This window comes from Xyrauchen texanus, chromosome 24 (assembly GCF_025860055.1).
Source record: "Xyrauchen texanus isolate HMW12.3.18 chromosome 24, RBS_HiC_50CHRs, whole genome shotgun sequence".
Lineage (NCBI taxonomy): Eukaryota > Metazoa > Chordata > Actinopteri > Cypriniformes > Catostomidae > Xyrauchen > Xyrauchen texanus.
The window spans coordinates 19637293-19781471 of record NC_068299.1 but is presented as its reverse complement, the minus strand read 5'-3'; the positions used below and the strand labels follow the sequence as shown (position 1 = coordinate 19781471).

The following is a 144179-nucleotide window of genomic DNA, read 5'->3' as shown; positions in this document are numbered from 1 at the left end:
ATACCACATTTTGGCCATCTGTCCTGGAAAAATGTAATTCCATTTCAGAATGCAAAATGTCCAGAAATTAGATATTTTTTTCCCAATGCATTCACCCATATCCACACTTGTTTATATGTAGCCTATGCTATTCAAGGAGAAGACACTAATTAAACGCCTTCATTTTAGTGATTCTTTTTTTTTTGGGGGGGGTTCATGCAATTCTAAAGCTCTCCTAAACCGTCCTCTCATATGAAGCATTTATTTTTGTGAGTCAGTAGTTTTGCATGATTCATGTAGATTAACTGTATTTATGGACAATTCATTTGAGTTTCACTCCACAAAATTTCTTAATTCTTTTTATATGTTGCTGAAAATGAAGGTACATTTAGCTGTTCTGGTTTATTTGTTCAAATGCTGTTTAATTCTGAAAGTTATATACTGTATTTAAAACATATAATGCTTCAGTGTAGTTAAAGGCGGGCCCAGATGGAAAAAAAAAGTCTTTATATTCCGTCTGGGCCTGGATATATCCCCTGTTGTTAACGGCTTGTAGTGTAGCTAATTACTGTTCTAAATTCAAAATTGCTCAGGGACAGAGTACAGTCATATGTTCAACTTAAATGCAATAAAATTAGTTATGGTGATGTTTTGCAATAATTTCCATATCAAACAAAGAGTCAACGGTCATAAAAATATTTTATTGCTTGTATGTTGGCCAGCAGTAGACTACTTCTTTGTAATTGATAGGGTCTTCATGAATTTTACAGGGCAGAGCTGAAGGAAAGCTGATTAAAGAATTTACATGACCTTTCACATTGTTAGCTTATTAATCATAACTGGTGTAAATTCATGCATTTAAGCACTCAATGATTGTATGCATAAACCTGAAAAAAGGTTTGTTCCCATAATATTTAGGTGAAAATATAATGTAAAGTTCTTGCCTCTAACAATAACAGCCTGGGGTGGCATTTTTCTCTGCTTGGCCCAGAATGAAATGATATTTTTAGGCTATTGATCTATGAGTCCTGACCTTAGTACCATGCAGCACAAGGGCTAATGAGGGAGTGGCACATTTGCGACCCCCAGCTGTAGACACACAGCATCAGCCAATTGGTTCAAATGCATTTAGCTGCTTCCCTGCGATGAGAAGGATTTGTTAGGGTGAATGAAGAGCTTGTTTGCATTTTAATTTGAATGTCAGTACAGCATGTCATCTTGGAGTTTCTCTGTTCCTGATGTTCATTCCCTGTATGGCATAACGCTGTGGTTTCCACCACACACATCCTACTTGTCACTGAGTGTGACCGGATATGGAGTATATTTGGATAAAATTTTTCCATGTTGCTTTTGAGCAGTTTTAAAGGGAAGGTTCAACCTAAAAATCTATATCCTGTCATCTATTACACACCTTTATGTTATTTCACATCCACATGACTTCCGTTCTTCCATGGAACACAAAAGGAGATATTTAGCAGAGGTCCAAGCTGCTCTTTTCCATACAATGACAGTGGATTGGAAAAGAACATCTTTTGTTACTATTCACTTTCATTGTATGAATTCATTGTCCTGGATATTCTGCAAATATCTGCTTTTGTGTTCCACAGGATAAAATAATGTCATACAGGTCTGGAACTCCATAAGTCTTTCTTACTTCTATTCCATGCAGGAGAGGAGCATGTATGGTTTTAGAATGGCATAAAGGTAAGTAAATGATGACAGAGTTTTGGGTGCACTATCCCTCCTAAGGTCCATTGTTGATTGTACATAGAATGTATGCGTCACGTTATTTATCAAATTTCAATGTCCAGAGTGCAAAAAATTCATATTCTGATCATGGATCGTGCTTGTGTTGTCATGTTTGTGGATTGTGACAGATACAAGGGAGAAAGATGGCAGATTCAGTTGAAGGCCAGTGAATGTGACTTTCGTCCCAGAGGAGCTGGTATAGCCTGGGCCCAATTCCACCAGCCAATTATTCCCTCCTTACACCGCCTGCTGCGAGCCCTCCTACAGGCAGCTGTCCTGCCTGGCGCCCAGTGACTAAATTTGACAAAAATAGGAAATCTCTGTAGAGCACTGTTTGTAATTTAATCCAAAAGGTGTTTCTTTTTTGAACCGAGTTTAACACAGTCTGTGTAATGTGAGCTTGGCCGCTGCAAATGGAATGGTAATTGCTTTTCGCTTCCCAGATATGTGAAAAGGACACATGAATCATCTCCGGAGAGGGATTGTTTTCAAAACCATCATCGCTGGATGTGTTTTTTCCCTGCTCCCATCCTCAGTCACCACCATCACTCACCTTGACAAGGAAGTCATTAAATTGGTGATGTTGAATTCCTTCTACTGTTTTGTCAGGTTCACTTATTCCTTCAACCTTGAAATCTTCTTTCTTCCCCTCAAAAGCAGCTCTATTACTGAGAGACGAGGTCTTAATTTTCATGAATTTCAAATCATTTCAGCACACGTATTCTGAAAAATGAGTGTCAGCGGTTATATTTTCAATAGACATAATGGTTTATGCAGGTCGCTTAAGCATGTTAAAAAATACATTTGAGCCTGTGTCTTTAATGCAGAAGAAATATGTATGCAGAATGGTGGGAGGGATGTTCCTTCTTCATGCCTGAGATAGCAATACAATCGCCTTCTTATTTATAGCTTTTCTCTGTTGAAACAGTATTGGATCCATATCATAGCAGTTAATTTTCCATGAAAAGCTGATTCATAATATGAAATAAAGCTGCATACTGAAATTAATGACCCTTGCATAAAAACATCACTCATTATTTATTTGACCGTTTGTGTTCCACTCTTTGCTTAAAGGGTTAGTTCACCCAAAAGGAAAACTGTGTATTTATTTACTCACCCTGAAGTCATTCAGAACTTATTTCTTGTTATTTTTCAATGCATTGCAAAAGGACAAATTTATAAGAATCTTTGCACAACTGTATATAAAAAGTTTAAATTAACCACATCTGTTAAACTCAAAAATGTAAAAAAAAAAAAAAACACCAAGATACTAAAAGTTGCCCATATGACTATTTAAAGTCTGCTGGAGCCATACAACAATGCTGTGTGAGGAGCAGAAAAAAATGCAAGTCATTATTCACTGATAATCTTCCCCTCTAGTGAGCTGTTAATGCAAGTAATGCTGCGACCAAATCATTGAATCAGTGGGTTTAACTCGACAACTGAGTGAGCGTTGGTTTGGCTGCAGACAGCCCCTCGACGTTAAGTTGTAGAACTCTAAGTGCCGGTCCAATGGCTTGAAAGTCACTGCACACTGGCTCGTCGGGATCTGCTGATGGTTGTAGCACATGACTGGGATTCATTGCTGGAATTCGGTCTGCTGGTTGGATCATTGCAACCTCAGATCCTGGCTGGAGACTAGGTCGGAGTTGACAGGGAGCGCGACGTGAACGCTGATCCAATGCTCCCCTACTCGAGAACTGGATCAGTATGATTCAAGAACAAATAATTTAGTCTGATTTGTCAACTGTACCACCGGGTCATTCTAAAGAATAATTTGTTTACAACTCGGACTAATTCGGGTCTGGAGTTCAACTCACTGACTGTGATCCAGGCGCAGCAGGAAAAATAACTGTATTTGGGTTTGGAACAACATGAGGGTGAGTAAATAATGGCAGAATTTTCATCTTAGTATGAATTATTGTTTTAAATGTTTGTCCAGAGTTCTCTGCTGCTCTAGAAAGCCAGAGTTGGAGCTGATGTCCCTGTTTAACTGGACAGCGATGATGGTGTCTGTAAGGTTGAGGTTCTCTCACATCATGGGGAAGGCCAAAACCAAAGCTTCAGAGTGATTTTCTCCCATTGCACTGTGAACCAGCACTTTAACTGCAGCAAACAAAGAGCCTTTCATCTTATTCTACATTACTGACATGGGTTAAAATGGACATATTTACTTATTAAAATCACTAGTGCCGGCTGACTTTGCTTTACATTTATTCTTTTGCTTGGTCTCTGCTTAATTTAGTACTTATACAATCATTGACAAAATTATCCAGTAGGATGTCAAGTTAGTCAGACTTACCATTTTGAGAGAGCGCAGCTTTAATGAAAGATGCAGTGGAGCTGAAATACTGGCTCAAATCAAACAGTGGGTGATCTGAAGCCTCCACTCCACAGTAAGACATACTCATGTCTGCTTAGAAGTCAGCGCCTGTGTTGATGCGATGTGGCCCATCGGCACAATTTACAATATGAGAGCTGCCCAGATCAGTAAGGAGTCCTTTATCACAACCTGATGACCTGAAATGAATAGCTGTTTTAACGTACAGTTAAAAAAAAAATATTTGGACACTTCAGTCACACTTAAAATGAATCTCATTGCATTAGATACAAAACATCAAACCAAGTGGCATCTGCAAACACTACTGTAGTATAGGCCTTTTCTCAGAACTTCCTTTTCTAAGCCATTTTTGCAATTTCCTTTAATCTACTGGTCCCAAGATGATTTTAAGCTGTTGTATGAAGTCAGTTCCCCTCAAGTTCACACAGGTGTCCTCACATTACTTATTGACATGTTTCATAAAGTTTGACAAATATAAAGATTCAAAGTACTTTTTGTCTTTGCTTTAGATAAATGAATTTTGTTTTTTAATTGGAAACCTACATTTGTTCTTTTCTTTTTTTGTTTAATGTTTTGAAAAGTTTAAAAAGTGCATTTGTGCTTTAGCAAAGTCTTTCTAGCAAGTCAGTCCACTGGCAGTTATCTTTGTAACATTCACGGGCAGCTATTTTTCTATGTAAACACTAGGCATGCAAGAGCAGCTCAGATGTATTTGAATGGGGAAAGACTGAAATCTCCAAAATGTTTTTTCAGGATTACGATCAAATAACATATTTCAAATCAGCAGTAAAATCTGACAACACTAGTATCATTAAAAAAAAAAAAAAATGTAAATCCCGGCTTGTATAGCTAATGCACATGTGCAGTCTCGAGTTGACTGACAGGCGATGTCTCCATCTAAAAGGTGATTAGCTCTTTTACCTGTAAGGTGGGACTTCCTTTCTGCATCCGTTGACCTTTGGGCATTTCAGTTTCTCCCATTCATTTTAATAGAAATGGCCTGTCTCTTCTAAATAGTCTCTTGCTATAGTTCTTTAGAATAAATTCTTTGTTTCATATTTTGTTATAAAATGCAAAGACATTCATACATTTTAAGTGTGGCTTAAGTGTACAAATAATATGTCTATGTGTTTTTGATTACATCATTTACATGCATAGATGTATCAGTAAAGGCATAGTGCTTGTACAAATAGGAAAAATCATACAAATTGTGAATACTTAAAACATGGTGGTTCAATACTTGCCCTTTTCCTATGTACAGACCGTGCCAGATGTGACTGACAGGTCCAAAAGGCTGTCTGTTAGCATCAGACACGGCAGGTCACATCTAGATGGCATCTCATACACTACCAGCAGATGAGAAGCTTGTGATTTGTTTTCAGGAGCCTTTCTGTTTAAAACAAAGCCTTGAGATAAAAAAAAAAAAAATTGCAATCCTTTGAATTACCGATATGGCATTATATTCTGAGATAATTCATACTGTGAGTAGAAAGAGTAATGCCTGTTTTTGTGGAAGTGTTTATTCTTAGTAATATTTTACAAATATCAGTCTGACCTTTTGTGCTCTGTAGTCCATTTTGCCTTAATAGCCACAAATAGGAAATTAGGTGTATGTTAACAAGATTCCCACTTTGATAACACGTATAAAATATAACACACTAGCTTATACACCATCATTGGTACAACATTTTTATGAGAAAATATTACTTACTTGTAACAAAGACCTACAGGTTTAACAAAGCGAGTACTAAAAAGTACACATACCCCTGGTTGGGAATCACTGATTTAGGCCTTTGATTTGATTGCAACAAGAAAACTTTTATAAAATGTTTGGTCTGTTCCACTGGATTGACTATTTGAAGATATTGTTGATTGACCACCAATTTTAAAACAAATATCCATGGGTCATGGCATGGGTAGAAACTGTAAATATGTTGGAGCATATGAGACCCATTAGAGAGTCACTACAGGGGAGCGACCCTTAAGACATTTAGTCATGCATGGCTCTTCCACCTTGCCTGGATAAAGAGCAAGCCACAGCCATTTCATTTAAACCCAGTAAAAAAAATCAAAACATGCTTGCTGGTTCATTTCGGGCGAGTTCAAAGTATGTTTCATCTGGAAGACATTTTAAAACACTGCCATTTATTTTGCGACCCTGCTACCCTTTGGAAGTTTATGGGGAAACCCTTCATATTTGCCTCCTGATACCCACTTTGCCACTGCAAAACAAGGGGTATTAGCAAATCAAATCAGGCCCAACAGAACTGAGACAAATCCATGGGGGAGAAGGCCCTTCAGGGACATGTCTTTGAAATGGGATTTATCACATTGCTACCAAGTTTTCAGTTACAATTTGTAAGTTTCCAGTTTTTTCTTCCTCTCTCGTACGAGGATAATGTCAAGATGTCGAGGATGGTTAAGAAAGCCAGGATTAGGACAGATGTCCCTGTGCTGGCATACAGCTTTAATGACCTCCATTAAAGTCAGATCCTCACAGATCACGAGAAAGGCCAACACCAGGTGGCTGAGTGACACTACAATCAGACACTGGACAAACACTCTTCCTGAAGAACAGCGTGCAAGACATTCAGCTTAAAGCCTTGGACTAGTGGGTAATGTTTACAAAATATCTAGAGTTCTGGCAAACTTGCCGCAAATTCACCACTCATTATTTTCACATGCAAATGAGCTTGCAATTTACGGAAAATGTTTGCCAGACGTTTGCAGCTCTTCACTGGTAGTGAACCTGCAGCAAACCTTTGGCGACAATGAAGAGTTTGTATTGAGTGGTGAATTTGCAGCATTGTCAATATAGATGTGGATCAATTTAGCAATGTAGTTTGCAGCAAGTTTGCGGCAACTCTAAAAAAAAAAAAAAATGTAAGGGTGGTGATGTGCTTTTAATTTAAGGGTTTTATTTAAAACCTGAAAAAGAAGAAGAATATGGTTAATTTCAAAACAAGTCATATATACATGCAAGTAGTATGAAATATTGGAGATTATTTAAAGGTGAAGTGTATAATTTCTATGCTTCTAGTGACACCAAATGGAATAGAAACATGATCACTGTTTTCAGATTTCCTGAAAACTCCCCAATTGTCTATTGTTTGGACAAACTGATTGCCCTGCCTCTAACACCATTGCTCAAGCAAAAGTCGCCATGTCAGGCTGGTCGGGATACTCAAAGAAAGAGAGTGATTTTGCTGCTGTATAGAAATATAGAATAGAATAGAATCCTTTATTTTGGTCACACATTATACACACAGTTTTTTGCATATATACAGTGAAATGTATTAGTTTTCACATATCCCAGCTAAGCTGGGGTCAGAGTGCAGGGTCAGCCATGATACGGCGCCCCTGGAGCAGATAGGGTTAAGGGCCTTGCTCAAGGGCCCAACAGTGGCATCTTGGTGGTGCTGGAGCTTGAACCCCCGACCTTCTGGTCAGTAACCCTGAGCCTGAACCACTGAGCCACCACTGCCCCCAATCTGTAGATGTGTCTCTGTAAAAGAGAGGTTCAGTGTTGACATGAGGGGGTCCACTAGCAGCATTCACAGTGTGTGTGATCTACATACTGTACAGCATTGGCTTGTCTCTTGCCGCAACCCTGAGAACAAAAACACAAAGATATCACAAGTACTATACTCTATTAAGAGCCATGATGGAGCGTTATATTTGTATATTTATATTTGTAACCTTAAATGCCCTACAATACATCACATTGATAGGCACCTTTTATTTACTAAATGCATGTACAATACTGCACAATATGAGAGTGAATATGATCTCTCATTGACTGTTAGATGACATTTAAGATGTCTTACTGTGTTGTGGTTGGCTTCTTACATGTGATACTACACCTTTACAATGTTTTTTCCTATGTGGGTGCAGCCTGTTGCACTGTGTATGTTTACCTTGAACAGCAGACTTGCTGCCTAATACATACTCATTGCTAATGTACACATTAGGCCACACTTGGTTGACATGTCCAGTGGGCCGTCTGTCAGCCAACAGGAAATTCTGCATTTCAACAATGGATGGTGTTTCAGAGCCACACATCTCCATGACAATAAAAAAAGAAAGAAAAAACAGCCAGACTATCCTGCAGCATATTTGGTGGCTGTGACTTTACCAAGTATGTCATGCATTTTGGAACACCGTTCCTATCAAACAAGCTGTGGCAGCAAGGGGCATGGTCAAGTGCCCGTCCGGAGAGAGAGAAGCGGTAAGGGAACTTACACCTGAGCTAAATTATGTCTAACACCTGTCTATAATTCCAGTGAGCACGGGGAGAGCGGATAAAACAACCCACGCCACCAGCAGTCAAGAGAGAGAGTCTGGGGTCTGAACTATTGCAAAGCTGTATATGTGTAAATAACAGTGTTAATGTGAAGCTGTAAGCTCAGAAGAGTTGACAATTAAAAATCCTTACCTGAGAGGAGTTACTCGCCTTCCGTGTCCTCCTTTGAAACCCGTTACACTGGTGCCGAAACCCTGTATCTAAATCGGAGTCCTCCCTGTTGCCTGAGATCCTCCAGTCCCTCGCTGGTATGCATCAGGCGAACCAACAATCCATGATTGAGCTGCGCCAAGACCAGGACCGACAGTTCTTAGAGATCCTGCGGGCTCAAGCAGAGGACCGGCAAGCAATCCGGAGCCTCCTTAGCCAGGAGAGAGCCCCGGCCATGACCCCGGACATCCGCAGCCAGCTGCCACCCCCCTCGCTTCTGAAAATGGGGGCGGAAGATGATGCCGAGGCCTTCATCAACCTGTTTGAGAAAACAGCGGAGATCTGGGGCTGGCCGCGTGATCACGCATCCAGGCTCCTTCCATTACTCTCCAGGGAAGCCCGGCTTGCCGCCCAACAGTTGCCGGCAGCTAATCTCCTGGCCTACGCGGACCTGAAGAAGGCTATCCTGCAGTGGGTGAGTCGCAGTGCGGAACAGTATCAGCAGCTGTTCCGGTCCTTGAAGCTGGGGAAAAACGACTGCCCGTTTGCTTTCTCCCAGCGGCTCTGAGATGTGTGCCAGAAATGGCTGCTGGCGGTGGGTCGTGACGTCGGGGGAGTGGTCGACCAGGTGGTACTGGAACAGCTGGTTCATGGACTGCCAAAGGGGACAGTGGAATGGTCCAGTGCCACCGCCCGGCATTGCTGGAGGAAGTTGTCCAGCTTGCGGAGGACCATTTGGTGGTGTACCCGAGGGCGGAAGAGCCCTTTTCTCCCTCTCTCTCTCTTCCCCCTCCCCCTGTGTTTTTCCCTCCTCCTTCTCAATCTGCTCTCTCCCCAGAGCCCGTTCCTGCCCCGAGGAGGCAAGGAACTCCGCCAACGCGACCAGTTCCCCGCACAAGGTGGTGGACATACCCCCCCTCCTCTAAAGCGCCCCGCCACCCTCCCCCTCAGATGGAAGTGTCCCCCGACACGGGTGCGGGCATAACGTCTGGGCCTGCTGGGGTTGCGGGGCACTTCCGGGATCAATGCCCCGTGATGGAGCTGGGGACTGTGGTCCAGGTCCCTGACACCCCGTAGGCTGCCCCCGACCGAGCCGGAGCGTACCGGATACCAGTAAGTGCCAAGGGGGTACTCACCAAGCATTGGTGGACACGGGTTGCAATCAAACCACGATCCCCCAACACTTGGTTCAACCCGAGGCATTGGGCACAGCTAAGATGGTGAGGGTGAAATGTGTGCATGGGGATATTCACAAATACCCTGGTGATAAAATTTCGGGGAACAAAGCATAGAGTGGAGGCCATGGTTAGTTCCAGCCTCACCCATCCGCTGATTTTGGGGACTAATTGGCCTGAATTTAGGAATGTATTGAAGGGAATATGTGCGGATGGGTCCTGCATAAATGCGATGAGGTGTGATAGGTGCGATGCTCTGTCTTCGGCGGCTCCACGTCATGATGACGTGGGGGGGGCTGTGGCCCCTCCCATCCTTAGGGGATTTCCCCGAAGGGGATTTCCCTTTGGAGCAGTCGCGAGACGAAACCCTCAAGCACACCTTCAAGCACCGAAACCCTTAAGCACCAAGTGAGAGTGATTGATGGTCAACAACTCTGCCCGAATATCGCACTTTCATATCCCTATTTTACAATCATAAATGAGTGGCTGTATAGAGTGATGCACGACACCCAAACAAAGGAAGATACAACCCAGCTCTTAATACCGTGGAGCCGCCGGGAAATGGTTTTCCAGGTGGCTCACTATAATCCGATGACAGGTCACCTAGGGGAAAGAAAGACACCGAACTGCTTAATAGCCGTTTTTATTGGCCGGGCATTGGCGGCGATGTCCGCAGGTGGTGTGCGGCATGCCGCGAATATCAGCTGGTAAATCCACCGGCCACCCCAAAAGCGCCATTGTGCCCCCTCTCACTGATCGAGGTCCCCTTCGAGAGAATTGGCATGGACCTTGTCGGGCCATAAGAGTGGTCAGCACACGGACATCGCTTTGTATTAGTCCTAGTGGATTATGCAACGCGATAGCTGGAAGCAGTGCCTCTGAGCAACATTTCAGCACGTAGTGTTGCGGAGGCACTCTTCAAAATAATCTCCCGGGTGGGGATTCCAAAAGAAATCCTCACCGACCAGGGCACAACCTTTATGTCACGTACGCTACGTGAGCTCTATGAATTATTGGGTATTAAATCGATTTGTACCAGTTTACCATCCGCAGACAGATGGCCTGGTGGAGCGATTTAATAAAACCCTTAAGAACATGATTTGTAAGTTCGTGCACGATGATGCTAGCAATTGGGATAAATGGCTCGACCCCGTTATTTGCAGTACCAGAGGTCCCGCAAGCCTCTACCAGCTTCTCCCCATTCGAACTGCTGTATGGGTGGCGCCTGCGCGGGGTGCTTGACGTCATCCTTGAAGCTTGGGAGGAGGGACCTTCACATAGCAAAAATTATATTCAGTACGTTCTTGATCTTAGAGCAAAACTTCACACACTGGGGCAACTAACTAATTTGTTCCAGGCTCAAGAACGACAGCACCGACTGTATGACAGGGGTACTCAGCTAAGGGAATTTGCACCGAGAGATAAGGCACTCCCAACATCGAGCTCCAAATTACTCGCCAAGTGGCAAGGGCCCTTTGAGGTTATACGACGAGTCGGGGAACTCAATTATGAGGTAAACCAAACCGATAGAGGGGGCGCACGTTAAATATATCACCTCATCCTCCTGAAATTATGGAGGGAGGCGGTCCCTGTGACATTGGCAACGATAGTTCTGGAGAGGGCAGAGCTCGGGCCGGAGGTAAACACAAAACCTATTCATAACACTCCGGTCACTTGTAGGGACCACTTCTCACCGTATCAGCTTGCAGGGGTTGCCAAGTTGCAACTAGAATTTGCGGACGTGTTCTCCCCTCTACTGGGTCGTACGAACTTCATCCAGAACCACATCGAGACCGAACTGGGAGCGGTCGTACGAAAAGAAAATAGTTTTGGGGGAATTAGATGCTATGCTCGATATGGGGGTAATAGAGGAATCCCACAGCGATTGGTCCAGCCCGATTGTCCTGGTGCCTAAGAGCGATGGGTCTGTGCGGTTCTGTGTGGATTACAGAAAAGTATGAGTTGCTCGATCGGTTAGGTACAGCTTGATTTTATTCGACATTGAATTTGTCAAAGGGTTATTGGCATCAATTTCCCACGAGAAAACAGCCTTCTCCACGCCGTTCGGATTGCACCAATTTGTGATGCATCAGTTCAGTTTATATGGGGCCCCGGCTACGTTTCAGCGTCTCATGGACCGAATCCTCAGACCGCATACAGTTTACGCCGCTGCGTATTTAGATGTTATAATAATTTATAGCAATGATTGGCAGTGGCACATGCAACATCTGAGGACGGTCCTGAGATTTCTGCGGCGGGTGGGGATCACAGCAAACCCCAAGAAGTGCGCAATTGGGCGTGTGGAGGTACGGTATCTGGGGTTCTACTTGGGCCACGGCCAGATGCGTCCCCAAATTGACAAGACTGCGGCAGTTGCGACCTGCCCGAGACCCAAGACCAAAAAGGGGGTGAGGCAGTTCCTGGGGCTTGCTGGCTATTACAGAAGGTTTGTGCCTAATTATTCAGACGGCACCAGCCCGCTGACTGACCTCACTAAAAAGGGAGCTCCAGACCCGTCCAGTGGTTGGAGCAGTGCACACAAGTTAAAGCTGCACTTTGTGGGGGGCCACTTTTACATGAACCAAATTTCCCTCTCCCTTTCCTTTTACAGACGGACGCTTCAGACAGAGGGCTGGGGACCTTACTCTCGTAGATGGTGGAGGAGGAGGAGCGCCTGGTGCTGTACCCTGGTGCAGCCAGGGAAATTCAGTGTCAACTGTCCAACATGTTTCTGATGCTGACGAAGGTTGTTGCTGACTTGGAGGATCTCACTGTAATACATCGATCGATCACGATGAAAATTAAATTCTCTGAGTTGGATACAAGAGTGGCAGATGTTGAGAAATGGATTGATTATCTGGACTCATCAGAAAGGGATTTATCCGCTAATCTGCTCGCAACCAAAATAGACCTGGGATATGTTTTGGAAAAACTGGAAAATCTCGAAAATAGGAGCCGAAGGAACAACATGGGGATTGTTGGAATTCCTGAGCACGAAGGCAGAGATATGGTGAAATTCTTGGACGACCTCTTCCCGAATCTGCTCAACATAACAGGCCATAAGCTGGAAATCGAGCAAGTTCACAGACTTCCGACTCGCAGATCTGCTGAGGGAGACAGGCCCCGATCAATTCTGGCCAAATTTCTGAGATAAAGATCTTGTGTTGCACGAGGAGTAAAGGAAAGCTTTCTTGGAAGAATCACAATATTTTCTTGTTCTCGGACTTTGCGAATTCGACAAGAGAGAAACACAATCGACTCAAGGAGTGTAAGAAACTCTTGCATCAACGGAAGATTGCTTTTGCACTGATGTTTCCGGCCAAACTGAGAATAGTAATGAAGGATGGCCGCAAAGTATTTGCATGTCCCAAAAAAGCACTGTCCTTCATAAATACTCTGGAGTAAGCCATTTGGTGTTTCTTATGAGTTGATTGACTCTCTGAACATACACTTGATTGTCTGAGGAAACTTGGCACCATTCTTGTTTCTGTTTGTGTTGGTTCCGCCTAGTGGCTGGAGTTTCTCCTTCATGAAACTTTTGCATTGCACTGGGTATCCCGGCCTGATTGAGAGTGGATGCTGGGGATGGCTGCAAAACATCTACATGTCCACACAAAGGATGTCTTTTATAAAGTTGATGGACTAAGTAAATCATGGTATATTTTTTTTACGTGGCCTCCTAGTGAATTTGACTTTTGACCATCCGAGGAACCGGGACACCTCTTTTGTTTCTTTTTGTGCTGGTTCCACCTAGCAGCTGGAGTTGGATTTGTGGAATGGCACTACTTCGGGACAGTTGTGGATGAATCTGTTTGTTCCTTGTGCTTTTTCCTCCTGTTGGCTGGAGTTTGTTTTGTGGAGTATTTTTGTGCGACATTGGAATGATTGCATCATCTACTGCACTCAGAAACAGCCGGCACACTGAACACCTGTGTGTCTGTCCGAGGAAACTGAATGGCTTTACATCAGTTGGAGTTTGATTTGTGGAGGATCACACCTTCGAGACAGTTCTGTGAATTAATCTGCATGTTCTTTGTGTTTACTCTGCCTATTGGCTGGGGTTTGTTTTACAAAGTATATTCTATTATGTAATTTTGTCTTACAATATTTGTGCAGAAGCACCGGACTTGAGCAATCCGATGGCAAAGTTGTCACGGGGCTCTCGTAGGCATGCATGGCCTTTTGAGTTTAGGGAAGATTAGGGAATTTGGGAAGATAAGGGGTGGACATGTTTTCTTTAGTGCTGGCACAAGTAATCATTATATTGATAAATAAACATCTACAATTCAAATATTTCAAACAGATTAAAGATAAATTAGGGACAATAATTATTATTGTTTTGTCAGAAATTCAGGGCCAATGGTTGGTTTTGGCTAATATTTACGCACCTAACATTGATGATCAGGGCTTTTTTATTGATCTTGAAGGGATGTTGCAAGCCTCTGGCACCCCTTATGATATAATATTGGGAGGAGACTTTAATCTATTGATGGACTCAGTCCTTAATAATAGCGAAGCAAAAGTGTGTAAGCCCCCTAGTGCAACATTGACGCTTCACAGGATGTGTACAAATCTTGGTCTTGCAGATATTTGGTGACTTTTGAACCCATCTGGTATGGACTATACATTTTTTTCATCAGTCCATAAGATTTATTCTACAATAGATTGTATTTATGGAAGTCCCTCATTTCATCTGTTGTTGATTGTTCAGTTGGAAACATCTTCGTGTCAGATCACGCCCTGGTGAGTTTAGAGGTGCTGCCACATATGGAGAAAAATGAATCATATAGTTAGTGCTTTAATGTATCCCTTTTGCAAAATCTTGATTTTCAACAAATGTTAAAGACTGAAATCAATGGAGACTAACTGTTTTCAGTATCTTCTATAGGCATGGCTTGGGAGGCACTTAAGGTGGTTCTTGGGATTCAGATCATACAGTATGCCTCATTTATCAAGAGACCCAAGGCACGAGAACTCGTGGAGTTGGAAGGGAATATTAAAAGTGCAGAGGCACAGCTGAAGCGCTGAATGTCATCTGATGGCCTCAGAGAATTGGTTGAAATAAATAGATGTAAAAATGTTGTCAAAAATGTTGGCTAGCCGATTAAGTTATGACATCTCTTATACATATAGATCAGGTGGGGTTTATTCGGGGCCGCAGCTCTTCTGATAATATTAGGCATTTCGTCAATATCATGTGGTCAGTGGCAAATGATCAGTCTCCGGTCACTGTCATCTCACTTGACTCCAGAAATGGCGTTTGATATGGCAGAATGGGAAATGTATGGGTTTGGGAGTACATTTATTGGTTGGATTAAGTTTAATTTTCCAGGGGTGGCGGGAGGTGTGGTACGTAAGCTTCTGCTTAACGCAAATTATATTTTATTATTTGTCTCTGACCATACTAGATCTATGTCTTGCCTCTACAGAATTATTAATTCCTTTTCCAAGTTCTCAGAATACAAAGTAAATTGGTCTAAATCCGAAGCTTTGGCTCTGACAGTGTACTGTCCAGTAACTGCTTTCCACCCGGGTGCCTTCCAGTGGGGTTTAAATGTTGATTGTATGTGTATATATATATTTGTGTATGTGTGTGTATATATATATATATATATATATATATATATATATATATATATATATATATATATATGTTTAGATTTTCTTTGTTATTGTAGATTTAATAAAACAATTTAATTACAAAACATAAATAAAAAAATCAACCTGAGGTCATTGCTTGTGAAGTCTTATGGTTGCTATAGGAGCCTGAGAGTGCACTGATACACTACACCAGTAAATCATGTGAATACTGAGGGCTTTTTAAGGAATATCATTGCACTTATCATTGACTGTTGTGACAAATGTGTTTACAGCTTAGGCATGGAAAGGTAAAACAGCAATGCCAGAGCTTTGAGCAATTCCCACAGGTTAGCTTCCACAAAAGCTGTCTGAAACACCAAAATGTTACTTTCTAAAAGCCTCTGAAATTTCTCCTCCTCTTGTGAACTTACATTTTTGTAGCCACTGTCTCTTTCTTTCCTTAATTGTTCTCAAATTGCTTGCTCTTCTTTCCTTGGTCAGGGATGTTGTCAACAGCCAGTCCACAGATATGCCTCTGAAGGTTGTTTCTTTTTATAAATGGTGTATAATTATAAACCTCCCTGGATACAAAGAGCTCTTCCAGGTCTTAGTGGGCAGTCATGTTTGCTTTTAAAAACCTTCTAAGCACTGGCTTACCTTAGACAATAATCTTAAGATTTTGAACATTTTATGATCTTGAATGTGCCTATCTTGGTTAGATCACAAGTGTTGTAAATCACTCCTGCAGTGGAGTTCAAGGTAAAGGTTGGTCATCAGTAGTTTTCATTGCATTCATCCATCTTTATCATGAGTCATTGTGTGGGCTAATGCACATAATCTCAAGAGGTCTCATTCACATGAAGCCAGCTGTTAGGTTAAACACTCTTCAAATCCAGATGTTCCTTTCACTTGCCTCGAGGGCGAGTCTTTGATAAATGGTGAGATTTGTACACATGCCATTTCATCGACATGTTCTGTAATTGGAGCATGTCAGAGATCCCTATCAAAAAATATTCAATGTTTTCTCTTCATTTCACCTGAAACGACTTAGTTTGTGCTCAAATTCTTCAGTAATTTAGACTACGTGTAAAACAGGATAAGCCTTAAGAGTGGTTCTCTTGCCGGTAAAGCAAGCTTTAAGCCCTATAGTAATTACAGCTTTATGAAGCTAATAAAAAGGAATTTATAGCCTGGGTGTGAAAGCCATGTACACATGTTCCATCTTAAGATCTACTTACTACTTACAATAATTGTAACCTCAAAATAAGAATCAAAATAACTCACTTTGTGTGTTTTAGTGAATCAAGTGATACACAGCAGTGCAGTGGAATAAATTAGTTTGGCTTTCTTTAACCATTATTTGGAAATGCAATAGGGTGAATACAGGTTATGTGGGACAGCTGGTAAAGTGGGACACGCAAGCTTATTCATTTATGTGTATATTCTTCCACAACTAAGAATCAACATTAAGTTCAAAGTGGTATACTGCAAATTGTTCAAATTAGTTTTGTTGGTGTAACCCAATACAGAGAATATAAAAAGGTCTACACATTCCTGTTAAAACAGCAGGTTTTTGTTATTTAATAAAATTTAAGTAATCGTATCAGACTTTTTGCACCTTTAATGTAAAAATTACAACCTATGCAATGCCAGTGAAAACCAAAATTACATTTCAGAAAGAGAGAAAAAAAAGACTTCAATCTGTATGGAAAAGAGTCCATTAGCTTGGCACATCTTTACTTGGGAATATTTTCCCACTCTTCTTTGGAAAAACGTTCCAGATCTGTCAAATTGCGAGGGCATCTTCCGTGTACGGCCCTTTTCAGAACCCCCACACAGAGTTTCTATAGGATTCAGGTCTGGGCTGGCTGGGCCATTCTAAAACATTCATCTTTTTAGCTGAAGCCATTCTTTTGTTGATTTGGATGTGTGCTTTGGATCATTGTCATGCTAAAAGCACAGGCGTTTCCAGCATTGAAGGACATCCGGGCCTTAGCCCAGACGATTTTATTTTCACACTAGCAACCACTTCTCTGTAGTCCAAAGATGGTGAGAGGGTATTCTTTGAGTTTTGCTCTGGCTGGGCCTGTTTCTACAGTTCCTAAATCTTCCACTCTAGTATATCCTCAACATCCTCTCTCCTCCCTGAATCATCTGTGATGCAAAAGAACAGATACAGCACATAACTTATTGCAAATCAGCTTCAAACAACTAATTCATCAAGTGCTACATATGTCAAATTGTGGACCAATACCATTGAAGAAAATGTATTGGGAAGAGCAGATCAGTGGGATTGCCCTAAGATCTATCATGATTCTTGAATTGTCATGTACATTACCATAAAGTCATCACAAAAGAGTTATATTATAGTGAGTAAAGTGAAGTAAAAACATTTTTTTTATATAAATTATTTAAATTTTTTACATAAATAGTCAAAATGATGTATAAGATCCTAAGTTAAAGCAATACATGAATGACTTTAGTCTAAGTTCATTGACACACCATGGCATCGAATTGTATATAATTCTCCATGTTCATCTGTCAAAATCCTTTCATTAGGATCATTGGGATAAGAAATGTTTCACTTTTAACTTTCTCTAAAGTAAAGTGACTGATTAATTGTTACCAGTTTCCATGCCTGATTCTGGCACATCTTTGCTACCCTCAAAGTGTATATTTACAACAAACTAATATCACAAAACAAGTCACACATACATTTTATGCTAATGCTTATTGGTTATCCTTAGAGAAAATAACACCTGATAAACAAGAAAATTATGCTCCAAAATGGACTCCAACCGGGGTCTCCAGCGGGAGAGGCAGATGCGCTAACCACGAGGCTAGAGGTTACAACATGTGATAGAAGTCAGTAGCAGATGTCTTGAGGTTTAGCCTACTGTGGGTGAAAGCCAGCCAGATGATGATCTTTAGACTTTAAGGACAAAAACAAATGTTTCAAAAGAATTCTTACCCACTAACTTCTTTCGGAAATTTTAGAAGCCTCATTTGCTTCATTTTTGCTGTCTTTCCTGCTAACTGCTGTTAACTCGCCACTAAGTAAAGTAAGTTGATGTCAGCTCCTCCCCTACCTGCTGCATATTCAACAGAGAGGAAGAAACGGAGTCGCCCATAGGCTACCGACAGCAAAGGAACTTATTCTATAGGCTAGATTATGCCTATGTCTATTTTTACAGGCTGTATGCAGTATGTGCAAAGCCAAAGCACAAAGAAATAAGGCAACTTATGATTTCGGAGGTTTACATAGGCTATTGTCCGGTTTCATATTTGTCAGTCAACTTTTCAAAATACATTCGGGGCTACACTCAAAACATTCGGGGCTGAAGCCCCGGCAAAATCGGCTGCCGCTGCCTCTGGCTAAAAGGTGAAAGATCTCTTCGTTTTCAGCTTTCTAGCAGACGGCAGAAGGTTCTGTGCCAAAACTGACTGTTACTTTGAGCCATTCATAATTCCCCATAAGTGCACACTTATGCAGTTAAGTTATTCTAAGTTTTGTATTTTTATTTTATTTTCTCTGAATTGTGCCACTTTGGTTTTCCGTGGCATTTCATAGGTTGTAATTTTTACATTAAAGGTGCAAAAATCTGATATGATTTACCTTTGTTTCATACATCATAATACCTTTTAACAGGGGTGTGTAGACTTTTTATATATATACACTGTATATTAATTTATATTCAGAGATTTTAAATTATATTTTTTGACTTAAATAATACCAATTATTAATGTAGATGTTGTTACCATGTGAACCACATTTTAGGTTAACATTAATTTCAGTGTGGTATATTTGATGAAACTGATGTAGATCATTTGGATCATATTTTAGAACCACCAATGCAATTTTATCAGAAAGTGCCCCAGTTAACCTGTACTCACCCTACAGTATATGATTTGTATTAAGTTATCCAAATTTACCCATTTCAAACTTACAGAATATTTCTTGCGAAAGATCCCGTTTGGGTTTAAGTCATAAATAATTTCTGAATTCAAAGTAGATAGTTGCTTCATATAGCATATGCTTTTAACTATGCTTTAAAAATATATATATATTTCTTCAAAGCAATTTGTACATGTCAAAGCATACTGTATGTTGCTTCAGGGCTGATATGTTTGTTTGTGCTTTTAATCCACGTTCAGATATCTAAGCCTTGACAGTCTTCCTTGAGAAAATACTGACACAATGTAATCATTTACAGATGCCTCTGCTCTCCAGTGCACTTGTGTGACAGAAATGCGGTGATCAACATCACCCCCTCAGTGCCTCATGTTCCTCCACAGTCAGATCATGAGAGAAGACTTGGCTTGAGCCCACGCAGAGCTGGTTCCTGAGTTTACTGATATATAGCCTACACACACACACACACACACACACACACACACACACACACACACACACACACACACACACACACACACACACACACACACTTGGCTTAACTGCTCATGTCTTTTCCCACTTTCTCTTCTCAACTGTTTCCATGATTTATCAACATACAGTGTATGCCAAGCAGCTAATCAGGAAGCAAAGTAGTGTCTTAATTTAATGTTCCCTGTGTCTAGGGATGCATTTGGGTCTGGCTTTCTCTGGCTGCAGAGCTGCTCCAAGAAAACCCAGTGGATGAGGTTCTTCAAATATAGCTGCATGATGATGAAATGTTATTGACAAGGTGAAAGAGGACAGAATGGAACATATGATATGATTTATTTATCAATATAGCAAATGTTTTCACAGTGTGGCAGAATGTTGTAAAAGAGGCCCTGTTGTATGCTTATTAAGGATAAAAACAAGAAAGACAATTACTGATGGAGGTCACTCAGTACAAATAAGAGCAGAATCTCCTTATTAGAATGTAGCTGTTTAATGCCTGCATTTCATGGCAAGCACTGCACTCTGCTGTTGAGACTTGGAAGCACAAGGAAAATAAATTACTGAGTGCACCTTTAATATTGTACCTCAAGGCCCATCATTATATAACTTAACTGCCATTGACAGGATCATCTATAGATTTTAACTGACATAAGTACATCAATCCTGCCAAGTGAGGTAGACTACAATATTTACAAGGCAAGTTATATGACAGATCAACAAATGTAAAAAATGTTTTTTTTTTTTGTTTTTGCAAAGTTTCCGTCTTAAAAGTTTGTGAGTGTGAAAAGCTCATTGTGATAAATTTCCATGGGCGATGGGACTGAGCGCGAAATAGCTTCAGTGACTTCTTATAGTACAGATTCGCTGTCAATCAAAAGGAGATGCAGTCTTTCGACAGATCCTCCAATCATCACGCGGAAGCCCGGAGTCCGGGCCAGCCCACTCCTCATTCACCCCCAGAGACACTGAGCGTCCGTGGGCGGGACATAATCGCAGCATTTATCCAATGACCGTTGGATAAATAAATACATTTTTATTCCATAACACTTGTATTGTGTGATACTGGGTTGTTCTTAATAGCACAGCTTTGTATGCTAAAACTGCATAATTGAGCATTCAGAAATTGGCAGCAAATCTAATTCCACGTCTCATCACACAGGGGATTAGAGACTTCAGGGGAAACGCTGATGAAACCCCATTAGAGAGTACATTTCCAATAAAGATTACTGTACACAGTAACACAGTTGGAGACTGTATATCATTATTGGCCCTGTTTGACACCATTTTTGAAACCTTTATATTTCAATAATAGCATGACTCTAAGAACAGGAAATAATGCTTATGTCCTTATTCACACAGTTTACCTTTTGTGCTCACGTCTGCAGTTTGGATGCAGGTTCTACAGCAGCCAAACCAAGATTAACAGATTACGATAATATTTGCATACATATATATTGTACACAAGTAACAAAATATTTTCCTACTGCAAGATCACATATTTTTATAATGCTTTCCTTTATACAACCCTAATTTATTATACTTCTTAATAACACAAACAGGTAAACCTTTGTTACTTTTGTTCTGATGTATTGTTTTGTTGCAAAAATGAAAACATGCAACAACCAAAGCACTTAAAATATAATTAAATCCACAAATACATAGAAATCAGAATTTTATTTGACATCTCGCTTTGTATGACTCATTTGAATATAAATCCAGTAGTGCAGATGTTACTGACATTTTCAAAAATACTGAATAGTATAGCAAAAAAAAAAAAAAAAATCTTAACAAATACAAATCTTTCATTCTGCTCATAGTCAAACAAGTCTAATGTACAGGTACATTTTGTAAGTATACAGTAAACTTGACAAAACTGTTTATATTCTTCAAATAAAAAAAAATGCTTGAATGAGCTGAAATAAACCCATTATTGTGATATAAAAAAAATGTACACTAAAATCAAATCAGAAAGTGCTGATTAGCCATTTAAACAAGGCTTTTAAGATTGTGTCAACAGAAGAGTGTTGTGGTTGGCCCAGAAGTTCTCCAAACGTAAAAGGAAATCTGCTGACAGTGTTTTCTTAGTCCAACAATTTAGCTGAACCATAAACCACAATTTAATACTGCTTAACTTGGTATTCTGTGTTAAATACTGATGCCACTGTTAAATATTTTTTGTGAAGTGTAGAGCATTTGGCACCTTCACTGAACACAAGTGCTACAGTGATAAGAGCTGTAACTTGAATAGAGTATATCATACAGACTTTCATGAAAAACAAATTCATGCTTCATTTATACTACATTGTGCACATCAAAATCACCCTTGTTACAGTTAATACAGCCATGTCAGATGTTGAGTTACATTCTCTATTTAAGGCTTTTCAAAACAACAATTAAAATGTTAAATTGTCAGATTTTAGGCCATACAATAACCTTGTCAATCAATGTATGGATAAGTACAATGAAACAAAAACTGCTCAAAGGAAGGTCTTTTTTAATATGACACAATATATCTCTTTATAAATAATGTAAACATACCAAGGATGTTACCCCTTTAGCGCAGTAATATAAAATGAATGGATGATTTGTGTGTTCATGTCAGAGAATGGGACACAACATTCGTTTTCTCTGTAACTGACAGTCCAAATCCAGGAGAAGGTTCAAAAAGTTCCTGTTAGGATAGATTGCTCGTCGTAGTACAACCATTTGGATGCCAGTGCAGAGACTGAGGCGCTGACGCAGCATGAGATATGCTAGAACCAGAGTGGCAGAACGGCTCATACCCATGATGCAATGAACAAGTACCTTTCCTAAGGATGAACCACAGACTGTAGTTGGCATGAGTTGCTAACATAATGAATGTTTTATTTTCCTTAAATATGGAGAGCTGTATTATATGGCATCCTCAAAATTATGAATAACATGTAACAATCAATCAATCTAAGGATCTAGAACAACACTCTATCCAAAGGACAATGTCAGTCAACAATGTTGAAGCAATGGATGGTTTTAGAAGGATGAGTTTTTATGTCCTATGGGTTCTTTGGGATGGGGATTGGGGAATGCTCAATTGACAGCATTTACGGCATAATGTTGATTATCACAGAATACAATTCCGACTCTTCCCTCCTTTTCTTTAAAAAAAGCAAAAAACTGGTTACAGTGAGGCATTTACAATGGAAGTGAATGGTGACAATTTTTTGAGTGTTTAAATGCTGAAATGTGGCACTTATAGTCTTATAAAACTTACATTAATTACTCTGTTAAAACTTGAGTATTATAAGAGCTTTTTTTACGGTCCTTTAAAGGTTAAAAGTGTTGTAAAATTGGATAAAACTTTACGCAGAAATGATTAGTTAGCGATTTTATCACACTAAAATCATGTTAATATACATTGTTTACATCTACATTTATGGATTTGGCAGACGCTTTTATCCAAAGCGACTTACAGTGCACTTACAGGGACAATCCCCCTGGAGCAACCTGGAGTTATGTGCCTTGCTCAAGGACACAATGGTGGTGGCTGTGGGGATCGAACCAGCGACCTTCTGATTAACAGTTATGTGCTTTAGCCCACTACGCCACCACCACTCCACGTCTTGTGGCTTTACATTTGAAACAGTGAGTATTTTAATGTTTCCAAAATTGGCCCCATCCACTTCTAATGTGAGTGCCTCACTGTAGCCCAGATTTCTTCTTCTTTTTTATAGAAAAGGAGGGACAAGTCAAACTTATTTTTGAGGTAATCAACATTATGCAACAAATGCTGTCAATTGAGTTAAACTTGTATTGAACTCAAAATATTCACTTATTTTAATGATTGCAAAAATACAGAGGCTTCTGCTTTATATCTCTTTATTTATATTATTCAGTGTTGTCATTGAAAAAATGGACAGCAAAATCCTCCTTGTTTGGCCAAATCAGCACTAACACTGACAGTGGTCACTTACCATTATTCATCCTCAGCGCTTTGTGGATGAAATCAGAAGCTGTTTTAAAGTGCACACTAATGTCAAATGATGAAGAGTCGTCTGCTGGAATACCATAATATACAATTGCACTGCCGTAATAGCTCTGGTCCCCAATACTGCATTGCTTTGAGTGGGCAGCATTTAAGACATGAGTGATGCCTATTTTCTTCAAAGCACTTCTATTTTGAGCGATGGCCCTGTAGAAAAATTTAATGTTTAGTGTTACATAACTATTATGACAGTTATTAAAAGTGATTTTTCTTCAGAACGGATTTAATCGGAGATACACAGTACAAAACTATGCTCCTCAAACAAATAAACAAAGTTGACACTTCGAGATCAACAAAAATCTAGACAAATAATTAAAATAGAATATGATACATTTTAAAGAATAGCTTATCCTAAAAGAATAATGTAAGAATTAACTGAAACCATTTTGACATAGCCTGCACACAACAAACACTATGTAACTCTATAGCAAAACAATATACAGGCTGTATCACCATAACATGATCAGTTATGCAGGACTTACACGCTGCCGATGTACAGGTTCGGCCAGACCTCGTCCACTGGAGTCAAGTTTACATGTGTCCAGAATATTTTCTAACTCTTTAATGGCCAGGAGTCCGTGTTCATTTTTCTCAGCCATTCTTCTTTAAATGATCAAAAGAGATTATGCCTGAATGGATGTTTTCCTGCTGTGTTTCTAGAGAGCTCCGCATACGTAACCAGTTTGGCACGTCGTGATCCACATAAACAGGTGCTCTTTATGACGCTGCTCGGTCACCCGATACCACCGACCATCTTGGCGCTCCGATGTTGATGATGGAAGTTTATACGTTTTGCAAACTGAATGGCACTCCTGCGAGTAACTATTTTCTATTCGACACTATATGTCTTCCACCAGTGGGCGCATGGTGGCTCAGAAACCCGAATCTCCCATTGTGGCGTATCTAGATATCAAGGCGTTTGTTTTTATTATTGGATAAATTCGCGCACTAATACATGTAATTATTTATATATGTTCATTCCAAATATTGTTAGCTGACATACAAACCTAAATAAAATATTTAAATAAAATATCAATCAAGAATTCGGAAATCAAGAAGGACTGTTATTGGTCCATCCCGACTAGACGGGAAAAGGTAACATGTGGTAACGCCTTCAACGGACAAAAGCAGACGGTTATTTAACCATGAATAACGAAACTGAAATCTTTAATTACCTCTTAATTAATTAAAATGTGATAATTATTATTTACAAAATCACTAATGTCCGCCTTTTGGGGGAATTTGTTTCAAGCCATTTTGCTATTTGTCTATTAGCATTATGCGCCAGTGAAACTAACGTGCAATGTGGTCTCAGAATGTCCGTTCTAGTGGTTCTATATAGATTTATATGGTGTTGTTGTCAAAGTGTAATTTGCTAGCAAAGTGGATTTACAGGTTACAGAGTTGTCAAAAGCTTTCATGAGTATTTAAAATAAGTGGTGGGTGTAACATCCTGACTGTATGTCCTAAAAGGGACACCGTAGCCCTGTGGCAAGTCTTGCGATGCTCGCGAGACTACGGGGGTTGAATGCTAGAAGGAGAATAAATAAGCACACAGTTCTAACGGTCCGCGTCCGTTCCAGTTATTACATGTAAAGTATGAAATACCCGATGAACAAACATTACATGGTGTCAGAGTAGAGGCTAGCACTCACGTCCGACAGAAACATGGATAGTTTCGGCGTCCCAGCGCCCAAGATGGATTGGGAGTCAGCTAACTTACCAGAAGCGTGGCGACGTTTCAGGCAGCACGCGGAGCTAATATTCTCTGGACCCCTACGAGAAAAACGCGAACAGGACAAATGCAGCTATCTCCTCTTATGGATCGGGGAAAAAGTGCGCGACATTTTCAACACATGGACGCTAACAGACGAAGACGCGACGAAACTACAAATATACTACGATAAGTACACCGCGTATCTCACACCAAAGTCTAACCCGATATATGCAAGATATCGTTTCCATGAGAAAATGCAAAGTGATGGGGAAACTTTCGAACAATTTGTCACGGAATTGAAGCTGTTAGTAAAGGACTGTGGATACCCCAATAGTGACGAGATGGTGCGAGACCGCATTGTTTTCGCTACAAATTCACCGCGAGTGCGGGAGAAACTGCTCAGCCACAGCGCAGAGCTAACGCTAGATCAAGCCATCGACATCGCGCGATCACATGAGCTAGCACAAGTCCAACTCAAAGAGATGGTGGGAAATAAATACCCCAACAACGACGCGGTACACGCCATAGCCCGAAGACCGGAACACAGACAAACGCGCACGAGTTACAAAGCCAGGCCGAGAGTGCCCGCCACAGCTCAAAGAGAATGTGATAGATGCGGTGGCCTGCATACCACCAAAGAAGGCGCCTGTCCAGCAAAAGGAAAGCAATGCATGAAGTGCAGAAAATTCAATCACTTTGCAAAAGTCTGTAAGTCAAAACGGCACACAAGCACACACACACAAGGAAAGTGAGTCACACCATGGATGAAGACACCGAAGATGAGCAGGTAGAACTTTTTATTGACGGACTTACAAGTGAAAACACAGGAAAACGTAACGAACAAGCATATGCTGACATTGAAATCGGGACCCAGAAAGTTAAATTCAAAATTGACACTGGCGCACAGACCAATGCGATTCCTGTACACACATTTGAAAGACTGTTTAGGGATACCGCCATAAAACCAACCACCCAAAAGATCTCCGGTTATGGTGGTGATTTCCTGAAAGTGAAGGGCACCTGTCGTCTAAAGTGCAAGTACAAAAACACCTCCATCGTGCTCGAATTCTACATAGTAGACACCAAAGCACCTCCCATCCTAGGGATGAGAGCTAGCCTAGATCTCAAGTTAATCAAACTGATACTGGCTGTGGCTGAGGAAGAAGCGAAACCATGTACAGACACAGACAGCCTCCTTAAAGAATACGCAGACGTCTTCCAGGGCATAGGAGAATTTCCAGGGGAGTGCAACCTCCATATCGACCCACTCGCCACACCAGTAGTATACCCACCACGAAGAGTACCGATCGCTCTGCGAAACAGACTGAAAAAAGAGCTCGACAAGATGGAAGAGAACAATGTAATTTGCAAAGTGACAGAGCCCAAAGAATGGGTTAACGCCCTCGTAGTCGTCGAAAAACCCCAGACTGGCAAGCTGAGAGTCTGCCTGGACCCCAGAGACCTCAACAAGGCAATAAAAAGGCCCCACTACCCCTTGACGAATCTAGAAGACGTCACCATAAAGCTCGCCGGAGCGCAGTACTTCAGCGTCCTCGACGCCAGATCAGGCTATTGGGCCATAAAGCTGTGTACAACGTCCTCCCTGTTAACAACATTTAATACCCCTTTTGGCAGATACAGGTTCCTGAGGCTGCCATTCGGAATTAACTCAGCCCAAGACGAATTCCAAAGGCGCGTTGACGAGACATATGAAGGCCTCACAGGTGTAGCTGCCATCGTCGACGACATACTCGTTTTCGGTAAGACAAAGCTTGAACACGATAACAACCTCAGGGCCATGCTGAAGCGCACAAGAGAAAGAGGGGTAAAGCTAAATCCTGACAAATGCCAAATATGCGTATCAGAGGTCAGCTACTTCGGTCACACGCTCGCGAAGGCGTCAAGCCAGACCGGCGAAGGTGAAAGCGATCACGAAATGCAGCCACCCACAAGCAGAGGGGAGCTGGAAACCATCCTTGGGATGATTAACTACTTGGCCAGATTCGCACCACGCCTCTCCGAGATAAACGCACCACTACGGCAAATGCTAAAGCAGGACAGTTAATTTTTATGGGACAAAAACCACGACAAAGCATTCACGCAGACTAAAAAACTGATAACAGATCACCCTGTGCTCGCATACTTTGACCCACGATAAGAACTCAGACTCCAGGTAGATGCCTCAAAATGTGGCCTCGGCGCTGTCATGCTCCAGGACGGAAAACCCATCGCCTATGCTTCCAAGTCACTCAACAGCACCGAAGCGAACTACGCCCAAATAGAAAAGGAACTGTATGCAGTTTTATTCGGCTGTAAGCGTTTCCACGAATACATGTATGGCCGGAGCGTGATTGTAGAATCTGACCACAAACCCCTGGAAGCAATCCTCCGCAAACCGCTGGCCGCAGCACCACCGCGGCTACAGAGGATGATACTACAGCTTCAGAAATATAACATTCACATCATCCACCGGCCCGGAAAGGACATCCCAGTGGCCGACACCCTGTCCCGGAAATCCATCGAGCACCAAGACAGCAGCCTTATGGAAAGCATGGAAGCACAGGTACATACACTCATAAGTACTGTTCCAGTGAGTGACAGCAAGCTACTGGAGATTAAGGATGCAACGGCACAAGATGCACAGCTCGCTACACTCAGAAAAATCACACAGAACGGATGGCCTGACGAAAGGAGGAAATGCCCGCTCGACATCCAGGAATATTGGAACCACCGAGATGAAATTTCTGAAATGGATGGAATACTCTTCAAAGGTGAGAAAATCATAGTTCCCCAGAGCCTCAGGGAGACATGCTCCAGCGCATACACGCAGGACACATGGGTGTGGAGAAAAGCAAGCATAGAGCACGAGACCTCCTTTTCTGGCCTGGAATGGGAAAACAAATAGAAGCCATAGTAGAACAGTGCTATATATGCCAGGAACGACGTGATGCTAACCAAAAGAACCCCTATGGTCACATGACATACCCGAGAGACCATGGCAAGTGGTAGGCACAGACCTCTTCACATGGAACACCAAAAACTTCATCGTCATTGTAGACTACTACAGTAGATTCTTTGAAATGGAGCAACTCACGAGCTGCACCTCACTTGCAGTAATCGCCAAACTTAAGTCTGCGTTCGCCCGTCACGGCATCGCAGAGACAGTCATCAGTGACAACGGACCATGCTACAGCTCTGAGGAGTTCCGCTGTTTCGCAAACGCGTGGAATTTCACCCACACCACCACAAGTCCACGCTATCCACAGAGCAACGGCCTAGCTGAAAAGACTGTCCAGACAGCAAAGCGCATCCTGGACAAGGCAAAAGCCGGAAACACAGACCCCTACCTCGCTCTGCTGGAGTACAGGAACACCCCAGTGGACAACCTCCAGTCACCGGCCCAGCTTCTGATGAGCCGACGACTACGTTCCATACTCCCAGCGACCAGTAGGCATCTGCAGCCAAAGGTAACACCTCAGAAAGCTATCCAAGACAGACGGAAGGCGTGCCAACACCGCCAACAAGCATACTTCAACAGAGGCACCAAGCCATTGCCTCTCCTTCCTGCTGGCACACCCATTCGTTTCCGTCAAGAGGATGGTTCCTGGAGACCTGCAACGGTAACACAACATGCACACACACATAGGAGCTACCACATCCAGACAGAAGATGGACAAACTCTACGACGCAACCGTTGGCACCTCCGCGAAAGCAGAGATGCTCCAGGCACTAAAGACACACTGCATGCAGAAACACACACCAATAACACACAGCTACCACAACCTGAACCTGCGGACCACCCGCAACCAACAAACCAACAAAAGCCCAATTACACAACACGGTTTGGCCGCATCTCCAGGCCAAGACAAGTCCTTGACTTGTAATGTAAAGGGTGTAGGCGGATCGCTGCCCTAAAAATAAAAAATTTAAAAAAAAATTTAAAAAAAGAAGAAAAAAAGTAAAATGTGAAAGGAAATGTTTACTAAATGTGGAAAAGAAAATGTGTTTACAAACCTGTTACTTACCTGATACTTCTGAAACACTGTGAAATCAGTTTGACTGCCTGTTCTGTCTTCCTTTTTTTTTCACAACTAGTTCACCTTCAAGTTGCTTGAATCATACAAAAATCAAAACATTGTTTCTGATTATAAAACTAATGACTTATCTACATCCACATCTTATGTCATTTAAATGCTGCCCGTACTTGTTTACATTATGACAATAACACTAATGATCACCACAGACTGTACTTTTCAGAATGCTTATATATGCATTAAGCACAATTGTTATGTTCACGGAATTAATGTTGTGTGTATTAGGTAATGCCATTTATTCTTAAAGGTGGGGTATGTGATTTTCTTTTTTGACCATTTTTTCAAAATAACTTGAAATCCTATTCCTAACCCACTTACTGGCTGTAAATTAGAAGCACTGAAATGAAAATTAAGCAATTTAATCATCTGTGGAACGGGCAGGACTCGAAAAACTCCAGCCAATCATTTTCAAGACCATCTAGAATCATTGGACAGAAAATGTGTCAATCAAACGGTCGTACCATGCCCCCTCCCCCACCACCCTGGCGCTGCGTGTCCCGTTCGTGCGCATACTCAAAGCTCGTGACCCAGTAACAGGAAGCGATTGTATTTATGTATGGAGAATAGAGCTTTTATAGTGCTAGTGGGGTTGTTCCACATTTCTATGAATCCTGTTTTGAATAGAAGACCGCTGTACAGACGCCAGGGCTGGCGATGTTCTTTTTTTTTTTACAGTTATGAGAAAATCAGCTCTACACCTTTCAAGAGTGGTATGCGACCCCCTCCTCCTGCTGTGTCAACAATTTGCTCTGAAAAATTGTCTGACAGGTGAATGCACTGTTTGACTAGTGAGTCTAGAACACTGCTAGAACACTGCGCATCTGAGTTTTCGCTCGTGCATGATTGCGCGTCCATGTTTTTCGAATGGGTGGAGTCAGGGCCAGCGTTGGAGGAGAGAAGGTAGGAACTTAGAGTTGTGTATTTTCAAAATCTGCCGGCCGTTTTGCAAATCACATACCCCACCTTTAAGAAGGGAGATGTAACATCCTGACTGTATGTCCTAAAAGGGACACCGTAGCCCTGTGGCAAGTCTTGCTATGCTCGCGAGACTACGGGGGGTTGAACGCTAGAAGGAGAATAAATTAGCACACGGTTCTAACGGTCCGCGTCCGTTCCAGTTATTACATGTAAAGTATGAAATAGCCGATGAACAAACATTACAGTGGGATTTTTAATCTCAGAACGGTGTGCTATAGTTTCCGGGTTGAACGACATGCTTCCTCGAAACGGTGTAAAATGGGCTTTTATGTTTTCTCTCGTTTAATGGGTGTGTCAGAGGTGTTACCCAATCAGCAGCGAGGTGTATATAAACCCCGCCCTATTAAAAAAAGGAAGCGTGCATGTTTATAATAGGAAAACATTTTACAGGATTATGTGATTGGTGTGGAGTTAGAGAAGCAGTGGAACATGTATTAATACAGTGTAACATACTGAGGAAAGAAATAAACTAACGGATGAATTAAAGTAGAAAGGAGAACAACAATTAACCTTAAAGAATCCCTTAAATCCAGTAAGAGGAGATAGTCTATTAATAAAATGTCTAAATAGAACTCGGTTGATTGAAAGAGTGGACATAAAAGGTGTTTATTTTTCCTCCTCCTCTCTCTGGGCAGTGAGGGACTTGGGGCTGATATGGAGAATTTGAAAACACTGCGCCATTGGAAGCCCGGGACCTGAAAGGTCTGGGGAGAGAAGGGAAAGAGTCTCTGATCCATAACCCACAATTGATGGCGGTAATGCTCTATTTTAGAATGCGAGCCGCCAATAAAAATAAGAAGTATAAGAAGGGTGGCAGTGCGCACAATGGATCCAACTAAAGTCCTTTACAAATTGTCCAATGCAGCTTGGTGTATGCAACAATTGAATACATTAGAAGAAATGTTTGCCTTGTCATCCTGAAATGCGAGGCAAATTTTGTATCAACATCATTAGGAACCACATATACCTTCACTCGATTGACATGTTCTCTGCTATTCTGGACGGCAAGAGATAGAAGTGACTGTAAGACTGAGAGTATTTTGTAGTAGGCCTATTAACAAGAAATTACACCAATTTCATCAGGATCCGAAAATTCTTCGAAAAGAACTCAAAGAATGGCTTGCGTAACACAACAGGATGTTCAACGCACCACCGTTTTCGTTTAAATACACGTTTTACTATTTTTTGTCGGGGCTGAAAGTGCCCCAGTTCTCCTAAGCAACCAATTTGGCCTGGTAGAGTCACATGGAGTAACCGGTCGCTATAATGTGTGGTTCTCGCTCTCTGTGGGGCGCATGGTGCGTTGTGTTAGGATGCGAAAGCGAGTCACTTCGCCACCACGAGGACTTGGAGCGCATTTTCAATTGGGCATTCCAAATTTAGGAGAAATAATAATTAAAAAAAAAAGTGTTAAGGGGATTATAAAACAAGAGTACTTCATTCATAAATACACAAGATCCTAACTTCAACCTTGGACGCACTGATGTGCCTTCTGTGCTCACGAAACTCCAAGAGATAACAGTCATTTAAAATATATCGTACGACTCTGACCATCTTCTCATGTCATTCACCCATCGCGTTTTAGCCTAATTAAGGCAAGTGCGCGCGCTTACACACACACACACACACACACACACACACACACACACACACACACACAGTGTTCGTTTTATTGTATATTCCGTTTATAACCATTTTAATCTTGCATGTTGAATAATTCATCCGATGACGAGGAAACAATATTGACAATTGTGTCCAGTGAACATAAAGCCTCTTTGTGGGAGAGGAAACAGAGTAACAATGTTTTCTATTTATCATCTTAGTGTTATTATATTTGCATAGCCTTATAGCACCTAACACCTTATTAGATCAGTTCAAGTTTCAGGGTGTCTTTATTGACAATGTAATACAGCGAGTGCATTGGAATTCTTAACATGACAAAAGTCTCTTATTGTATGGAGAATTGTTTTAAAATTATTTTTATGATGATTTTGATTGTTATAGTTGATCCTTGGGAGGAGTAGTTTAAGATTATTAAAATAATAGTTCTCATAATTTACTCACCCTCATGCCATCCCAGAGATGTATGACTTCCTTCCTTCTGCTGAAAACAAATTAAGATTTTTGAAGAATATCTCAGCTCTGTTGGTCCATATAATGTAAATTAATGGTGGCCAGAACTTTGAAGCTCCAAAAATTACATTAAGGCAGCATACAATTAATCCATACGACTCCGGACCTACAGAGCTGAGATCTTCTTAAAAAAATCTTCAGTTATGTTCTGCAGAAGAAATAAAGTCATACACATGGGATGGCCTGAGGTTGAGTAAATTATGAGAATTAGCATGAACTAATTATGAGAATTAGCATGAACTAATATGCATATATATATATATATATATATATATATATATATATATATATATATATATATATATATATATATATATATATGTATACCTATGAAAGTTACTTTGACTTGTAGTTTAATTCACTGTTGAGTGTAATCAACTGCTTCAAAAATCCTCGGTTTGGAAAAATCCATCTTCTCTCTTTCACTTGCAGGACGGCATCCACCAGAGAGTGATTGCAATATATCATTAAATAAGCTAAGACCAGAGCAGCTGAACGGCTCACTCCCACAGCACAATGGACAAACACTTTAGCTGGAGAAAAGAGATACTTAAAGCAGTGACAATAAGAATGAATCATTCATCTGTATTTATAACTATATCTAATACTATATATTAGCTATGATAGAATCTTACATAATCAATGTAATTAATTGATAATCACATTCAATTTCTAAACAGTATTGCCAGTTCCTAATAAACTGGTATTCTGTTGTTGTAAATGTGGAAATGATATGTTTTGCATACCTCCAGCTGTACAGAGAGCTTCGTGAATGTAGTGTGCTGAAGGGTAAAAAAAAGGTGAAATGTCAAACGTAGGCAAGTCATTGGCCGGCACGCCATAGTACTTCACGGTTGTCCCATAAAAATCATCCCTTCCTTTGCAACACATTTTACCATGTGCAGCATTTAAAACATGAGTGATACCCAGCTTCCAAAGGCCATACCGGTCATGGGACATGTACCTGTTTATAAAAGAATAGCACATAGCAAGAGGTCATTTTTATTTTAATCAAGGCACAATAAACAAACCACAAATAAATGCACTTACATGTCCCCCAGAAACAAATTAGGCCACACTTCATCAACATGGCTACAGGACATTTGACCCCCATGTAATATATCCTCCAACTGTTCGATTGAGGGAGTTTCACACAAAACGTTGCTGACCACTTCTTGATTGAAATCTATACTCTCCATTTCAGGCAGTAACAAAAGAGCTGGTGAAGTGAGGCGGCCTTGTACTCACAATTTACACGTACTTGAGTGACATGGCCAGGTGTGAAAATTGTGCATTAACATCCTTACCACAGTAGATGTCAGTGTGGGGTCACTTATTAACATGTGTGTTTTTGATGGGGAATTATTTTGATGAATAAAGACGAACGTCTCGAATTTGAAAAGCATGAATGTGATAGCTGAAAAAAATATGCGCTCTTCTGTAAACGTTCTGTACAATTATCTACACCAGAAAAACACCGCGTTGGTCATTGATGAGCGGTCTAAGGGGCCGTTCACACCGAAAGGGGTTTTGTGTATGCTCTTGCTGTTTTTCCAATTGTTTTCCTTTTTTAAACATGCGCTTTCGTATTTGACTGTTGTGCAGTTTTTTCAGAGTCTTGTGCCTGGGCGCCACGTTTCTAGACGCCGTGTTAAAAACACCTGCGTTCTCTCTACTGATAGCGCTGGGTCTAGCTTTATATGGCTCAAGAACGTATGTGAATGGCCCCTAAAACAGCACCCATTATTTTCTGTACACGACTTTATTATAATTCAAACACCAACAGCGCCTGCGCTTGCAGTGCCTTTACTATCCAAACGCACGCGCCTTGTGTCCTCCCGCAACATACTGGAGAAGTTGGAGTCACGAGAGACCTGAGCGACCGTTGATCAACGCGCGAGAAACATTCACCTCAACACCACGTTAACGTAAACTGGCCTGCTGATGTCTTTCGGTGTTATCGGGTTTATCAAAATGGATGTGGCTGGTTGAGCTGTAACACCCCTCTTGTGAGGAGTAGACTGAGGAGCTCGAGCAGGAGTTTGGTCATCAGCATCCGCTCCGCGTTTTTTATTAGATTTTTTTAAAGACACATTTTAATAAGCAAGGCTTGTTTGACTGCGGGATTTTCTTTAATCAGAAGGGCGAGCTAAGTATAGAGGAATAAGCACATGTAGCCGTTGAAAAGCTAGCCGAGGAAGCTGACAGTTACTTTTCCATCGGTCCCCGTATGGTGGAAGGAGTCGCCTAGATTGGTTAATTTCGTAGACGTACAGTTATGGAGATGCTGAATGTCACATAAGGGCTGGGGTTTGACGTCATCAATTCTGTAACTAGTTCAATGAGTTAGCTGGGGATTTACCATCCACTGCTAGCCCATTAGCCAACTCCCCCGAGTGATTAGTTTGTAACAGTTTAGTAATTTTAACCACACACTGGATTTAGACGATGTCCTTTTTCAATTTTCGGAAGATTTTTAAGCTGGGCACAGAGAAGAAGAAGAAACATTATGAGCACGTTCACAGAGACGTCAATCCTGAAGAGGAGTGGGAGATCGTGGGAGAACTTGGGGATGGAGCCTTTGGGAAAGTATACAAGGTAAATACAATGGAGGAGGTGATTATGTCGCCTGATTTAATATATTATTGAGTCATCTTAACTGCTCATATCTTCAGCTGTAGTCTTATGTTTCACTGTCACATGTGCTGCACTAAAATGAACTTCTGATGCATGTGGCCAGATGATTTTCTTTTATTTATTTCAAGCATAATATCATACAAGCAGAAGTATAAAATAAAGAAAATCATCTGGCCACATGCATCAACTTCTATGCATGGTGAGAATTTAATTCAGTATTTCTTTATTTTTATTTGCCAAAACTGCCAACTGAACTGCGGTTCATTTCACATTTTAGGCGTATGTCGTTCTGTGTAGACTGACAAAATGAGACACGAAAGGTAATTTGAGTTCAAAGGTACAGCTATGAGTAATAGCCCTTTGAAAAATTTGCCATGGTAACCCCTGTTTCCGCCATAACAACGTAGTCACTCCAGTTACTGTGGTAACATGGCATTACTCATTGTCAGCACCAACAAAAAGTAAATAAAATAATTGACAACATTTTAAAGGGGTCGTGACATGGTGAATAAAATTTTCTTTGATCTTCTAACATATGAGAGTTCATTTTACTATGAAAACATAATGTAAGTTTCAGGACTCAAAACATCCTCGCTGTAAAATGAGCATTTGTTGAAACCAAGCTACCAAAATGACTCGTTTTGTACTTCCTCAACATTGTGATATCACTGTGGTAGACATTTGCATCTGACCGCCTCCACAACAACACATCAGTGAATACCTCATAACTTCCATAGTCTGCCCAATAGTGGTGAGCAGTGAGATAGCAAGTAGAGAGCAGGACAATCAAGAGCAGAGAGCCACTCATAAAGCCCAAAGTAGGGATGCACTGAAATTTCGGCCGCCGAAAATTTTCGGCCGAAAATGGCACTTTCGGTTTTCGTCAGAAAGAGAAAAAAGGCCGACAATATGAGCCGAAAATATATACCTCCTCGCCCCGCCCCTCAGTGTTCAGATTTCAATCTGGATCGATGTAGCCCTTATCACAGCTGTTAGATAATTCCACAACGGCGCTACCAAACAAAGGCGATCATGTCAGCGGTGTGGAAATTCTTCAAAGTTTCTGATAAGGACATCAAATTTGCGATCTGCAGTGTTTATTCAGCAGAACTTTCAAGATATATATATATATATATATATATATATATATATATATATATATATACAGAATACAGCAAGAGATTCTACAGGAAAATGACACAACTAGCGCAGCTACACCACAACTTGAGACGTATTTATCTGAACTACGCCAGAAGGGACAATCCCTTGACTACGGTCGCATAAACAAAGACCGCTTTCCTTTGCTTGCGCGGATTAGCACAGGTATTTATCTGCCCAAGCACCAGCACAGAGAGTGAGAGACTGTTCAGTGCAGCATCTCATGTTCTTGATGAGCTTTCTGACAGGAGAGACTGTCAGAAAGTTTAGCAACTTTTGTTCTTGAAGAGAAACCTGTCACTTGTAGTTAAATAGAAAGCGGTCCAATATGATGTGTATAGCAATTACATTACACTTGTTCTTCACTTGAGGATACATCTGTCGCTTACAGTTGAGGTTGGATTTAGTTCAGTTACTGCTGTTTTGCACAATCATTTTCACTTAAAGTGTACATACGTTTACATAAACAGAATAGAGCACTGATCTATATATATAATTATATATTATAGTTATATATAGATCAGTGGAATAGAGGCCCTCTGCCATTCTGTGTTCTGCCTGTTGTTTTAATTAAAATTACTGTTGCATATTTAAACTTTTTGAAAGATGCTAGCTAAGTTCATTACTTGACTGTTGTTGTGCATATAATAGTTTTCTAAAACTTTACATTATTTGGATAATTGTTAATAAAATCTGTAAAATTAGATTTTTACAGAACTGAAAGAAGAATAATATTTAATATAGTTTTAATATATTTTTTGTCCAATTTTGTTGTGCTACTTTCAATAAAAGTGTGATTTATTTTATTGGTTTGTAGTTTTTCAATTCAGATTAGTAAAATTCATGAAATTAATGAAAAAGTATCAAATTAATACAATTATACACAACATTTTTTTTTTAAGTAGGTAAAAATTTCGGTTTCGGTTTTCGGCCAAGTGCATCCTGGATTTTCGGTTTCGGCCCAGAATTTTCATTTCGGTGCATCCTTAGCCCAAAGTATACTTTGTGTAGTATACATATCTAGGCACAGGACGATAGACGCAAATCTCCTCATCAGCAGTGCTTGAGCACTGAACGTGTGCTGCCCTGATTTTTCTTACCACGCGTCTTTGAATGCGCATATGGCTGGATTTATTAGCACTAATTAATGGGTCCAGAAGGTGGCAACACTGATTTGATCCACATGAAGAAGTGCTACAAGATGATGTAATCACCGGTAAACAACAGAAGACAAAGGTAAAAGTATCAACAGTGATTTATATGCATTAGGGTGACCATATTTTGATTACCAAAAACCAGGACACTCGGCCCAGCAATGAGATACTCAAATGATACTCGAATTTTACTCAAAGATGCCTTGTTAATTTCAATACATTTAAAGTAGGCTATGCCTCTGTATGGATAGAAAATTGTTATTACAAAATTCTATCTATCAAAGACACAAAAAAGACGGCCAGGACAGGACGTGAAAACAGGACATGTCCTGGTAAAACAGGACGTTTGGTCACACCCTAATATGCATGTCAAGAACACGTGTGGGGAACGCCGAAGGTCCCTGCATGTGTATAACTCCAGTTTGAAGGAATATAAAGACATCTTTATGGGTGTAAACTCCTGAAGAAAAATAGACTGGCATCTCAAAGCAGTCATACACATATGCGCCAAACACCTGTATATGTGCGCACGTCATATGGAGTATGCTTTTAACAGGCTTTCGTTACACTGTACGCAGACGCTTAGTGTTTGCGTCAAAATCGAAGCATACTTTGGGCTTAATGGAGGCCGTTTACTGTCAAGTCTTAAAGGAAAGGGTCAGAATGAGAGTGGAAAGTTTTTATTGCAGAAAAACAGCCATATATTTTGACTATCATTGTAAGTAAACTTTAAAGAATACAGGTGAAACTCGAAAAATTAGAATATCGTGCAAAAGTTCATTAATTTCAGTAATTCAACTTAAAAGGTGAAACTAATATATTATATAGACTCATTACAAGCAAAGTAAGATATTTCAACCCTTTATTTGATATAATTTTGATGATTATGGCTTACAGCTTATGAAAACCCCAAATTCAGAATCTCAGAAAATTTGAATATTACATGAAATCAATAAAAAAAAAAGGATTTTAAATACAGAAATGTCGGCCCTCTGAAAAGTATAATCATGCATATGTACTCAGTACTTGGTTTGGGCCCCTTTTGCATTAATTACTGCCTCAATGCGGCGTGGCATGGATGCTATCAGCCTGTGGCACTGCTGAGGTGTTATGGAAGACTAAGATGCTTCAATAGCGGCCTTCAGCTCTTCTGCATTGTTTGGTCTCATGTCTCTCATCTTTCTCTTGGCAATGTCCCATAGATTCTCTATGGGGTTCAGGTCAGGCGAGTTTGCTGGCCAGTCAAGCACAGTAATACCATGGTCATTGAACCAGGTTTTGGTACTTTTGGCAGTGTGGGCAGGTGCCAAGTCCTGCTGGAAAATGAAGTCAGCATCTCCATAAAGCTTGTCTGCTGAAGGAAGCATGAAGTGCTCTAAAATGTCCCGGTAGACGGCTGCGTTGACTCTGGACTTAATAAAGCACAGTGGACCAACACCAGCCGATGACATGGCTCCCCAAACCAACACAGACTGTGGAAACTTCACACTGGACTTCAAGCATCTTGGATTGTGTGCCTCTCCATTCTTCCTCCAGACTCTGGGACCTTGGTTTCCAAATGAGATGCAAAATTTGCTCTCATCGGAAAAGAGGACTTTGGACCACTGAGCAACAGACCAGTTCTTTTTTCTTTAGCCCAGGTAAGACGTTTGACATTTGAAGCCCATGTCCAGGACCCGTCTGTGTGTGGTGGCTCTTGATGCAGTAACTCCAGCCTCAGTCCACTCCTTGTGAAGCTCCCCACACATTTGAATGGCCTTTTCCTGACAATCCTCTCCAGGCTACGGTCATCCCTGCTGCTTGTGCACCTTTTTCTTCCACACTTTTCCCTTCCACTTAACTTTCTATTAATGTGCTTTGATACAGCACTTTGAGAACATCCAACTTCTTTTGCAATTACCTTTTGAGGCTTTCCCTCCTTGTGGAGGGTGTCAATGATGGTTTTCTGCACAACTGTCAGGTCAGCAGTCTTCCCCATGATTGTGAATTCAACTGAACCAGACTGAGAGACCATTTAAAGGCTCAGGAACCCTTTGCAGGTGTTTAGCTGATTAGAGTGTGACACTTTGAGCCTACAATACTGAACCTTTTCACAATATTCTAATTTTCTGAGATTCTGAATTTGGGGTTTTCATAAGCTGTAAGCCATAATCATCAAAATTATATCAAATAAAGGCTTGAAATATCTTACTTTGCTTGTAATGAGTCTATATAATATATTAGTTTCACCTTTTAAGTTGAATTACTGAAATTAATGAACTTTTGCACGATATTCTAATTTTTCAAGTTTCACCTGTATATGCCTTTTTGACATGCCTTTATTAAAATAATAAAAAAGGCATGTCGTGACCCATTTAAAGCTTGTGACATTGTTCTATGGAGATCCTTTATTTATTTATTATAAATATGTTCTCAGTAAGAATAACTGTAGAAACTATGGTTACCATTGTAAACCTTTGTAAGGGATGTAGAGAGGTGAACATTGTGATTTTAATATTTGCCACAGACATCAGAAAACGTAGACAGTAGAGTCAAATGACCTCCCAAAAATGTATTATTAAATTTCCCCTACTTAAGCATAAATTAGATTGTCAGCAAAAGACTTAAACTCAGCTATTATTGAATATTATTTATGTCCTCTCATCGTCTGAAATCTCCATCCTCTTCATGCTGAAGAAACAGTTGGAGTTGGTAGCTAAACATCACACATGTCACACCATTCCTGTAATTCCCTGCCTGTTTCAGGCCCACTTTAATCTGATGGAGAATGTTTCCATACTGCTCCAATTTATGGAATGCATTGTTTTTTTGACATTAAGTTGGGTGTGTTCAAAATGAAATGCTAAATTTACTTTTACAAACACACCTTGAGGTATCTTTTAGTGACATTATTGTGATGCAGGCAGTTTAGTTTTATATTGTGCAATTTGCCATTAGGAAGAGACTGCACTAGGGAAACACTTGTGTATTGGCCACTGATATTTATAGGCAAATTATTGACAATATTAAAACCATTTGCATATCTGTTATAAGCATGAAAACCGAAAGATATGAAAAAATATGGTGTAAAGGGATCAATGGAAAGGAGGAGGCGAGAACCAGCTTGACGATATAATATTTTAATGAGAAACTTAAAACAAGGACACAAACACACATGACGGACATGTCCGTAAACTATCTCTCTCTCCCGCACGATCCTCTGCAGTCGACCTTTATCCCTCTCGGGAGGCTTGATTAGCCTAATACGGGGCCGGGTGTGTAGGATCATGACCCGGCCCCGCCCTCCACCCTGCCACATATGGTTTATTTAAAATTAATTGTCAAAACACATTCAAACTCTGTGAATTCAAATGCACAATCAAGAAATAATGAAAGCCAAAAAAAATTGTAGGGTTGGCACTCCTAACAACATGTAATATTTCATTTGAATTATTTCTCATTCTCACATAAATGAGGACAAACCGACATTACAGACATGACAGTATTGAAAGTGGCACTTACTTATGATGATGAAAACCATCCAAATCTCTTTGACTTCTGAGACATTGGTATGGTATCCATTAAGGCTGCACGATTGATTGAGTTAAAATCAATGTTGCTAATACTTCATAGGCTGTGTTTTAAAGTGTAAGATGCATTTCCGTGCTTGTGACAACATTGTTGCTATGTGTCGCTAGTTTCTGTTGTATGAAGTCGCTAATAGCCATTCCTACTGATGATTCTGTTATTGGTGAACTGCACGTTTGGCCGTAGTAGCTTTCTGATAACTATGAAATATGGATCCTGCCACATAAAAAAAATAAAAAAGAGGTAATTCACAATTGTGACATCTCGCAATTGCGAGATATAAAGTCACAATTGCGTGATATAAAGTCATAATTGTGAAATATAAATTCACAACTTCATGATAAAAACTCAGAATTGCGACTATCTCTCGCAATTTCGACTTTATAACTGCCGGTAAAACTTAAGATATCTTTCTAATTTGACAAGCAATCATTTCTCTTGCAAAAATTTACGTTCTGCAGGGAAGAGCTTTTTATATAGCATTATTTTATGAAAAAGTAAAACAGTCTAACAATTTATGAATCAAAGTCACTCGGAATGCCAACACAGTTTTCCACACATCTTTTTTTATTAGCACATACCCATGTATGTACATATAGAACATTGAAATCGCTTAAAATAACTTTTAACTTCTCATCCTTGCCTGGATTTGACTCTGGTATCTCACACTCACAGAATTAAAGGGTTAGTTCACACAAAAAAGAAAAAAATTCTCTCATGATTTACTTACCTTTAAGATATCTCGTATGTTTATAACTTTCCTTCTTCAGCAGGCGGAAGTGAAGATTTTTATAAGTAGATTTCAGCTCTGTTTGTCCATACAATGCATGTGAATGGGTGCCATCAGGATGCCTGCTGCTTTGACAGTTCTAAAGGCATATTTAGGCAGCATAAAAGTAATCCACACGATCCCAGTAGATCAGTTAATGTCTTCTGTAGCAAACTGATAGGTTGGTGTAAGAAACACATCGATAATTATTATTTTTTTAACTTAAAATCTTTGTTTCCGCCCAGCACTGTATTTCTGTTTGATATGAACTAAGTTCATTCATCTATTGTGTACAAAGTGTGTGCTTCCGACTTCTGGCTTGAACGCGCCATTACGCTTACATCCCTGATGCATCAACAGCTGGCATGTAGCTTTTGAGGTTAATAAAGTTTTAATTATCTATTTACTTTTTACACAAACCTATCGATTTGCTTCAAAGGCATTCATTGATCGACTGAAGTTGTGTGGATTAATTTTATTCTGCCTAAATATATCTTTTGGACTGTCAAATAGCCAGCAGCCTGATGGCACCCATTTATATCCAATGTATGGGCAAACTGAGCTGAAATTTGCAAAAATCTTCACTTCAGTTCTGCTGAAGAGGGAAAGTCATACACATCTGGGATTACTTAAAGCAAAGTCAAGAGAGGATTTTCATTTTTTTGGTGAACAAACTAACCTTTAATGTTAAACTATCTCGCACTCATCATTTGCATTTGGTTAAACTTTTCTCATCTTTGTGTTGCTCAATGCGCCCACATATTTTCGCCAACGGTCTTTCATGCTTGTGTTGCCGGAAGTCACTCTGCTCTCATTGAAAATTAATGGGAACATGTCTCTTTGTCGCTCTGTGTCACTGGCAGTGTGAATGGGCCTTTAAAACATGATAGAATTTAGAAGGGAGTTATGTCCTTTTTATAACTTTTGAAATGTTGTGGTTGACACTTCTGTGAATTGCTCAACAAGTCACAGAAAATAAAAATATTTTTTCATTGTGGCTGGCAATTTCAGAACCTCTTTGTACATTTTTAAAGCATAATTCCTGAGCAATTCAGTGATCTAGTGGCAAAATATCTGTAACAACATGGGGTTTTATTAATTTTGTGTCTGTATCAGCCAAAAAATGTATCCTGCACCCCTAGTCTGCACCGTTAATGAGGCGTTTCAAACAAATCCAGCCACAAAATGTAATGAATAACATAATATCTTCAGTTTATGGACCGCCTGCTGATTTTTAGCACATAAGCTCAAATAGACATGTGAAACAAGTATCTACATCATAAGATGTTGTCCAATGAGGAAGTAACAGCCTGTGTGAATGAAAGTTAGATCACCAGAAGTGTGGTGAACGTGGAGTAGAGATAATGAATCTTCAGTGCCTACCTGCATTAGTGTTGAGCAGCCATGATTGCTCTTTCACCATTTGAGGAGCTTGTGATGAGTATGTGATAAATATTTGTTCCTCCTGTGGTTTACCAGATGTTCACTAATGCTTCTTTTTATGTCATTTTTTTTTATTTGATTCCATTCTCTTGTCTATGGTTTGCCAATGTGTGTAATATTTCTTGCCTCTGAAAATGAATCCGCTAAACCAGATGCTACGAGTCCAGCCTGTGATCCAATTCTGGCCCACCGCAAGCTCATCAGTTGCCCACCATCCCAATTTTCTTGAATGTAAAGTAGACATTTTACATGACATTTTAAAACCAAGAAAAAATTAAGTATCATTTGGTAATTTTATTAACTGGCCCCTAGTCAATTTGCATTTTCTAGAAGTGACCATCGAGCTATGAAATTTGAGTAGTCCTGCCATTCAAAGCAAGCCAAAGAGAGCATATATCTAGAATTTACTGGTTGATAACATTGTTATTTATTTCTCAGATTAAAAGTATATTTGTATCTAACTTTGCTGAACTTTGGTTTTCTGTGTCATTGACCAGGCTGTTGTCATTTGAATGAGACAGGTTTGCCATGAAACTGTCATGCGTATTCTTAATAATATTAGTACAATACAGTCTTATGCCAACTATTTGCTAAATGTGAGAAGCATGACCCACCCAGTCTGTCAAACGGTAGACAGGCGTGGGGTAGTTCAAAGTGAAATAGAGAGAGAAGACTTTCTGTTAAAATAAATTCTGACCCACTCACACACTTTCTCTTTCTGCTCCTTTGTGTTTTCTGGTTGCTATAAACTGCCAAAAGTTGATCCTGGCCCATGGAGATATTTGTTTCCTCAAACATGCCTCTTGATGAGGTAACCATGTTCTGTTTCCGTTTCTTTCTTCTGCTTTTGAAGCATAAATTGTGTTGCTAGAATATGTCCATTGCAGGTTACAGGGAGGGGCTTTTCTTATGAAAGATGGAAGATAATTCTTTTGTGACTTTATCTTCATCATATAGAAGGAAAAACATTGATAATTTAATTATTCCAGAGTTATGTAGTAGGCTACTGTTAAAAACTTTGTGTGTAGGCCTATTACTTAATGTTGAAATATTTAATTCCTGCAAAACTAACACCACCAAATGGAATTGCAAAAATACATTTTGTTTTCAATACAGAAATAAAACTGTTTTCAAAACCATCTGCTGTTTGTTAAACAAAGAGATAGTCCTGCCCCTAACTCATGCCATTGGTTGAGTAAAGTTGTTGGGGTGTGTCCAAGCAGGTCTCTCAAAAAAGAGCCATTTTCAAAGTGCCATAGAAAGTCAGTGCTTACAATTTTTAATATCTGTCCATCTATGAATGGCTTACTAAAAGTTGTTTCTGCATAGCTTGGATTGGAGAAAGTATTTTAAAACAGAAAAAGTTACATACATCAGATTTAACATGAGTGAGTTAGCAAGGCCAGACATTGATAGGGGTTTCATTATGAATGTTTCTCCTGTTGGAGTAAAGCTTTTGTAAAGAAGTAGGTCAAAGGCAGGAGACTAATCGCACCACATTAAGGAATTTGTTTCTCACAGCCATTTTTGTTCTAAATTAGTGGCTGTGCCACTCAAAAATGTTATTATAAAGACCACATTCCAACATTGGTGCAACAATCAACCCCAGAACATCCCCCAGAGTAAACAAAAAAACAGGCGAAAAAATGTGTGCATTAACCCCGTTCACGACGCCGCCATCTGGTGTCCATCCCTCTAAATTCAAACAGTCCATATACGCCAAGAGAGTCCCCCACGACAACTTTGCCATCAGATTGCTCAAGTCCGATGTTTCTATAAAAGTTATGTGAGGCAGAATTACACAACAGAAAATAATCTATAAAACAAACTCAAGCCAATATGCGGAATAAGCACAAAGACCGTTTTAGAGTCATCCACATAACTTCCCGAAGGTGTTTTCCTCCACAAAACAAGCTCCAGACGCTAGCGGAACCAGCACAAAAAAAAAAAATACAGTTTCCTCATGCAGTTGAACGAATGTTCAGTGAGCTGGCCTATTCGGCTGTTACATGAGTGTAACAAATGCCCTAATCACTCATTGATTTGCAAGAAATGTTCCACAAAACTAACTCCATTCAATAGGAGGCATAAGCACAAAGAATGTGCAGATTCATCCACAAACTTTTCAGGAGGAGTGTTATTCCACCAAAACAAACTCCAGCCGCTAGAACAAATACAAAAAGAAACACACAAGGCATTCAGGTTCCTCGGACAGTCAAGTGAATTTTTAGTGAGTCAGGCCCACTCGGCTGCATCGAGAGCATCACACAATGACTTACTCATTCCACTGACTTTATAAAGGACATCAGTTGCAGTGGGCATGCAAATATTTTGCGGCCATCCTAAGTATCTATTCTCAAGGAACATTAGTGCAAAAGTGACCTTCCATAGATGTAAGAGATTTTTGCATTCCTTGAATTGATCACGTTTCTCTCTTGTTGAATTCACAAAATCTGGGAATGATGTGGTTCTTCCAAAAAAGCTTTCCTTTTACTCCTCGTCACACAAGATCTTAATTGGATGATCTCAGAAATATGGCCAGAATTGATCGAGGCCTGTCTTCCTCAGCAGATCTCTGAGCCGGAACTTTGTGAGCTTGCTTGATTTCCATCTTATTTCCTGTTATGTCGAGCAGGCTCGGGAAGAGTTAATCTAGGAATTTCACCATACCTCACTCGGCCTTCTTCGTCCTCAGGAATTCCAACAATTCAGATGTTGTTTTGCCGGTTACGATTCTCAAGGTCTTTCAACTTTTTGCAAATGCGCTCCAAGTCCGTTTTGGTCACTAGCGGGTTAGCAGCTATTTCCCTCTCTGATTACTCCAGATAATCGATCTGTTTCTTAATATCTTCAACTCTTGTAACCAACTCAATGAATTTTGTCTCCATGGCAGTGATCAATCAACGTATTACAGCAAGATCCTACAAGTCAACAACAACTTTCGTCAGCATTACTGACATTTTCGACAGTTGACGCTGAATCTCTTTCACCTCACTAGCCAGATTGAGTCCCTTGTCTGTGGCCTTGTTAGGGCTATCAGCTTGAGCATGTAAGTGTCTTTTAATGTCTCAGAGCCTGAGGTTTTTGAATTCTTTGACATGTTGTCTTCATAGAACAGTTATGGATCAGGGTGTATCGAATCTCACTGGTTTATGACACAAAAAGTATTAACACTAGCAAAGTGCGCAGAGCTCGCTGTTCATGCATCCTAACCTCGCATGGCACCACATGACTCATCAAAATTGATACTTTGTGGTACACAAAGAAATATTTTATATCATGTTGTTTTAGTTTCAGCATCTCAGGTAAATGGTAGAAATGTTGATCAGTTATGGCAAAGTGTCAACTGGATTGATACACATAATGATTATAGTGTGTTTTAGAAGATAGCCAGAGCAGAATGTGGTGACTTTCACAAATGGATAAGCAGTTAATAAAACAGGTTGTTAGATTGTTGTGTGTTGCACTTGTCCAGTCAATGTTATTGATCTCCTAAATATGCAATTAAGAAAGTTAACTCGAGGTTTATAAATGTACAGTATGAAATCTTTTCTAATCCAGGGGAAAGTATGAACAGTGTTAAACATTGAACAGGATAACCCAAGATCAAGTTAATCCAATTTAAAAAATAATTTCAGGTGCTTGTTTTCACTTTCAATGGTATCTAAATTTGATCTTTAAAAATGATCAGGCCTCAAAGCAGACATGTATAGTTTTCCATACTTTTTTAACAAATGTTTGCTACTCATTCTCTTCCATTTCCTCTGTTGGGTGTTAATGCAGGGCTTGACATTACGCTTGATATGATATTGTATATATTTTTTTAATTATGACAAATGCCCAAGCTACTAGTATACCCTAATGCAGAGGTTTTCAATTGGTTAGCGCACCTCCCCTGGGGGGGGCGCTAGAGAGCCCCTGGTGAGGCGCACCTCCCCTGCGGGGCGCTAGAGAGCCCCAGAGGAGGCGCAGCACTTGGGGAAAGAAAACATTGGTTCACGTCTGTACACCTCTGTCCAGCTAGCGTGTTAAAGTGCGTGTAATGCATATGCATTTAGCAAATTGGATCTCTTTGTAGGGACTGAGTTTCTCCACCTCTCTCGAAAGGCTATGAAAGTCCTCATCCCCTTCCCCTCCACTTATGTGAGTGTGGGTTTTCCGCTTTGACCCTGCTTAAAAGCAAAAACAGATCAAGGTTGTAGGTGGAGGACGATCTACATTTATTCTTTTCTACCTTGCAGCCCCGCATCGATCACCTGTGCGCATCAAAAAGTCGGACTCGTTGTTCCCACTGATGTAGGGGCGATGAAAATCAGCAATCAGATTTATAAAATTTTTTTGCTTAACGCAATCCTATATGGAAGTGATTTTTATGCATTTTATACTGACAAAACAGCGCTGTACATCTTGCTGATGTTGTTTGATGTCTGATGTTGATGTTTTCAAAGTTGAATTGGCTTAAGTCAGTGTTGCCCAACTACTGTGCTGCGTGCCGTGAAAGATTGTCAGGTGTGCCGTGGAAAATTTATAAAATTCCACAAAATAAATAAATTCATGAAAATAATAATTTCAGGGATCTAAACTCCTCACCTTTTGGAGATATTCCCTGTTTTGAAACCACAGTCGGTCACTTTTGTGATTGTGAAGAGCAATGATTAATGTGCAAAAGTGAGGCGCACAGGCGAGCACCCAGTTTAAGACGATGTGGACCAGGAGGAAGATTTGATTTGTCGATTGATTTTTGTTCAGTTCATGTTTTACGTGTATTGTTCATACTGTAATCGTTTTTGTTTTTTGTAATATTGTGTTGTTCATATATCGTGTTTTAGTGGCATGTAAGTGCATGATTAAGAATGAAAATGTGAATGAAAATAAAAGCTATTAAGTGACATCCATCCATCCATCCATCGTCAACCGCTTATCCTGTGTACAGGGTCACGGGGGTATTAAAATTATGGGTAATAGATTATGATGGAATTTTTACGACCCTGAGAAAGTCTAATGCAAGCACTGTATGCATCTTTTTTTTTTTCTTCTTTTTTTTTTTTTTTGCATAGCCGAATTTCAAACAGTACAAGTAAAATTGCTACTAAGACAGACAGAAAACATGGACAAGTTCTTGAAAAGAGAACAGTGTGGGATAGTGGTGTGCCGTATAATATTTTAGTCGTAAAAAGTGTGCCATGGAAGAAAAAAGGTTGGGAAACACTTGCTTAAGTAGCCTAAAATCGCTAAAATAGCTCTTAGTCAATTTGTTCAGCAGGCTAATTTTAACAGTTTCCCAATTGCTTGAATGTGGTAAAAATGCATTTGCAAATTATGTGTTCACAATATGTTTTAAAAAGAAAGACAAACGTGTTTAAAATGTTTTTGAAAAAATGTAACCTTCAAGTTCTCTTGGGGGAGGGCTCACTTTCACCCAATTTGAAAACCCCTGCCGGAATGCAACTTAGCCTGATGTATTTTCTGATTGGTTGGTCCTTGACCAGAGTAGAGGCACATCATTGTGATGTGACTTCCAATAATACTGAAAGTTGAAATTTCAACTGACAAGCCTCATTCAAAAACATTTTAAAGAAAATATTTGGAGAAAAAGTGATACCTTAAGGCCTGGCACTGTCAGTAAATGGAAAAGTTCATGCAAAAATGAAAATTCAACATTTACTCCCCCCTCATGTTTAAACCTCTATGACTTTCTTCTGTGGAACACAAAAGATGTTAGGATGTTTGTCTTACATTCACTTTCTAGCATCTTTTTTCCACACAATGAAGGGTTGTCATTTTACATTACATCCCGTTTTGTGTTCCACGGAAGAAAGTCATACAGGTTTAAAACAACATTAGTGTGAGTAAATGATGACATTTAGTTTTTTTTGGGGGGGGGGGGGTGAATGAATTATCCCTTTAAACAGGTTTGTGAGCTGCTGTTGGATTGTCAGGGATATACGGTATCATTTAAGCCATTGTGTGTCTTTGCTACCTGTTGAATCCCAATGGTTACTTTTATCTTAGGCTCAGAACAAGCAGACCGGGATCCTGGCTGCAGCTAAAGTGATCGATACCAAAACAGAAGAGGAGCTAGAGGACTACATGGTGGAGATTGACATCCTCGCCTCATGTGACCATCAGTACATTGTCAAACTGCTGGATGCCTTCTATTATGAGAACAAACTATGGGTGAGTGACTCTTCTCAGGAGGGCTTTGGTTACATTGGTTGTAGTGTAGCTAGATGCACACATATACACAGACTGATCTCTGATGGATGAGTAGGATTTAGAGCACCGTACACTCTGCCTTGAGTAGCATTTTGAAGATTTGCTAATACAAACCTAACTGTGTCTTCCAGTGTTCTTTTAGATTATGTATACGTAGATTCTTGAAATACATAAAAAATACAGAGGAAATAAGGGGGAAAAACACACACACATAAACACTTAATTGCCAACAGGCCAACAAAGTTCCACTAACCTTTCAACCCGAACTCCAACCATCCCACCCAGACTTAACCTGCTTGATACGCTTCCACCCTTCTTTTTCAGCAGAACATAAATTAAGATTTTTGGAAGAATATTTCAGCTCTGTAGGTTCATACATTGTAAGTGAATGAGTTACACGTTTTTGAAGCTCCAAAAAGGCACATAAAGCCATCATAAACGTAATTCATATGACTCAAGTGGATTAATTAATGTCTTTTGAAGTGAAACGCTAGGTTTGCGCATTGACAAGTTCACGTGACAACTGATGTGTGAAATATGGAAAAATATGGAAGCTCAGTGTTGTTTATAACATTCATGCATAGATGCCTTATTCGGCTGGTTTGGATACGTCAAATTCCGTCTTGGAATGGTGATCAATTAGAGCTGTTGCAATGCAAGTGAATGGAGGAGATGCCTAAGACCAAGCTCCTTGCTTTGACCGCTGCATAAGCTGCTTTTATGTGGAAACAGTATTGCGGTCCATAGAAACAGCTGCTAATAAGGTATCTACTTATGAATATCTAAGAGGAGGCTTTCGCGCTTGCGTCACGCGAGAAGCAGTTTGAACTCCAACCTCTAGCTCCTTTTTATATTAACTATATTAAGCTATATTCACTTTTTGGAGCTTCAAAATTTTGCCACCCATTCATTTGCATTTTATGAACATACAGAGCTGAAATATTCTTCCAAAAATCTTTGTTGGTGTTCTGCTGAAGAAAGACAGACACATCTGGGATGGCATGAGGGTGAGGAAGTTATGACAGAATTAAAATATTTGGGTGAACTATTCCTTTTAATGACTCCGGCTTTAAAGAATACTGAAGAATTTTAGAAATGATATAGAAAAAATTTCCCATTATGTTTTTATTTTTGGCAGAGCACATAACTGTGAATTAATGTTCCATCAGCTGATAAACATTTCACACATAGGAGAGACCTGTGGATAGATACTATGCAGTTTCGCTATGGAGTACTGTAATATGTATAATTTTAAACTGTATTGAGCAGTGTCTAGCATTTATAGAACAGTTGTGTACATGCTTCAATGCCCACTTCGACTGTTACTCTGTAATTTCACTGCCCACATCTCTTTCCTAAGATTCCTTTAGGGTATTTAAGTATTTTGTGATGTTAAAGGTTGGATGTATTTTGTGTGGATTCTGGATTTTATAGCTCTAGAAGAGCGTGTGTTGTGATTGAACTGTATACATGCAGTACACAATGGTTTTAAAAAAGGATAATCCAATCAAAAACAAAATTCGATCCAAGCAAATCCTTCTGGATAATTCAAGTCCTGCCCTACATTACTTTCCTCAGAATTACTCGGAAGTGTCACATTATGGAAGTTAAATGCATTATGTAATTTGTCCCATGATTTCTTTAGCAATTTGTAAACCTGCTCGTTTCATTTTTCATAATTTGATACTGAGTAATGACAATGGCATGTCTTAGAAGCTTCACATTAGTCAACAATGATGTCTCTCAGTTCTTCCCTGTCTACTTTCTGATTCTATCAGTGAATCCTGTTTTTCTTGCATAGAGCTCCCTGGATAATTACGGCAGGATGGTTTCATATGACGCCCCCTCTGCGGTTGGCATGTATAGAAGGATAATGGCCTATTTCAGATGACCAGAGAAAGTGCTCATGAATTAATTAGATACATGTCCAGTCTGCATTGCCTGGCTGCTAATCAAGAGATATTAATGTATGACTCATAGCAGCACCACCATGTTTATTAATACTTGGAGGGATGCTTTCAACAGTCTATGTTACAGCTAAAATATATAAAAAAAAATAGATAGAATATTAATAGAAAACTAATCTAAAATCTTCACTGGAGTCAATTTTTTTGTCACTTAATGTTACATAACTCTCATGTGTCCTGTCGGAGTTCATGTTTAATTCAGTTAACTTCATGGAGTTAACATTATATGGAAGAAATAAACCTCTAATAATGTCCAACTATAATGCTGTAAATTCTCCTGGTTTCTGATAGTACTGCTTCTGTTACTCTGATTTTCTCTGTCATCCATGTTTATTACCCCTCTTTAGCTCTCCATCTCTCCTCTCATTGGAAGAGCACAAGATAGAGTTTGCTTTGATTTTGCTGCAGAACCTGCAACCTTAGGAAGTATATTAAGGACCAGCTGCTCTGGTCACTGGAATATGATGGTATTCACTTACATAAAGCTTTTATCATGTCACTCAGAGCTTTTATCATGTCACTCAGAGTGTCATACAGGGCTGCATTGATGTTGGTTGCAATTATCCAATATACTGACATAAGTGAATGTTATTAGAAATCATTAGAAATCAATTTAGCAAAATGTCGTATCTCTCATCAGTCATTCTAATGGAACACGAGAGGGCATTCACAAAGACCACTGAACAGGAAAATAAGGGTAGTCATTAGTGCTTTGGATAGATGCCAGAAGACACCCATATCACGTTGTGAGCTTATAATAGGGACTTAAAACACTACATTGCAATGAACTGGTCAAATTGTGGCATCATGTCAAGCATATTTGTAGTTCATTCAACTTCTGGACTTTCTCTCCTTTCTTTAGATTCTCATTGAGTTTTGTGCCGGAGGGGCAGTGGATGCTGTTATGTTGGGTGAGTTTCATTTTCTTTGTTTAATAGAAGGAAAAAGGGGCATTGTGGTTGTAATGAGTCATTTCTAAAAAATTATGTTCCATTCCTCCAGACCTCACTGGCACACCAGCACTGTGTACTCATTTTTGCCACTGAACTGCACCAAGCATATGATTATCAAAGTCAGATTTCAGGGAGTATTTAGGCTCTTTTTAAAGCTACTCAGCCTTTTTTTGTGTTAGTTGGAATCCTTAAAATGTTCCCAAATGAATGAGTGTTTGTGTCAGTGACATGCAATGTCGGCCAATTGACCAGCAGACTTTCAGATTTTTCAGCGTTCTTAAAGGGCACCTATTATGGAATTTTGAAAATTACCTTTCATGTACTGTGTAACATAGATTTAAAGGGGTCATGACATGGGTTTTTTTATTGTATTATTATGTTCCCTTAGGTGCAATTATAGTATTAATATATTTTTTTTTAAGAAAAACTTTTAAAATCTAGTGATTTATGACCTTTTCCCACCCTGTTTCTCATCCTCTGATTCAAACAGTCTGTTTTGGGGGCGTTTTCCATTTAAGACTTCAGTGTTAACGCCCACTGTTATGATTGGCTAACGTCAGTGCCTATGTATCAATTATTGACGCCCCCAGCCAGAACAATATGCAAGTAAACTAAGTAAAAACACTGTGATTATTCATAATGAATGAAATTGCGCTTTAAAAAGTAGTTTAAAGTTTAAAATAGATTACTTACAGTTTGCGTCGTCGTTGTTCCCAGAATAGTCGACATGGACTTATATTTGAGCAACAGTTTTCTGGCAAAGCCAGCATCATATTGAGATTTGTTCTCAAAACAGTCATCCTTAAAATGTACAGAACAAACGCTTAAGTTAACACTGCCGTGACTGGGACGTCCGCAAAAAATAAACTGCATCCATTTTTCCCTGACGTCTGGATCTTTCGGCAGCTTATTCAGAGGTTTTGTTTGACCACAGCCAGGAACAGCACATCTGTGTGGCATCGTAATTTTCCTGTGCACAAGTAGTCTCTGTCAGAGCTCGCTGTCCATCGACTGAACACTTGTGAGGCGACGGCGATACGAAATGAGCGTAGTTGTCTTGTGCTGGAGGCGGTCATATGCAAACGCTGGTACGTCACTTCTAACCGTCACGTCACTTCTAACCATGAATCCAGAACGAGCTGTATTTTGAGCTTGATTAAATAAATGATTTGTTTAGAATGGGGAGGACGTCTTAAAATATTAAACTTGCAGGACGTTTTAATGATACAAAGACCTCTTATATACCAAAAGATCAAGGCAAATTTGGTTTCTCATGTCATGACCCCTTTAAGTGAACAAAAACATCCTGCAAAGTTTTATGTGTGAAAGTTCACCGTAAAAAAAGTTATTGTCTCTCAAAAGTAGGAGTCGACTCTGAGTCAATGTAATGAATCGTTTTTCCAATAAGTCATTTTCCTTTTTGTTGTGACGTCAAGACGAAAAATGATCAAATTGGCCGCGCCCACTCATTGCGCGCGCAGACACCAGGGAAAACTTGAAAACATCATGTCGACAACAAGACGCTGTGTTCTGAAGTGCATATCAAAAGCGACCTTTTTTTCACTGCCCAGGGACGAGCATGTGAAGAATCAGTGGCTAGAGTTTATATTTACAACTATACCACACAAGTATAGCCCGACCCTTGTGCTGTGTTCGCATCATTTTAATGACGATTGCTTTACGAACATGAATGCTTTCAAGTGTGGATTCGCGAGCCGGTTGATACTGAAGGAAGGTTCAGTACCAAGTTTATTTGTATCAGCTTCCTCCTCCGAATCACAACCTGTGAGTATTATTAATAATTGTTGCTTTTATGTGTTTTTTTAGCATGCTTAATAAGTATTTGTGTGTGTTGTGTAAGTTACGCTCAGCGCAGCTTCTAGGTCTCCAATGTAAATTTTTTTGAAATATGTGAAATGTTTGTCAATGTTATTGGAGTTGTCATAAAGAATAGAGCAATAACTTGTAGTAATGCAGTGCTTTACCAATATGTTTATGCGTTGGGCTAACGCAAACAATAACTGATTGGGTGTTTACCACCGAACTTTGGGCTATGATCGCTAACATAAATCAACTCAAATTCCTTCTCTGATTTTGATTTTTTACTACAAAGCGGTGATGGGCTTTCCGTTTCCGACAATCTCTGCACTGAGTATACCAATCACAACTGACTGGGTCATCTGACCAATCACCGCAGATTAGTGTCACGCAAAGGAGGGGTTTGGAAAAATGAGTCGTTGAACGAATCATTTGGGAGTCGGTGAGCAAATCAGGTAAACATAAATGCATATTATAAGACAACAAAAGTGTTTTTTGTCATTGCATGCATGTAAAACTGTTGTTGGGGACTCCCAAAACAATATTAGGAACATTTTAAATGCCATAATAGGTGCCCTTTAATTGTACTAACAACATTCAGACATCTAGGAAGCTAGGGATGTGCTAAATTACATATTTTCCAAAAACTTCAAGTCAGTGGGTTGCCTTAAATGACTAGCTGACTAATTGGTCTTAAAGGTGCACTTAGTCATGCATTTTTGTAATGTATCATCTTGGACTTACACTGACACCTAGTTGTGTGGATCCAGCATAATTCAAACACAATGGTTTTCAGGAACTGATGCCATTGTCAAAATTCTTTATTCACTGTCAGCCATGATTAGTTGAATCCATGAGTAAAAGTGTCCAATAACAGGGTGGTTACTGAGATTATTCAAGTAGTATTCGTCTGGTCATTTGATCCTAACATGGCAGCCCCCATGAGGGCACCCACCATGTGTAGATTTAGACATCTTTTATAAGGTTACTGGTATGACTGGAGTCTTCATCTCATGTGAGTGCTCATGATTTTATTTTATTTTTCAGAACTGCTATTGATTTCTTTAGGAGTAAAGTTTTTTTAATGATGCAAATTAGTGCACCTTTAAGCAAGCCCTAAATAATTATGCTTGTTTTGAGTTCGCCTGACCCTGAAATAGAACCAGATCTTAGGTTTTGCATGTTAGGGGATGCTTCATATGATACGCATTTTTGTATATGCAATACACATTCTTGCATTTAGAAACAGTTGGACAGAGCGCGCAACAAAATAGAATGGAATGCAGTGATATCATGCATATAAGTTGGAATAATTTGTGTATTTAAAACGCAACACTCATTGCAGAAACGCAAAATACAGACATCTGTTTTGATGTGTATGGCTGTAGCGGTGGTACTTTGAAATTAATTTAAAGAGAGTAAGTTTACGCTGAGTAAAGCACCACTACTAAAAAATATTTATGGAAAACAAATCAAGACAAACTAGTCATACTAATCGGTTGTTGGACAACTAGTCGACCATCAGAAAGGCCAAAGTATACTTTTCCTTGTGCCGGTACGTCTAGCGCAATGTGTGACGCAAATATCAGTAGCAGCACAGTACTATGCAGCCTAGTATTGCTGGACATGAAGACAGTTCACGTCTTTATGCTTTATGGGCGCATGAGCCTGCTGTTGACTATGCTAAAAGAATATTGCATAGCAGTTATAGTTCATGTGCATCAAACACGTCCGAATAGGCTTTCTATCAAAAGAGTATAATTTTAAAGGCTGAGCATTTGACCTTGTGCGAGACAAAGGATATCCTAGTAATTTTTTACAGAGTCAAAAACTGTCCTCAATCACAAAGCATGCCACTGTAGGTGATGGAAAACCATTCTACGGTGGTGGCGTAGTGGGCTAAATCACATAACTGTTAATCACAAGGTCGCAGGTTCGATTCCCACAGCCACCACCATTGTGCCCTTGAGCAAGGCACTTAACTCCAGGTTGCTCTGGGGGGATTGTCCCTGTAATAAGTACACTGTAAGTTGCTTTGGATAAAAGTGTCTGCCAAATGCATAAATGTTAAATGTAAATTGTAAACGGGGTCTTCCAAGATATTTTTTAGGATGTTAAAACCTCTTGTTCTGATGGCTGTTTAGTCTGGCTACTACATTTAGCTTGTAAGAGAGGTGTTGGTGGGAGGTGTAATGGGTGAGGTGGTGTTCTCATGCTTTTGTTGACTCACTGTTTGTTCTGCTATGAATCCCTCTATTGCCTTCTCTCTATTCTGTTCAGTGAGGGCCTATCCGGACTACACTGCTCCTATAAAGTCTGTTCACATTGCCTCTGTCACAAAGGAGCAGTCTGCTCTACCTATCAAAGGACAGGAACAGAGAACAAGTCTTATAATGAGCCGCAGTCCTTTCCTTTGTCACTGTAACATTGTAGATTATGTGTCTAGTTCAACTTGAATAAACATAACAGCAAAGATAAAAATCTGATAAGACAGCTAGTTCATTGTGTTTGTGTTGTGTGTCTACAGAGCTGGAGCGGCCACTAACAGAGCCTCAGATCCGGGTTGTATGTAAACAGACGCTGGAGGCGCTGGCTTACCTCCATGAGAATAAGATTATTCACAGGGACCTAAAGGCTGGAAATATTCTCATTACCACTGATGGGGACATCAAATTGGGTAATTCATTGCCTTTCATGTACTGTGCCTAAATACTGTCTCACAGGCAACTGTGGGGCAATTGCAGTAATACAAATTGGCTAAAGGTAAATAAAGGAAAAGTTCACATAAAAATGAAAATTTGGTCATAATTTACTTACCCTCATATTGTTCTATACCTCTTTGGCTTGCTTGCTTCTGTGGAACGCAGTAGGAAATTTTAGGCACAACGAGCTGAGCTACACAAAGGGCTGAGCTGCTCTTTTCCATATAATGAAAGAGGATAGTGATTTATTTTGCCAAAGTTCTCAAGTTCTAAAAAGGTAAAAAGGATCATACAATGAGACCTGTGAGCTCCGATGAGGGGAGATTATCAGTAAATATCGGCTTACATTTTGGTCTGTTTCCCACTCAAAGCTATTGCAAGGATTCAGAAGATATTACAGGTACATTCGTGTGGAATACTTGATACTTAAGTTCTTTGCAGCATAAATCACCATTCAGTTTTGTTGAATGGAAAAAGAGCATCTCATTTTGTTTTTCTCTCAAAGAATGACACAAGGGTAAGGGTGGATTCACATACTGTTTAAAATGAACAGTAGAATAAAACCCAGTTCAGCTAAAGGTGCAGTATGTAAGATTCAGAAACCCTTGTTATTAATGAAACCTGTGGCCATTAAGTGAACTGCAGCCAGCTAACCGTTGCTCGTGCGCACACTCCATAGGGACGCGAGCGAGCATCGACCAAAACAATGACGTAATGTACAAAGACACTAAATGTGATTCACCGACATCATGCTGACAGATGTGGTAGCATAATTACAATTACACAGTTATGATTGTTTCACTACAAACTTTGAGAATGTATATTATAATTGACTCTCCAGTGCTGGAACAGGGCTAAAACAAAGTGTGGATATAGGTCTGACTATGCGAGACTGTAGTTTGAAGTAATCACTTTGCATGATAACTTTTATTTATACTATTTATACTATGCTTTATCAACAGCTGTTAGCTAAATTTGGTGGATAATGACAGTAGCTGTTTATGTAATAGACTGTATATTATAAATATGTTTAAACAATTCAGTATTGATGTGATTCACTCACAACTGTCATTGATTCACTTTTGTTTTATAATGATATAATGTATATATATATTCTGTATAGCCAAGTTACGTTACACCAATGAATGGATCTTTTTGCATTATCTTGAACATTGTCTAGCATTCATTTAATGTGTTATTGTAGTTTACCTTGCTGAATAATTACAGATTAACATTGTTTATGACAGTTACTGTGAATCAGCATATCTGACTTTTAGTATAAAGAGAAGATCGATGAAATTATTTGAAAGTTACGAAGCAAGGTAGCTTGCAATTCGTCAGTGTTAGCTGTCAAGATCAAGTTAGCTAAAATGACACCGATCAATCCTTATGGCCTATATTTCACATGATTTACAGTTATTTAAGTTTACCTGTCCAATGAGAAAAATGCAAATTCAGGGTCGGTTTTGGTCCCCAAAATCTATGTTCACTCAAGTTTTCGCTTACCCACAATCACTTTCCTGCTTGGCCAGATGGGATTCAGTAGATAAATGTTTTTTTTTTTTTTTGCCTTAGAGTTTGTGTAGGAGTCGGTGTCATGCTCGGAGCCGGACGTTTGCTGGATTCCATCTCTAACATTAAGATAACGTTACCTAGTGTTGCAGTTTGTTGTCGCTGTTGAATAGCGGAAAAGAAGCACTGAGGCAAGGCTCTTTATGTCCTTTGGATTTTCCCGGCAAAACCGACCCGCTCCCTTTGCATGAAAATCAGCCTACAGCCTTTAATCCTCTGGGGTCTGAGGGTGTTTTGAGCCCTGGAGAAGTTTTGACATGCCTTGGCTTTTTTCAGTTGCTTAAAAACACATTAACTCTTTCCCCGCCAGCGTTTTTAAAAAAAAAGTTGCCAGCCACCGCCAGGGTTTTTGACGATTTTCGCTAAACTTTAATGGCCCGCAGAATATTTTCTTCCATGAATATATGAAGATGCTATATATCAAAATAAAGATCTGGGCCTCTGCTTTTAGGCACAAAAAACGATTTAATTTTATCTTCATATGTTCTTTTTTTATTGTGACTTGAACAGAGGTAGGTTTTGTCAAAAAACAACATTTCAGACAAAAAGCTGAGAAAAAGGCATGTTTATGTCTGATATTTTGAGCTTCTCATACTCCACTGCTTCATGTTTGTGAGGATCGCAGTCTGTTTCTTTGATCAAAGAGTTGCGTACTCTTTCAAAACATGCGCAGGGGTCTTCCTTACCGTAAAACACCTAAAACACGGAAACACGGAAAATTCCGTGTTTGGCGGGGAAGCATTTTTTCATAAAACACGGAAAATTCCGTGTTTGGCGGGGAAAGAGTTAATGGCTAAAGTCTGATAACACTGTATTCAACACAAACTGGGCTACAATAGTATGTGAGCAACATGTATGTACAGGTTTGTATTTTTGAGAAATAACGTGTCTTTGAAAACCATGACCTTTCTTTAGTGTTAGAAAGGTCATATGCGAGGAGGCGTGAATGATCATTAATATTGATTGTAATTCACACCTGAGGAGACAAAAGACCCCTCCCCTGGGCCTATCAATGAGGAATGTGACAGAAAGAGAATGAATGTGAGGAGATTTAATGATCAAAATCAAGTTTTAAATTAAAGTAATCTGACTATACATAATCTTTACATAAAGACTTTACTTAAATTTAGACCTATGCTACTGTTTAAAAGAAGTCTCTTCTGCTCACCAAGGCTGCATTTATTTGATCAAAAATACAGTAAAAACAAGTTAAATCTTTTTACAGTTTAAAAGAACAGTTTTCTATTTGAATATATTGTAAAATGCATTTGGGATCAAAGCTGAATTTTCAGCATCATTACTGCAGTCTTCAGTGTCACATGATCCTTCAGAAATCATTATAATATGCTGATTTTCTAATATGGGCATATAAAATATAATCTAAACATTCATTTTATTTTTATATCATATTTATATCATACAGCATACAATTTAAATACCTGCTTTAGCTGTAAAAGCATTTAAATGTGACAAAACTTGCTTATTAGGACATATTTCAATACTCCGAATCCCCACTAGTAAAATATGTACATGTTTATATAAAATAGCATGTCAGCTAATGAAAACTAAGTGACTTACTAGTCCGAAATTGTATCCTCGGCTGGATCAAGTCGCTCTTCAAAATACAAACTAGTGGAGTGGAGTGGTGGTGGTGTAGTGGTCTAAACCACATAACTGGTAATCAGAAGGTCGCTGGTTCGATCCCCACAGTCACCACCATTGTGTCCTTGAGCAAGGCACTTAACTCCAGGTTGCTCCAGGGGATTGTCCATGTAATAAGTGCACTGTAAGTCGCTTTGTATAAAAGCGTCTGCCAAATGCATAAATGTATAATGTAAATGTACAAACGTTCATCGGAGTCCTGCTTTTCTGAGGAAAATGTTAACTCTTTTTCACTATCCAGGAGTTTTCTCACTTGTGTATCGTGCTGTCTTCCAAACGTGCAGATAAGTGAATGAACTATATGTTTTCAAGGCACAGTCGGGCGTTTACCATTTGATTTGATCAGCACAATAGCATATGAATGGCGCGCTCTGCTGGTGGGTGTGATCACATTAGAGATAATTCGCCGAGCCAGTAAAAACTGTACATCGCTTTGTTTCATACATATTACATTGCAGGAGAATATTTGTTTTAAATTTTAATTGTTTTATTTAAAAGTAGACATTTTAAGCTTTCTTTAAACATATGTTTCATGTTTGTGTGATAAGTACTCGCAGAGTTTCAGTTAATTTTTGTGACGTGTTTCAGATATATGCTTGTGAACGCAGAGACTGCTGTAAGCTCACCCTTTTTATTTTCTTAATTTTACAAAAGCACAAGGTTTTTTTGTTATTGTGAGGGTACACAAATAAACGTAGACACTTTATAGTCTGTAATGATGTCTACACTTATCTGTTTGCCCCAAAATGACGGAGAATTTGATGTTGTTTCGACGGAAAAATCCAGCAGGACGTGCCAGTGCATCCGTCGACCCCAGAGGGTTAATAGGCAAACTAGGAAGTCCGAGAAGGGCTAATATTTTAAGATGCATTACAAGCCGTTCACACATTGCCAAAAAAAAAGGTGAATATTACATGAAAATCTTTACATATTGCACCTTTAAAGTGAACCAAGCTGCAAATTACCTCAGTGCTTTTGGTTTTCACAATGGAAGTGGCCTTAATAGAGGACCTAGTTTCATTTTTGGTCCTTTTGCATTGATGTGGTCTCAGACCCTTTGTTATTCATACCACAATTCTCTCAGAACTCGGACCCCATGGCTTTCACGATTACTGTATGTCATTTGGCTAACAATAAATTGGCATACATATAATTGTGATTTGATAAATTTTCATACTTAAGTTGTATGTGTGCTGAATACACATTCACCTTAAGTAGTAATGTACAGGTGAAACTCGAAAAATTAGAATATTGTGCAAAAGTTCATTAATTTCAGTAATTCAACTTAAAAGGTGAAACTAATATATTATATAGACTCATTACAAGCAAAGTAAGATATTTCAAGCCTTTATTTGATATAATTTTGATGATTATGGCTTACAGCTTATGAAAATCCCAAATTCAGAATCTCAGAAAATTAGAATATTACATGAAATCAATAAAAAAAAAGATTTTAAATACAGAAATGTCGGCCCTCTGAAAAGTATAATCATGCATATGTGCTCAGTACTTGGTTTGGGCCCCTTTTGCATTAATTACTGCCTCAATGTGGCGTGGCATGGATGCTATCAGCCTGTGGCACTGCTGAGGTGTTATGGAAGACCAAGATGCTTCAATAGCGGCCTTCAGCTCTTCTGCATTGTTTGGTCTCATGTCTCTCATCTTTCTCTTAGCAATGCCCCATAGATTCTCTATGGGGTTCAGGTCAGGCGAGTTTGCTGGCCAATCAAGCACAGTAATACCATGGTCATTGAACCAGGTTTTGGTACTTTTGGCAGTGTGGGCAGGTGCCAAGTCCTGCTGGAAAATGAAGTCAGCATCTCCATAAAGCTTGTCTGCTGAAGGAAGCATGAAGTGCTCTAAAATGTCCCGGTAGACGGCTGCGTTGACTCTGGACTTAATAAAGCACAGTGGACCAACACCAGCCGATGACATGGCTCCCCAAACCAACACAGACTGTGGAAACTTCACACTGGACTTCAAGCATCTTGGATTGTGTGCCTTTCCATTCTTCCTCCAGACTCTGGGACCTTGGTTTCCAAATGAGATGCAAAATTTGCTCTCATCAGAAAAGAGGACTTTGGACCACTGAGCAACAGACCAGTTCTTTTTTTCTTTAGCCCAGGTAAGACGTTTGACATTTGAAGCCCATGTCCAGGACCCGTCTGTGTGTGGTGGCTCATGATGCAGTAACTCCAGCCTCAGTCCACTCCTTGTGAAGCTCCCCACACATTTGAATGGCCTTTTCCTGACAATCCTCTCCAGGCTACGGTCATCCCTGCTGCTTGTGCACCTTTTTCTTCCACACTTTTCCCTTCCATTTAACTTTCTATTAATGTGCTTTGATACAGCACTTTGAGAACATCCAACTTCTTTTGCAATTACCTTTTGAGTCTTTCCCTCCTTGTGGAGGGTGTCAATGATGGTTTTCTGCACAACTGTCAGGTCAGCAGTCTTCCCCATGATTGTGAATTCAACTGAACCAGACTGAGAGACCATTTAAAGGCTCAGGAACCCTTTGCAGGTGTTTAGCTGATTAGAGTGTGACACTTTGAGCCTACAATACTGAACCTTTTCACAATATTCAAATTTTCTGAGATTCTGAATTTGGGGTTTTCATAAGCTGTAAGCCATAATCATCAAAATTATATCAAATAAAGGCTTGAAATATCTTACTTTGCTTGTAATGAGTCTACATAATATATTAGTTTCACCTTTTAAGTTGAATTACTGAAATTAATGAACTTTTGCACGATATTCTAATTTTTCGAGTTTCACCTGTATATAACTTGGAATCCCATAATATGGCTAGATAATTTCCCTTAAGGCTTTAACTTAAAATATTGCGTACTGATAGAATGACATGAAAAATTATAATTTCAATGTTAAAATATTTCCAAATACTTAAAAACATGTCCCTTTTTTGTGAACTTTACATTTACACAGTTTATAATATAACCCAGACAACCCAGCAAATTATATTCAAATCTATTCTATTAATATTATGCAATAGTAATATATTTCTGTCCTAAATTCTTTACTGTCACATTATGTTAAGGGTTTATGATTAAACCAAAGAACCCTTATTTAGCATAAAGGAAAACAATGCGAGATTCTATGACTCTTTAAAAAAAAAAAAAAATGAATTAAAGGGGTGGTATGAGTTTGGTTCAATTGCGGGAACTTTTAGGGGCGTATGAGAACATTTGTGTTGTTCACATATACATGTTTTATTGCTTCTGAGACCCTTTGGAGTGCTCAACCAACTAGGTGTGAAAATGCTGTAAATAATTACAAAATGTAAATTTTTCGATCTTATGTTATGGGAGAAAAGGCAATTGCAAATATTCATCTTTGATTTGAAGTATTTTAATGGCCTATTAATTAACAGCTCCTTTATTGCATATTGCTGTTAGTCATATGTGTCAAATTTTTATCAATGTCTCCTCTCAGCTGACTTTGGAGTGTCTGCAAAGAATACAAAGACACTACAGAGAAGGGACTCTTTCATTGGAACTCCGTACTGGTTAGTCACTCAGTTTATCAAGTCTTACTCTGAATCATGAGATGGATCACAATGTGAGGAACCAAGCTGTGAATGTGGCTCATAAGATGTGTTTTGTTTGTCCATTTGACTGAAATCCTCTCCTCTCTCAAAATTGAAGGATGGCTCCTGAGGTGGTGATGTGCGAGACATCGAAGGACAGGCCGTACGACTACAAAGCGGACATCTGGTCCCTGGGGATCACTCTGATCGAGCTGGCACAGATCGAGCCACCCAACCATGAGATGAACCCAATGAGAGTCCTGCTAAAAATAGCTAAATCCGAGCCCCCCACGCTCGCATCTCCATCACGATGGTTAGAGATCTGTATCACATTGCCACATGTTAATGAATTAATTAATGAATCGAAATATGATTATCAATAAAACTATTATTGATCCGGTATGTGCTAGTTGATGAGTTAAAGGGATAGTTTACCCAAAAATCACAGTTAGGTGAAAGGAGGATGCGGGAGACAGTGAATCCAACTCAAATGGTATGTTTATTTTAAGCTCAAAAAAACACACATTTCAGCAGACACACTAAAAAATTTGCTTTTGAGCAGACACAGATCAGTACAGTCTCTTAAGCTTGTGTATCGTAACTCTCTTCCTGCTCACTGGTGTCCGGCTCGCTCTTAAAGCCCATCTTCACTCTCACTGCAATGACAAACCCACCCAGAGCCCCAACACATGAGCAGCCTGGAATTGCACAGCTTTTTGCTCAGTAGATATAACTGTAATAGCCCAAATGAAGAGTCCTTTCACAGCCAGCAAAGGGTTTATATTTGTTCCTCCACTGTGTTAAACAGGTCTCCAGAGTTCAGTGATTTCCTAAGGAAGGCTCTGGATAAGAACATAGACAACAGGTGGAACACTTTACAGCTTCTACAGGTAAGGCCATTTTTTTTTGTTTAGTGATTTGAAACTTTAAATTTCAATTAATTAAAATGATCAAATTAAATGCAGGAGATGGTGAGCAGCCATGGTTGATATTCTTTTTTTTTTATTGTGGCTCTCTACTTTCAGCATCCATTTGTTTCAAATGTGGTAGATAATAAACCATTGCGGGAGCTGATTGCTGAGGCCAAAGCAGAAGTGGTTGAGGAGTTTGAGGATGGAAAAGAGGACGACGAGGAAGAAGAGCCTGAGGCTCAGCTGGTAAGAACATTAACATTGTGACCACTTTCAGTTCAAGATATTAACAAGTATAATCACTCCTGGAACATTTTTCAAAATACAGTGGTGTTGTCTTCCATTATTATCTGCATACACTGTCTTTGGTTATTGTAATCACCTTGTCTCTTTTTAATGCATATAGGCAGTGCCTGGACACAAACGTGCATTCTCGGACACCAGCGTCGGCAGCTCAGAGGATGAGAGACAATATCAGAACACACCGACTCATGAGTCAGTCACAGAGAGGGCTGAACCTGAACGAAAACCCAGTTCAGAGAACCAAGCTAGTGACAAAACCTCAGACATGGTGGTGGACACCAGCAAGTGTGGTCATGCTGAGGATGAGAAGATGAATGGGGCTAGTGTGTCAGATGCCGGCATTGAGGACTCACGTTCTCATGAGGAATCTGTACCTAAACAAGAAGAATCTCCTAGAAAAATGACCACCGAAATAGAGATTTCTGATAAACCAAATTTTCCAGCATCAAACGACACTGAAACAGTCCTCCAAGAGATTGTGATGGTCAGTGAGGAGACTGGAGAGAAAGAGAAGAAAGTGAAGGTGAATGTGCCAGAAGAGAATAAAGAAGAAGAGCATGAAGAAATGCAGCATGATATGGAGGAAACCAAAACACAAATCACCACAGACAAAGAAAAGGAATGTACTCAGATTTCACAAGTAGCTGAACCAGAGAACAAACCTAACAGTGCTATTGAAGAATCCATCACCGAAGCAACTGAAAGTAGAGCAGATTTTTCAGGAAAGACTGAAGACAAAATTGAGAGTGAGAAAACAGATAAGAAGGAAAAGGAGGAAGAAGAAAAAGCAGTAACCTCACCAGATGTTCGTATAGAAGATGTAGAGGCGGCGCAAATGGAAATCTCCACAGATGTTCCTACAGAAGAGGTAAAAGTGGAACTCCCACAGGAGTCAACAGAGGAGGCTGAGAAATCAGAACATGAAGAGGTCAAGCCTGTTGTGCCTGTAAATATACCAATTGAGATGGAGAAGGGGGTAGATTTGGTAGAAGAGTCCTCTCTGAATGAATTGCCTGTAGTTGTCATCAACGGCATGAAGAAAAAGGAGGTCAGTGCATCAGAGGAACCTCATGAAGACATAGAAGACAGACCAGAGGCCCAGGAAGCACCTACCTTGCCTGAGAGTGACGAGAAGTCAGCTGAGGTGGTGAAGCCTGATAATGAAAAGGAGAAAGACTCAGACTCAGGCAGCAGTTCTGCTGCAGATACTAACAGTATTGACATCAATCTGTCAATCTCTAGCTTCCTATCGAAAAGCAAAGAGGGATCAATTTCTATACAGGTACCAAACATGCCCAAATGTGCTTGAAATTAAGCTTCTGAAAGTAAATATCTTCAATAAATTTAATTCATTCCTGCAGGACACCAAGCGTCAGAGGAAAACTCTGAAAAAGACCCGTAAGTTTATGGTTGACGGGGTGGAAGTGAGCGTCACCACATCAAAGATTGTCTGTGACAATGATACCAAAAGCGAGGAACTGAGATTTTTGAGGTATCAAATAAAGCTGGCATCAAACACTAACCTAGAGCTGTGTCTTTCTGGAGCATTTGCTATGGTTACAGGATTTGACCGTCTATGTTGTAAATGATGCAAGTAATGTCTTAAAACCTCAGAAAAACCCTTTGTTCACATTTTGGAGTCTCATAGTGATTGCACATGTAACCTGATATGTGTAAATTGTGTTGTTTTTTTGTGCTCCAGACGTCAGGAGCTCCGAGAACTGAGGCTGCTGCAGAAGGAGGAGCAAAGAGCTCAACAGCAGCTCAGCAACAAACTCCAGCAGCAGAAAGAGCAGCTCTTCAGACGCTTCGAGCAGGAGATGACAGTTAGCACCCTCATTTCCTCACAAGATTTATTTTCTGTACATTCAACACAATGCAATACCTGAACAATGGGTCATCCATTGTTTATGGTAGACTTTTGTTTTGTCTGCAAACACTGAAATAATGTTTTACTCAGATGTAGCATGATACACAAGTTAAAAGTATCGAAACAAACAAGATTGATTCATGTAACAGGTAGAGTTCATAACACCGTGTCCTAACCAGGTACAAATACGTTGAAGCGACAAACGATCCATTCTATCTATTCTGTGTTTGTCGGAGATTATATCCTAACCAGCCCACATGAAAGCAAGCAATGCATGACAAGTTTGTGTTAAAAAAATGTCATGGGACTCAATGGCACTTTCCAAATATCCTGGTTCACAAAGCATTATATTAAACATCATATATGTTCTGATTGACCATGATAGACCTGTAGTTTCCCAATAGGGCACAATATTGTGGTTTGTCTAATGAGCTGTGTGTCATTAGACAATGACACACAGCTCAAGTTGCTCAGAGCGCATTAGCGGTCAATTAGTCTCTCAGTATTCCTCTTTCTCTTTTTCAATCTCTCTCTCTCTCTATCTTCAAAGGGAAAGAAGCGTCAGTATGACCAAGAGGTGGAGAACCTTGAGAAACAGCAGAAACAGACCATAGAACGTCTGGAGCAGGACCACACCAACCGGCTGAGAGACGAGGCTAAGAGGATCAAAGCAGAGCAGGATAAGGAGCTCTCAAAATTCCAGAACATGCTGAAGAACCGCAAAAAAGAGGTAACTGAGAAAGAGAGGTGCAGAATCGGATGCACTGGGTTGCATGTATTGTCATGGTGCCATTACCTGTTGCCATATTTGTATGCTTTTAGATGGGCTGCTTGACATTTATATTTCTTTTGTTGTTGATTTTGGGGGTGCAACTTGTTAAAAATTAAACCGCTAGTTTTGCATTTCACTAAAGAATGTGCATTAGCAGCATTGCTTCCAAATCACAATGCAGCTGCAAGTGGAATTGATTTCTTCACATGTCCTTATTGACTCATCTCAGCAGTCTTGCTTTGGATTCAGACCTGTAAATGTATAGCAGTTCTTTTCTTATCACATTGTGCTTGCTTAATGAAACTCTGGCTCTTGCATTCATTTACTTCCAACATCAGAGTGGCTTCAAAGCTGGCTTGAAAGGTTAACTGGGTGTTAAGCAATGGACAAACTGAAGGCCCTTTCATTTTCTCATGGGTTCCTCTTGCTGATGTTTTCAAGTGTTGCTTAAGATTAGAAATGATTTCTGTGCAAACTTTCAATGCATGGCTTAACAGAAATGTGTGGTCTCTCACAGGACCTTTCCTAGTTACTTTTACTTACTGATGCATGGTGCATTTGCTTTCCTAGTAAGAAACATGTTTGGTTTGTCATTGCATGATCAGCCAGCATGATTTGTGCTTAGAGAGATTATCATATCTCGTGCCAAGCTGTATAATAGTATATGTGGATTCTCTTGGTACTCCTGTGATTGTACTAGACAGCTTGTTACTCTCTAATTATAAAGTCATCAACTCTCTCATCTGCATGGACATGCCTTAATGGAGGCACATATGGTAATATCTCTTTGTCTCCTCTTCGCATGATATACAGTAACATGAAATGTACATATAAAATATTATGTTTTGAATATAGTATAATTTTGATTAAAATATTAATATTTAGAAATTTCTTTTAACCAATATGGTTCTGATATGTTTTTGCTTTTGTCACTAATGGTGTTGCCTGTGTGATTGTGACGTAATGAATGAAGATCAGTGCTTTGGTGAAGGGCCTCTTCTCAGAGATCTACTTTTGTTAGGACTGTATAACATATTGTAATTCAGTTGAAGTCTGAAGTTTACATACACTTGGGTTGATGTCATTAAAACTCATTTTTTTAACCACTCCACAGATTTCATAGTAGTAAACAATAGTTTTGGCAAGTCGATTAGGACATCTACTTTGTGCATGACACAAGTAATTATTTCAACAATTATGAGATTATTTAACTTTTAATTGACTATATCACAATTCCAGTGGGTCAGAAGTTTATATAAACTAAGTTAACTGTGCCTTTATGTAGCTTGGAAAATTCCAGAAAACTATGTCAAGCCTTTAGGCAATTCGTGTCTGATTGGCTAATTGGAGTTGAACCAAATTAGATGGCATTATGAGGAAGGAACGTTATGTGGATATATTGAAGCAACATCTCAAGACATCAGCCAGGAAGTTAAAGCTCAGTCACAAATGGTTCTTCCAAATCAACAATGACCCCAAGCATACCACCAACGTTTTGGCAAAATGGCTTAAGGGCAACAAAGTCAAGGTATTGGAGTGGCCATCACAGAGCCCTGACCTCAATCTGATGGGAAATTTGTGGGCAGAACTGTAAAAGTTTGTGTGAGCAAGGAGGCCTATCTGGGCCAAAATTCCAGCAACGTATTGTGAGAAGCTTGTGGAAGGCTACACAAAATAATTGACCCAAGTTAAACAATTTAAAGGCAGTGCTACCAAATACTAAAAAAAATTATTTTAACTTCTGACCCCCACTGGGAATGTGATAATTATAATTTTTTTGAATAAAACTATTATCCTGACATTTCACATTCTTAAAGTAGTGATCCTAACTGACCTAAGACAGGGAATGTTTTCAATGTCAGGAATTGTGAATTTGTTTTATTTATTTTACATAAAAAAATAAATTAAAAAAAGTTAAATGTATTTGGATAAGGTGCATGTAAACTTCTGACTTAAACTGTACATAGGGCTGGGCGATAAAACAATATCAATATTTATTGCAATTAAAAAAACTAATATCGAAAAGTAATTTTCGATATTTAGCCTGTGTTCTACATCTAGACATGCGTGTTGCTAAAAACACTAGCAGTATGGCTTTCTTATCGTATGTTTCCACTGGTGCGCGCAGAGCTAATGTGAGCAAGCGCTTTCAATTCCTTCCTATGGAAGCCGAGCATCATGCTCGCGAGGTGGATTGTAAAATTGACTGCAGCGCGGGGCAAGCGTTCCCTAGTGTTGGGAGTGGCTTTGTGCGGATTTTTTCCACTTCAGTGGAAACAGCCTCAGACTGTATGAAGTTGCTATTGCCCCCGTTACGCAGGTCACCGCGTTCCTGATCCGGAACCCAGATTGATTCCATCTTGACTGCCCTCTCCTTGTCTCTAGTGAGCAGCACGACAAAACAATGGTGCCGGTTACATCATATCTGATCTTTCTGCGCTGTATTCTTGAATATTTTTCTCTGGCACTGAAACACGCTTCACTGATGCCCTGTTCCGGGTCGCACCTGCATCCTCTTTTCCCCACATGTGCGTAAATGTGAGGTGCATGTTTCCGGAGAGCCTTTAGACCTTAACGTTTTTTTTCTTTCTAAATTTTGTTTTATTAATCAGCACGTTCCAAGCCTTTAATAATAAACAAATAGATTTCAGTTCTAATTTTGTGAAATTATTCAGATGTCATCGTCTCTGACAAGGATGAAAGACAAAACAATTACTAGTTTGTAGCCTAGTCTATCTCACTTTAATGAAAATAGACAAATGGTCCATTCAGACTTTTACATTTTCAAAAGTTTCTCTCTGAACCCCCAGTATCATTCCTCAGTCACAAGGGCTTCTATGCCCCCATACTTTGATATTTGTATGTAAAGATATATTTACATTTATGCATTTGGCAGACGCTTTTATACAAAGCGACTTACAGTGCACTTATTACAGGGACAATCCCCCCGGAGCAACCTGGAGTTAAGTGCCTTGCTCAAGGGCCCAACAGTGGCATCTTGGAGGTGCTGGGGCTTGAACCCCCCGACCTTCTGGTCAGTAACCCTGAGCCTCAACCACTGAGCCACCACTGCCCCCATATATGAAAATAATTTTAATGTAAAAAAAAAATATATATATATACTCTCATTATGATTCAAAATGAACAGATCATCTTCTTACATTCATATCCAACTGCACTCAATTGATAAAATGTATTTAAAAAAAAATATATATATATTTTTCATAGAAGATCCCTCAGACACCACTGAATTGGTGTCTGAGGGATTGACCCCAACGCAGTTTTGTAAAAACTATTTAGACTTTTTAAGATTTAGTTTTCTCTTCTTTTTTTGGAAATTAAAAAAAATTTGCAATGTGCAAATGTGATTCAATATCGTGATAAATATCGATATCGAATGATATGAAAAAGAATATTGTGATAATATTTGTTGCCATATTGCCCAGCCCTAACTGTACATATCACATTAAAAGACTGTCGGTGTACTGTAAAGTAATTTTCCTTTCAGTGTAAAATTGCTGTTTAAGTGATCTCTGTTATATGATGCACACCTAAATGGTAAACCTCTAATGCTGAACAGTACAAAAAGTGAGTAGTGGTTGACTGAAATGGGTTTTTCAATGGCTGTTACTGATATCTTGAGGTTATTTCTAGGCAGAATGACAACATCTGTTAATCAGCCCATCGAGCACATGATAATTTTAAAACTATCATGTACATGATTTTGGCAAAGTATTGTCCAATGTACAGCATCAGCACGACCAAAATATTGGTATTTTATTAAAAGTGTAAAAAGTAAGAATATTTTCACAGTAGTGTGACAGGCATTGACTTAGAGGTCAATGAAAAGAAATTTCCTCCCACAGCTAAACATATATGTTTCTTGATCAAACTGACATATTTTCTGCTGATTTGCTGAAAATAGTGCCCTGCTGACACAACATTTCAGCTCATCTTACAAAAGAATGTGTCAGCATCAACTATATAAAGGTGTGCATCTTTTTAGAGATTACTTTGAGGGCATCTATCACATTCTGATCTGTATAACAGTCATGAAATTTAGGAAGGGATCTATATTATAAGTTAGGTGGCTTTCACTTTTCACCAACTCAGTTGGAAATCATTTCTGGTGGTTTGGGGAAGATTATCCCTCAAATACTAAACCAATCATTATCAAAAAAGCATCAATAGTGAATTAACCCTTCATGTCAGAATTTGCCTAACTCTCTCAGACTAATTATTTCCTGCTTTAATCAGTTTCTGTGTGAGTAAAGCCTCAATTCCCAACAGTCTGCATGCTTACTGTAGGTCAAACAAGAGGTTGGACTGTCTCCCAAACACATAAGAAAAGAGCTCATGAAACGCATAAAAGAAGACCTAGCAGTCGTTCAACAGGAAGAGGTAATTTAGTCAATAGATACAGTACCACACACACACAACCTGAACCTCTTCTCTTTTTTGCACCTCTGGCCATGAAGTGTAGATGGAATTCTAGAAATCAGGGTAAAAAATCATAATTGTGAACAATTCCTGCTGCATCCATTTTAAGAGAGAGTGAGAGCCATAACAGACTAATTATTTATGCTGCATCTCATCACGCATGTCAAGGACGACAGCTGCACTAATGGATGATGGTCCAGATGGGCCCTCACTGAGCTTCAGACTCACCTGCTGCTAAACCAGCTCTCTCTCATGCTTTCTATCAGTATAGAGGAACAGATTATTCTTCATGCAGGTCTCCGCCTGGCCACAGGTGTCTGAGACCCTAAAGTAACAGATGAATGCTAGAAAGATAGATTATTGGAAAGAAGAAGTGTGTGAGGTGTTTGTGGTTTGCATGGGATACAGCTGAGTGCTGGTGTGTGTCCCCTGTTCCTGACGTGGTAGAGTTGGCTATGTTTTGCTCCACAGGGGGTGGCCCAGGTTATGATACAGTCGTTTCAATTGTCCTCATGTGCTCTGTTCAACGCTCAGATGCAGGATGTAAGTCTCCTCGCTCCTCTTGACTCAACCCTCTCACATGTGCCCGTCATGTAACTAACAAAGCAGATGCACACACAAATACACAGTGTCGTAGAGCAATACAAATAGCTAATTGCTATTTGGTTTCATGTTTACTAAAGTTTAATGAAAGGAGTGTAAATTATGGTACCAAAACATGCATTAAGTTATCCATAAGTATTCAGATTAGATTACCTAAAAAAGTGTACTGGTTATCTAAAATATTACGTTACTGATAAGTATTTTAGTTTGATTTGTAATCGGTACCAGAAAACATTTCAAAAGTAATCTACCCAGCACTGCTTACCCTTTAGTGCCCCCTTGCTGACCTTGAAACCCCCTGATTTAAATAGTTCTGGGAGTATACAGTAACGGTTTAAAACCATAGAAGATTAACCATCAAAATAATGGTTGTAATATGTTATCACAAGTACATATGTTAAGTACTTTGAAATGCCTCTTTCCTGTTGTGGAAGTTCACGTGAGCCTCCCTTGCATCACTACGCCATTGTTTGATCTCACACCCAAATTGTATATTTGCTTAATGACACCAGCAGAACTAATTTGATTAGATTACATACTGTAAAATTATTCCACAAAAGCACAACCCATTTGTTCTGGCACAGCAGTGTTTTATTGTGATGTGAACGGCACATGTGGGCAGGAAGGTACTCTGTTGTTTTGGAGTGCTGTTGCTGCAGTGTCTCAGTATCTCTTCTATCCGCTCACTCTCTCTCATACTGTTACTGTGGTTTTAGTCAAGTTTCTGTGCTTCACCTGTGCTGCTTTTTCTATGTGTCACTGAAGGCCAAACTCAAAACAAGAGTTGAAGATAAGACCTCTCAGTAAGGTGGTTAGTCAGCATTGTTATTTTTATTATTGATTTATCTCTGTTACCAGAAACAGTGGAGTCCAAATGTTGGAGACCTCCTTAAAAATATATTTATGTAAACCTGGTCACTAATCAAATGTAAGCAAACACTGACCATGTTAAAGGTTTAGTTCACCCAAAAATGAAAATTATCTCATCATATACTCACTCTCTTGCCATTCCAGATGTGTACTACAGAACACAAACAAAGATTCTTAGAAGAAAATTTCAGCTCTGTAAGTCCATACAATGCAAGTGAATGGTTGCCAAAAGTTTGACGCTCCAAAATCCACATAAGGGCAACATAAAAGTACTCCAGATGACTGGTGGTTAAATTAATGTCTTCTGAAGTGATATGATAAGTCCTTTTTAAGTCAATTTTCCTTCACTTTATCCTTTTGTTTTTGGTGATTTACATTTTTTTCATGCATAACACCTCCTACTGGGCAGGGAGGAGAATTTATGATTAAAAAATAACTTCAATATTGATCTGTTTCTCACCCAAACCTATCATATTGCTTTAGGAGTTATGGATTTAACCACTTGAGTCATATGGATAAGGATTTTTTCTACTGGCCCGATCGGGCCAGTGCTTCAGATATTTACTGGCCCTGCCAAAATTTTCAGTGGCCCCAACACAAAAATGATAAATACCATAATGGCTTTAAAAATGTGTCCGAAGATGATATTATATTATTATTATATATTAACCTCAGCCTTCCTGCCATTTACACATGTGTTTTTAAGAAAAGAGTTATTTTGTGCTGATGATGGGTTTTCGGTCACCCATTTAGTCATGCTGTCATGCAACTCTTGGCCATGTGTAGTGTATTCACACACAGGATCAAAGATCTAATCACTGAGTTAAAGATGTGAGTATTGGCTGAATGTAATAAACATATGAATCCCTGAGAAGAGACTTGGTACCAAATTGGTTGTGATGTGTAATATACAGCAGTGGCCAAAAGTATTACCAGTGACGTAAATTTTGTGTTTTGCAAAGTTTGCTGCTTCAGTATTTGAAGATTATTTTTTATGTTTCTATGGTATACTGGAAAACAATGATAAGCGTTTCATACGTTTGAAAGGCTTTTATTGGCAGAAACATTCAATATATGCAGAGTCAATATTTACAGTGTTGACCCTTGTTCTTCATAACCTCTGCTATTCGCTTTGGCATGCTCGATCACAAGTTCTCTGTGGGATTAAAATCCGGGAGTTGCCTGGCCATGGAACTAAAATTTAAATGTAATGATCTCCGAGCCACTTCATTATCACTCTTGCCTGGTGCTCAATCATGCTGGAAAATGCACAGATCATCACCATATTGCTCTTGGATCATTGGGAAAAGGTGTTCTTGCAGGATGTTTTGATACCATTCTTTATTCATGGCAGTGTTTTTGGGCACCCAATCCCTTGGATGAAAAGAAACCCCACACATGGATGGTCTCAGGATGCTTCACTGTTGGCACGACACCGGATTCATGGTAGCATTCACCTTTTCTTCTCTGGACTATCGATTTTCCAGACATCCCAAACAGTCAGAAGGGGGCTTCATCAGAGAAAATAACGTCTGCTGTCCAATCCTTGTACTTCCTGCAGAATTTCAGTCTGTCCTAGATGTTTTGCTTGGAGAGAAGTGGCTTCTTTTCTGCCCTTCTTGACACCAGGCCATTGTCCAAAAGTCTTTGCCTCTCTGTGCGTGCAGATGCACTCACACCAACCTGCTGCCAATATTGAGCAAGCTCTGCACTGGTGGTGACACGATTCCATAGCTGACTCCTCAGGAGGAGACTGCCCTGGGGCTTATTGGACAATCTGGGACATACTCAAGCCTTCTTCACTGCAGTTTAACCTCTCTCCTTTAAGTTCTTGATGATCCGGTAAATGGTTATTTCAGGTGCAATATTCTTTGCAGCAATTTCCTTGCATGCGAGGCCATTTTGATGCAAAGCGATGATGGCTGCACATCTTTCTTTAGAGGTCACCATTGCTAACAAGAACACAATGATTGGAAGCACTTCTTCCCTCCTTTTATAGAAATCAGTCTGGTCTTATAATCCAATCAGAATGACAGAGCGATTTCACCTGACTAGTACTCATTCACACTTCCCCAGGTGCTGCTGATATGATTAGTGAAATGATGTTAGCTGGTCATTTTGTGCCAGGGCCAAAAAACAGTGAAATTAGTTTTTTGTGATAGTTAATTTTTTTGGCCAATGAAGCTTTTTGCAATTATTTAAAATGTATCTGATCACTCTGCACAATAATCTAGAAACAATGTGAATCAACACCACAACAACTGAAGCAGAAAACTTAGCGAAACACAAAATTTATGTCACTGCCAATACTTTTGGCCACGGCTGTACATTAGGGAGATATTAGGCCTAATCTGTGAATTAAGAATGTATAAATAACATGAAATCAGACAACCTAAAGACCAACATAGCCTGATGCACAAAGCACAAAAACAAAAACTACCTGTACGGAATGAGAAATGTAACAGGTGTTTTATGAGGATGAAATGAAGTAGACTGTTTCAAATATTCATCTTCACCCTGCAGCTAAACTGCTCTGATAATAATAGCCATAGTGATCTTGCTTCTTTTCATATCAAACTGTAAGTCATTTTGGATATTGAGCAGCTCGTGATTTCCAGACATGTGTATAACTGGGGTTTAACAAAGTTTATTACGTCTCATTCAACACTTCATCTCCAAAGTGATCAAAACAGTGTTACTATGAATGCAAACTTTAATACAGTGAAAAAGACACACTATTAGCATAACATAAATGTATATAAATAAATAAATAAATAAATATATATATCCAATGTTCTTTTGAATGTCCGTGTACAAAAATAAAATATTTGATGCCATGAATGTACCTTCATTTACTATTACTATTATTTTGAATGGCCATGGAAAATGAAGCAATGTGATAATAATTTTACCTGGTCGCAAAAAGTAGTCAGTTAATTTACCTGATGAACTTTCACCTTTTGCTGACCATTTTTGCTTTGCAGAGCTAATGTGTGCTTCTAAATCACTTGCACCTTTATTAGCAATTGACACATAAGTGCCAGCTTTAAATAACATACATTCTTCTTCCTACAGATCTCAACCTGGACGTAAGCATGGGAATGTTTTGTGCAAATCTTCTGTAAATTTGCACTTTTGCAGAAACAGCTGTCATTTGCTCAGCTGTCATTTGCTGCTACTGTCAAGCAACTGTTTGATGCTGAACACAACAGCGCTTTGCACGTTCGTGGAGAGATTGGCAGGCAGGAATTTGGCCAATAGTTGCTGCAAGCCTCTTATAATCGACCAATTGGTGTGCGAGAAGGCGGGACTTACAAAGAGGTGTTAAAGCAATGCAAATATGTGCGCGCACACAATGAGGTATTAGGCCAGATGCACATCAAAATGCAACTAAAGCCAAATCCCTGACATTTTCGCAAATTTTGAAATCTCGACCGGATGCTTTTTTTAGGCATGTTATCTTCATTTGTGTTCTGCAAAAGAAAGTCATACACATCTGGGATGCAATGAGCGTGAGGAAATCATGAGAGAATTTTGGGGTGAATTATCACTTTAAATCCTTTATAAAAAGCAACATGGATAATCATGTTTTGCACATTCTTTGAGTCCATGCCAGCTCAAGTGCATGCTTTCATTAAAGCAAAGGGGGCTTTGCAACTCAAATACTACAATATTCTCAAATTTATGTTTTTTTTATTATTATTTTTTCCCCCATTCAACTTTTCATTCAAATTGTTTTTCTGATTAAATAATTCAACCATTTTATTCTATTAATGTAAACCATTTTCACTAGTTGTCTCATATACCCACTGTATTTATATCTCCAATGCATACATTACTTTTAACTACAATGTTCTGGTTGCCTCAGATTTCAGTGTTGTTACTGTATGCATTAGCTTAGGTTAAACTGTACTGTGAATTTTTGAATGTGTTGTTGGTCTTTTCTCTAGTTTATTCCTTTCATTTAGATTCCTTATCCATTAATCATGAATATCAATGTTATATATTTGTTAAATGGGTTAAGTGTGCAACTTCTCTTAATGCTGTGGTATCAGTGCTGTGGTAGTGCTCATGTGAAATGCCACTTTGAATGGTTTTTACTTATGCATTATGTACAAATACAAAAAAATGTATTCCTTCTACCCCTTTATCCTTTTTTATTTCTCTTTATCTCTTTTTTTCTCTCTCAGGAGCAAGAGTATATCCAGAGGCAGCAGCAGGAACTGGATGGAGCTCTAAAGAAGATCATCCAGCAGCACAAACTAGAAATTGCAACTATAGAGAGAGACTGTCTTAACCACAAGCAGCAGCTCATGAGAGGTCAGACACCATTTACAGAGAGGCTACTACAAATATTCTCATCTTAATAATTTGTTGCACAAAACTACTGTTATACTATCCAGGGATTCGTTTCCCAAAAGCAAAGCAAGCTTAAGTTGATCATATAGACTTTTGGCGCCAATGGTTTCTACAATCTGATTAGGCTTATGATGCTTGGGGAAATGCAGCCCAGTTTAGTACCAAAGGTTGAGCTAAAGTACATTAAACCTAGTGCACTGTTCGTTTGTGAGTCACACTTTTGATGTTCGTGGGTCAACAATGACTCGAACACCCATTTTACTAAATGGGGGGAGGGGGTGGATTTTATGGTATTTAGACCTTATTTAGCTCTAAATTACTCAATTTCACCATTCATTTTCATATAAAATGAGCACATTTTATGTTGTCTTCGATTAAATAAAACTTAATTTCAGTCAATTGAAATTGTCAAAATATCACAATTTGTCAAGCATTTGGGGACCCTGGTGACATCTTTTGGAATAAAAAAAAAATGTTTTATGAAATAACTATGTTCAGTAGATGACCTCATGAATGACAAATTGTAGCATTTTATTTCAAAATCTCTTTGTTGAAGTGTCAGATTTCGCAATGATACTCCAATATGATGTCAAACATGACAATGTCTGATTGTGTAACAAAGAAAAGACAGAATTTTTATTTTGTTACCTGTCATTTCAATTCAAACATCAAAATTCTAGCATAAACTTTGTCACACAGGGGTCAGACTCAGACTTTGACCTGTGTGGTATGTATTGTGTGTATATATAGACAAGTTTGTCTACACCTGTGGGGGCCAAATGTCCTCTTAAATTGGTCCTATAATGTTGAGCTTCAAATCTAGTGATGTGCACATGTTTTTGTGATGATTAGGGTTAGGGGTAGAGTTTGGAAATAGAACATATTTTTAGCCTGATATGAAATCAATGGAAGTCAAAGAGAGATCACTGATATAGTCAAACAAACCTGTATGCATATGTGGGTGGTTGTGTTCCGCATTGTGTCTGATTTATTGATTGTTATTTGACAAAAACAATCTCTGTATTTTAGTATTTCCCATTAATTTCCTATGGTGAAAATGACCCTGAACATCACAACTGTTGCTTTTTCTTTTATGACCCTAGAATCAAGTCCAGGTGTGTGTGTGTGTGTGTGTGTGTGTGTGTGTGTGTGTGTGTGTGTGTGTGTGTGTGTGTGTGTGTGTGTGTGTGTGTGTGTGTGTGTGTGTGTGTGTGTGTGTGTGCGCGCGCGCGCGCGCGTGTGTGTGTTCGTTCAGATAGCTAGTGGAGAAAAAGTCACCAAGTACCACATGAACAGTGCACAAGGGTTAATTGCTCAAATAGCTGCATCTCGAACTTCACAGATATTGCAGTAGGAAATTTTGTGCAGGCACTTGTGTTGAACTGGGGTTGCTCTCATTACCATAAATAAAGCAGCTGCGCATATGTGGTGGAGTCTATTCATCTAGTTCACATTTCAACTCGAACCACATAGGAAACAAGCCAAACAAGTTACTTGCTTCAATAGACATTTAAGATCTCTGTTGCTCTGTAATTGCATTACAATAAAACTATGTTATTTTTAGACTGAGGTCCAATTATACATTTCTTGAGGTCCTATAAAGTCCAGACATATGCCTCTTGATGTGTGGCCTAGATCTCATTTAATGAGATGTAGATGTGAAAATGAGCCAAGACAGTGTTGAAATGGACCATCTATGAACTGTGTGACATCATGCTTGATAACATGCCTAAACCTGCATTGTCAAATGGTCTGGTTCCCTTGTAAAGCCTCTGCTCAGTGTCACAGTTCTAAATGATGAGAATTTTTCTTTCCTTTTATCTTTGGTTCACAAACACACAGCTCGAGAAGCAGCCATGTGGGAGCTGGAGGAGCGCCACCTTCAGGAGAAACACCAGTTGATGAAGCAGCAGCTGAAGGACCAGTACTTCATGCAGAGACATCAGCTCCTCAAGAGGCACGATAAGGTGAGCCTTTCCTGTCATCCTTATAATCCAGTGGTTCTCAATTGTTTCGATTCACTTCCCCCCTTTGAAACAAGAAAACCATCATTTTGTTTTTACTGAAAAAATAAAATGCTTTTAAAAGATTAAACCATTTTCTTTCATCTAAATTTATTTTACACTTCAATCCAGGGGGCGCTTGGCCACACCGAATCCTTGATTCATTCGCATTTACCAGAACATTTTATATCTCATTGAAGACTATTTTACTCTAGTTATTTTTTTTTTATAAAAAATGATAATTGCATGGATGCATATCTATGAATGGAAATAAGCTTCAGCAGTCTCTATAAAAGTTTTTTTAAATCCTCATCCAGTGATAATAATTGACTGTGATTTTCTCCTAGCCAGCGCTGAAAAAAGTAATTTGTATCATGTCAGTGTTGTCTACGTGCTGTTTCTGTAGCGGTCAGGACTTCTGGACAATTTGCACCTGATTAACGATACTGAAACTTAAATAAAAACTGACCTTTCCACCATCATTTACTCACCCTCGTTGTTCAAGATCATATTACTTTTTTCATCCATGAAACACAAGATTCAGGGAAGAGAGGATCATGTTTGTGGCTGTCTAAGCTCCGAAAGCACACACAAAAGCACCATTAAATTCAGCAATAACACTTGTGCCTTCGGTTTCAATACTTCTGAAGCCATATGATAGTGTTGTGTGAGGAACAGACCAAAATTGAAGTGCTAATTCACATTGTCATTCATTTGAAACTGCCGGTGCATGCAAGAATTACCTTGTTTACATGAGCGCACATTAACACTTTGGGCTTGGTGGTGGCGTAGTGGCTAAAGCACAGGGCTGTTAATCAGAAGGTCACAGGTTCTAACCCCACGGCTACCACCATTGTGTCCTTGAGCAAGGCACTTAACTCCAGGTTGTGCCGGGGGGATTGTCCCTGTAATAATTGCACTGTAAGTCGCTTTGGATAAAAGCGTTTGACAAAAGCATAAATGTAAATGTAAATGTAAGTTTAAACCAGTCAGGAGAAAAGGCAGAGGAAAAGAAATTGTGCATATCGGTTCTTAAGTGTATTTTCTCTATTTTTGTTGAATGTGTGAAATTGAATAAGATTTGAGGATGGGTCAGTCTTTGAGATCCACTGTAATAATCTATGACTGTTAGAGTTTTTTTTTTATTTATTTTTTTTATTCATGTTTTTGGATTTTTTCCACTTTTCTCCCCAATTTGAAATGCCAAATTCCCAATGTGTCCTCATGGTGGCCTAGTGGCTCGCCTCAATCCGGGTGGCGGAGGACGAATCTCTGTTGCCTCCGCGTCTGAAATGATCAATCCACGCACTTTATCACCTGGCTTGTTGAGCGCATTACCGCGGAGACCTAGCGTGTGTGGAGGCTCACGCTATTCCCCTACGTGCCCCTCTGAGTGTGAGAACCAAGTTTTAGTGACCACGAGGAGGGTAACCCAATGTGACTCTTCGATTCCAGGTGTGGTAGTCAGCGTCTTAACTTGCTGAGCTACCCAGGCCCCACTTTTTGTGTTTTTAATGTCATGTTGAGTTAAAAGTAGTCCAACTTTTAAAAACATGTCTAAGTTCTGCTGAGTTCTGTTCTGTTCCATTTTGTTGTGCTTTGTCTAGCTGTTTTTGTATGCTAGAATGTGTCTGATGTAATTGCCCCCCTAATAAACATTTTTAATTGGGGTCAGGTGAACCTGAAATCAATTAATTAGACAGGACTTAAGAACAAATAGTCGACTACTCTATAATGAAAATATGCACATCCCTAATGTGTGTTTGTGTTTCCGCATGACTGGCCATCAGGAGATGGAGCAGATGCAGGGTTATAACCAGCGGCTTATAGAGGAGATGAAGAACAGGCAGGCACAAGAGAGAGCTCGGCTGCCGAAGATCCAGCGTGGCGAAGCAAAGACCCGCATGGCAATGTTTAAAAAGAGCCTGCGGATCACTGGCACAGGAACACCAGAGCAGGACAGAGAGAAGATCAAACAGGTCAGACCCTGATCAGTGTCAGAGGAAGCTCAATAATTCCATTGTCCAGCATTCAGGTGTCAATATCAAAGAAATCAGGTTTGTTTTTCTTTTTCTCTAAAGTTCTGGGGTGTTTTTTGTATTGCTTTTGAGCAGTTTGCCACTCAAGAGGACAAGAGACAGAAGAATGAGAGACTTCATCAGCATCAGAAACATGAGAACCAGATGAGAGACCTACAGTTACAGTGTGACTCCAACATCAGAGAACTTCAACAGATGCAGGTCTTTAACTTTCATTTACACACATTAGGTCTCATTCGCTAACCATGTAGATGCTAAACATAATACATTAATATGTAGATGAGAACTTGTATGTAATTATTAGTTAATGATACCCCACTCTTATTGTCTTCCTCATACCTTTATGCTTGCATTTTTTGATTGTTTACACACTCAGTTCTGCTCAGCCTTTTAAATTAAACTAGTAAATCTGCTGCCCTCTTGTCTTTTTGTTTTAACATCTTGGTTGCTGTCAATTTAACATAAGAATGAGAAATGCCACCTGCTGATTGAGCATGAGACTGAGAAGCTGAAGGAGCTGGATGAGGAACACAGTCAGGAGCTGAAAGACTGGAGGGAGAAGCTTCGGCCCAGAAAGAAGGTATTGTATAACAACTGTATGCGTAAGGTAGGGCTGGGCGATATATTGAAAATTCATGAAATCGTATTATCCCAATGATTTTGCTGGCGATCAAAGTAAAATGAAACCATATAGTTTTTTAAATGTGCCATTACATTGCCTAAAGAGCATGTTATACTATCCTTCAGGGCTGCACAATTAATACAAATAACAACAAAATGGCAGTATTGTCATAAGTGATTAGTAAACTGCATAAGACTGATTACATTCAGTTAATACATGGTTTGTGTGCGCTTCAGGGTGAACAGTTGTGCTGTTCTGTGTACATGCGGTGCTCATGATCATGTTTTCAGTGCAGTATAAAGGTGCAGTATGTAAGATTCAGAAAACCTTGTTATTAATGACACCTGTGGCCATAAATTGAACTGCAGCCAGCTACCTGCTGCTCGTGCTCACGCTCATGCACACACTACATAGGGACGCGAGCGAGCATCGACCAAAACAATGACGTAACGTACAAAGAGACTAAACGTGATTCACCGGTATCATGCTGACAGATGAGTGTGGCATGCTGACACTGACTAAAGTGGGCTAAAGCACTGAGCTGGTAATCAGAAGGTCGTTGGTTCGATCCCCACAGCCACCACCATTGTGTCCTGAGCAAGGCACTTAACTCCTGGTTGCTGCAGGGGGATTGTCCCTGTAATAAGTGTACTGTAGGTCGCTTTAGATAAAAGCGTCTGCCAAATGCATAAATGTAAATGTAAAATATATATATTATATGTGAACCTCAATGAACATATTCAAATAACAAAAAAGGCATATTATGACCTTTTAAGGTATGAGTAGCTTGGGAAGCTACACTTAAAGGTATAATTCACCCAAAAATGAAAATTCTTATCATTGACTCACTCATGCCATCCCAGATGTGTTTAACTTTCTTTCTTCTGCAGAACACAAATTAAGATTTTTAGAAAAATATTTAAGCCCTGTAGGTCCTCATTATTTAACCGAATAGTGACCAGAACTTTGGAGGTCCAAAAAGTAAATAAAAGCAGTATAAAGGTAACTCATAAGACTCCAGTGGTTAAATTCATGGCTTCTGAAATATGATGGGTGTGGTTGAGAAACAGATCAATATTTAAGTCATTTTCTACACTTTCACTTCCACATTCTGGTGTGGAAGTTACATTTCACAATTAGCCACTCCTGGTTGGGGCTGGTCAAAGGTGGAGATTGATAGTAAAAAATGTTAAAACTTAAATATTGATCTGTTTCTCACCCAGACGTATCATATTGCTTCAGAAGACATGATTTAACCACTGGAGTCATATGGATTACTTTTATGCTGCCTTTATTAACATTTTGGACAGAGTTCTGGCCACCATTCACTTGCATTATAAGGACCTACAGAGCTGTGGTATTCTTCTGAAAATCTTCATTTGTGTTCTGTAGTTGAAAGTCATACACACCTGAGATGGCATTAGGGTGAGTAAATGATGAGAGAATTAAACATTTTGGGTGAAAAAAGGGTAAAGAATAAAATCTGAATTCATTATATTTTGGTATATGTTATTTCATTGTTGGTAGGATTGATGTTTGTCACGATACATAATGATTGATTCTCTCTTGCTATCTCTTAGGCTCTGGAGGAAGAGTTCACAAGGAAATTGCAAGAACAGGAAGTCTTCTTCAAGATGAGTGGAGAGTCTGAATGTCTCAACCCCACTGCCCAGAGCAGAGTCTCTAAATTCTACCCCATTCCCAGTGTTCACTTCTCTGACTCTTAACATTCACCACTGAGCTTTACTTCAAGCAAGCAAGGACTGTTCTAGTCAAGAACACCATTCAAAGGTGTGAGATCAGAATACATACATGGGGTTAAACAAAATGCTGTAGTATGTTATACACAAGTACCTTTTGAAATTTCTTTTAACAATGAAGGACAAAACTTATGCATTACCTTGGCATACTGCTTTTGCAACACTGAATCCAATGGATTAACATTTTAGTTTTCTGTTAGTTGTCTTCTGGTGATGTTTATTTGTGCTTGAGACAATGACAAATGAATGGATACTCTCCATGGCAATATCATCTTGTCTTTTTGGAATAAAAATAGCCTTAATGAGGGTCACATGATGCAATGCCACAAAACAAGCATGACCTTACAGCCACGGTAAACACTGAAATGGTGGGAGAGGATACATTTAAAAAACAAAACATGTGGACACTAGTCAACGTTGTACAATTCTATAAATGTTCAAATTGCAGAGCTAGCTAAATTAGCTTCATGCTGAATTAGCTGTTATTTGTTGTATTTCTTTCATTCTTTTGTTTGCCATGTTTATTTGTTATTAATGTCCATGCAAATTTATTTTTAACATAAACTCTTAGTAAAGTCATATTTGCTCTTTGCGTATGGATTGTTTTCATTATGGTTAGATTAAAGACATTTGCAGTCCCTGGAAACTCAAGGAATGTAAACTGTATAATGACATTGCACACTTGATAACAAATTGAACTTATGCAGTAGTGATCTCTTTAGTGCATTAGAAAGGAATTTGTGCCCTAATATTTATATACGATGATGTCATTTTTCATTTGGCAAGTCACTGTGGTCCAGAGCACCCAAGTTTATTTTTCTATGAGCAAAATAATTTCATGTATTTGAAGGAGCATAGGGCAGTTTTTGCCTTTTATGAATGTTTTCATATATGGTATTAAAAAGCTATTTATGGATTTAGCTGAAAGAGATTGTTTATATTGATGTTGGTTTTTTTCCCCTCGTTTATCCAATTTGTAAGGGTAATATAAAATTGCACGTTACATAGTTTATCTTAAGTTTTATTTTTATTGTAGGATAGAGCAGTGTTTTGAATGGTCCTGTGCAAGCTGCAAAAGTGTGCATAAGCATTTCAGCGAGAACACGTGGACATTTCTCACTTTTGCTGAGGATTATTCCATCTGATTCAAGCTCTATTTTTGATGACATGTTTTGCGCAATTAATGCTCATAATTTCTTTATCTTATTCATAAAATGACAAATGCTGTGCTTATATATGTTGTGCATGCTGAGGAAATCCCAAATTCTGTATTTTACTAAATGATGCTTTTTGATCAAACCACACATTTTACTAAGGCTCCATTTTAAAAGTTAGCATTTGCACAAATGGTGCATGACAAACTAGGATACTTTCCAGAGAGAGAGAAAGGGACAGTTTCATTGTCATACTGCTGAACCCATATCCTCTTGCAGCACTTTGATGGAATATATGAAGCATTTTTTTTAGGTCAATTTGTGTCTAAAAGCTTGCGTGTCCATTAATTGAGAAGATATGTAAGAATGCTGTAATAATAAAACCATAATTGTATTTTATATTATTTGTCTGTTTTGTCTACAAAACATTGATCATGTTTACTTGCACAATCTTTTACACAGTTAACCTGATTTTACAGTTAAATGCAGGGTTCCCACGATCATGGAAAACATGGAAATACAGTATCAGGGAATTTTTAAATTGTGATTACTGGAATAGTCATGGAAATGAATAAAATCTTCAAATGGAAAAATCATGGTATTTCTTTATAGTTAGTATGTTTTTATTATGCTCTGTCCTAAAATATTTAATCAGGGTGTCATGTTGCACTGGATTAAAAACACACAATGTGTGAAGAGTGTACAATATATCATGTTATTTCGAATACCTTACAAAATAGAGACAAAGATGTGCCGCAAATTTTAGGATTCACACAATGTTGTTTTACAAATTTGCAATGATGTGATTTCGGTGCCATTTTCAGAATGAAAGGCTAAATGTTTGGGCATAGGATTTAGCTTTAAAGTCATGGAAATTCATTGGTTGATAAGAGGGGAAACCCTTTAAATGCTTTAAATGGCTTTTCTTTATAAGGGTAGGTCATAAATAGTTTAAGAAAAAGAAGTTTGGCACATGTAAATTTTTGATTTCAAGATGCATGGAAACACCATTATCGCTGTTCTTACCATCTTAATGTGCGCAAGTGTTGTGGTCATGTAAACATGGTTTACTTTTTGTCTGTTTTTGTTTGATTTTTTTTGGTAGTTATCAGCAACTTGGTGTGTATGTAAATTAATTCATTGTGAAGTTTTGGGTTTACAGTAGGGCTAAAATAATAAGTCGACGTTATCGACAACGTCGACAATAAAACATTTTTGACAAAAAATGTCATCGTCGAATAGTCATTTGATCTCATTTAACGTAACAAGAGATCACATTAAACTGTAATGATGACGCATGAGAGCAGCACTGCAGCTCACGCCTGACTGAGGAGAGGAAGAATTACACAGATCACAGTCCAGATGCACACTAAACTTTCCAAACAGCTTCATCTTATGTAGATTGCAAAGTACAAGGGAATTATATAAAAATACCAAATAAGTAAATACAGAAACACTCTCGTTGTTGAATAAGCGGAGCCAGAGCTCTTTAAAGGAAACACCCGGTGTTACATCTTAAATGCAGTTATATTTAATGGATTATAGCTTTATTAAAGTTAAAATAATAAGGAAGCAGATCATGTTAATAACTACAAACTCTGAAACTGCCATTTCTGTGTGGTCGGTGCCTCTTCTATGAGTTGTGCGAATGTCCTGATCTCGGGGAGAGATTGAAACTGCACCCGTTTGATGCACACTGTCACTGAGTGTGCACACTTAATACAGCTAGATTATAACGTGATGGCTGGTGAATTATTGAATCATAATATGAGTCACTGTGCATTTTCATGAAGAAAATTGGCAATAAGCAGCTTTATAATAGAGAGTTTGTTTTTTGTGAGTTAAAGATGGATTGAAGTGAACAGAAGAAAATACATTTATGATTTGTTTTGGCATGTTTTCCAATAAAAATATCTAAAACTCATTTCAAACAATGTACATTTTCTTTAGGAACTATACTGCAGAAGAAAAAAAGTTATCTTAGAATGTTGAATTTAATATTAAAAATACAAATATTTTAAAATATCAAAAAATCCTTTAAAAAAGGATGCATTCACCTGAGCAGCAGCATATAAGATATTTAGACTTGCTTTTAGTGAATAGATCATGAATATAAGTATATTTTGTCTTTACTGCACTCGCAGAAGTATAACCAAGTGAATAAAATACACGTATATACAAAATACATTTATATTTAAGATACTTCCTCTTAAAGCGAGTCTAAATACCTTATATGTTGCTTCTCAAGTAAATGTATCTTGTTTTATGGATTTTTAGACAATTTTAAATGGAAAACAAGACAAACACACTTGATAACGATAGTTTTTTCTTTACTGAATTAAACTTAAAATATAGTATTTTTCCCTTTAACTCAATGAATGTCATTTAGAGGTATTTTTAAAAGATGATTTTGTCCTCTTTATTGTTAGTAAGCACATTAAATACAACCCTTTATATCGGTTTATTCAGTGTTTGCAATGTAAAATGTCATCATAATCAAGATTCATATAACAGTCAAATTCATACAAAAAACACTCCAGGCCGATTGCTGTGTAAAACAAAAAGTAGATTTCAAGTGCTATCGTTATATCAAATGTTAGATCCAAAATTAAGACTAAGACTGTTGTCTTAAATCCACACTAATAATGCATAATTTGTTGTATTTGGATTAAATTATTGCATGCATTTGTTTGATTAAAAACTCTTTACTGTGATATGATGGGAACCAAACAAGCCTCTGAGCTGTATTACTTCATATAGAGAGGCACGTTTACGTATTTATCTTCTTAAAGATATGTACATTTTCATTAAATGTGAAGTCTGCATGCATTTGTCAGTATGTCCACAAAAGTGTGCTGCTGCGACTGTGTAAACCCTTACACACCAGTGCTCCTCCTAGATCTATGAGTCTGGATATCACCTAAAGTTCAATATGGAGAGAGAGATAGTATAAGCTACTGTGACTGCTGGATCATCAGCATCATTATTTGCTTTGGGCTCTTAGATGCTGGTTTCTACAACATTTGTTTTTCAATCATTTGATTATGTTAGCCCCAAAATAAACAACCAATACAGAAAACCTTTCAGTGTAGATAAAATAATATTGAGCCAAGTATAATACAACAGATAGGAAGTTTCCTTACCTTTTTCGCCCTTCTCTCCTCTTGGTCCCTCTGGTCCTCTTTGTCCCGACAGGCCAGGTCTTCCTGAACTCCCTGTCTCCCCTGTAGATCATGAACAAACAATACAGCTTTAAATTCACAGCTCTTCACTTTCATGTTAAAAGGTGATTTTTGTAATAACCACTAGAATCACCAAACGAATTTGCTAAAATTGATGGTTTCAAACAGATTTTCAAAATACTCCATCTTCCATTGGATGGACAAACCGATAGTCCCTTCTCAAACTCATGCCATTGATTGAGCCAATGTTGCTAAATCGGGCCGCTCAGGCCAATGTTTTGATAGCAATCGGGCAATCATTTCTGTTGATTTCCAGTTCGATTTAATCCACTAGATCTCTGTGAACCATAACTGGTATTATTATAATAGAAAGGATGTCACTGGTGCCTTTGTCTCCTTTTGGTCCTGGGTGTCCTCTATCTCCTTTGGGTCCAGACCTGCCAGGTGGCCCTCGAATGGTCCCATGTGCTGAAAGCATAAAATAATGGTTTATGAATAATGATCCGAGCTGCATGTAGTAAATATCATGTAAGTGTAAATATGACAAGCATGTCTGACTTCTAAAGAAGTCCATGAGGTCAGAAGTCACATTCCCATAGGCAGCCATGACACGGCTGTACCCGGGTGGGCCAGGAGGACCTGGAGGCCCAGGGGGTCCTTGGATTCTTCCTGCTTGTCCTCTCCAATACCCCTCTGTCAGATCCTCCAGTAGACCCTGGTCTAGGAGAAAAGAGTGAAATGATTTTGTTGATCATTGTGCTCTTGCCAGGCAGTACTGTATTGATATTCGTCAAACATTCTCATTAGAGTTTGTTCTAAACCCCTAACCCGGAGTATTAAACTTGTATTTAGCCCGAACTGCTTAATGTACAGACTCCATTTAAAAGTTGATTTATAAATAATTTCTGTAGATGTGATATCATTTTGGCTTTTGTAAACTTAAAAAAAAAAAAGATTATAGTTGGAAAATCTCCAATTGACACACATTGATAGAATGTGCTGCATTCAAAATGGAACCAAGAGCGAAAACGTCATTGTGATATTTCCATACTGATTTGTGATTGGTCTTCTTTCCTGCATCTATTTGCATACTGAATTGTGATTGGTATTGTCTGTCTTGCATCTGTTTGACTAAATTGTTTTAATCAAAACGGCTTTGTTGTGGAATTTACACAGACCAAAACCTTCAACTTTAGCACTATTATTTTGTTGAATTGTAAGCAATAATGCAGTATTTTCTTAAAAAAAAAAAAATACAAATCTTATTGAATTTATTGGTTTAGCAGCTTTGCAATGAATATAACTGGTGCATGAATAAAAGTGAACTGTCCTCACTCTTAATGTAGTTGGTCACTTTTAGTGCAACATTGGAGTAGTCCACTGGATCAGTAAACTCTGTGCCATAATTGGATTGGCCTCCAATATTCTGATAGCTATGTCCAGGGTCACCACGTTCACCCTTCTGACCAGGAGGACCGGGATGCCCAGGGGGACCTTGGGCATAACGTTGTATAGTGTCACCTGAAAAAAAAAAATTAAATGAATGCATTCAGTTTTGAGAATGCTGGGTGGATATATATATATATATATAATTTTTTTTTTTATTATTTATTTTATTTTTTTAAGCAGTATCACACGAGTAAGAGAGCGATATGGCCCTACATCAGCACTGCTGTGATTCGGCCATATGCAATCACTGCAGTGCTGATTTAGGGCCATATAACACGATTGCTAGTCTGATATTGCTTATATGCAAAAGTTCAATGAACGAGAAAATTAGGAAAAACTGAGTACGGTCATAAAAACGCATTTGTGCATGGAACTACTTACGTGACAGATCAGAGTCTGCTGTTGCTGGTTCAAACCAAATTATGTGTCCAAGCCTTCGTTAGTAATTAAAAAAATGTCACTTCACTTGTGCTGTTTCTACCAAGTTATTGGATAAACAAGGATTTGGTGTGTGTGTATGAAGAGAGAGAGAGAGAGAGAGAGAGAGAGAGAGATGGAGCGTGTGCGATCACCTGTTGCCACTCCCAAGCAGAGACGCTGTCAGCTTTCTGAAGGTCAGCTTTCTCAGTGGAAAAATAGCATCCAAGCGGGGGTATTTCTCCCTATTTCGCGGTAGCCAGTGCAAGAGTCGATCACTATAGATACCGCAATGTCCTCCGAGCAGTAGCTCTTAACACATATGCACTGCTCTTACACTTTAGAACAGCACGAACACAAGCGGAGTGATACACACAGTGAAACTTCGGAGTGCTGATGGTGTCAGACCATCAGTGCTCATGGAACATCTCTCGTCCAGTCAGATTCGAGGACCGGAACTTTTTGTGTGTGTGTGTGTGTGTGTGTGTATGTATATATATATATATATGATACTGATTTTTTTTATACATATTTTAGTGCTGTGCTTTAACTGTTAGACAGTTTGCATGGTAAAACCATTTTTGAATTTTTGTTTTCATCCCCTTTGAAGCATTGCTGCTGCAGCAATTCAGATGAACGTCTTTGGCATTTGCATCACTTATCAAGTTGTTTTTAAGTGTTGCAGCATGAGTATTATGTTTCAAAGGCAGCGTGTCATGGTACATATAGTAAAATGAAAAAAAAAATGCATCTCAAGACCCGGCATTCTGTTCTGCGCTGTCTTGCTATTTTTGAACAATAGAATATGTCTTTATTAAACACCCTCTAAGAAACGTGCAAAATCGTGTTTGAATGATACTGAAACCCACCTGATTATACAGAGCTTCCTTAAGGCCGACTATTCAACTAGTCACCAAGTCATGTCGTCAACTACTCCATTTTGAAAATATGTAGTTTTGCACATCTAGAGTTATATCTGTACATTTTCCAGCTTTCTAAGTGAATGTGTCCAATGAAAATATATACTCAAAAGTCAGATTAGTGTGTGTAGTGAGTGACAAACTCACTCTTGAAGTATTCCTGCAGCTCAGCACGAATCTGGTCTCGCTGGGAAGATCCAGAATATGATACGAGGCCTCTAGTGTCACCTGGAGGACCCTGGGGTCCTGGTGGGCCAGGGGGTCCCCTAAATCCACTGTCTGAATATGGCAAAATCACTTATTTTAAGATTCCAGTTAGAACAGACATTTAAATAATGTCCTGTCTCATCTGAGGACTCACTCTGCAGGTAGCGCTGGATGTCCTCAAGTCTGTAACCTGAGACCACAGAGGAACTGCTCCCTGGGGGACCAGGGGGTCCCTGTATCCCAGGAGGACCAGGAGGCCCCGGACGTCCTAAGCTTCCACTAAGCCCTGACCCTTCAAACATTTACAAGGGGAATGTAAGGAAAGGAAACACTTCATGTGTGTTATAATAACCCTTAATGTAATATATATATATTTTTGTCTATGGATAAAATCTGTGACCTGTAGATTACAATAGAAAATAATTTTGACTCATTCTTCAGTGTGTTAATGAATGAATTAATTAATCAAAAGAAAGATTTATAATAACTTTACAGCTAAAAATAAATAATTGAATGTGCTTCAACCAAAATACAAGCTTCACATTTCTGCTTTTGAACTCTCCGGTCCAAAGCCTTAATCCAAGGCCTCCATTGTACACATGTTAATATAAAATATTTTCCTTTGTTAGCTGTGTATATACATTAAGTTGTATTTAACTACTGAAAGTTAAAAAAAATAAATAAAAATACATACAGTATATTAATTAAAATCGCATACTCTGAATTAGAGTGTATATGTCACTGTAGGAAGACCCTGGCTGGCCGGGAGGGCCGGGAGGGCCTGGTGGTCCTGTCCTACCCGTCATCCCCTGGTCTAAAAACAAATACCATTAGACAGAAGAAATTGAACACACTTTGATAAGTAGTTTTCCAGCTATATACAGTAAATAGTAGCAGTAAGTCTGACACAAAGTTAAGGTTGCTTAACATTCGTTAACATTATAATAAAAAAAAAAAACACACACCATTCATTAATCTGATGACATAGTTTGCCACTTCCTGTGTGTTGAAGTTACCAGCACTACTGCCAGGTGTACCAGGTGGTCCTGGAGGACCAACCACATAACGCCTCACATCGTCTCCTGAGCACAATAAAGACATTGTGTAAACTGTGTCCAAAAATGTACAGTATAGAAAACATTTTTACTCCGTGTGCCTGACATAATTCACTCACTCTGTAAAAGGGAAATGATGGAGTCAACCGTTAGACTTCCAGGAGGGCCAGGAAGACCTGGTGGACCTTGAGCACCTTGACTTATCCTGCCACCACTGATTCCAGAGCCTACAACAAACATTTATAATATTACCACAAATGCAGTAAAAGCACAGGCATCCATTATGAATGGCACAATAGATGACATGGAATATGGAAATGTGGCTTTTGATTGTCTACTCTGTATACAGTTATAATGAATCCAACAAATGAAGTTTTATTCAATATACAATGACACCTTAATTTATAGCCTTGTTACACACAATTGTTATGACCCTGGCCCTTTTCTCTCTGTCCAATTGTGGCAGAGTGGTACAGTTGCTGGTTGGCTGGGGGAGTTAATTAGGGGTGTGTATATAAATTACCCTTTCTGCACATTTTCTCTGCTCTCTCTTTGATGTAGGATCACCTCTCTAGAGGAGTCAACTCTCTGCTCAATACTCAGGGTAGGGAGGCTTAATTTTGAAATGTATTCCACTACAGATTACAGAATACATGCTGTAAAATGTCATTTGTAATGTATTCCAATAGATTACTCAAGGTTAGTAACGTATTCTAAATACTTTGGATTACTTCTTCAGCACTGGTAGATTTTTTCACTCGTTTTGACTATAAAAACTGCCAGTACAGTAAGACAAAATACACATGTTAAAAATACATTCTCTGAAAAACCTAAATATCTCATGCAGTGTTGTTTTTAAAACAAGATAATCAAATCGATCTTGTTTTAAGGAATTTTAGATATTTTTACTGGAAAACAATACAAACATTATTATCAAGAATATGATTTTTGCCCTAACATCAAAGGTCTTACTAGAAAAAAAATTATTAGGATCTAACATGAATTTTCTTGATAAAAAAATATAATCGTTCCTGGTAACATGTGCAGGCAAAATGGCTAGAAATAGCATTTTAGCTGTAGTAAAGGTGACATTTACACAAGGTTTACTTATATTTCCTCTGCTCCAAATTTACTTCAAACGTACTTCTCTGTCTGCTCGTGTAACACATCATAAGAAAGTATTTCACCACTGTTCAAATGCACTCGCATCATTTATATTTATAAATGTTTCCCATCTGAAAGGACTAAATATTAAATTAAACAAATGCCAATAAAATGCAAAGTAATCTAATTTAATAAATACTTTTTGAATGTAACTATTCTAATTAGTAATGATTTAAATTGTAACTGAAGTGGAAACAGTTACTTATAGTTTGTATTTTATATACGTAATCCCACTACATGTATTCTGTTACTCCCCAACACGGTCGATACTCACCTGCAACAACCAGCTCTATATGATGTTTGTATTTTTTTAACCCTAGAAGTTTCTTTAGTTTATCATGCTAATTTGACTTCATTTATAATAAATCTATTTTCTTAATTGCATTTTGTGTTTGACTCGACTTTATGTTGTGGTTGGGAACAAGCTTGCCATAACACAATAGAATAAACATTGATTTGTTGATGTCCGTTAAATATTTTTTAAGGTATTTTGGCAAAGGTGATGAGATTATGAATAAAGAAACATGAAATGATGTTTCATATAAAAGTATAAAAAATATGATAACAGATTATAAGATATACACTCACCTAAAGGATTATTAGGAACACCATACTAATACTGTGTTTGACCCCCTTTCGCCTTCAGAACTGCCTTAATTCTACGTGGCATTGATTCAACAAGGTGCTGAAAGCATTCTTTAGAAATGTTGGCCCATATTGTGGGATGCACATCCAGGGCACGAAGCTCCCGTTCCACCAAATCCCAAAGATGCTCTATTGGGTTGAGATCTGGTGACTGTGGGGGCCATTTTAGTACAGTGAACTCATTGTCATGTTCAAGAAACCAATTTGAAATGATTCGAGCTTTGTGACATGGTGCATTATCCTGCTGGAAGTAGCCATCAGAGGATGGGTACGTGGTGGCCATAAAGGGATGGACATGGTCAGAAACAATGCTCAGGTAGGCCGTGGCATTTAATCGATGCCCAATTGGCATTAAGGGGCCTAAAGTGTGCCAAGACACATCCCCCACACCATTACACCACCACCACCAGCCTGCACAGTGGTAACAAGGCATGATGGATCCATGTTCTCATTCTGTTTACGCCAAATTCTGACTCTACCATCTGAATGTCTCAACAGAAATCGAGACTTATCAGACCAGGCAACATTTTTCCAGTCTTCAACTGTCCAATTTTTGTGAGCTCTTGCAAATTGTAGCCTCTTTTTCCTATTTGTAGTGGAGATGAGTGGTACCTGGTGGGGTCTTCTGCTGTTGTAGCCCATCCGCCTCAAGTTTGTGCGTGTTGTGGCTTCACAAATGCTTTGCTGCATACCTCGGTTGTAACGACTGGTTATTTCAGGCAAAGTTGCTCTTCTATCAGCTTGAATCAATCGGCCCATTCTCCTCTGACCTCTAGCATCAACAAGGCATTTTCGCCCACAGGACTGCCGCATACTGGATGTTTTTCCCTTTTCACACCATTCTTTGTAAACCCTAGAAATGGTTGTGCGTGAAAATCCCAGTAACTGAGCAGATTGTGAAATACTCAGACCAGCCCGTCTGGCACCAACAACCATGCCACGCTCAAAATTGCTTAAATCACCTTTCTTTCCCATTCTGACATTCAGTTTGGAGTTCAGGAGATTGTCTTGACCAGGACCACACCCCTAAATGCATTGAAGCAACTGCCATGTGATTGGTTGATTAGATAATTGCATTAATGAGAAATTGAACAGGTGTTCCTAATAATCTTTAGGTGAGTGTATGTTCTGTAATGACAACAACAAAGTTTAAGGCTGCACTGATGCTGCATTTCTTGAGTTTACTGGTTCATATAGTCCAGGAGCACATTAAGCTAAACGCTGTCCATAACAGAGGGGCTTGAGCACAGGACTGGGCTTCAGCTCTTAGACGATTTGAATGGCAGGCCTATATAAACAAACTCCTTCTGAACTTATGCCTGGATCTTCATTTGCACAGAAGCAAAGACGCATCACAGCAGCCTTTGACACTAAAGACTGACGTGGTTCAGTGCTGGCATCATTTAGTACAGCGTTTATGCAGTACATGTTTTTACACAGGCACAAAACGTGCTCAAGAGCTGCCATAATTCTGCAAAGATACCTTAATATGATTAAACTCTTTATGATGTGAAATCCATGAGTCCTAAACACTTACGCTGAATGTAAGCAATGACCCGAGATGCCACATCCTCCACAGACACTGAAGCCCCAGGTGGACCAGGTGGCCCCTGCATAGAAGACAACTGCTGCCGCATGCTGTCACCTGTGGAGAGAGAGTCACACATTCAAGAGAAATTAACTTCAAGAGCAAGAGTGTTCATTTAAATAAAAGATTGTCTATATTAACAGGTACTCACTTTGCATATACTCCATGATGAAGCCACGATAGTCCGCAGCTGAATGTGACCCACTGGAATGCCCTGGAGTGCCGGGAATGCCAGGAGGGCCTGGAGGACCAGGTCGCCCTGGAGGTCCAACTGGCCCTACAGATAAAGTATATTTATTATTATAGAGAGGGCAATGTGAAGTGAAAGAGAGTTACAGCATTGTTGCTCAAAACACACTTCCTGAATCTTCCTATGGCACCCTTGGAGGCCAGTGTTACACATTTTTCGTAACAGGTGCTTCACTAGACAAGTAAAGTGAGTGTTCTAGACAAAAGCTTTTTACAGCTCATATTAAGATTCACCTCTTGAGTCTCCTTGATATCCTGGTGAACCTGGTGCTCCAGGATCCCCTGAGAAATTATTCCAATAAAAAGTTGCAGATTAGATATTAGTATATCTGAATTCAATAATTCATAATCATTATTCAAGGTTTTTACCTTTATGGCCCTCTCGTCCAGGTGGTCCAGGAGGCCCTGGGGGGCCAGGCGATCCTTGAACTACACCATATTCCGATACTATAGAGTGTTAAAAATGTATTATACATATTGTATCAGCTAGATTTCATTGAATACAGCAGTTATACTGAAACATAACTACTGCCTTTAAAGCTTCTCTACATGTTAAATTGTAACAGATTCTTTACAACCTTTCAGTTAATAGCAGCTGAAGAATTTATGGCTAAATGACAAAAAAAATAAATTTTAGGCCAGCACAAATTTCCATGCGGATTCAGACTGGTGTATGCTGGTTGTCACTGGCTTGGTGTTTGTCTAACTGTTGGACTAACATAGCAATGCTGTTTGCCAGCCAAATTAGTGGTCAGTGGAAGTCTTTCTGGTTAAGCTAGTCATCTTAACCAGCAAGTCTAGCGGAGACACCAGCATTCAAAATACAAAATATAATGTTGACCAGCAATGCTGGTCTTTCAACAAAGTACACAGATTATAGTGTGGCAGTAACTCATTATTAACCAAAATTGCTGCCGTGTGTGTTTTTTTAAACAATGTAAATAGTAAATAAAGATTGCTTTTAACTTACTAACTCTACTGGGACTCCCTGGAAGGCCAGGCTGACCTGATTCCCCTAAAAAGTAAAATCACATATGAAAGATTATGCACTATTATAAGACATGTGATGATTGATCAGTTCATATTTATTCTTGTGGCCTATTTTAAAGCCTCACCTTGATATCCCCTTGGACCCTGAGCACCTGAAATTTATAAATACAGTATATCATTAGATATTTTGCTAACATTTAAGTAAACTGCTTTATAATTAACAGTTAACGGAATATTCTGGGTTCAATGAAAGTTAAGCTCAGTCACCATCATTTGTGGCATAATGTTGATTTCCACAAACCCTCCCTCCTTTTCTTGAAAAAAGCTCAAATCGAGGTTACTGTGAGGCACTGACAATGGGAGTGAAAAGGGCATAATTTTGGAGGGTATAAAGGCAGACATTTGAAGCTCATAATTTAAAAAAAGCACTTACATTAATTCTTCTGTTAAAATTGGTGTATTTTTTTGAACTGTAAAGATGTTTAAATTGTATTTTAGTCATTTTAGGGCTTTAGGATTTGTTGATATTACATCGTCATGGCAATGAAGTTGTAAAATTGGCTATAACTTCAAACAGAAAAGGTTAGTAAGTGATTTTATTTTACTAAAATCATGTTTACACGCATACGTTTGAAACAGTGAGTATTTTAAAGTTCAAAATTGGCCCCCATTCACTTCCGTTGACTTGTGACTCAGTGTAACCTTGATTTTTGCTTTTTTTTTAGTAGGGACTAGTCATAATTATTTTTTGTGGTAATCAACTTTATGCCACAAATTCTGTCAACTGATTTTAATTTGTACTGAACCTGGAATATACCATAAGTAAACTGAAAAATATTTTTTAAAACTAATATTTTCATAGTATTAAAATATTTCAAATACTATAATTATATTTTCACAGTGTATTTACTGGTGATAAGTTGGAAGTAAAGACTTGGGAATGACAAATTATTTTTAGAGCTAAAGTCGAAACAACTGATGACTCACCTGTCGCTCCTTTAGGCCCTGCAGGTCCTGGTGGCCCAGGTGGACCAGCAAAAAATGTTCCTGTGTGGGCAGCATTTGTAAAGCTGTGACACTTAGGAAACCACCACACAATTATAACAGTGTATTTTAAAGCAATACACCAAAAAATGGCAATATGTTTCATTACTTTACCACGGGTAAGGGATATTCTTAGGTCAACCCACTCACCCATGGTAAAATCACTGTAACAGACTTAAGTAGCTTATTGGTTTTATTAAGGCATCAACAGCCATTTTTATTGAAGACACCAATGCACTATTAACATGTTTATTGATTTATTATTACTGTAACAATAATCTGAATAAACAATATTTCCGCCATATAATATAGTTCATTAGTCTGACTGTAGGCAGTAATTGCCAAGCAAAATAGTAACTTGGCACATTACTGTAATATAGAATATGCTGTCACAAGACTGCTTTAATAGTCATTTTACAGCAGCTGCCAAGCTGAATTAAGAGTCAGTTTTATAAAACTAGATATGGTCTAATGCTGAAACCAACCTGAATTAGGCACAACATTTCCTGGATCTCCCTTTTCTCCTTTTGGACCTGGTCTGCCATATCCTATGAGACAGTCACAAAAGAGTTAGGAAAAGCATGTCACTATGGAAATGTATGTGTAAGATTATGCTGCTATGCCACCTCTTTCTAATTTCTTTATTTAGTATTCCTGCAAACAATGTTGCAAACATTCAGTGAAGATTGCACACATTTTGTAACATGATAATACGATTAGCACACACACACACACACACACACACACACACACAAAAAAAAAATATATATATTTTTTTTTATATATATCTATTTGAGGAGAGCTCTTGTTTAGTTCAACCTACCCGAGGGGCCTGGTTCGCCAGGTGGCCCAGGTGGACCTGGTCTAGAATCTCCTACAGAGAGAAAGCCGTGAAAATGGATTCAATGCATTCAAATTTCATCTGCTTTCAGAGTCTAAAAGCCATACTAAAATTGAATTCCACCTGTGTCTATAGTCACAAGCACACCCATACCCTTAGCATTACAGAAACACAACTCTATCAAATTGCCCTATAACAAAATCAGACACACTCAAGATGTTGATCTTAAAACCTTTGTCTTTGATAAATGTTATTATACCTGAACGTCCAGGAGGCCCTGGGGGACCAGGAGGACCGGGAGGTCCAGGAACAGCAGCATTAGCAAAACCATCCTGTCCTACAAATACAAATATATAATTTTATCTTAAGATGCTTCTCTAAGCTACAGGATATGATGAAATTAGATCTTTTTAAGAAACACTCACTTTCTGCTCGTGTTGAACTCAAGGTCTCGCTTGTTTTCACTACAATACCCGGTTCTCCTTGATCTCCTTTATCACCTTTAGAACCTGCACAAACATAGATGGTCAACTGATGGATGGATGGATGGATGAAATGCCATTTTGTGTATAAAGTCATTGTATATGAGTAAAATAGCAATAGCAGATGTAATAGATGCAATATATTTACCAGGTTGACCAGGATGTCCAGCAGGGCCAACAGGACCTAGAGTGACATGCAGGCATTCCATTAATCAAAAGAATATACAGAGAATGAGAAATATGCTGCTGTATTGTAACTGAGCAGTGTAATAGATCTAATATTTTTAATTTATTGCACTGTACTAAATATGCACAAATATTTTGGTAAATACTGTATATGTCAAATATACAGTGTGTTAATATAAATATATAGTAAAAATGATATCACTCACTATTATTAAAGATTTGTTGATATGACTTTAAATTGTGATTTTACTGGTTAATATGTACAATGGAGGCCAAAAGTTTGGAATAATGTACAGTTTTTCATCTTATGGAAAGAAATGGGTACTTTTATTCACCAAAGTGGCATTCAACTGATCACAATGTATAGTCAGCACATTAATAACTTGAACAATTACTATTACAATTTGAAAAAAGAAAATTCAGAACTTCTTAAACTACTTCAAAGAGTTCTCATTAAAAAAAAATCCTCCATGTGCAGCAATGACAGCTTTACAGATCCTTGTTATTCTAGCTGTCAGTTTGTCCAGATACTCCGGTGACATTTTACCCCACACTTCCTGTAGCACTTGCCATAGATGTGGCTGTCTTGTCGGGCACCTCTCACGCACCTTACAGTCTAGCTGATCCCACAAAAGCTCAATGTGGTTAAGATTCATAACACTCTTTTCCAATTATCTGTTGTCCAATGTCTATGTTTCTTTGTCCACTCTAACCTTTTCTTTTTGTTTTTCTGTTTCAAAAGTGGCTTTTTCTTCCCATAAGGCCTGCACCCCTGAGTCTCTTTACTGAAACTGGTGTTGAGCAGGTAGAATTCAATGGAGTTGTCAGCTGAGGATATGTGATGTCTATTTCTCAAACTAGAGACTCTGATGTACTTGTCCTGTTGTATAGTTGAACATCTGGCCTTCCACATCTCTTTCTGTCCTTGTTAGAGCCAGTTGTCCTTTGTCTTTGCAGACTGTAGTGTACACCTTTGAATGAAATCTTCACTGGCGAGCTTCTAGAGAAAGCTGTTTTTTGCCATTTTTGCCATAATATTGACCTTAAGACATGCCAATCTATTGTGTTTGTTTTTGAGTTGCCACAGTATGTAAAGACAATGTTAAGCTTCATTTAACAAACCAAACAGCTTTTAGCAGTGTTTAATATAATAGCAAGTGATTTTCAAGTACCAAATTAACAATTTAGCATGATTACTCAAGGATAAGCTGTTGTAGTGATGGCTGCTGGAAATGGGGCTTGTCTAGATTTGATCAAATATGACTTTTTTCAAATAGTGATGGTGCTGTTTTTTTACATCAGTAATGTGTGGACTATATTTTGTGATCAGTTGAATTCCACTTTGGTGAACTAAAATACCAATTTCTTTCTGAAGCAGCAAAATCTGTTAATTATTCCACAATTTTGGCTGCCAGTGTATATTTATCTCATAGCTCTCTGGAATACTCTATTCTGATTGGTCAATGGTGCCATCCAGCAGTCAGATATTGCTCTGTAACAACTGCACATCCAGGGATTAAGACGCATCAAACCGCTCATCCGGGTTCTACAAGCCATCTCTCCTGCTTCTCGGATCAATGTGCGATCTCTACAAGTAAGCTAATAAAATAATTTAAAATCAAATCAATGTTTCATGTGCATTTATTTATTTATTTGGCAAGTAGTCTTATAATATTGAGGAGTCAGATGGTCATTTTCACAAAATAAACCAACAGAACGGCGACACAAAGCAGAGGTTGATTTCAGCTGTTCAGCGATTTCTTTCATCTCAAATTATATCATTTCAATGGAAATCAATATTTTGTGTCAATGTATTATTTTGGGGGTTAGTAGCTGTGTAATACATACCACAATAATGGATAATACACAGTCAGCCGATTGTTATCGAACAATAAACCCAGACAGGGCAGTCAGGACCCCAATGCGAATAAACCCCTTCAGGGTGATAGAAGATCTATCCACTTCAAGTGAGGGTCATGATCACCCTGTCGGGGTTAATGGTGTAATAACAACCGGCTGACTGTAGATTATCCCTTACATTTTTTTTATTGGTTTTAATTTTGTTGGTGTTTTAGCACGGTGTATGAAGGTTTTGAACATACCGGAGAGTCCAGGAGATCCAGGTGGGCCAGGAGGACCAGGGCTTCCAGGCGCTCCTGGGATTGCCAATGAGCTAGAGCCTGCTGCAAAAGCAAACCATTTTTAACTTCAGATCAAAACAATCTGTCTAGGATATCACTTACTTGATTCACTGTAGAGGACTGTAAATAATTAATTTACCTGCACTGATCACTCTTCCAGGTGCACCAGTCTCACCTGTGAACATTTTCAGGATTTTTTGGGGCATGTTATACATACTTGCAATTACACTTTTAATTCCAATGTCAAATATAATAAGACAAAATATAAAGCAAATACATATCACAAAACACCTTTAGCCCCAGGTGAACCAGGATTGCCAGGAATGCCTATAATAAAATACATCAAAGTATGATGACTATTGTAGCTCCTTATACATATAAATACAGGCACATTTGAACAATTTGCACTGCACAAAAATAAAACTCAAATTAGGTACAGAAAATGTTTTCCTTCAAGTGACATGTTACCTGGAGGTCCCTGAATCCCTGGAGTTCCTGATTCAAGGAGCAGAAGAAAAATAAAAAAAAACAATGCATCTAAAGTTTCCACAAAATGAGGATCATGTTTTTTTACTATGAGTAACATTCAACCTTATACCTGCTTGACCAGCATTACCGGGTGGTCCAGGTGGTCCTCTAATTCCTGGTAAACCAATTGACCCCGGTTCACCTGTGGATGAACAAAAAGGATACAAAAGATTGATACAGATAACAAATGTAGTTGCAGATACAGATTTTAAAAATTGTGGAAAACATTTGTTGGTTTGGAGTTAGATTAGAAGAATGGCACTCACCTCTTTGGCCTTTTTCACCATCAGCTCCTTGAGGCCCTATGAAATTACAAATGTAATATTTGGGAACATCTTTTACACCAACTCAAGATTTGCATTGAAGATGTCCAGTCTGTGGCACCCACAGCTAATTTAGTAAACAAGCTTTTGGAATATATCAGAATTTCTGACGATATTAAAGTGGTCATATAATGCCATTTTTGTACAAGTTAATATGAATCTTTAGGGTCTAAATGAAAACTTTGTAATATACTTTTATTAAAAATTCTCATTAGTATTTTAAGAAAACACTCATTTTACCTGCTCAAAAACAGCTCTGCTTTCAGCACGCCGTTTCAGTGCATATGACTTTAAATGATAATGAGCTTTGGTCACCCCGCCCCTCCGTACACAGTTTTTAATAACACAATAACCATAACGCGTTGTTCATTATAAACGTGGGATTATGAATTATATTGAGAACGTCGTAACGTTATGGAAAACATGCCGTAATGTACCCTGAGTGTAAACATTAGCCACATTCATTGTGAAGCGTGCAAGCGATTTGCAAAGATTAATATAAAGGTTAATAAAACGTTACACTTACTTCTTCTGGAGGTGCAGAGGGAATATAAATAGTTGGTACCGAATCTTTTTTCAGCAGCAGCTTCTTATCAAAACCAGCTTTATACTGACCCTCGTTTATAAAGCAGTCTGGTGAAAAATGATTCGCGCAAACATGAACGCATTGACGTTGCTCGTGGGGAATATTCCCATCGTAAACAAAACTCAGCCACTGCATCTTTAGCGGTTCAGATTGCTGCTGTGTTCGTTATTACACCGAAGAACAGAACACCACAATCGCTTAGGCACCATTCTGCTCCAGTGTATCAACAATGATGATGGACTATGATTGACAGCTCGCTCACGAGCGAGGGCGGGTCTGTGTTGAAACACTGCTGTCAATCAACAATCCTGGGCGGGGCGTCCGACCGTGTGACGTCACACAGTCGAACGGCTCGATTTGAGGCAGGGGAAAATAAAGGAGATTAAAACAAAAACACTGGATGGATTTTTATCATAGTAGGATGGTTGTGTACAGGCACAGCCAACACACATTTCAGTACAATCAACTTGAAAAAGTGCATGTACCATTATATGACCCCTTTAATAAATGTTTTCTTCACATCTATTAATCAAAGACTTTATTCAATTTCTGGAGCTTGCATTGAACCCAGCCTTTCTTTCTAAAAAGGCAAACTCTGCCACTGTGACCAGTGCATACAGCACAATGTTTCTGGAAGTTCAGTCTGGTGTTGTTGACCCACGTGTGATATGACTTCACAGTCAAAGAATATACAGTATCTCTGATGGAGTTATGGTCTGGTGCGTTTATTTATTTATTTTTTTTGCTTCGACATATTAGGCATTGGCACTTATAGGCCAACAATATATTCGTATTCGGCTCGGATAATAAGATAAATCGTTCACCTGCTGATCCTTTAGCTCCTTGCTCACCAGCAGGCCCCTGTCGACCAGCAGCCCCAGGAACACCTGAAGTGCAGGTACAGTGGTTTAAACTGAATTAGATATTTGCAAACATAACTGAAAGATTCTAATTCTTTGATATGGTTCTTTGTTAAGTTTAAACATACACACCTGGCAACCCATTGTCTCCTTTGTCACCATGATCACCTGAGATACAATACATACAAAATGTGCATGAATTCACATTAACTGCAGTAATGGTCTGGTATACTGTATGTATAACACATGATAACAAATGGATTTTCATAACACATATCAGGCTGACACATAGTTGGGTACAGACCTTTAATTCCAGGTGTGCCAGGAAGTCCTCTATCACCTGCCAAGAAACAACAGAAAATATATATATATATATATATATATATATATATATATATATATATATATATATATATATATATATATATATAATGTATTTTTAACCCTAACCCATGAATGAAAGACGTGTTGCTTTAAATAGTCGTACATCAGAATGAGCTCTGTTGAATTACAATCTTTTTAATTGATCCGCAGCAACAAACCTTTAAGTCCAGCAGGGCCAGATTCACCTCTGAAGCCCTGAGGGCCTTGTTCACCTAAACAAAGGAGGGTACTGGTTATAGTTTGTACATTTACAATCATATAATATGATGTCACTAAACAATTATTGTATCAGAAGTCACTTAAATTATTTTTGTAAAATGGTTGATTACCATGTAAACCACGAGCACCTGTTGAACAAACAGACAAAACAAGAACAAAGATTAAACACATACTGCTTTACTGCTGATTGATTATGAAAACATTTACAAATGTTTATGCATATATTTTCATGCCATTTCTATTGCAATGCATTTATTTTGCACAAAGATTCATATGTCTCCCATTCTATACAGACTACTAAATATATCAAGTATTAACCTTTAAGCCCAGGTGGACCAACCGGACCAGGAGATCCAGGAAAACCAGGGATACCTAGAGAAGTTAAAAGACATACTTTGTAAATATCTTCCAACCAACAGTAAAATGTACATATTTTATCATTTAGATTAGATCAATAATTATAACATGGTTCAAAAGGCAAATTCTCAAATAAATCAGGATCCTACCCCTTTCACCCTTCTCTCCAGCTCCCGGGGGTCCTGGCTCTCCATGGGGCCCAGTCGGTCCATCTCTCCCCCTGAACCCTGGTGGTCCTTCTGCACCACGTTCACCTGTAAAATACAGTTATAAAGCCTGGATGAGCTTCAAAAGTCTTTATTCATCTTTTTCTTTTTTCTTAAACATGTCAAATCAACATGATCAACAATGTTATATTGCATTCCCAACTTGTAGAGTAGATACCATTGTGATGGGTATGTACGGTAGACATTTGGAATTTTGGAAACCACTCAACTTGTTATTTATTATTGCACTAGAATTAAGAGGCCATTTACACAGAAAGGTTCAAATACATCCAATGTGAACGGCCCCAAATACCCTTTGCAGCAATTATGGACTTTGGCTTTCTAAACTTCTCAAGTTATAATTAGGTGTAAATTTTGAATGTAAAAATGTGTTAAGTGGAAACACAGAATAGATGATTGTGAATGTGTTAATCACCTGCACTTCCTTTTTCTCCTTTTGATCCTTCTCTTCCTGGATGTCCTGGTATTCCTGGTGGGCCTAGTGTTACACATCAAAAACAATGAAATGTGACTAACTATTGAGGTAATAGTAAGATGGGTAATAGTTGAGTAACTATTAAGACTTTAGTTGTTTAGTTGTATAAGTCAACAAAGCCTTTTTCTTACCCTGCAATCCTGGAAAACCATTGTCTCCTAAAAAACATGTTAAAATAATTTAAGCTTCCACGTACATGACTGTAAGTAATCTGACTGTTCATTTCATTTACAGCTAGACAGTTCTAAAATTTTACAAACCCTTGGGCCCTGGAGATCCAGCATCACCTGAAAGTGGTGAAAAAAGTACATGTATAATGGTAAAATAGGTTACTGTTTTCTAATTTTCTGTAGAAGTTGTAAATGAAGCTTTCTATACTAAATTACTAATATCTAAAGTACTAAATATCTGCTCATACCTTTAGGTCCTGGCAATCCTCTTTCATCTTTGATTGAAGAAGCTAGGAAGGCTAAATACACAAAAATAGTACTTTATTTATGGCAGAGGCTTTTTGCACTAAGTGTAAATATCAACCAAAAGCATCTTCTTTGCACTAAATGCAAATAGTGGCAGATATTTTCACCCCTAATTAAACACTAACATACAGTATAGGGGAAGAACTGCAGCATGTTTGTTGTGTTTATTTAAAGTCCCACAGACACCCTACACCAACTCCTACCCCTAAACCTAACCCTAACCTTTCCCTACAAAAATTAACCATGGTTTTACTACAGTAACAATAGTCTCACCATGGTATTTTGTAGTAAAGTTATTATAACCATAAAATGTAACATAGTTACTATAGTAACACCATATTACTGTAGTAACACCATGGTTAATTGTATTAAAACTTTTACTTCTGACAAAAAAAAAAAAAAAACGTAGTTATTACTGTACAACATTGAGATAGTGACCCATGGTTAGCTTTACCCAATACCTTTCTCTCAACTCCCCAACCTTCACTGTGACCAAATCACTGCAAGGAAATCAACTATTATATTACATTTTTATGTATTATTATAAGTACTATTTAAAGAATTAATTTTTTCCACCAAACTATTGGAGTGCAAAAAGTCACTCCATTTATTTACATTACTGGCAATGGCCCCAAAAGGTATTAGGACACTCATAGCCAAAATATACTGTATGAATGTCTTTACATTAGAAAATATAATATCAAACCAAATGCACTTTAGAAAAAACTAATCCACAAATCCACTTTTTATTTTTTTTGCAAACCATTCCTCACTTTTTTTTTTATTGAAACATTTGGACACTTTTTACTTGTCAGACTTTGTGGAACATGTCCATAGTACACATGATGAACTGGAATTGGAATGCTCAATTCCCACTACTTGGCCGGTCCTCATGGTCCCCCTATAATAAGGGCACAGTAAGTCGCTTTGGATAAAAGCATCTGCCAAATGCATAAATGTAAAATGTAAATGTAATTCTTAGTTGCCTCCGTTTCTGAGACGTCAATCCACGCATCTTATCACGTGGCTCATTGTGCATGACACTGCGGAGACTCACAGCATGTGATCCACCCACAACTTTCCATGCACCCAATTGAGACCGAGAACCACTAATCACGTCCAAGAGGAGGTTACCCCATGTGACACTACCCTCCCTAGCAACCGGGCCAATTTGATTGCTTAGGAGACCTGACTGGAGTCACTCAGCACACCCTGAATTTGAACTTGCAACTCCAGGGGTGGTAGTCAGCTTCAATACTCGCTGTACAACCCAGGCCCCCCACTCATGTGAATTTGAGGGAAACTGACTTTATACATTCACTAAAAATCACCTTGACACAAGTTTCTTAAAAATCAATGCAATGCAGATGAAGGCTAAAAAAAAGGTAAGTGAGTTCAGAGAAAAGTTCTTGCATAATTTGTTTTCGATGCCCTTTGTTTTAATATTTTGTATCTAATGAAATGACAAATCAGTTATTATTGTGAGACTTTATAAGTTGTGCATGTTTATGTGTGTGTATGTGCAAGCAGAACTGTGTTCATTTGTACCTTTCATGGCTTCAGACTGCAGCTCTGCTCTCAGGATTTGCTGTACATTTCTCTGAAGTGCTGAATTATCAGAATAGACTGTAGACCCCACATTTTCATTCCCCAGTGAATTTTCATATGCCAGTTTACTTGCACCACTATTATATTTGTAAATGTCATCCACAGAAGCATACAGGCGACTTGTGTGGGCAGACATGGAGGAAGACATTCCCTCGAGAGCGCCTACACGAGCCTTTAGTTTCTTGACCTCTTCAGCTTCAAAGAAAAGGGGTATAACATATTATAACCAATTAACCAATAGCATTAGTCAGTGAGTATATCATGTCTTTCATGGGAATGAAAAGACTTACATAGCGCAATGAGTCCAAAAAGAAGGCCAAGGAGCAACAGGAGGCTGAGCAAAAAACCCAGGAGCCACTTCCACCAGGAACAGCACTGAGACCCACAGCCCCAAAAACCCCCACCACACTTACAGTCATCATCATCCTCCACCTTATGAATCTCTGACAGGACACACAAACAGCAGGAGACAGGTGAGATTCATTACTCACCCTCCAATTATTCCAAACCTGAATGACTTTCTGTCTTCTGTTGAACATAAAAGGAGATGTTTTGATGAAGACAGCCCACAATCTTTTTAATACAATGTCAGTTGATAGTGCCTCAAGTTAAACCTTAAAAAAGTACCCAAATGTATCATAAAAGTATTACATGCAACTCTTACAAAATAGGTAGCAAGGCATAGGATTTAGTGAGAAACAACAAAAATTTTCAATTTTCAGAGATAATGTAGTTGCACATGCATGCATGATCGCTATGAGAGAAGCTCCTTCACAGTGGCATGTGTATTCATACGAGAACTTGCATTGCTTTTAGCGCTAAACTGATGGTTTGCCTTCAGAAGATTTTGAACATCATGCACAATTCACACAGATTACACTCATGACACTTTCAGTCCTTTAAATCTTGAAAGTGAGGAACTATTCACTGCCATTGTATTGAAATGACGATGGGCTATTTTCAATAAAACATCTCCTTTTATGTTCCTCATGTGGAAAATTCATATGCATGTGAGGGAATAATTTTGGTGAACTATTCCTTTATTTCACAACCTTTTGGGCTTTAAGGGGTACTTTAACTAATGTTTTACCTGCATATGTAGCTTTATCTTTTGTTGACACTGATGTAGACCCATCTTTGGAGAGGAAAAAATATTTTTGTGATGTCAACACATATTTTCAAGATTTCATTGAGCCATACAATGACTTTGATTAAGTTAAAAAATCAAGATGAAAACTGTAATTTATAAAGCTTTTTTCAAAGCTTAATTTAGTACTAAACTAAAACAACACATCTAACAGAAAACCTCTATGTATATTTATATATTTTAACATATTACTAGTATAATTGTGCATACATTGTGTGCCAGAGGTGGACTTGACAGGGACTCTTTCTGAGTAGCTGACTGCAGTTTCTTTCTTCACTGACACATCTGAGTATGACCCTTTAAAACAAAATAGTCTGGTACTCAGTTAATCAGTATAGTGGTGTATGTTGTAGGTCAGAACACATTATGTGATATTTAAAATCACTCTAATTCAATCACTAAAATAATATCCTTGCAATATAAAAATCGCATGCAACAACTTAATTCAGTCATCCAATATGTTTACCGGCTGTCCCATTGGGGGCGCTGTTGGTAAATTGCTTGCCACTGTCTTTGGTAAGAATGAGTTCTTCAGTCTCTCTCTTCACAGGAATGTTCTCTTTCTCCAAAATCAGGTATCTCTTTGCCACATTCTCATTATGGAGCCTTGTGCCAGTTCCTTAATAGGACACAAAGAGTTCCCATTTATTGTGCAACAATGATTGTCACTGGCAGCACATCTTTGGAGAATTAAAATGATAAGCCTTAGAGGTATAAATCACCCAAAAATAAAAATTCTGTCAATAACGCAACGCACCCTCATGTTGTTCTAAACCCATATGACTTTCTTTTTGTTTTGTTAACACAAAAGGAGATCTTAGCCAGAATAACAGCCTCAGTCACCATTCACTTTCATTGTTTTGAAAAAAGATGCAATGAAAGTGAATGGTGACAGGGGATAACAGTCTCCATAACATTTCCTTTTGTGTTCCACAGAGGGTTTTGAACGACAAGAGGGTGAGTATGTGATGACAGAATGTACATTTTTCAAATGAAAATTCTCCCGTCATTTACTCAGATGTGTATAACTTTCTTAAGAAGATAAAAGAATATCTCAGCTCTTTTGGTCCATTAAATGCAAGTGAATTGTGGCTAGAACTTTGAAGCTCCAAAAAGCACATAAAAGTAATCCATATGACTCCAGTGAATAAATCCATGTCTTCAGAAGGGTTAGAAACAGATCAATATTTCAGTCCTTTTTAACTATAAATCTCCACTTTCACAATCTTCTTTTGTTTTTTGGTGATTGACTCCTTAGTGCATATTGCCACCTACTGGTGTTTGCTGGTCAAAGGTGGAGATTTAAAGTAAAAAAGGACTGAAATATTGATCTGTTTCTCACCCACACCTATCATACAGATTCTGCAGACATGGATTTAATTTGATGTTGATTTTATGTGCTTTTTTGAGCTTCAAAGGTCTGATCACCCTTTTCTTGCATTGTATGGACCTACAGAGCTGAGATATTCTTCTAAAAAATATAATTTGTGTTCTGCAGAATAAGGAAAGTCATACACATCTGGAATGGCATGAAAGTGTGTAAATGAGAGAATTTTGGCTGGTACAAATTTAACATAATATAAGCACCTGAAGTGGATACACCTGTACTGACAGCAAAAGTGCTGCTTGGACCTGATGAATAATTTTTCTTCACTCCATATCCTGAAGAATACACACATAAACCGAAATAAATATTGGCTTATGTCTGTGCAGTAGCTCATGCTTAATAGAAACAGTATGGCTATACCTTGACAAGATCAATGTCATTACAATACAATGAAACTATATAATATCCTTCAGAGGCATACCTGAGTGTGTGTGAACTCCACTGGAAGATAAAACTCCACTAACAGGAGATAAATTGTTATGGAAGCCATACACTGTAAGCCAAGGAAACAAGATGATATAAATTAGTGTCTGTAAGAGGACTGTGGTTTTAATTATAGTGATTGATTTACTGAATGTGGTATTACTTTACAGTCATGGTATGTAGAATATTGCCACACTATATTTATCAGTTGTGTTGCTGGTAATACATTTTTTATTTTTGAATAAAAAAAGCTGAAGTGTGTTATTTTTTCGATGTTAAAATACTCCTATCCTCACTTAATATGCAGAGACAAGTAAGCCATTTGGAAGTTGATTCCCCTGAAAAGTGTAAACACTGTGGCTCTTTCTTAACATTGCTCTGTTTGTTAAGTAGCAACATTGGTCATGAGTTTGAGGTGGTATTATCTGTTCATCCGATGGCAGATGGGAGGGAGTGTTTGGGAAACCTGTTTGAAATCATACATTTTGTAATTCAGTTTAGTGAGACGCAGAAATTACACACTTCAGGATTACATGTTTATGTAAGTGAATGTGCATGTTAAAAATTTGCCCCAAAAAGTTAATTTGTTTTTCGATCAAATATCTTTATTATTAAAAGAAGTGTTGAAAAGATGTGCCTTTGTCAAAGCCCCACAGACCTGATAAGGAGGATGGTGATGTGCTGTTGACAACAGAAGTTCCTGTTGACATGTTGTTTGTGTTGCTGTGCAGACCGTAAGCAGTACCAGTGGACACTGCAGAGGGCAGTGTGGAGCTCTTCCATGCATATGAGCCCAGCTGGGTGTCAAGAATAGTGGTGTCATATTGCTCGACTGAGAAAATAAAAAGGAGCCCAGAGGGAAGTGTTATTATTCAGTGGTTTTTCAAGTTTTTGCAAAAAAAAAACAATGATGTCATCATTGACTTACCCAATTGTTCCGAACCCATGTTACTTTTTTCTTCTTCCATGGAATCCAACAGGAGATGTAAGGCACAATGCCTCAGTCACAATTAACTTACTTTGCATTATTTGTATTTAAAAAAATAAATACAATTTAACAGTGAAAGTGAAGGATCATTCTGCCTAACATGACCTTTTGTGCTCCATGAAAGAAAGTTTACATATTGGTAACAACATGAGGGTGAGTAAATAACACTTTTGTATGGTAAACTTTTAATAGAGAAACATACAAATATGGAGACCGACATAAGTATACACACGAATGAGACAATTATTGACTGACATTAAGAGTATAGAGTTGATGTGGATAGATTAGCTCAGATGCTTTGATCTTGGTCAAATTAAATGATAATTGTTAGAATTCATCTTCAAATTCCAGACTTTTAATTGCAGACAAGTTAAAGATGTGTATGACTTTCTTTTTTCTGCAGAACACAAACAAAGATTTTTAGAAGAAAATCTCAGCTTTGTAGGTCCTTACAATGCAAATTAACAAGTCCAAAATTTGAAGCCCCAAAAAGCACATTAAGGCAACATAAAAGCAATCCATACAACTCCAGTGGTTAAATCCATGTCCTTAGAAGCAATATTATATTTTTTACTATAAATTTCAACTTTCAAACAGGCCTCCTCTCTCTCCTAACAGAGCCCTTTTTATTTTTGGCATTGCACATTCTTTGTTCATATCACCACCTCTTGGGTAGGCAGAATAATAATAAAAAAAAAACCCTACTTCTGTTTCTCGCCCACATCTATCATATTGCTTTTTTTTATTCTACCTTTATGTGCTTTTGGAGCTTAAAGAAACTGGTACCCATTCATTTGCATTGAATGGACCAACAGAGCTGAGATTCTTCTAAAAATCTTTGTTTGTGTTCAGCTGAAGAAAGAGTCATACACATCTTGTGTGGAATGAGGGTGAGTAAAAGATTAAATAATTTACATTTTTGGGTGAACTATTACTGTCTGTGTCAAAGAGGCATCAGTGAACATCTCATTTTAGTTTTTCTTTCCAATGGGAATGTCTTTATACTTTGAAATAGGTGTGGAATGCAAGTTATGTATTCACAAATGTACTGAGGAATTTGTGTTTTTGTATGTAAAAGCAAATATGGTGTTTCATATAAAAGAAGATGCTGTACTTAATCAAACCTTTACCAGTCAAGCATGATCTGTTATCAACTTAAACTCTCCTATCCTGCCTTTGTTACCTGGCTTGGTGGAGATCTTGGCCTCTACTGTGTCCCTGCGGGGTACAGGAAGGGGGGAGGAAGAGGGAGATCGTGTGGGGCTGATGCTGGCAGAGCGCGACCTCTTCAACAGCTTCTTCACATCATCCAGCTCTGTCCCTATAGCAACAGCATTGTATTAATCACAAACCTGCCATCTAAATGTGTCTCTCACTTTTCACTCTCTCAAACTATTAATAGCTGCTCTTGAACAAAACCATAAAATAATGACTGAACTGGCCTCTGAACTCCAATATAATTAAAAACATTGAGCCTCTGAAAATAATGTTCAATAAATTTGTTAGTTAAAATAGTTTCCCCAAGTTACGAAATGAGTATTTTAATTCCAACATTTCTTTCAATAATTATTCAGTATCAATACAGATATGTTTTTTTATTGAATTTTTATGCTAATAACACATGGATATGTATAAATGTAAATTATTTCTTAAGAAACCTGAATTAGAGAGAAAACAACCTACATCTAGTGGAGGGAGATGCACTCTGCAGTCTGGTCCTGATTTCTGTCTCTACAGTAGAGAGAGAGAGAGAGAGAGAGAGAGAGAGAGAGAGAGAAAGAGGGAGAAAACAGTTGAATTTGAAATGTGGTTTGAAACTTTATTACTGATAACAGGAGAAATTGGCCTAAATTAATTTAGAAATAAATTATATGTGGTTTGTGAATGTAGTACAAAAAATAAAAAGGGATAGTTCACCCAAAAATTTTAATTCAGTCATCATTTAATCACCCTTGTGTTGTTCCAAACCCATATGACTTACTTTCTTCCATGGAAAACAAAATGAGATATTAGGCAGAGTGTTAGGAACTGACAACCTCAGTCAACATTTACTTTCATTGTATGAAAAAAGAGAGCTGCATCAACTTTCTTCAAAATTTCTCCTTTTGTGTTTCACGGAAGAAAGGAAGTCATATTGCTTTGGAACAACATAAAGGTGAGATAATTTTCATTTTGGGGTAAACTATCCTTTTAAGGCCTTTTTATCTTAAGCATTATGAATATTACTAATAATTATCATACAAATATTAGTAATGGAAAGTTAGTTAAACGTCATCGTCTTGTTTGAATGATAATCTCACCCCTGCTCTGACTTCGTCCTCTAGTTGAACCTATAAAATGGAGACCAATGAAACTTAAACAACAACTGATTGCACCCTCCTCTCACTTATATTAAAATCATGTTAATCAGTTTTATTTTTCAGAGGGTTTCACCATAGACTTTTCTTGTGATCTCTGGGGATGAGTTGTCACTTGAACTCCCTAAAGGTAAAAACAGATTACAGATTTAAAAAACAGATTTCAGATTGATTTATTCTCATATAAGTTTCCTCATATTTGACTAACCATAACGTCTTGATTGGGTGGTCATGTTTTCCCTCTCCAGAAACAAAGGGGAGCTGCAGGACTCTTGTGTTCTTCTCATGCTCTCAGAGCTGGATCTCACCCTGGAACCTGAGTCGATTCCAAAGGAACTCTCAAAAACTGCAGAGGCGCCATCTGCCCTCCTGCCTTCACTCACAGACAACTCCTCTGCCAGAAATTCCCTTGATCCAGAGCCTAACCAATCTGCGCTCACACCCACAGAGGCTGAGACACAGAGGCAGGGACAATTTTAGCCCATGGCAAATTATAAAAAAAATCATAAACATTTCTATGATTTCTTATCCTGTGTATTTAAAATGAATGTTTTATTGGCGTACAGGATGAGATGTGAGAACTGTCGCTGATTTGAGTTAAAATGTTCTTCTCCAGGCCAGTGGACCCTGCATTACTTGACATTCCCTTGTGGGAGGAAGCAATGAAGCCTCCTGAGGGTTAAAAACAGTGTAAAAATTCACATACTGAATTAAAGTCCTTCTTGAGCTACATCCACAGTATGATGAAGAATTGTCCTATGATGTACACCTACAAAACAGCAACTTAAGATTTCAATATCTGAATATACATGGGGGAAGGAAAAGAGGCAACTTACGTGGAGGCAAAGATGTAAGTCTTGTTGTGGTGACTGTGGTTTCAGTGAAGTCTGTTTTAAAAATAAATGCCTCTCTTAAGAACACGTACAGTTCTTGTTAGATAAAAAAACATAAAGCAGGAAAAAACTAGCACAGAACAAAACTGACTCACTACAGTCCTGTAATAAGGCTCATAATTAATATGACACAACCAGTAGATAGCGCGGTCTTTTCAAAAGATTTTGTTCAAATTTATACAATAATGAAGAAATAAAAATCCAAACTTAGTGCAAGAATAAAAGTGATGATTAAACAGCCATCATCCTCACCTCTGTCTCCTGCACTTCCTCCTGAATAGTTTCTATGCCCTCTTAAGTCATCCATTCCATATTAACTGATGAAAGAGAAAATGAAATCAGTTTATTGTTGTTGTTTCACAAACAATTGCAGTCAAACCAATTAAAATAATTAAAATAGATGTGACGTGAATTAGTCTAGCTATAGATCTGCCCATACATATTCCCACTTTAAAAAACTGTTTTGTGACTTCAAAAAAAGGTGATTTTTGTGTTAACTAGTTATATTCAATTTAAAAATGTTAATCTTGCTAAATTCACCTGATAAATTAGGCTACACCAACAAAATCAAATGTTATGGGTTAGTTCAAATAGAAATAGATCCTTGATATACTGTAACAATTACAGGTTACCACCTTTTTTTTCAGTGCATTCTCAGTACATATTATTACTATTTCCACCCTATATAATAATAGTAAAACTATGTCATCATAAACGTGAAAAGCAAAAATAGAAAAATTATACTATCCTATGTTTTAACATCTTTAAAGTAGCCAATCTTAAATGGTCTTGATTTTAAAAATGCAACCTTTCATTTTCTTTAAAACAGTATCTAACTGGGATGTTTTTTAAACAGTTTTGAAGCCGTCCCAATTTAAGCTAGGTACTTTTAGCTGCTTTTCCTTCACTTTTAAATCCAATTTATCCATTTTAAAAAAAAGATATATATATTATTTTTAATAAATTAACATCTTGTTTTGTGAAGACATTCAAATGTCACCAGAACAACTTTCAAGCATTTAAGCATAATTCTTTAAATCAAAATTTTTTTAAGCTCATGAAAAACATTTCAAAATTCTGACTTGTGTACTGTCTGTACTATATTACTAAAGCATATATTTGTGTGTGTTACTGCACTGAGAAGAGGTTATTAGCTATTACAATACTGTAAAAGTATTAGCTACATAATAGCTACTGTACACACTACCTTAAGTATAATTTATAAATAAATTACATTTCATTACATATTCCTGTGTGAAAGGATAATTTATGTTTACATGATGATAATTTACCAGAATCTGGAGAGCATATGGATAAGTGTTTTACTGTATATCTGCATGTCCCTCACAGCAACAAATTTTAACAAGAATTGTAAACCTTCTGTGTACACCGATAAACAAAACGAATTTTCTCTGTGCTGAAAGACTCATATTTCGAGGCAAGCATGTCATAGAACGGGAGACTATTCCAGACCACATCCAAGATCGAATCATAATTGATGCACATATAACACTTAATGCCAAAGGGGCAAAAAATGGCTCCAACAAAAGACTGGATAAGTGTACTGTAGAGTCTCATATTTGCACTGGAGAGAGTGAAGCAATTCATCACTGCTACCACACCCTCCTCTTCATCTCATCTTCGAAGTTCAAATGCAAGGTCAGCTACTGTTTTCCGTCAAACCACATTAAATAAAAAGCTCAACTCAATGGATGGCATCCCATACACAAACAGTGCCTTTATTGGTGATTGTCCATGCCAAACCCTTTTCAGTCCTGGACTCAATTTGTGCAGTGACACCCTAGTTTTAGTCCAATTTCTTTATATATTACAATAAAATATTCATGCAACATGCATGCATGTTATCTCAAAATCTGAAAATGTAAGGAAACATAATATTATCAACACAAAGACAAAGTGAGTTATAACTTTGCAAAGAACTTTCATATTAGATTTTAAAGAAATATTTCATGAGAGCAACAGGTGAATGACATCTATAAGAAGGAATAACTTCTTGAGATCCATTACATTACAACCGAAACAGAGTATCTGCAATTCATTTATCTTCTCTCTCTTATAGGATTGAAAAAAGAAGAGAAAAATATTTTAAGTGTGCAAGTGAAATCATCCAAAATGCTTTACCTCTGATCCTGAAGAGATTGAATTGTGTCCACTTGAGAGTTTCCTGTGAGCTTCACCAGCGTGAATATCGACACCTGACTTAAGTTACGTTCTTTATATTTTCTTTCTGCTTTCACGGACAAGCCTCCACAGTACTCCTGGATTTGATTTTAAAGTGAGCCACTCCCCTATTGGCAGGTACGCAGATAGACTTCTGAAAAAGGCAATACCCCCGGGAATCAAAATTTTAAGCTTTATGATTCTGCACACTATAACTTTAGGACATGTTCAGGTGAAGACAGGTGTGGCTAGATTTGCTAGCGGTGCGTCAGTAACCACATAAAATCCCAAATGTTAGGATTAATCTACCACTGTTGGCATAGCAGTGTAAACATAACAGGAAAAATATTTGTTGTGTTTTTGTTTTCTTCTAAAATATAAATCATTTTGGTCCTTGTTTCATTTGAAAGTCTATGGGAGAGTCTGTAAAATGATTTTCCCAGAAATTAGGCAAAGAAGACCAATCTCATTGAACCATATAATTGTGCAGAGTTAGAACATCAATGATCATCTTTAAAAGGGAAGGAGAAAACAATTTTAATATCTTGATATCAATGGTTTTTTGTCAAATCAAACTCTGTGAAATTTTGCTGAAAATGTACCTGTTTTTGTAATGATTTTGGGCCTTGTTTCCTTTGAGAGTCTATCAGATAGTCTGTAAATGATTTTCTCAGAAATTAGGTAATGAGGATTGTGGGCCAGCTCCAACTTTTGTCAGGTTTAAATTATTTCATGCTCTGTCTCTCATTAAAACACACTATAGACATCGAGAGTTCTCAACTGGTGGGTTGCGACACAAAAATGGGATGCAGGTCTATTCTGACATAGTCACAGACAGCAGAAAAACTATGTAAAACGCAAATAATAAAAAGCAACTGACCATAAATTCATGCATATTTATGCTTATGATAATAATTTTGCATAATAACAATAAGAATATTGTTGAGCCTATGCAGTTCTATTTTTAAAACACTACATGTTTGGTTTTAAAAACAGTATTGTTTACTCTTGAACGATTTGTTACTGTTTTAGTTTGTCACTTGACATCCAATGTGAAATCTGATTTAGAAGGAAAACCCGTCAAGAACAACTGTTTTACATCCTTAAATACCTCTCCGATTATTCTGTACTATTAGTTGAAAATACTGGCTTTTTATTAACTTCAAAAAAATTAAGTGACTTTTTCAGAGCAAGCGTAAGCCTTTAATGAGATTGTGAAACATGACCAAATACAATTTGTTTTTACTGAATGTGTGGAAATTTGAACAGATTTTAGACAGAATATTTGTATGACCTGTGGTCAGATTAGGATATTTTTGGTCTTTATTACCAGTAACACTTTAAGTAATCCTCATTCATGCAGTACAATCCATCACTCTGAATACAGGCATTCATGCATGTCATCTTTATATTAAGGCAATCCTCCTATACAATCAAAGGGTGTTTGTTGACAAACTCTGATTTGATTGGATTTGATTTGATGCCATGATACATTCTACCATAATTTATATTATTTATTATGAATCACTCTCTCTAAATACAGTTGAATCATAAAACAATACAGATGTTCTAAATGGTATCCAGGTGCACACAAGCCTTTCCCAAGGGAATAAAAGGGCGCTGCCTCTCTTGAGATTCATATGTCTTTTTTTCTATTGATACATTCTTCCCTCTGACCACACCCTGCTGGTACAAAACACACATGACTCATACAAGCTTTGTCACCACCCCTAATGCAGCTTTCTTTTTTTCTTCTAAGTGTATTAGACAACATATCATTAGAAAAACTGCTGTGAGAAAGCATTTTAAGTCCACAGCTAGTTTCAATCTCAGATACAAGCCATAACAAGAGAGAAACATGTCCAGTAATAGAGGCAGAACTGTCAAGGGATCTTTGAAGAAGAAAACAACATGAATGAACTGAACCACAAACGTAACCATCTGAAAAATAGAAATTATAACTAAAGTACTTTGAAGCCAGTGTTTTTCCTTATGGGTCTTTACATCCACAACTTCTATGTTTGGATTCGTCACCTGACTTTAACTATTCAGTCGTAATTCATCGTGATTTATCCATCTCTATCTTCTACGTTAATTTTTTTCACCCTTTAAACTGTATGAGACATGAAGACAAATTAGTTCAAAACCCACCATGTGTCTTTTCTTTATACGGGCATTCATGTTTTATGATTGATAAAGGCTATTGAGTCCAGTCGTTCACCAGTTATCAAATGGGTGATACAGCAAGGCCATATATTTGCAAATAAATATGTGTACACAACATTGCAGGTTAATTCATTAACATTAACTAACCTCCTTCTGAAAAAAAAAGCTAAAACCTCCCTAAACTGGTTAGCTGGTCTTAGGATGGTTTAAGGTGGTCTTAACTGACCTCTCCGCCTGACCAGCTAAAAAGTGCTATACCATGACCCCTCTAATTACAGCAAACGGACCAGCCTGTTTGTCCAGCTATGATCAGCTAACAGGCTGAGGCTGGTTTTAGCTGTTTTATTCAGCAGGAATAAATTGTGTTAATTACTGAATGTACCCTAATATTTTATCCACGTTTATTCATTAATTCACATAACATTAGCATGTAAATTCAGTGAAAGGAAACTGAAAAGCGGTTTGTTACCTTTCCCAGTTCATTTCTTACTGCGAATGTGAACGTTGTTCCTTATCATTGGCAACTGAATTACTCTCAAGACTTTTGTAAAAAAAAAAAATAAATAAAATAATATATATATATATATATATATATATAATTTTTTTTTAAATCCCCTTTTCTCCCAATCTGGAATGCCCAATTCCCACTACTTGGTAGTTCCTCGTGTTGGCGCAGGTACTCACCTCAATCCGGGTGGCGAAGGACAAGTCTCAGTTGCCTCCACTTCTGAGACCATCAATCCACGCATCTTATCACGTGCATTTTAGGCATGATACCGCGGAGACTCACAGCATGTGGAGGCTCATGCTACTCTCCGTGATCCACGCACAACTTACCACGTGCCCCATTGAGAGTGAGAAGCACTAATCGTGACCACAAGGAGGTTACCCCATGTGACTCTACCATCCCTAGCAACCGGGTCAATTTGGTTGCTTAGGAGACCTGACTGGAGTCACTCAGCACACCCTAGATTCGATCTCGTGACTCCTGAGGTGGTTGTAAGCGTCAATACTCACTGAGCTACCCAGACCCAGACGTTTGTACATTTTCATCCTTAACAGAATAGTTCACCCAAAAATGACAATTCTCTCATAACTCACCCTCAGGCCATCCCAGGTGTGTATGACTTACTTTCTTATGGTGAACACAAAGATATTTAGAAGAATATCTCAGCTCAGTTGGTCCATACAGTGAAATTAATTGTTGGCCAGAACTTTGAAGGTCTAAAAAGTACATAAAGGCAGCATAAAGGTAATCCATATGACTCCAGTGTTTATATGAAGCAATTTGATAGGTGTGGGCAAGAAACAGATCAATATTGAAGTCCTTTTTTTACTACAAATCTCCACTTTATCTTTCACATTCCTATTCTTTTTTTTTTTTTTTTTTTGGTGAATTTAGAGGGGGGAAAAAGGACTTAAATGTTGTTCTATTTCTCACCCACATCAATCATATCATTTTAGAAGACATGCATTTAACCACTGGAGGCCTATTGCTTTTATGCTGCCTTTGTCCTCTTTGGAGCTTCAAATTTCTGACCACCATTCAACATTCTTCGTTTGTATCAAGCAGAAAATAGAAGGTTACACATTTGGAATGGCATGAGGGTGAGTAAATTATAAGAATTTTCCTATTTGGGTGAACTTTCCCTTTAAATAGGTCCGAACTGCGAGCTGTGACGTTCATTAAACTGTTCTCAGAGCAAAATAACGAGACTCTAGAAAAACACACAAAAACGGCCCATAAATGTAACAGTTGGGTAGTTTATTTTGAAAGTATAATTTGTGTACAGCTTTTTTTTTTTTTTTTTTTTACAGCATCATTAACTTGACAAACAGTACTTTAAAACTAAATTTCCCAAGACGCTTAGGAAAATGACAAGACAAGAAGGAAGTGACGACAAAGTAAATGGAACTCGCACCCAACAGTCTACTGATCAACCATTTTAAATCTGATATGAAGATTTATTTTGAAACACTGAAAGGACTCTCAAACCGCAAAGCAACCAGAACGATGGATATCCTCAAAGAATTAAATTCCTCTTCTTTATTTTAATTATACATGTATACCTCCTTGACATTGTTGTTTTTTTTCTTTCTTTTTTTTCTAATGTGTGATTGAGTGTTCTTTAATTTCATTGATATGAATGTTATCTTTAATGCTCTTCATATCGTATGATGATTTGTAATCATTTAGAACAGTATATATGAAACATTTGTATCTACTGTATTTTGTCATATAATTTTGGAAATTAAAAAAAAAAAAAAACAGTCTACTGATCACCTTCAAAGTCGTTCTAGCAAGTCAGTCCACTCTCGACCATCTTTGAAAAGCTCTCAGGAGGAGGCTATTTCCAGTCATGCTAGTGCAGCCGCTATCTACTTGAATAGGGGGACACAGAAATCTCAAAAACGGTTGGTCAAAATTACTATCAAAGAACATATTTCAAATAAACAATAAAATGGTATAATATTGGAATCATAAATTGTACTTCTTTACATCATATTACGCTAAAACATGCAATTTTCCCGGCTTTTGTAGCCAGTGCGCATGTCCATTAGCGAGTTGATTGACAGGTGATGTCTGTATCTAAAAGGTGATTGGCTCTTTTAACTGTAAGGCGGGACTTCCTTTGTATATCCGTTGATTGTTGAGCGCGGGAGCTTCTTGGTTGGGCGTTCCAATTTCTCCTATTCATATATATAAAAGTGACACTTCTCTGCTAAATAGTTTCTGTCGCCTTGGAGGAGGGAGACTACTGATTCTGTGAAAGCTGTATTTAAATTGTATTTTAACAATATGGCTTACCAGCAGAATGTGGGAAAAGAATTCCGTCGTCTCTCAACTAAGTAGCTGTTTTTCTCCTGAGACATCGATATCACCTCAAATCTCTTGGTGTGAATCATGGAGACTACACCGATAAAACTGACGCCTGTTGATGAAACTACACCGAATACAGCCCTGTCTTCATCCAGAAGGTCCAGTGCAGTCAAGGTACACCTTACTGGCTTTATGTTATTGTATAATATCTGCGTTTTAAAGGATGCTAACATTTCCAAAGAGAAGACGCATATTTTGTAACATATTTGTAAAGAGCTTGTCTTTGCTCAACAAAATTCACTATATGTCACTGACTGTAAGTCTATGACAAGTCACATGACAATAATAAATGTTTCAGGACTTACCTACATACTAACAATACACCCAACAGAATTCATGTGACATATTTTATCGTTTAAAATAAAACATTAAAAGTGAGAATTTAATTGTAAATGTTGATTTAATGCATTGTCATTAAGATTACTGCTTGTGTATCCCAAAGGCAGTCCTTATCTTTCGTTTTCATTTTCATTTACCCTCAGCCCATGAGTGCTTCACTGAGGGAGAGGTTAAAAAGATCACGGCACTCATTCAGCTCACCCCAAAGTGTGGTTAAACGCCTTAAAATTGAAGATGACAAGCAGCCACAGACTTCAGGAGCAGAAGACACTAATCAGAATGTGACTGACAACAAAATGAATGAAACTGATGTCAATCAGAATGAAATGAGGGAGACAAGAGACTGTTCAAATCACACAGCTGAACCTGTTGAAGATTTGATTCAGCTATGTGAAGAACTAAAAAAAGAAGTGAAAGAGAAATCAGAAACCTTGCGAAGATTAAAGATGGTCAAAATGTATAGAACAAAGGTAACATCTATTTCAAAATGAAGTACCTACTGTCACTTCAAAACAAAAGATAATTTTCTTACAGATTTTTCTTTCTTGCTTTTTTTTTTTGTTGCCTTTTCTTGTAGAATGACCTGACCCAGCTGCAGAGGCTAATAGAGAAATGGAGATCCTGTGCCCAGTCTGTGCTGTATGAATTACAGAGCAAACTGTCTACAGAAGGCAAAAAAATCAGTCTGTCCCAGCTTATGGATAGCTTTGGTTTAGATGACAATATATTGCACTTTGATAGGACTGAGGAAGACTTCACAGACACCTGAAATGTATTACACACATTTTATTGTCTTTGTTTAAAGTGGTCATAACCCATCAGCAGTTTTGCTTAAAGCATTTTTAGAGCAGGTTATTACAAAACATTTGAATGGATAAATTATTCAGATTATACTGTAAATGTAACTGATAAGACAGTGTGCAGTGTGAATTTTGCTAGATTTATTAAACTATATTGTAAGTTATTTCACATTGTGTTGTCACGTTTATTTAAGTAATTTGGTTTAAACTTTCAAAAGCTGTAATGTATTAGTTATAATGTAATTGAGAAAGCGCTGGGAAGTTCTTCATACGCAATTTCTCCACTTCAGCTCTTAGCATGATTATTTCTTGAGATTGGGTTCTGGCTATGTTCAACAGCCTCTTTCTCCGGATGATATCTTTGTAGTGCTTTTCTGCCTCTCTCTCCTGGTTATCTCCCATTGCTGGATAACATGTAATATTGTGAGATATTTTACCTCAACTTATTTTAATCACAATAACTAAATATACATGAACAGTCATTGTGAGTCAAAGTCATTCTGCCTTGTTTAAGAAATGCAAGCAAAACAAATTTCTGTGTAAATCGTAACCATTCTTACATAAATGCTTTCATTTAATTTAATGGGGTGATTAAGAATGGATTATGAACGATTTAAACAAATTTGTCCTGCTTATGTTTCATGAATAAGACCCACTGGGATCTAAACTTGTGTACAAAATAATCTATTTTATGCATTTAAGTTTTCACTCAGGACAACTCTTTAATGGGGCAAGATATAAAGTCAGTTACCAACAGCCTCGCAAATATTTCTCCTCTCTGCGACGGTTATCTCCATGTCAGCCACACGCAAGTCCAGGGCTGTGCTCTTTTCCTGCATTTGTGCGTCCTGTTTGTCCAGGTGCTTTATCTGTTTCTTAAAAGTTTCAATTTTCTTTTGATGAGTCTGGGCAAAGTGTGAAAAAGAATCAAACTTACGTCTGTCATTGAGTTTGATACATGTTATCATCCAGTCTGAATTTACAATATGGAAATACCTGTGCTAAAATTATGCATTTGGTAAAGCCCTTGCTATCTTTGCAAGATGCTTAAAGTAATGAGCCAATTTACCATTTGCTGCAATTCACTGGTCTTCTCCAATGCTGTGAGCTGTTTAGATATCCTGTTGTGACTATGCGTTTCATTCAGGTACTGGCGTGATTAAAAAACAAACAAACAAATGCATCAAATATTTTTCACAATTTGTTCAATATTATATGTATCCTTTATGTGATTTTTGGAGCTACAAAGGTCTGATCACCATTCACTCTTATTGTAAGGATCTACAGAGGTGAAATATTCTTCTAAAAATCTTCATTTGTTTTCTGCTTAAGAAAGAAATTCATACACATCTGGGAAGACGTGAGTATATTATGGGAAAATTTACATTTATGGGTGAACTATCCCTTTAAATCCATACCTCTTGAATGTCCTGCGAGACACGCAGTGTCTGTATATCTCTGGCTTTGTTGCTGAGATCCTCCAGCTGCATTCTCATTTTCTTGTGCTCCCATTCCTGCTGTATGATACCTTTGCGAAAGTCTTTACACTCCACCATGCTGGTGATTTTCTGATCTCCTAAAGCCTGACAAATTAATCAATTGGGAAATCAATAATTCAATCATGAATAGATTAAGAATTGTGTACATTGCTAAACAGACAAAGCAACAAATAAATAATTTAGTAAATCAAAGCTATCCAAATTGAAATTACAATAAAAAAAAAATTTAAATGACAACTGAATACCTTCCATAATGTGAGTGAATCAAATTGGATTTTGTGTATTTCAAACATAGCATTCTTAATTCATATATATATTTATATTTCATTTTTTTTTTATATAAAGCTTTGATTCCCATATTTTCTATCAAAAATATATTTTTCATTTAACCACCAATTGCTCTAGTTATCCATGTTTTTGCACATTTCTTCATTTCTTTAAGATTACTGATCTTTCATTTTGTTTTGTGTTTAGTTTCTGTTTATGCAAAGAAGCAATAGCATCAATATTTAAATTGATATGAGCTCTTGGTGCTCTGTACCCTGATGGCGCTGTTTAGTTCCTCAACTACATTGCGATGGATAAGCAGTGCATCAGTGTAGTCAGCAATGAAGTCTCTAGCTTCCACTTCCACCTGACCTTGCTGTAGAACAATCTGTACCATACTGTCCAATCGGAATCTCATCTTCTCTTCGCAGAGGCTAGGAAAACATTTGGTAGAAAATGATGTAGTTAAAGATCTTTATTGACTTCATATTGAAGTATTTGCTATGTACTTTGTTAAACCCTTGGTGTTTTAAACTGATTTTGACATCTCTTCTCACCCATTAAGATCATCAATAAGATTTCTTATTTCAAGATGAGCTTTCTCATCCTCATCTATTCTCCTCTGCAGAAAAGCCTGAATCTCTGCCAGGTTTAGTGCCTTTAGTTTGACCTAAATTTTAATTAAAAACCATACCAAGCATTTTCAGATTATGAATTTATAAGGAACACATTTAAAAAGCTTTGAATTGTGTGACATCTTGCTCCTTTGAATCCAGCCCTTTCTCACCTGATGTTCACTTTCCACTTTGGCCTGCCTGGCCAAGCAAAACCTTTCCCACACAGCTAGATCTAATCCTTGTGGCATGTTCTCTAGAGAATCCAGTTCTTCCATTGCCTTCATCATTAGAGAGAGCCCCTCTGATGCTGCTGTTCCAAACACACCACCTTCTTTATAAAGGTTATTTTCTGTCTGTGTTTTCATCTTCTGGACCCTGTCAAACAGCACCCATGCAACCATTATCACTCAGCTTAATGGTAATTAAAACTGGACAAACCCATGTTTTTAACATACTGGAAATGCATGATTAAAGTGTCATCAACTCTTGATCTCTCTCCTCTGAAATACTACCTTGGTCTGCGTTTGTAAAGCTTATAGAGCTGGTCAACAATGTGCCCAGGAACATCATAAAACTCTTTGCGAAATCCTTTGTCAAGAAGCTTCAAAAGGGAAAATTATTTTTAAAAGACCTGGGTGAGAACGTTATGCAATGAAATAGATGTTAGATAATGTTCATGACCTTACTTTGTCCTCAGCGACTATGTTATCATACTCCTCTCTGAACTCATCAACAATCTCCTTGTGTTTTTTCAATTCTTCCCCAATTACATTCTGTCAGGAAAGAGAGGCGACTCATACACTTGAACATTTTGTGTTAAACAGTCTTCCACAGTAATGTATAAACATGCCACACAAGTTTGTTCTTGCATGATATTTTTGGCTCACCACCAGGACCAAATAAAGCCATAAATGTAAATTTCTGATGCTGTTTTCTGTATACAATAACACCATATACCAACAAAGCTGAAGAACATATAGAAGACATAATCTCTGTATACAAAGAAAGATCACCTTTACAATTCGTGCCTTTTCAAGTTTAATGCTCAACTGTTTCTCTCTGCTGAGAATATCCTCTTCGGTTTGAATGGAGTGAACCAGATTTGCAATCTTTAACTCCTCCTGATAGATAGAATAATAAAACATTATTAATTAGTGGTAAAATCTAAAATTAGTAGATGAAGTGACAATTGCATAACTGTTCGCAAGTATTTTTTACAAACTAGGCCCCACAAATCTTACTTGGTATATGACCATCTCTGTTTTCACCTTCCTTTCAAACAGCTTTGAGAGTCTTTCATCAAAGGTCTGGGTAGCTTCTTTAATAGATGCCAGCAGTTTCTTCATTTCTGCTTCCATTGTCTACCGCAAGAGTGACATTTTTAAGGGGAAAATGGTCTATAGTTTTAGAATGATATGAAATATAAGGGAGTAAATATAAAAAGCTCTAGTTCACCCAGAAATTGACATTTACTCAGCCTTGTGTTATTTTAATGATACATTTTCTTTCTTGCTTGAAAAGATGTTAGACAGAATGTTCAAGCAGCTCTTTTCCATCCAGTGAAATTGGATAGATATTTTTTACTGGCAAGCTCCAAAAAGGTAAAAAAAAAAAAAAGCCCCATTAGATTTTTTTGTTAGATATGAAGATTGTAAGTAGCCTATGATTCAATCACTGAAAATCTGAAAATGCACATACAGTATAGTATTCTAAAGTAGTGCATGAAGCATTGTTTCTCGAATGTCACGTGACCAATCACAATACAGCAAGTTTGTATATACTTGACACCAAATTACATTTTGTGGATTTTGTCTGTTTTTAACAAAAAGCTAAAATATGGCCTCAAAGGATTGGACTATAGCACACAAGTGTATTATTTGCTTTTTTCAGTACAAACTATTTTTATGAGACTTTTAAGGTGGTTTTTATTTTTGTTGTGGAGCTTGGCAGCAAAAATCACCATCCACTATTGTTTATGGAAAAGAGCTGCTCAAACTTTCTGTCTAACATCTTGTGTTTAGTTTTACAGAATAAAGAGAACAACACAGTGTTGGAACAACATGAGAGTACTGGTAAATTGATGATGACTTTTTGTTTTTGGGTGAACTATCACTTCAAGGTTTTAAAGCTAATAGGATCAAATTCACACCTTTCTGTGTTTCCCTTGCACCTCACTGAGCTCCTTCACATTTTTCTCATACTCTTTAAAGCTTTTTCTCTCTTCTTCTGTCCACTGCACCTCAGGTATAGTCAAGAACTCAGGTTGAGGTACCTCCTGTAAGTGGAACATACAGTATCTATTGTTATTTTCTTTTTTGGTTATCTTTCTTTTTGTTAAACATGGTTACTACATTAGAAACATTCCAGTATGATTAGTCCTGCCACCGCACCATCTTCAGGACATCCTCTTTTTTGAGCTCCAGTACTCCACCCATCATCACATTAAGCGCTTCATCTCTCATGTTGTCAGACTGCAATGGATATGCAGAAAAACAGAGGTGATCATCTAAAACACAAGACCAACTGAAACATCCATGTTACAGACTATTACACATACTATGTCTATAAAAATAAGTACATTTTTCATATTACAGTTTAAACTACAATATTAATAATTAACATTGTTCAAGAGATTGACATAATTTTTACTTTTTAGTGCATTATTCCTTTAAACACTATATTAAATGTCTATATTAATTGATTAAAATGTATAATTAGGATAACATGGTTTAATAGCTTATTTAACTTCAAATGGTTGTGTTATGTTGCCTTATTTTATGAAGGGAAATATTAGTTTATATGTTAAAGTTAAATAATTACTGTACTGTGAGGTACAGTAATGTTATACCGTAGCTGCAAGCCTTTGCCGTTCTTCTTCCTCTTGTAGCTTTTCATCTTTTTGTTTCTGCTCAGGGGTGATATATTTCTTTATCTTGATCTATAAACACACACATGAAAGTCAAACCCATTGTCTGCAATACAAATCTAAATAAATATATATAAGAGTTTGCCACATATACAGAAAGAATTACAAGCTGAAAACCTTGGACTATTCTGATTTTGAATATAAATCTTACCAAATTTGAATGCTTTAAAGATTTAACTCACTCTATAAAGCGTAGAGCTAGATATAAATTCTTAGGAAATGGTGAAGTGATAAATGTTGTTAAATGTATAGTTCGCCCAAAAAGGAAAATTCTCTCATCAGTTACTCACCCTCATGCCATCCCAGATGTGTATGACTTTCTTTCTTCTGCTGGACACAAATGCATATTTTCAGAAGAATATTTCAGCTCTAGGTCCATACAATGCAAGTGAATGGTGATCACCACTTTAAAGCTCCAAAAGGCACAGACAATCGTAGTAAAAGTAATCCATTTGACTCCAGTGGTTACATTAATGTCTTTTAAAGTGATATGATCGCTTTGGGTGAGAAATGATTGTCAGTTATGGAATATAGTCATTGTCAGGTATGGAATAACTGTTTGGTTTGGGAATCTTTCTGTGAAGCTGAAATCTAAGTTAATACATTTTGTACTTCTGGTCGCTCCAATGCACATTCATGAGGGGAATCAGTTCACAATGACGTAAGCGTGCTGATATTTTCAAATCAAAGCAAAACCACTGAAGCTTGTGAACAGCGTTCTCTTGTAAACAAATCGAGTTGCATTTCTGGTTGTATCGCATCAGTTGAAACTGATTCCATCATGGGAAAAGGCCAACTGGAAGTAAACAGTTATAGTGAAAAGGACTTAAATATTTATCTGTTTCTCACCCAAAGTGATCGTATTGCTTTAGAAGACATTAATTTAACCACTTACAGTAAGTCATATGGATTACTTTTACTATGACTGTCAGTGCTTTTTGGAGCTTTATAGTGCTGATCACAATCAACTTGTATTGTATGGACCTACAGAGCTGAAATATTCTTCCAACAATCTATGTTTGTGTTCTGCTGAAGAAAGAAAGTTATACACATCTGGGATGGCATGAGTAAATGATGAGAGAATTTTCATTTTTAGGTGAACTATTCCTTTAAATGTGGGTCAGCAATTTGAAATGGCTTGATTAATTACCAAAAAGCATAAAAAGAGTACTACAGCATGCAAGTCATGTTATTGCCCTTAATCTGAATGTATAGACTTCCTGTAGTACCTCTGAGTCAGTCACAATGAGAACTCTCTCAGGACACTCATTATCAGTGAGGCTGGGCTCCCACAGAGTCTCACTTAGGTCCAGCTCTGCCATAATCTCAGAGATACGTTTGTTCTTCTCCCTAACACGGTTGATTTCCTGATCCTTCTGCTTGTACAAAGCCTCAAATTCTTTGTTGAATGTGGTCTTCACCTTGTAGATAACATCCTTCATATGACAATATAGCAAATTAATACTTAATAATTGTTTTTAGAAAAGTGCTGTCCCATTTGATCTTTTTATTGTTCATAAAGTTTTTGTCCTCAAAATGGGGATGAAAACACACATACAATATATTTTGCCTCTAGTAGTTTTTTGAGACAACAAGAGAAGTCATCACCTTTAGCAAGGTGATTTGGTTGATTTTCTGCTCTCTGATGTGTAAATTGAACTGGCTGTAGAGATGAGGGTTGACCCCTCCATAAAGAGCACTCAGGCTGCCTGTCAGAGCAGGAGTCTCTGTCTTACTGTCCTCTGCCTCCTCCTCTTCCTCCTCTCCAGAGACTGTGCTCTCAAGAATCACTTTTTGGAGCTAGTGTTAGACAGATTAGAAAGAGTATTTGTATTATTTCCATCACACTGTGCATCCAGTGCAAAGGTTAGTTATGTTGAGCATCTTTTGACACTACATGCCACTGCATTTACTTGTAAATCTGCCTGTTCAATCTGTCTCATGGTCTCAATCCTGCAAAGCTCTTCAAGTTCCTTTTCAGTGCGTTCCTTCATGGGGTAGTTCTTCACCTCATATTCTGAATGAAAGGCCTGGGGCAAACAAGAAGACACGAAGCGACTGACGCTTGGCAACCTGTATAGTATTTCTAGTAATTACAGTTCAGCCAGGTGAAATCAATGACAGATGGAGATATTGTTACAAAATGTGAGTTTTTTTCCCCCCACATAAAATCGACTTTATTTTTAGTCTAGAGACCTTTATGGCTTTCCCTTTGACTGTCATGGAATCCCAGCATTCTCTCTTCAGGACCTCCCTCAGATAGCACTTAGCCAGATTCTCCATTTCTATCTCCTTCCTCACCTTAAATAACATAATTATAAATGATCTAAAATCATACACAAAATTAAGGCATGACACAATAAGAATATGAGTTATTACAAAAAAAGTTTTAAACTGATACTTAAATACACATTTTATTGTTTAAAAATAGGGAAAAACTATTCTTTATAAACTGAAAAACATGTTTGTAAGAAGGATAGGTCAAAATCTGTACTTAGTCCTGTTTACCCTTGTAACTTCCTGTTCTCCCTCAACCTGCTGCCTCTCTTGCTCTTCCACATCCAGGTTAAACTCCTGTTGCTCAAGTTTCTCCATGTCAGCCAGACTCTCATTCTCCTGCATCATAGCCTGGATCTGCAGTGATCAAAAGGCATTTAAAACAAACCTTTCAAATTCAAGTGTGTGTGTGAACAATAAAATAAAACAAAAACTACAGACAAAAAGACCAAAAATATATAAAAGCATGAGTGCATTTTTCTTGTACCTAATATTTAAAGTTGCTTATTTTACTTACTGTGTCACGCATAACCTTTATGTTTCCTCTAAGGGTATTCTTTATCTCTGCATACTGCTGGGTCTCTTTTTGGAGAACCTGTTGAGATATGAAATTTGTTGGGAGTCTGCTGGGAAACCACTGGGTCTTTATTTCAGGGTTAGTTATCTTTCAATTAATTCATTACTCTGAAAAGATGCTTTGAGGTTTGTGTAAACCAGTATAATTAAGTATTTTAAGAAATCATTAAAATATAATGCACACAGTTAGATTTGATTAAAAAAAAACACCTTTCCCTGTCAACATACTGTACTAAACAAAATACTGATTCCACACGAGTGGTTAACATTTATCTTTGTTCTGAATATCTATACATTTATGTAATTTGTAGGGATATGTTTTAACACCCTGAGGTAAACCCTTTTAGGCTCATAAGATACATTATTAGAAACTACGGTGTAAGAAACTATGTCTGTATTCAACCACCTACTGTGTAAGAAACACAAAAGTATTGTAAACTTCTGAAAACAATTTGCCTCTGGCAATTCTGGTAGCATAATTACAGAAAGTAATCCTCAAGGGTTTTTATGTTCATATGATGGGGCATGATAATTTAAACAAATAAATGAAAGAAGAACACTGACTGCATCAAGTTTCCTATCAAGCCATGTAGAACTAGCTGGGGATGCAGAGTAGTTTTCCTCTTGTACTGCTTCATCACTTATCATTATATTGACCTGCATGAAGAATTCAATATAAATGTATTTCAAATTTTGTAGCAGTTTATATTTTTCAGCCCGTTTAGCATTACATCATGCCATTATATCAGAGAACAGAACAATTCTAGAGTAACTCAAATACAAAAATAAAATCCTTAACCAAGAAACCATACCTAAACAAACAATACAATAATTTTTCTAAATTGTATTTAAACAATAGTAAACTGATTATGTTATTTACCTCCCCTGTATGAAATGAGGAACATCTAGTTGGGGAATGTGTCTGTAGATCCCAGTCAGTCATTTTGGTGAGGACTGTGTTTTCAGAAGACACTATGGATTCAAAAGAATCAGCAATCGACTGACCATACTGGGTAGCTGCATTTGCCTTGGAAGCCCCAGAAAGCTTTAACCTGTTACATTTGTAAATACAAGGATGTGTCAGGTTAAATGTAAAAAGCTCCAAGGGCATCATGAAATTACCAAGATAGAAAACATTGTTAAATATCAAGGTTCTACAATAATATAAGTTAGTCTGATGTTTTTATGAGGTACTAAACTCCTCTTTAATGTCTGATGGACCATTTGTTCAAACACATACATAGAGGGCTCCTAAGCTCACCTGAGTCTGCTGCAGACAAGAGAGCCGTCCCTCAGGCCCGTGGTGATGAGGGTCTGACTGTCTGGAGAGAAGCAAACAGAGCCAACTCCACCCTGCCAACTTGAGTGGCATTGCAGCTGTACATACCTGTCCTGCACATCAAAGGTAGAGACATTGACATAGCCATCAGATATACCCTAGAATCATGTTTCTACTAGCTCATTGCTAATAAACATTGAAGAACTTGTTAAGATAAGACAATACCATTGTAGATATCTCACAGATACGCAGCAGTCCATCCCTGCCAACAGTTGCCAGCCAGTTTTGATGAGGAGAGAGCTGTAGAAATGCAGGGCTTAGACAATGGCCCAATGCCTCCTCTTCTGGGATCAGCTGGACTGCTTCTTGTGCATTAGAGGACTTTTCTCCACTCTGTATATCACATGACAACCAGTTAGGATCCATGTCAAAAAATCTAACGAAATAAAAATGTCATCAGACTGTACATCTTGCTTCTTTATAAAGTACCTCAGTAATATTAAATCTCTGCAAGACTTTTCTCTGCTGGCAGTAACCAAATATCTTGTTTGTGGCCAGGACAGATGAACAGAGACTGTGAGGGAGCTTATATAGGCAGCTGTGAAGGACATCTTTATGCAGACAGCCACGAACGTCCACACAACCTTTTGAGTCTGGGAGTGGCACATCATTTTGAAAAGTTGAGACATATGGGGACCCCAACGAGTATTTGGAAACTTAAGTTTAAAATGTATGAATTTCATTCCATTAGAATAACAAATTATCAAATAAATGATAACTGCAAACAAATGAGGCTAGACATGTTCTCGGAACAAGCTTTACTTGGTTGTTCTGCCAAGTTTGCCAAGAATTAAATCACTCTCAAGTTCCACAGTCATAGTTCATCACATTTAAGTAATAGTTCATCAAAATTCTGTCATCATTTACTCACCTCATGTTGTTCCAAACCTGTATGACAAAAGGTGGTGTGACGCAGGATGATAGCCTCAGTCAACATTCACTTTGATTATATGGGAAAAGATGCAATGAAAGTAAATGGAAACTGAGGATAACATTCACTTTTTTAACACAAAAATCTCTGTCTTCCACAGAAGAAAGTCAAACAGATTTGGAACAATATGGGGGTGAGTACATGGTAACATAATTTTTTGTTAAACAAATATTTTTGGGAATGAATGTTGACAAAAGAATTTTTTTGTGTCAAAATACTTTTGTTTTTCTTATTTGCAAATAGCAAATATATAGTTTTTTAATTATTATTATTATTTTTTCCTTTTTTGCTTTAAAGTGTGCTTGTGCCCATCTTTCTTTAAAATAAATGCCACTTAGTTTGAATTTTTACAGTTGCAATTACATAAATTAATCCTGTGGCATAAGTGTCTGAACTTTCTTGGGGCCTCTATATACATTATGTTTGCTATGTCTATCATTTGTCCTTGTAATTTTTCACAAAAGCTTTTCATTTACCAGACTCAATTACGGAGTGTTTCTGTATTTTCATAGTACCTGTGAGTTGCTGTACAAACAATGTCAAAAGCAGAAGCACATTTCCTCCAATGGTTTTTCTCTCTGTCTTCCCTTCTGCCTGACTGCAACACAGTACCAGCACTTTAACCTGATTGTTTACTTTGTGGTACTGAGTGGAAAGGCTTACAATAGCACCTGGAGCCTCTGGAAAAAGTTAAAGGATTTCTTAGAAATTACTTCAAACATGAGGCAAACAATAGTGAAATATGTCATCTTAAAGAGGTACCAATCCATCCAATCATTTCAAATCCTTTTGATGGCCTTGCATCCAGTACAAACATTTGTGAGACTGATGCTCCAGTTATTAAGAAGTTTCCACCTTGATCAAACCTATCCAAAAGAAATAGTATGCTCAAGACTGGGTTTACATTCCTCAAATCAATAACAAATATGATATCAAATAATATTGGTACTATGAAAAACTCACAACAAATGCTCTACAGGAACATTGTAGAGATGAACTCTGTGCACTATTCTGGGCTTCTCCTTTGTGGTCATCTCCACAAACAAGATTTCTCCAGTGACTGTCCCTACAACAACATACTGCGCTATGAGGCAGCATGCCACACTGGTCAACTGAAATTAATTCAGACCAAAAAATATGGATTTATACAGCAGCATTCTGATTCACCTGATTAATTGGGGAAGAAATTGCAGAGCACACAAAATAAAACCTCTAATTATAGCACTAACCTTTGTTTGTAGAGGGATGGAGCCCATGCAAAGTCCACCATCCAGGGTCCACAGCTGTATCTCTCCTGCCTCTCTGACTGACTGACGTTAAAAGCAAGACAAATTGCATATGTGTTGTGCCACAGGTGGACACACAAAAATGCTATTTGAGATATCATAAAACAAAATTCCATACAAAAAGATATCAGTAGTGACAATACAATAGTGACAATGCAGATTCAGTGGTCCACTGTTTTTAATAAAATGCCATGTCTTAAGACTACAATTTAGTATTATAATATATACAATATTGTTTATAAGCTATTAACCCAATGTCACTGCAATTTTATTTTACCACACAAATGTTTCTATCAGTGTATAATGGAGCAACAGCTACAAAATCTCCACTGAGGACATCCAAGAATTTAACAACTTTATCCTTCAGTAGTGATTTGAATCTGTAGAGACGTCCCTGGAAAACAAAATCAAAATTCTTAAACATTACAAACTCTTAAATAGAGTACTATTTTAATAATAAATAGTATAATAGTATAACAATTTATATTTGAAAATAGTACATTTTTATAAATATTTTTTTAATAATTCTAAAATAGAGTAGTAATTATTACATTTCTGACAAAATAACTGTTAAAGGGATAGTTCACCCCAAAATGTAAATTCTCTCATCATTTATGCAGAGTTTACACTACACGATTTTAAGCCCGATTTTCGCTAGCTGACAGTTTAGGGGAGATCGCCGACAAAAGCCTGAAAACATGGGCAAATCAGAGCTCGCTCCCGTAAGCAACGATCGCAATGTATGAACTACCAAAGACGTGATTTGAGAGAATCGCTGACGCATTGCCGATATAGATATGTAGAATGATAAATATCTGGACCCATCTGCAACTCCAAATCCTGCAGTGTGAAATATGTTTTGACTAAATACAACAGCAGCATTGACCTACAGCCAATGAGAGCAAGAAACAGGGCACGGGAAGTTTCAGTGGGAGAAGTCCTGATGTACCTGCAACAGAACATCAACTAGCATGGCTGCGGTATCAAGAAACTCTAATTGGACCGAAGAAATGGAGGAAAAATTAGTGTAACATTGGTAGGAGCACCAGAGCCTATTTGATGTTTCCTCTGAACTGTAACACAACCGGATGGAAAAAGAGAAGAGTTGGAGAGAAATTGCCAATTCTCTTGGACAGTCAGATAAGCAAATAGTTAGATTTTACTACTAGATAACTACTTTTTCAAATTGTAACCAAATAAAATATATGATGCCTTGAGGCGATTAAAAACATTACACATCATATTCTGAAATGCATAACATATGATCATGCATTTGTTTTCTTATCTCGTATCACTTCTCACTTGTACACTGTTGTGGGGGGGATTCGTCAATAGTCGGGGATTCGTCAATAGTAAATAGTCTTGTAATGTGTTCACCCCTGTCGCGGATTCGTCGTGTAATTTGAACACTACGACTTCAGTAACAAGACAGACAGTTTTGTAATATGAACGGTACCATGATCCGACATCTTTGAAAGTCGTGTAGTGTGTAGGAGCCATTACTCACCCTCATGCCATCCCAGATGTGTAGCTCCAAAAATCACATAAAGGAAACATAAGAGTAATCCATATGGTGGATAAATCCATCTCTTCAGAAGCAATATAGGTGTGGGTGAGAAATAAATAAATATTTAAGTCTTTTTTACTCTAAATTTCCACTTCAGATGTGAAATAGAAACTAAACAGGCACTAAATATGTGACTTACAGATGTAAAAGTAAAAGGGGAGATTTAGAGTAAAAAAAGGATTTAAATATTTATCTTTTTCTCGCCCACACCTATTATTATTATTTCACTTCTGAAGATATGGATTTAAACACTGGAGTCATATGGATTACTTCTATGTTTTATTTGTGTGATTTTTGGAGCTACAAAGGTCTGATCAACATTCACTTGCATTGTAAAGACCAACAGAGCTGAAATATTATTTTAAAAATATTTTTTGTGTTCTGCTGAAGAAAGACATATACATCTGGGTTGGCATGATGGTGAGTAAAATATGACAGAATTTTCATTTTTTGGTAGAACTGTCACTTTAAATAATGTAGTATACCATATAATTTTATTATAATATAATTGTTCTTTAATACATGTTAATTTGGCATGCATCACTAAAAATTGTTATTGATGTTAAACATTTTAAATTGTTATAGCACTTACTGTGCTAGACGTTAGTAGCAGTGTCTCACAGTCAGGGGAAAAGCATATACTCGAGACTGCCTCGTCCAAAGTCCAAGATTGCATTACCTCCACATTACATCCTTTGACTTGTATGTTTCGTAAAATACCATCCTGTAATAGATTTCCAAATGCCCTTGAAGTAGGGTGAATTTATGTCACACTTGAAAAGAGATATCTTTTGCTCAGGGCAATGATGGAAAAAATGTCTTACAATTCCTGCAGCAAAGAGGCTGTTGTCTTGCAGTACCAAGTTCTGGAAACTGCCCTCCTGCAGGGAAGTGTCACTGTCATCTGTGATGTAAAACTTAAACATAAGTTTATGAGGACGATAAAGAAATGAATCTAAAATACATGCTAACCGTACTAAAATGTCACACGTGATGAGTATAAGCTGAGAGTACCCTTACATGAGGTTTGTGGTTTGAATAAGACCGAGATGTGCAAATTGTCAGTATTCAAGCAAAGTAAGAAGCCTTCCTTGGTACCAACATACAAGTCGGAGAAAGCTGACCAGCAGATGGCACTTGGACACAGTCTTGGTTTTATTTGTTTCAAAGGCTGTTGAGACACACACACAAAATATTATGTTATAACTTTCACAAATATAAAAGGAGACCTCAACCTTTTGATTATGATGACCTTTCCCATATAATGTGTTAATATTATTGCTTCAAATTACTTTTCATTGATTCAGTGATTACACTGAACTATAATTGATTTAAGATCACTCTACTGAAGATAGAACCAGTACCACAAAGTTGTCAGCTCTGTCGCCACTCAGTCCAGCGATTGCTGAAGTGGGCATCTGTGGACCTAAGTATGTCAGCTTCCCACTGAATATATGAGAGGGGTTTACTTCATGCTCAATTACTGAACCATCAGTGGCGGAGAGATCAACAACACTGCCAAATGAGCATAAAGAAAGTATCACTCATACAATATACAATTTCATGTCTGTGAATCAATCTCACTGGCATATGAAACCCCTGTACAATTCATGAATTATTATTTGATAGAGGACATGTTAAATGTATCAATGACATCAGTGCCATCTGCTGGAGACACATCCTCTACCTAGGCTTCATCAAATGATAGTTGTCACATCGCTCAACATTCCATATGGTGAGGAACCTGGAGTTTACAGCACACATTTGACACCAGTTCATAGGGTTAAAAACCAGAGCTGTGATGTCCTCTCCCATCAATGGATGGCTACAAAGTGTAACGCCACTCTCACAGTTCCTGAAAAAGTTGAGAAGTATAATGCTCAAACCAATATAAAAAAACTGAAACTGCAATGCTAAATGAAAAACAATTTGTGGCAAATCTCAGACTAATATAACTAAGACAAAATTAGGAGTGATTATATATTTAACATTATTATAGCATAAATCAAATAGACAAATAATGTGTCCATATACAGTATATCCACTATGAATAGAATGAAACAAAATGTATTTTAAATTTAGCAGATTATTTCTCCTTCAGCAAACTTCAATAGTCCATTTCCGTAAACTAGAGCTACTCAAGTACAAATGGTGCTAAGACATAATTTTTTTTTTCCTGTTCCACTACCACTCCTAAATGCATTGGGATTCTTCACCCGGATTTTGACATAGCTTGGATTAATAGCCTTTTATTTAAATTTGTTTTTATTATTTATATAAAATAATAATAATAAATGAGTTAAGTGACTGGGACCAGGTGAAAAGATTAACATTTTACCACAATGTGATGGTGTGATCAGGTATAGAGGAGGCACAGGCTATATAAGGACCATTATCACACAGTGCCAAAGCTGTGTAACCCAGTTTAGTTGTACCTGCAAAACAAAGGAAAACTACCAATACAAATGTTATACAGTGAATTTTTACAGTGGATATTAATTGCTATACACTGAATTTTACATCTAATAAAAATAAAGCAATAACAACAGCTCTTGTCGCAGGCAAATGACTGACCTTTCAGTTCACAAATTAGCTCAAGTTCTGGATATTTGTAGACAAAGATGGAAGGATTCAGTTTCAGGTCAGAGAAAGCAAAGGACATGCGATGCCCACTGGCTGTATATGTCCCAATGCCAGAACCAGGACTTTGAAAAATCTTCCTCGTCTTAGTTTCCACATTGAGGAAAACAATGAAATTTCCACAGGTGTAACATGCTGTTTTCTTGTCCACAAATGTTAAAGTGCCATTGGTGAATCCTTGCACCCACCTGATGCATAAATATTCAATAAAAAAAAAATGCATTAACTACTTTTGTATGTATTGTCATGTTTGCACTCATAATGCGATATTTGATCAGATTTAATTTTTTTAATGTTTTTTTTTCTCCTTTATTAAATTGATAGTGTACTTCAGTATATTTGCCGTAAATATGCGCAGTGTTCTTCGCCGAATGCTAAGTAGCTAGCTATTAAACGGATGCAGAAATATTTGTTTTTGTTTTCCAGGCAAGTTAAGCTTAGAGCCTACAAACTCTTCATGTAAACGATGTGACAAATTGGCCTTGTTTTGATAAACAAATTATTTCTAAACGCACCGAACTTCCAAGTTTCCCAACACGTCCATTTCAGTCCGTCAGCTTTCACTCTGAGCGTGCGTCTGTTTCCATGGCAACCTGTAGCACACGGAATTCAATTTTGTTTTATTATATTTTGTTGCTACACACATAATGCATAATATAAATTATACTTGTCATTTTTATAAGATCAACCGAACAATGACAAACGCTGACTTTTCAGATTTTGCAGGTGGGTGGGGTTATTTCAGTCATGTTAGCATCACTGGCTAACGACACGACTAGTATATTAATAAATGCTATATCACTGTTATAGTGAATAATGCTTTTTAACCCAGCCGGGACCTCATTAAGTCCACTTTACATCAATTATTTATCTTTATTATTCCTCAACCTTTCACATCTAAATAGTGTAATACACAAACACACACACACACACACACACACACACATATATATAGCTACAATTATTATTATTATTTATAATTGCTTAAAGTGTATAGGGTCTTTAGAGATATAGGGATCTGAGCTTGAGTAAGAACCCTCAAATTCTGGAGGAAAAAGGACCATCGGATGTACATTAGATTTAGAGTTTACCCTGTTTGAACTGAAGATAGCGCTTGCTGGGGTAAAATAAACTTCTCCAGGTAGAGATGACATCTGTTATGAGATGGTAAAACACCTATCAGAAACATCTCTAAATATTATTTTGAGTCTTTTTAATAAGGTGTGGGAATCAGGGAAATTACCAGATGACTGGAAGCATGGGATCATAGTGCCAATAGCGAAGCCAGGGAAGGATCATTCGCAGCCCACTAACTACAGGCCCATAGCATTAACGTCAAATTTATGCAAACTAATGGAGCGTATGGTCATGAACAGATTGATATATGTTATTGAAAAGAAAAACCTTTTCTCAGCATTCCAAAGTGATTTCAGAAAAGGGAAAAGCACAATGGATTCTGTTTTATGTCTGGAAGCTGACATTAGAAAGGCCCAAGTAAAGAAGGAGGTGTTTGAGTATGTTTTGACGTTGAAAAAGCTTACGATATGATATGGAAAGAGGGACTTTTAATAAAATTGGATAGAATGGTAGAATGTATAACTGGATTATGATTTTTTTTGTTTAAAAAACAATACAAGTGAGAGTGGGGTCTGCTTTTTCTCAGGTTTATCAAGTAGAGAATGGAACACCACAAGAAAGTGTTAGCATTATGTTAAACAGAATATCCAATTCTGTTTAACATAATGATCAATGACGTTTTTTCACAAATAGATTCAGGGATAGGGAGGTCTTTATATTCAGATGACTGGGCACCGTGGAAGAGAGGACGCAATGTTGGGCATGTGGAGAGGTGTATTCAAACTGCTGTAAGAATGGTAAAGAACTGGGCTTTTGAATGTTTTTTTGTTTTTCAGTGGCAAAAACTCAGGTGATCTGTTTTACAAAAAGAAAAATTAACCCAACAATAAATATTAATATGTATGGACAACAATTGGAGCAAACATCAGTAGTTAGATTCCTGGGAATGTGGATGGATTCAAAATTGAATTTTAAAGTGCATATTCAGAAAATTATTGACAAATGCAAAAAAGCAATAAATCTAATGAGGTGTTTGGCAGGAATTGAATGGGGAGCATTCCGTCAGTCTCTTAAAAGTATATGTTGTGCAATAATAAGAGCTGCTATTGATTATGGCTGTATGGTGTACAGTTCTGCATCTAAAACGCTACTTTTAAAAGTTGAGGCATTGCCATCACAAGCATTGAGAATATGTTGTGGAGCAATAAGATCATCTCCAGTAACAGCAGTACAAGTAGAGATGGATGAAATGCCTCTAGAAATTAGAAGGTACAAATTAATGATGAGATATTGGACAAATATTAAAGGTCATTCAGATAATCATTCAGTTAAGAAAGTCTTCAATGATTGCTGGGAATACAACAAGTTTGGATGGACAGCCAATAAGGAGGCACAAAACAAAGGAATAAGTGATATCAACATTGCCCCTTCTGATGCTATGTCAGCAGTACCTCCTTGGCTTTTCCCTATGCCTCTAGTGGACATTCAGTTGTATGAAGATAAGCATAACAAGGAAAGAAATGTGTTGGAAAGTTTAACAGTGCAACAATATATTGATCAAATATATTATAATGCAGTGCACATTTATACAGATGGATCAAAGGATCCAGATTCTGGATTTACAGCAGCAGCAGCTTACATACTTCTTTTTAAAGTTAAAAATTCTAAGAGAATCTCTGATCATATTTCTGTATTTACTTCAGAATGAATAGCAATATCCCTAGCACTTCAGTGGCTAGAAGAAATACAACCTACAACGTCAGTGATATGCACAGATTCACTTTCAGCTATCAATAGCTTGTTAAGTGGAATATTGGTAGCAAGACAAGATTTGATATAGGAAGTGATGTAGAGTCTATTTAGAATAAGACAATCTGGATTTATTGTAAACTTGTGGGTACCATCACACGTGGGTGTAAAAGGAAAGGAGGAGGCAGACCATCTGGCTAAACAGGCTTTGAAACATTCACAAATTGACATAAAAGTGTCATTAAATAAAACAGAAGTTAAAGGATTAATAGCGAATGAAATAAGAAAGATATGGCAGAAAGAGTGGGACAGTTGTTTTTACCTTCCAACCGTTTAGCGCTCCACACTCCAATCCAGTAGGTAGCGGGAATGTACCATTTGCCAACCGCCATAAAACAACAGAAGAAGAAGAAGGGAAACCAGTTGGATGTACAGTTTACCAGTCTGCTTCAAGAACTTTACTAAAAAAGTTGGATGTGATTCAAAGTCAGGCGTTGAGACTCTGTTGTGGTGCTTTTAAAACAACCCCAGTAGCGGCATTACAAGTAGAAATGAATGAGATGCCATTGGAGATTAGAAGAAATCAGATAGCATTAACGTACTGGGCAAATTTAAAAGGGCATAAGGAAACACACCTGACTCAGAAGGTGTTACAACCATGTCAAGAAAGGGAAAGACGACAGATTAAGAGCTTTGGTTGGATAATAAGGTATGCAGTCGATGAGATAGGGTTAGGAGATTTGACGGTAAGTCCAACTGTGCCATTATCTAATGTTCCACCTTGGATATTAGGGGAGTTAGAGGTAGATTTGCACCTTTTAGAGTGGAAGAAAGAGAATAGTATTGATAGGAGTCAGGTTAGTAGATATATAGAGGAGAAGTATTCTATGTTTGTTAAGATATATACAGATGCATCAAAAACAGAAGATAATAGAGTAGGAGTTGCATTCATTATACCAGAAGGGAATGTTATGTTAAATAAGAGAGTAAATGATAAAATGTCAGTGTATACAGGAGAAATGCTGGCCATTCTCTTAGCCCTTGAGTGGGTTGAAAGTAGTAGGTCAAGGGAAGTGTTAATAGGGTCAGATTCAAGTAGTGCGTTAACCAGTATTAAGAACATGGAATCAGAAGCAAGACAGGATATTTTGCTGGAAATAGTCCAAGCTGTTTATAGAATTAATAGAGTAGGAGTAATAGTAAAATTCATCTGGATTCCAGCCCATATAGGAGTAGAAGGAAATGAAATGGCAGATAAATATGCCAATAATGCAACAAAAAAACAGAGATAGATATGGTAATAAGTTATAGTAAGGCGGAAGTTAAAAGTATAATCAAAGAAGAAATGAGAAAGAAGTGGCAAGTGGAGTGGGATATAGAAACAAAAGCAAGAAGGTACTACAGTATCCAGAAGAGGGTAGGAGGTATGAGAGAAAATAGTAGGAATAAAAGGGAAGAGGACATTATTTCAAGAATGAGATTTGGGCATACTGGTTTGAATAGTACGCTTAAATTAATAGGGAAGCATGAAACTGGGATGTGTGAGGTCTGTAATATTAATGAAACAGTAGAACATGTAATTATTAATTGTTATAAGTATAAGGAGGAAAGGATGAGTCTGAAAGACTGGTTTAGAAAAGAAAAAATTAGATTTGAAATGAAGGAACTATTACAAATGAATTCAGGGCATGTAGGGTACAGAGCGATATTTGTGTTTTTGAGTAATACTGGGGCTTAGTAGAAGGATATGAGTTTAGTTTCCTTAAAAAATTGTATTTATTAATA

At 38.1% G+C, this 144179-nt stretch overlaps 5 protein-coding genes and 1 pseudogene across 9 annotated transcripts in view; 3 read left to right on the top strand and 3 right to left on the bottom strand.

The window, feature by feature from the left end:
- Positions 1 to 21354: 21354 nt before the first annotated feature.
- On the bottom strand, positions 21355 to 26163 carry LOC127617469 (dual specificity protein phosphatase 13-like; annotated as a pseudogene).
- An 8268-nt stretch (positions 26164 to 34431) lies between these two features.
- Positions 34432 to 86408, top strand: LOC127618188 (STE20-like serine/threonine-protein kinase). 4 transcript variants are annotated; one of them, XM_052090489.1, is made up of 20 exons: positions 34432 to 35205; positions 49348 to 49512; positions 52381 to 52429; positions 56817 to 56966; positions 63679 to 63751; positions 63891 to 64085; positions 64581 to 64662; positions 64798 to 64929; positions 65090 to 66268; positions 66348 to 66478; positions 66689 to 66812; positions 67407 to 67586; positions 71937 to 72029; positions 72540 to 72611; positions 77732 to 77861; positions 79743 to 79867; positions 81694 to 81882; positions 82018 to 82143; positions 82409 to 82522; positions 84145 to 86408. In XM_052090489.1, exons 1-20 carry the CDS (start codon positions 35056 to 35058, stop codon positions 84289 to 84291), a joined length of 3606 nt encoding a protein of 1201 aa, XP_051946449.1. In that variant the 5' UTR covers positions 34432 to 35055; the 3' UTR covers positions 84292 to 86408. The 4 variants fall into 4 exon arrangements, with proteins under 4 accessions (XP_051946449.1, XP_051946451.1, XP_051946450.1 ...); XM_052090491.1 differs by lacking the exon at positions 71937 to 72029; XM_052090490.1 differs by lacking the exon at positions 72540 to 72611.
- Positions 86409 to 87842: 1434 nt separating this feature from the next.
- Positions 87843 to 117565, bottom strand: col17a1b (collagen, type XVII, alpha 1b). Of its 2 annotated transcripts, none has more exons than XM_052090487.1 (56): positions 117419 to 117565; positions 115529 to 115593; positions 115220 to 115270; positions 114948 to 115055; positions 114592 to 114834; positions 114460 to 114507; positions 114327 to 114356; positions 113710 to 113757; positions 113210 to 113347; positions 111697 to 111870; positions 111037 to 111108; positions 110816 to 110890; positions 109695 to 109847; positions 109439 to 109525; positions 109172 to 109216; positions 108372 to 108524; positions 108022 to 108276; positions 106416 to 106466; positions 106258 to 106284; positions 106129 to 106155; positions 105938 to 106000; positions 105445 to 105549; positions 105257 to 105310; positions 105049 to 105066; positions 104878 to 104931; positions 104640 to 104675; positions 104468 to 104503; positions 104300 to 104362; positions 102833 to 102868; positions 102637 to 102708; positions 102507 to 102533; positions 102330 to 102365; positions 102178 to 102213; positions 102000 to 102080; positions 99860 to 99895; positions 99655 to 99738; positions 99489 to 99566; positions 99212 to 99262; positions 98874 to 98936; positions 98332 to 98391; positions 97470 to 97496; positions 97325 to 97369; positions 96724 to 96801; positions 96589 to 96636; positions 96257 to 96382; positions 96055 to 96162; positions 92828 to 92935; positions 92619 to 92735; positions 92372 to 92467; positions 91808 to 91945; positions 91594 to 91725; positions 89996 to 90181; positions 89219 to 89380; positions 89048 to 89128; positions 88622 to 88702; positions 87843 to 88398 (listed from the first exon to the last, which is right to left on the bottom strand). In XM_052090487.1, exons 2-56 carry the CDS (start codon positions 115581 to 115583, stop codon positions 88355 to 88357), a joined length of 4506 nt encoding a protein of 1501 aa, XP_051946447.1. In that variant the 5' UTR covers positions 115584 to 115593; positions 117419 to 117565; the 3' UTR covers positions 87843 to 88354. The 2 variants fall into 2 exon arrangements, with proteins under 2 accessions (XP_051946447.1, XP_051946448.1); XM_052090488.1 differs by having other exon boundaries at positions 102000 to 102077.
- Positions 117566 to 122281: 4716 nt separating this feature from the next.
- On the top strand, positions 122282 to 123777 carry sfr1 (SWI5-dependent homologous recombination repair protein 1). The gene is made up of 3 exons (XM_052090506.1): positions 122282 to 122618; positions 122987 to 123313; positions 123421 to 123777. Exons 1-3 carry the CDS (start codon positions 122529 to 122531, stop codon positions 123610 to 123612), a joined length of 609 nt encoding a protein of 202 aa, XP_051946466.1. The 5' UTR covers positions 122282 to 122528; the 3' UTR covers positions 123613 to 123777.
- Positions 123778 to 123845: 68 nt separating this feature from the next.
- cfap43 (cilia and flagella associated protein 43) lies at positions 123846 to 140131 on the bottom strand. Its single transcript, XM_052090507.1, has 38 exons — positions 140084 to 140131; positions 139503 to 139756; positions 139267 to 139363; positions 138616 to 138783; positions 138293 to 138443; positions 137949 to 138099; positions 137753 to 137832; positions 137521 to 137652; positions 135639 to 135755; positions 135305 to 135385; positions 135039 to 135187; positions 134838 to 134941; positions 134591 to 134755; positions 133574 to 133737; positions 133310 to 133477; positions 133067 to 133197; positions 132686 to 132857; positions 132370 to 132462; positions 131747 to 131824; positions 131461 to 131586; positions 131149 to 131253; positions 130866 to 130982; positions 130561 to 130752; positions 130182 to 130388; positions 128875 to 128964; positions 128417 to 128497; positions 128176 to 128301; positions 127268 to 127387; positions 127040 to 127147; positions 126713 to 126799; positions 126539 to 126627; positions 126197 to 126401; positions 125967 to 126079; positions 125684 to 125843; positions 125062 to 125226; positions 124713 to 124793; positions 124395 to 124548; positions 123846 to 124047 (listed from the first exon to the last, which is right to left on the bottom strand). Exons 1-38 carry the CDS (start codon positions 140110 to 140112, stop codon positions 123872 to 123874), a joined length of 4986 nt encoding a protein of 1661 aa, XP_051946467.1. The 5' UTR covers positions 140113 to 140131; the 3' UTR covers positions 123846 to 123871.
- A 2681-nt stretch (positions 140132 to 142812) lies between these two features.
- Positions 142813 to 144179, top strand: part of LOC127618190 (erlin-1-like) — a 10427-nt gene continuing 9060 nt past the window's right edge. Inside the window, exon 1 of the mRNA XM_052090500.1 lies at positions 142813 to 143103. The gene's annotated coding sequence lies outside the window, so the exon portion shown is untranslated. The remainder of the gene's footprint in view (positions 143104 to 144179) is intronic.

What these genes read in the sequence shown, in the direction of transcription:
- cfap43 (XM_052090507.1), bottom strand. Translation starts at nt 140,112, where the DNA reads ATGGACGTGTTGGGAAACTTGGAAGTTCG. An exon ending in TCATTGTGACTGACTCAGAG is followed by an intron (nt 128,965 to 130,181) that starts GTACTACAGGAA and finishes GTGTGTTTATAG; the next exon opens with ATCAAGATAAAGAAATATAT. An exon ending in AAGAGGATGTCCTGAAGATG is followed by an intron (nt 128,302 to 128,416) that starts GTGCGGTGGCAG and finishes TTCCACTTACAG; the next exon opens with GAGGTACCTCAACCTGAGTT.
- col17a1b (XM_052090487.1), bottom strand. Translation starts at nt 115,583, where the DNA reads ATGGATGACTTAAGAGGGCATAGAAACTATTCAGGAGGAAGTGCAGGA. An exon ending in GAGTTCAACACGAGCAGAAA is followed by an intron (nt 99,567 to 99,654) that starts GTGAGTGTTTCT and finishes TTGTATTTGTAG; the next exon opens with GACAGGATGGTTTTGCTAAT. An exon ending in CATCATGGAGTATATGCAAA is followed by an intron (nt 96,163 to 96,256) that starts GTGAGTACCTGT and finishes CTCTCTCCACAG; the next exon opens with GTGACAGCATGCGGCAGCAG.
- sfr1 (XM_052090506.1), top strand. Translation starts at nt 122,529, where the DNA reads ATGGAGACTACACCGATAAAACTGACGCCTGTTGATGAAACTACACCG. An exon ending in GAAGGTCCAGTGCAGTCAAG is followed by an intron (nt 122,619 to 122,986) that starts GTACACCTTACT and finishes ATTTACCCTCAG; the next exon opens with CCCATGAGTGCTTCACTGAG. An exon ending in TCAAAATGTATAGAACAAAG is followed by an intron (nt 123,314 to 123,420) that starts GTAACATCTATT and finishes CTTTTCTTGTAG; the next exon opens with AATGACCTGACCCAGCTGCA.
- LOC127618188 (XM_052090489.1), top strand. Translation starts at nt 35,056, where the DNA reads ATGTCCTTTTTCAATTTTCGGAAGATTTTTAAGCTGGGCACAGAGAAG. An exon ending in ATTATGAGAACAAACTATGG is followed by an intron (nt 49,513 to 52,380) that starts GTGAGTGACTCT and finishes TCCTTTCTTTAG; the next exon opens with ATTCTCATTGAGTTTTGTGC. An exon ending in TTCATTGGAACTCCGTACTG is followed by an intron (nt 63,752 to 63,890) that starts GTTAGTCACTCA and finishes TCAAAATTGAAG; the next exon opens with GATGGCTCCTGAGGTGGTGA.